Here is a 142666-nt window from a genome sequence, read left to right on the forward strand (position 1 = left end):
ACCTCAAGTGATCTGCCTGCCTCGGCCTCCCAAAGTGCTGGGATTACAGGCCTGAGCCACCGTGCTTGGCCCCAATAGCTACTTTTATTGAATGCTTACTATGAGCTAAGATTTGTGCTATACCCTTTGTATTACTCAATTCCTCCTCACAATCCTATGAGGTAGGTACAATCACCATCCTGTTTTACAGCTGAGGAAACTGAGGTTCAGGCAACTCAAGCAACTTGTTCAAGGTTACACAGCCGAGAAAACATTGAGACCCTAGGCTCAGGCTGTAGCCACTACCCTGCCTCGGCAGCATGAAGGCAAATATGTGGTCTGAATGGGAATTCATGATACAAGAGGGCAGTATTGTGTCAGCCTGGCCCTGGTTTTGGGACCTGAAACGTTTGGGGCATTTTTGGCTGGGTGGTAGGTGACAATGAGATGTTTTGCTCTGACACATGCCCAGGGTCACCTGGTCCAATTCCTGCTCAGCTACTTCCAAGCCTTGTCACCCTGGCAAGTTCCCTAACTGCTCCGTGCCTTAACTTACCCTTCCGTAAGATGGGGATAACCACATTACCTGCCTCAGAGGTAATGTTGTGAGGGTGAAATGAATGAATGTATTAAAAAGCTCAGAACAGCATCTGGTAAATATTTCATTACATTAATGTTAGCTATCATCATTGTCATCATCGTTGTCATCTCACCTGTTGGACAACCCATGTGTGTGTGGCTGAGGAAATGGAGCATCTTTGGCGAATTCCCTCCTTCCCTTGCTGCCTGGATCTCATCTGGTGCAACTGAGCTGGTCTCTGCTGAATTATTTTACTTCTTTGTCCTCTGCAGCCAAATGGAGACCCCTCCCTGACTCTGCCTGGCCTTCAGACACTTTCAGAAGGCAGTTAACACCATCTGGCCTTGAGAATTCTGAGTCCTTATATTTCAGGATTGAGCTGAGACCTTTGTGAAACATCATCTCTGGGAGGGCCAGCCTGGGCCCAGCTCACAGACATAAGCTGTCCTAATATCCCAACTTCTCATTGACTCACACATGTACTCAGTGCTTTATTGAGAACCTAGTGTGTGTCAGTTGCTGTGCAAGGTGCCGGGGCTGTACTGCAGCAAGGAAAACAGGAGACAAGGTCCCTGCCATCATGAAGCTCATGTGCTATAGGGAGTGACAGACAGCAGGTAAGTAAACAATAACAAATGAATATATAATAGCAGAGAAAAATAACAGCAATGGAAACAAGCAAAGCAGGGGAAGGGGGTTAGACAGTGACTGGGACGGGGAGGTGGATGGTGTGTGAGTGTTTTAAACTCAAGGAGGTGCTTCTTCCTGGGATGCTCTGGGATATTCTGGGATACCTGAGATAGCCAGGTAAAATCCACTAGGAATTTGTTGCTGACACTGAGGCAGGAGAATAGCATCTGGAGGCAGGGAACCTAAGGTCGGTTCACGCTGACTTCCTAGAACTAAATCAAAAGGAAAATCCCAACTTTCCAAGCCCAAGTAACAAAAGGACCAGAGGAAAAAAGGACCAGGGGCTGGACCGCGCCCAGCCTGTTCTTCCTACAATCTTTATGGAGATATAGATGAATGTGAAAACTAGAAAGTTTTAAAAAGTCTAAAAGGAGCTAGTTAGAATGTCAATAGAGGTTGTTCACAGAACCGTAAGAGGCAGAGGAGATAGAGGGTGGAACCTCGTTTCTGAGCCTGGCTGCCTGGGTTCATATCCTAGCCTTGCCACTTGCTAGCTGTGAGAAGAGGGCAAATCACTTCACCTATGTATGCCTCAGTTTCTTCATCTGTAAGATGGTGCAATAATGACACGCAGGTATGAGATTATCTTACTATTTATAAAGCACTTCCAATAGATCTACTACAAAATGAATCCAATCTAAGTGGTTTTTTTCTAACTGTATTGAAACAAGTGGGCACGAAAAGAGATTCCTTTTCCACGCTGAGCTACAGATTGAGAAGTTTTTGGGGCTGGGTTCTGCTACCTGCATTAAATATATATTTCTAAATTGAAAACCTTTTGTTGTAGAAAATGTTGAACATATATGAAAGTAGAGAGAATATTACATTTTTTTTTAATTGAGATGGAGTCTCGCTCTGTCACCCAGGCTGCAGTGCAGTGGTATGATCTTGGCTCACTGCAAGCTCCGCCTCCCAGGTTCACGCCATTCTCCTGCCTCAGCCTCCCGAGTAGCTGGGACTACAGGCACCCGCCACCACACCCGGCTAACTTTTTTTTGTGTGTTTTTAGTAGAGACGGGGTTTCACCGTGTTAGCCAGGGTGGTCTCGATCTCCCGACCTCGTGATCCACCCGCCTTGGCCTCCCAAAGTGCTGGGATGAGCCGCTCACTACAGGCGCCCACCACCACGCCTGGCTAATTCTTTGTATTTTTAGTAGAGACGGGGTTTCACCGTGTTAGCAAGGATGGTCTAGATCTCCTGACCTCGTGATCTGCCCGCCTCGGCCTCCCAGAAGTGCTGGGATTACAGGCGTGAGCCACCACGCCCGGCCAGGTGTTTGTTTTTATCCTCCTATTTTTTCCATTTCTAGCACTTTCCATATCTGTAAAATAGGATTAATAATAGTACCTATCTCATAGGGTTATTGTCAGAATTAAATGAATTAATGCTTATAAAATGCTTATAAAATGTTATAAAACATGGCCTCCCAAAGTGCTGGCATGAGCCACCACGCCCGGCCACAATTTTTTATTTTGTTTCTTTTCTTTTAAGACAGAGTCTTGCTCTGTCACCCAGGCTGGAGTACAGTGGCACCATCTCAGCTCACCTTAACCTCTGCCTCCTCCTAGGTTCAAGTGATCCTCCTGTCTCAGCCTCCCGAGTAGCTGGGACTGCAGGCATGTGCCACCACGCTCCACTACTTTTTTGTATTTTTAGTAGAGATGGGGTTTAACCATGTTGGCCAGGCTGGTCTTGAACTCCTGACCTCAAGTGCTCCGTCTGCCTTGGCCTCCCAAAGTGTTGGGATTACAGGCGTGAGCCACTGCACCTGGCCTATTTTTTATTTTCTTGAGACACGGTCTCCCTCTCTTACCTAGGCTGGAGTGCAGTGGCACGATCATGGCTCAGTCACCTCAAACTCCTGGGCTCATGGGATCCTCCCACCTCAGCCACCTGAGTAGCTTGGACTATGGGTGTGCACCACTACACCCGTCTAATTTTCTAATTTCTTTTGTAGAGACGGGGTCTTGCTATGTTGCCAGGGCTGGTCTTGAATTCCTAGGCTTAAGAGATCCTCTTGCCTCAGCTTCCCGAACTGCTGGAATTATAGGCATGAGCCACCTTCCCTGGCTCAGAATATTGTAATTAACCTTTGTACACCCATTGTTCATGTCAATGATTAGCAACTCATGGTGACACCTGCATTTTTAACAAGGCCCTGGTGCACATTACATCTTGAGAAACCCCCAGTGGAATTCCAGGACACTCCTGAGGCTGTTACTGGAAAGGGGTCCCGATCTAGACTCCAAGAGAGGGTTCTTGGATCTCTCAGAAGAAAGAAGTCAGAGTGAGTCCATAGAGTAAAGTGATAGCAAGTTTATTAGGAAAGTAAGGGATAAAAGAATGGCTACTCCATAGACAGAGCAGCTCTGAGGGCTGTTAGAGGCCCTATTTTTATGGTTACTTCTTGATGATATGCTAAACAAGGGGTGGATTATTCATGCCTCCCCTTTTTAGATCATATACGGTAACTTCCTGACATTGCCATGGCATTTATAAACTGTCATGATGCTGGTGGGAGTGTAGCAGTGAGGACAACCAGAGGTCAGTCTTGTCGCCATCCTGGTTTTGGTGGGTTTTAGCCGGCTTCTTTATTGCAAACTGTTTTATCAGCCAGGTCTTTATGACCTGTATCTGCCTACCTCCTATCTCATCCTGTGACTTAGAATACCTTAACCATCTAGGAATGCAGCCCCGTAGGTCTCAGCCTCATTTTACTCAGCCCCTATTCAAGATGGAGTTGCTCTGGTTCACACGCCTCTAACAAGGCCTGTTGGATACATGTTAGTATGTTGGGATTTTGCTAGACCAATTGCTAATCTTGAAATCAGAAAAGATGATAATAAAACACTTTTTTTCTCTCCCAAGAAAAATTTTGTCTGCTCCTAAGAAGAGGATTTTCTGTCCAAGTTCAGTGGACGAGAGCACCAGACACTCCCTGGAAAGGCTCAAGATTCCAGCCGTGTCCTGTGGTCCCTTCAACTGATGGCAACCACTCACTCCCCAGCCCCACTTACTATCAAGGGAGGCCAGGCCCTGCTTCACCCATGCCCTGGGAACCAGATTTGAGAAGCAAACGAATTGTGTGAGTTAATTCAAGGGCCACCTTTGGCTCCCTTAGCAGCACAAATTGTCCCTGAGGACATTGACTTGATTCTTGGATACAAAGGGAGATACGAATTTACCTTTGACTGCTCTCTGGGCATTAAAGCTGCTCTTGAATGTTTTCTCTGGGCGGTTCCCTGTCATTAGGGAGGTGCCCACATTTACCAAATCAACGAGCCCGATTTCACCTGGTCACACCCTTCTTTGGCACAGAAAACAGTGACTTCTTTTTCCTCCTGCTAATTTGCTATCAAGATGTTCTACTAATCATCATCATAATTACTAATATTCACTGCCACTTAGTAAGCTCTTTATACCCATTAACTCAATTCGTTCTTGCAACGACCTTGTGAGGTGAAACTATTGTTACCCGCAGTTCACAGAAGAGGACACTGAGGCCTAGAGAACTGTGGCAAAGACTGCTCCATGTTCCCAACATCCATTTTTTTCCCTCTTTCAAAGTAAAAGAAATCCAATTTTACCAGGGAACATGGCTGTCCAGAATTTCCCAGCCTCCTTTGTGGGTAACTGTGGCCATGGGACTCCGGTATGGGCTAAGGATGTCGGGGGAAGAGTCCCGCAGTGGTTCTGAAACACTCTCTCTAAGAGGTCACTGCTTCTTCATCCCTTCTTTTATTCTGGCATCTGGAACTTGAAGGCCGCCATCTTGAACTGTGACGTGGGAGTGCCCTGAATGGAGGTGCATCTGGCTGAGAGGATACCCTTGACCACCATAACCAGGCCTAGTTAAGAAAGAAATAAGCTTCTTCCTTCTTTGTTCTTCCTTTTTCCTCTTCTTTCTTCTCCTTCTTCTTCTTCTTCTCCCTCTTCCCCTCCCCTTCCCTTTTTCCCTCCTTCCCCCTCCCTCCTCCTCTTCTTTCTTCTCCTTCTTCTTCTTCTTCTCCCTCTTCCCCTCCCCTTCCCTTTTTCCCTCCTTCCCCCTCCCTCCTCCTCTTCTTTCTTCTCCTTCTTCTTCTTCTTCTCCCTCTTCCCCTCCCCTTCCCTTTTTCCCTCCTTCCCCCTCCCTCCTCCTCTCTCCCTCCCTCTCTCCCCCTCCTGTTCTTTTTTCTTCTTCTCCCTCTCCTCTCTCCTTCCTTTCCCCCTCCCCCGCCCTCGCCCCTCCCTCCCCCCTCCTCCTCCCTCTCTCCCCAGTCTCCTCCTTCTTCTTCTTCTTCTTCTTCTTCTTTCTTCTTCTTCCCTCTCTCCCCTCCCCTTCCCTTCCCCTGGCCCTTCCCCTCACCCCCTCCCTCTCTTCCCCCTCCCTTTATCCTCCTTCCCCTCCTCCTCCTCCTCCTCCTCCTTCTTCTTCTTCCCCTTTCTTCTTCTCCCTCTCCCTCTCCCCCTCCCCTTCCCTTTCCTCCTCCCCTTCTGTCTCCCCCTCCCCCTCCCCTCCCCCTTCCCTCCCTCTCTTGCTCCCCTTTTTCCTCTCCCCTTCCCTTTCTCCCTCTACCCCTCCCTCTCCACTTCTTCTTTCTTCTCCTTCTCCTTCTCCTTCCTCTTCTTCTTTTTCGGTAGAGATGAGTTCTCACTGTGTTGCCCAGGCTGGTCTTGAACTCCTGGACTCAAGGGATCCTCCTGCCTTGGCCTCCCAACGTGCTAGGATTACAGGCGTGGGCCACTGTGCCCAGCCTCTTCTTTCTTCTCAAAGCTTTACATTTTTATTTATTGAGTCAAACCTCAATACCAAACATGGTGACAGAATTGGGACTTGAATCTACATCTGTGTGACTCTTAACTAACCTATCTGCAATTGTGGGAGTATATTGTGTAACCCTGTAGGATTCAGAAAACCCCTGTCCAAGGCGTTATCTCACATGGTCTCAGATATCAATTCACTTTTGAGTAAGGAGTCTGTTTTTTTTGTTTTTTTGTTTTTGTTTTTTTGAGACAGAGTTTGCTCTGTTGCCCAGGCTGGAGTGCAGTGGCGCAATCGTGGCCCTCCACCTCCTGGGCTCAAGTGATTCTTCTGCTTCAGCCTCCCGAGTAGCTGGGATTACAGGTGTGTGCCACCAAGCCCGGCTAATTTTTGTATTTTTAGTAGAGACTGGGTTTCACCATGTTGGCCAGTCTGGTCTCGAACTCCTGGGCTCAAGCGATCTGCCCTCCTTGGCCTCCCAAAATGCTGGGATTACAAGCAGGAGCTACCACGCCTGGCCAGAATTGTATACTCTAAATGGGTGAATTGCAATGTATGGGAATTATATGCCAATAAGGCTGTTAAAAAAATAGTAGTGCTGAGGTTGAGAAGCCCTGAACTAGGGGGTAATTAATTTGAGAGAAGAAACTTGGGGGATCAGGTAAGGGGACAGGTTAGGCAGGCTAAGGAGTTTTATCTTTGTTACCACTGATGGGTGACAAGATTGGTGGACTCACCCCTGGAGATGTATTCAAATTTCAAGGTTGTTTGGGCACCTACCTTGTGCTGGGCATTTTCACGTATAGCATTCTGTATCATCCTCATGATGAATCTGCAGTTAGGTCTGGCCAGCTCATTGTGGAGATGAGTGGCTGAGGCTCAGAGAGGTTTGGTGACTTGACAAAAGCTGCACAGCTGGTAAGTTGTATAGCTGGGGTCTGAACATGTTTGGACCCTGTGGCTTTCTATGTTGCGCCCTGACTCTCACTGAGGGCTGTGGACCAGCTGGTGCCAGGGGGGTCACCTTGCCTCTGCTCTCTCCTGTTACAGCCCTGGTTGCAGCTTGAGTCCTGGAAATGCCCCCAGGAGACCCTTCTCAGAGTGTTGATGTCATCCCTCGGCTGGGGTGCAGCTGGCATCTGGATGGGGGTTGGTTGCTTAGCAATGTAGAGGCAGATTCTGCCCTGAGCAGAGGGAACCATCTTATAGTCTTGGCTGCGGGAACTTCAAGGAGAACAGCCCCAGGAGGGCCTTGGGAACCTGGGGCCTGTTCTGAGTTGGGAGGGCTGGGAACAGCTTTGTCCCTGGGCTGGACTGGACAGAGAGAGCCCTCCTTAAGGGGGTAATTGAGCTTTAGAGGACAGAAAAGGAGAACCATGAGGCCTGGGTTGATCATAGTGATATTGTTATTATAACCACAGCTACCTTTCGTGAGCACCACCTGCACTATGCCAGGTACTGCGCTAAGTGCCTCAATTCCATCATCCTCCCTGAGCCCCTTGCTATAGGTTACTATTAGCATCCCCTTTGCAAAGAAGGAAGCCAGGGCTCATAGAGGTTAATTGACTTGCCTGTAGCCAGAAAGTGGAGAATCTGGGACCTGAACCCCAGCTTCTCTAACACCCTGGATCACCTCACATGGCAGCTCTGCCTGGTGGAGAGACTTCACCCTGTGTCCCCAAGGTCCTGGGTGGTCTGTTCTAGTCTCTCTGTGGCTGTCCTTTGCCAGCTCCAGACATCGTGTCCTTGCTTCATTTCCAGAAACACTCCGACCCCCTTCCAGCTACAGGGCCTTTGCACTTGCCGGTTCCTCTGCTCAGGGTGCTCTTTCATCCCTTTGTTCATGTGGTTTGCACTGACTTATCCTGGTCTCCAATGCAACATCCTTTCATTCATTCATCCATTGATCCAAACGTAGTTACTGGCCGGCCGTTGTAGCTCAGGTCTGTAATCTTAGCACTTTCCATGGCCGAGGTAGGTGGATCACCTGAGGTCAGGAGTTCAGGACTAGCCTGGCCAACACGGTGAAACCCCATCTCTACTAAAAAAACAAAAATTAGCCAGGTGTGGTGGCACGTGTCTGTAATCCCAGCTACTTGGGTGGCTGAGGTGCAAGAATCACTTGAACCCGTGAGACAGAAGTTGCGGTGAGCCGAGGTCTCGCCACTGCACTCCAGCCTGGGTAATAGAGCAAGACTCTGTCTCAGAAAACAAAAACCAAAAAAACTCACATAGTTAGGGTGCCTCCCAATGCCAGGTAAACAGCAGTAAATAAAATATACACGATCCCAGACCTCTTGGCGCTTACACACTGGTGCCAGAGGCAGACAATGAATGATAAATGAATGGACAAGCCAATAAAGACACAGTTGCAAACTCCCTCTCCTCCTTGGAAACATTCCCTGACTCCCCTGCCCTTTGGCAAGAATAGATCTGGTCTCCCTTTTAGATATACTCATGGCCTTTCACAGTGGTTAGGCCAACAATAACTAATCACTTAATTGTGTAATTATTTAATGCTGGTCTGCCCTCTTAGGCTGTGGGTTCTGTGAGGCCAGGGACTGTGAGGCCATCTGGGACTTGCTCACAGGTTTGTTCACAGCACCCACCATAGCTGCTCCTTCAACACCATTTAACAATAATAACAAACACTTACACAGCACTTGTGAAGCACCAGGTGCTGTTCGAAGTGCTACCTGTGCAGTAAGTTATTAAATCTTCTCAACAATTCTATAAGGTCAGACTATTTTTTTTTGTTAGACAGAGAATGAATAACTATTCTTATTCATATTTTACAGATGAGGAAACTGAGGCACAGAAAGTTGGCTCACTGCAACCTCTGCCTCCCAGGTTCAAGCGATTCTCCTGCCTTAGCCTCCCAAGTAGCTGGGACTACAGGCATCTGCCACCATACCCAGCTAATTTTTGTATTTTTAGTAGAGACGGGGTTTCACCATGTTGGCCAGGCTGGTCTCAAACTCCTGACCTCAGGTGGACACCTGCCGTGGTCTCCCAAAGTGCTAGGATTACAGGCATGAGCTACTGTGCCTGGCTGGTGCTAGACTTGAGCTCATGGCTCCAGGGCCCATGTTTTGAATCAGTAGTCCTTGAACAAAAGTAAGAAAGGAAGGAAGGAAGAAAGAGAGGAAGGAAGTAGGGAAGGAGGGAGGGAAGGAAGGAAGGAGGGAAGGAAGGAAGAAAGGAAGGAGGGAGAGAGGAAGAAAGGAAGGAAGGGAGGGAGGGAAGAAAGGAAGGAAGGAAGGAAGAGAGGGAGGGAAGAAAGGAAGGAAGAAAGGGAGGGAAGGAAGAAAGGGAGGAAGGAGGGAAGGAAGAAATGGAGGAAGGAGGGAAGGAAGGAAGGGAAGGAGGGAGGGACGGAGGGAGGGAAAGGAAGGAAGAAAGGAAAGAAGGATGGAAGGGAGGGAGGGAAGGAAGGAAGAAAGGAAGGAAGGAGGGAAGGAGGAAAGAAAGGAAGGAAAGAAGGAAGGAAGGAAGTGAGGGAAACAAAGGAAGGGAAGGGAACTAGGTGCGGTAGCCCATCAAGTGGTCATGCCTGTAGCCAGCCAGATTTGGAGGGAAGTTGTCATCTTTTTCAGAGCTGGGAGCCCAGCCTCCTGGGTCCCTGCCTTCCCTCCTGCTGTGTGGCAACCAGGGTTATACAACAGCCTGGGGAAACTCTTAGTAATAGAACATGCCGCCCATCAGCTTGCTTTGGGCCACAGGGAGGGAGCCAGGAGAAGGCAGGTTTGAATGTGAGAGTGGCCTTTGGGATGGTCATTGCAACTTCTGCTTCTCAACTGGGAAAGCCAGGATCTCGAAAATCTGATCTCACAGCTCCTGAATCCAGCCCAGAGTTCTAGAAAGTACTCGGCTACTCTGTGCCAGTATTCCAAAGAGTGCATTCTCTCAAATCTCTGAGCCAGTGGGCTTTCTGGGGCCTTCTACATTGTCATACCAAGGAAAGATTCTGGCCAGAGAGCCCCAGAGAACAGTTTTATGAAAGGCTGGGGTCAGAGCACAGAACCAATCCTGTTTTATACAAAAGAAGGCTGGCGATGTTGAGTATGTGCCATGCGCCAGGCAGTGTGCTAAGAATTCTACATAGACCCACACCTTCAACAGCCCTTCTTGTCTCTGTTAGACATAATTTTGCTCCCTCTCTTGCTAGTTGAAACCTTAGGCAAGTCCCTTCCTTTTTCTAAACTTCCATTTCTGTTTGACCTCAGAAAGATAAGGGGACTTGGCCAAAGTCACAGAGCTAGTAAGAAGGAAAGCCCAATGTGTCCATTCACAAACATTTCCTTAATGTATGAACACCTATTACTATTTGGGGCAGTGAGTGGGAAGAGCTGATGAAGACTCTAATAGAACTCGTGGTTTGTCTTGACAGATAACCTGGATCACTTAGTAATGGCTGCCTGGTGGGTTGCATCCTGGATCTAAGTGGAAAGAGTGCCGGAACTGCTTAGTAATGTCTGCCATGGGATCAGCCATGGAGAACTAAATATTTGCCATGCCTGGAATTGGAAATACCAGAGAGAAAAAAGGGAGGGGGAGACAACAACTTACAGTTCAAGGAAAACTCTTTGGTGATGGCAGAGGTGCTCTGAGGGGGAAGGGATGGACTGTGGCTGTGAAGATGTGTATGGTGTTGCATCCACCCAAACTGAAGATCTCTGGAGACAGAACAGCAGGCTAGAGAGTGCACAGGCCCTGGATTAAATAAAATTTTTGATTGTTTTTTTCTTTTTCTTTTCTTTTCTTTCTTTTTTTTTTTTTAGACAGAGTCTCACTCTGTCACCCAGGCTGGAGTGCAGTGGTGCGATCCCAGCTCACTGCAGCCTCCACGCCCCAGGTTCAAGCAATTCTCCTGCCTCAGCCTCCCGAGTAGCTGGGATTATAGGCATGCGCCACTATGCTGGGCTCATTTTTGTATTTTTAGTAGAGACAGGGTTTCACCATGTTGGCCAGGCTGGTCTTGAACACCTGACCTCAAGTGATCTGCCCGCCTTGGCCTCCCAAAATGCTGAGATGACAGGCATGAGCCACCACACCTGGCCTGTTTTTTTTGTCTTTAGAGACAGGGTCTTATTTTGTCACCCAAGCTGCAGTGCAGTGGCAGTGATCGTGGTTCACTGCAGCCTCAATTTCCTGGGCTCAAGTGATTCTCCCACCTCAGCCTCCTGAATAGCTGGGACCACAGGTGTGTGCCACCACACCCAGCTAATTTTTAAAATTTTTTGTAGAGATGGGGTCTCACTATGTTGCCCAGGCTGGTCTTGAACTCCTGGGCTCAAGCTATCCTCCCACCTCGACATCCCAAAGTGCTGGGATTACAGGCATAAGCCATCCTTGCCCAGCGTGAAAGAAATTTTGTATTCTAATTCTTGCTCAGTCGTTTATTTGACCTGTGACCTGGGGCATATCATGTAACCTCTCTGAACCTCAGTTTCCTCTTTTGTAAAATGAGAAGGCTATTGGGATGATTGCTGAGTGCCTACTCTTGACATGTGGAGCCCTGACTGAGGGAGGCAGTGTTGTCAGCCCCACCACCTCACAGGACCCTAGGGATGGCGTTCACTGTATTGTCTGTGTAAGTGGCGCCCCCTGGTGCACCAACATGAATGGTGTTTCCTGGAATTGTGCAACATGGCAGCCTGGATCATGAAACAGAGGCCGCGAGAGGTTAAACCACTTGCCAGAGTCACATCGCAGAGGTGGGATTTGAGATCAGGTCTGTCAGCCTCCACCGCCCAAGCTTATAACCAGCATGCCCTCCTGCCTACTACCAATTTACCACATCTGCAACAGTTCAGCATCCGTGACTGCTTGAATGTCGGGAGACCGCTTCAGCTGTGTAACCTCCTCACGTGGCTCTTCCCACAGGGGTGTGCAACAAATGAGCTCAAGCCTGCAAAAATCTCTAGCACACTCCCTTGAGTGCGGTGGCCACTCGGGCAGGGAGGGCTGAGCGTAAAAATCAGAACAGTGGAGGAGGCTTGCTGGGAGATTGCCCTCACTTGAAGCTAAGTGTGAGAGGGGAAATCCTAAGAGAGAGAGGTGACAGCCCTCCCCGGAGCATTTTCTTTCTTTCTTTCTTTCTTTTTTTTTTTTTTTAACTTTTTAAATTAAAAAAAAAATTTTTTAAGACGAAATCTCACTCTGTCGCCCAGGGTGGGTTGCAGTTAGCAGGATCTCAGCTCACTGCAACCTCCACCTCTCCAGTTCAAGCGATTCTCCTGCCTCAGCCTTCAGAGTAGCTGGGACTACAGGTGCATGCCACCACGCCCAGCTAATTTTTGTATTTTTAGTAGAGACGGGGTTTCACTATGTTGGCCAGGCTGGTCTCGAACTCCTGACCTCAAGTGATCCACCCACCTCAGCCTTCCAAAGTGTTGGGATTACAGGCATGAACCACCGCGCTGGCCCCCAGGGCATTTTCAATGAAAGGGAAAAGCCCAGGAGTCCTTGGCCTAGAGGCAAAGAGGTAAAGGGAGCCGGGCAAACAATGTAGGGAGTGGTGGGAGGCGTGCTCAGCTCTCAAAAGGACTGCTGGGTCTCCAGATGTATCATTAGGGTCCCTGGAGACAGTCACATGGGAGTGACAAGGCAGTGTGTGGGCAGGATGGGGAGAGCCAGCAGGGATGGCGAAGTGCCTGGGACTGGCAAGTGCAGGGGAAAGACTGTTCTGGAGTCTGAGATCAGAAGCTGTGAGAGAGGGGCTCCCTGATAGGAGCTCTCAATAGAGGAATAGCTACCTGCATCTGACAGCACGGGGCAGCCTCCACAATCTCATGGACTGAGCGCCAGGAGATGGGATGACCCTCCAGAGGGAAATTGATGTGCTCTTACAAGAAGGCAGAAAAAGACAACAGCGGGTCCTTACACAGCCCCGAACAGGATAATTTCTTTTCTTTTCTTTCTTTCTTTCTTTTTTTTTTTTTTTTTTGAGATGGAGTCTTGTTCTGTCACCCAGGCTGGAGTGCAATGGCATGATCTTGGCTAACTGCAACCTCCGCCTCCCGGGTTCAAGTGATTCTCCTGTCTCAGCCTCCCAAGTAGCTGGGACTACAGGCGCCCACCATGCCTGGCTAATTTTTGTGTTTTATTTTTTTTGAGACGGAGTCTCACTCTGTTGCCCAGGCTGGAGTGCAGTGGCACGGTCTCTGCTCACTGCAACCTCCGCCTCCTGGGTTCAAGCAATTCTCCTGCCTCAGCCTCTCAAGTAGCTGGGATTACAGGCTCGCACCACCATGCCTGGCTAATTGTTGTATTTTTAGTAGAGATGGGATTTCACCATGTTGGCCAGGCTGGTCTCGATCTGCTGACCTCAAGCGATCCACCTGCCTTAGCCTCCCAAAGTGCTGGGATTAAAGGTGTGAGTCACCATGCCTGGCCAATTTTTGTATTTTTAGTAGAGATGGGGTTTCATTATGTTGGCCAGGCTGGTCTCGAACTCCTGACCTCAAGTGATCGACTCACCTTGGCCTTTCAAAGTGCTGGGATTACGGGCATGAGCCACCACGCCCAGCCCGAACAGAATAATTTCAGAACATGCTGGCAGCTCTCAAGTTTTTTAGTTTGATGACTATTGACTTGATCAGCTTTTATTTTCCGGGACATTAAATTGTAAGGAATTTGGTGGAAGTTTAAAAGGGCACAGATTCTGGGCAGGGTGGGTGGCTGGGGGGAGGGGGCCGAGGGCTGAGGCCATGGGTGTTTAACTACAGCTCTTCCTCAGGTGGCCTTTGTGTTCAAGCCACCGATGCTCCCAGAAGGTGAAAAACGCACCATCCCCAAACTCCCTGCTGTTATTAATCAGCAAATATGTCAGGGGCAGGTGCGCATGAGTGAATTTTGGGGTCACAGAGGGTAATCAGGTCTGGCTGGGCTGAAGCAGGTGACCCGACTGTCTGCCTGATCCTGAGCTATTGGAGAAGGAGATTAATCTAATTCTGTCTGAGGAGAGGATGGCTTTTTGAGAAAGCCTGGGACCCAGAAAATGAAAGTTGGATTTAGACCTCAGGCTAAATTCCCAGCTCCGGGGCCAGCGTGACCTGAAGCGTGCTCCCTGGGGATCTTTTGGCAAGGCTGTCATTGTGCTTGAGCCCCCAGGATGTAAGGAAAGGAAACACAGAGCTCAAAGGGGCTTGGGAGGAATGGAAATAGGAAATTGGGGTGGGAGTTGGGGCGAAGTGGGGAGTCCATGCCCTCCTCGAGGGGTTAATTAAGACCCAGTGGTAGCTGACAGTCATGCCTAGAGTCAGACAGTTGGGGTTCAGATCCTGGTTCTGCCCTTTACTCGTCGTGTGACACTGGACAAGTCACTTCCCCTCCTTGTGCCTCAGTTTTCTCATCTGTAAAACTGGACAATAGCAGAACCCATCTTGGCCAGGTGCAGTGGCTCACACCTGTAATCCCAGCTCTTTAGGAGGCTGAGATGGGCGGATCACCTGAGGTCAGAAGTTCAAGACTAGCCTGGCCAACATGGTGAAACCCTGTCTCTACTTAAAACACACACACACACACAAATTAGCTGGGTGTGGTGGTGTACATCTGTAATCCCAGCTACTTGGGCGGCTGGGGCAGGAAAATCGTTTGAACCCAGGAGGCGGAGGTTGCAGTGAGCCGAGATCATGCCATTGCACTCTAGCCTGGGTGACAGAGTGACACCCACTCAAAAACAAACAAAAAAAACAGAACCCATCTCACAGAGTTGTTCTGAGGGCTGAGTGGGTGAAAGTTTTGCAAACGCTTAGAGCAGTGCGTGGTGCGTAGTAAAAAGTATTATATGCCAGGCGGGGTGGCTCGCACCCATAATCCCAGCACTTTGGGAGGCCAAGGTGGGAGGATCACTTGAGCTCAGGAATTCGGGACCAGCCTGGTAACCTAGGGAGACACTGTCTCTACTTAAAAAAAAAAAATTAGCCGGGCATGGTGGCGCATGCTTGTGGTCCAAGGTACTCGGGAAGCTGAGGTGGGAAGATAACCTGAGCCTGGAAGTTCAAGGCTGCAGTGAGTTATGATCACGCTACCACATGCCAGCCTGGGTGACAGAGTGAGACCCTGTTTCAAAGAAAAAAAGGCATTATATACAACATTTGCTAAATAAATTAGGTAAATAAGAATGTAACCACCCTTTTTGTTGCCAGATCTTCTAATCTTTCGAGGAAATTAAATCTGGAAATCCAAATTTTCATAATCCTATTAATGCCAAATACTCAGGCAGTTCCAAAACACCTTAAGATGTTAAATATTAACAAAACGTTATGACGTAGATACGGTTATTACTCCCATTCTACAGATGGGGAAACTGAGGTACAAAGATGTCACATAATGTGTGCTGGGCCGGGCGTGGTGGCTCACGTCTGTAATCCCAGCACTTTGGGAGGCAGAGGCAGGCGGATCAATTGAGGTCAGGAGTTCAAGACCAGCCTGGCCAACAGGGTGAAACCCCATCTCTACTAAAAATACAAAATTAGCCAGTTGTGGTGGTGCGCACCTGTAATCCCAGCTCCTCAGGAGGCTGAGGTAGGAGAATCACTTGAACTTGGGAGGTGGAGGTTGTATTGAGTTGAGATCACACCACTGCACTCCAGCCTGGGTAACAAGAGTGAACAAACAAACGTGTTAAAATTATACTAGTTATTGGTAACTGGGATATAGGGTGACCAACTGTTCTGATTTTCCTGGGACTGTCCCTAGTTTTTGTACTGTAAGATCCACGTCCCAGGAAACCCTTCAGTCCAGGAAAACCAAGACTGTTCATCAGCCTAGGCTGAAACCTGGTCAGTGCGGCCCCAGCATCCTGCGCTTCACTACTGTGCTCCATTTTCTCTTGCGTGAATGCTCTGGATTTTTAAATGTTGGTCCCTGTGAGCCAAACGAACAAGTTGCAATTCTTGAAAGACTGATGGTTTGTGACATTAGATTTCCCACTTGTTATACAGGTGGGCCTCAGTTTCCTCACCTGTAAAGGGGGAAAATCATAATCTAGACCTCATAGGGTTCTTGTGAGCATTAAATGAGTTCATAGATGTGGAGCGCTTAAAGCTGTGCCTGGCACAAAGAAAGTGCTTTATAAAAGTTTGTGTTCATGATTTGTTGTTGCTGTTGTTGTTGTTTGTTTCTTTTCTTTTCTTTTTTTTTTTTTTGAGACAGAGTCTCATTCTGTTTCCTAGGCTGGAGTGCAGTGGCATGATCTTGGCTCATTGTGACCTCCACCTCCCAAGTTCAAGCAATTCTCCTGCCTCAGCTTCCCGAGTAGCTGGGACTACAGGTGCACGCCACCAAGCCCAGCTAATTTTTGTATTTTTAGTAGCGATGGGGTTTTGCCATGTTGGGCAGGCTGGTTTTGAACTCCTGACCTCAAGTGATCCGCCTCAGCCTCCCAACGTGCTGAGATTACAGGCGTGAGCCACTGTGCCTGGCCTATGATTGTTGATAAATACATTCTCAAGATTCTCTCAGACTTTCCGAATTGAAATCTCCAGCCATGTCTCTGTGACCGGCCCCCAGTAAAAACCCTGGACACCAAGGCGTGGATGAGTCTTCCTGGTTGGCAGTGCCTCTGCCGTGTTGGTGTACATCATTGCTATTTGTTATTTTTGTTATTTGTCACTTATAATTAAGTGATGTTTGTAAGACTCCACTGGGAAAAGACAACTGGAGGCTCATGTCTGCTCTCTGTGCCTTTAGTCTTTACTGATTTTGATCTGTACCCTCTCACTGTAGTAAACTATAATCATGAATATGACAGCTTTTCTAAGTTCTGGGGGTCCTTCTAATGGAATCATTGAACCTGGGGTTGGTCTTGGGTGGCCATCTTGGAGCATATCTATTATAAAAGGAGGGAAAGTGGGAGATTTGCCCCTCATGGTCTTCTCCTTTTTGGGCAGAGACTCCCTGCAGAGATCTCCGTATGCCTCATTTGCCTGAAAGGATATGCCCACCCCTTGACTAATATGTTGGGTATGGTTTAGCTCAAATTAATCCATCCCCAGGACTAAGGAAGAAGTGTAATGGCAAGTGGGCAGGCAACTAAAAGTGACTTCTGTGCTGATGGGGTGGGTGCAGTCATTACCTTCACCTTGCAGATGAGGAAACTGAGGCCCAGAGAGGTAAAGTGTCTTGCCCAAGATCTCACTGCTAGCTAGTGGCAGCCCAGGTCTTCCTGACTCCAGAGCCTATGTCCGGATGCTGTGATGTACCACTGAACCCAGCTTGGTGCCCTACAAACAGCAGACTCTATGGAAATGAGTTAGGGAATCAAAGATGCACGGCAGAGGGCCCAAGAAGAAGAGGAAAGCAGCACCTGTTTCCTCCGAGCTATGCTGGCGGGGCATGGAAACATCTCTTTTTATTTATCAAGAGAAACAGCTTGATGTCTCATTTTTAAAAAAACAAAATGAGGAATAATGATTGTTTTTAATGTTGTCTGTGATTTGAGTTGGTTGCCCAAGAAGTGTGGGAGAAGCTCTCTTAGGGTGAAAATTGCTCTCTTATTTAGGAAACCATCTGGATGAGACATTTTAGTTTCAGAGGTGATCCTTCCTAGCTCCTTCCATTTTCCCCGAGCCAATCTAGCAGAATCAGGAGATGAAAAGGGTTTTTTTTTTCTTTTTTTTTTTTTTTGAGATGGAGTCTCACTCTTTTGCCCAGGCTGGAGTGCAGTGGCTCAATCTTGGCTCACTGCAACCTCCACCTTCTGGGTTGAAGCAATTCTCCTGCCTCAGCTTCCCAAGTAGCTGGGATTACAAGTGCCTGGCACCATACCCGGCTAAATTTTTTTGTATTTTTTTTAGTAGAGATGGGGTTTCACCATGTTGGCCAGGCTAGTCTCGAATTCCTGACCTCAGGTGATCCACCCGCCTTGGCCTCCCAAAGTACTGGGATTACAGGTGTGAGCCACCGCGTCCAGCCAAAAAGGGGTTAAATTTATCAGCATAATGTGCTAACCAGGATTCTGATTTTTGGATGGTCCAGAAGAGTGGGCAGTGTAGAGTTAGCCTGAGTTATTCTCAGTTGCCTCATCTGTAAAATGGGGATAATGTGGGTATCTACCCTGTGGGGTTGTTATAAGAATGTTGGCCAGGCGCGGTGGCTCACACCTGTAATCCCAGTACTTTGGGAGGCTGAGATGGGTGGATCATTTGAGGTCAGGAGATCAAAACCACCCTGGCCAACATGGTGAAACCCCGTTTCTAATAAAAGTACAAAAATTAGCCGGGCATGGTAGTGGGTGCCTGTAATCCCAGCTACTTGGGAGGCCGAGGCAGAAGAATTGCTTGAGCCTGGAAGGTGGAGGTTGCAGTGAGCCAAGAGTGCACCATTGCACTCCAGCCTGGGTGACAGAGTGAGACTCCGTCTCAAGAAAAAAATAACAAAAAAGAATGTTTAAGTGAGTTATTGTATGAAAGGTGCTTAGAACAATGCCTGGCACATAGTAAGTGTTCAACCACTGTACTACTACTGCTACTATTATTATTGCCATTGCTATTATCATGGAAGAGAGAGATTTTGATTTTCTATGGAGGGGACAGGAAGCTATAGGGGGTGAGTGGTGATCAGGGCCTAAAGAGAAAGATATTCAAGGGAGAAACTCCCTGTCGTGGGGAAGATTGCAGAACTTTATTAGTTGACTATATTAGCAGTTATGTAGGTTGCTAAATCTAAAACCTGAAAAAGAGTCGGCTGGGTGCGGTGGCTCATGCCTGTAATCCCAGCACTTTGGGAGGCCAAGGTGGGTGGATCACCTGAGGTCAGGAGTTTGAGACCAACCTGGCCAACATGGTGCAACCCTGTCTCTACTAAAAATACAAAAATTAGCCAGGCGTGGTGGCACACGCCTGTAGCCTGTAATCCCAGCTACCCGGAGGCTGAGGCAGGAGAATTCCTTGAACCCAGGAGGTGGAGGTTGCAATGAGCCAAGTTGGTGCCACTGCACTCCATCCTGGGCAAAAGAGTGAGACTTCATCTCAAAAAAAAAAAAAAAAAAAGAAAAAAAAAATAACGCTCTATTTTTCTCTCAGATGAAAGAAGTCTGGAAGAGGTAGGAGTCTAGGACTGTTGGCTACCCAAAGTTATCAGGAAGCCACAATCTTTCTATCCCTATGCTTATTACGGTTACAAGATGACTGCTGGAGCTCCAGCCATTATATCTACTTTTTAGGCAGGAAGGGAGATAATGGTAAAAGAAGGAAAGAGAGAGCATGCCAGTTCAGTCAGACTGTTTTTAGGAGATTTCTTGGAAGTGTCCTGCTTAGGTCACATTCTCCCAGAAGACCCTGAACCAAAGATCCAGATGCAAGTGATTAATTCGGGAAATGCTCTCAGGGGAAACTGGTCAGGGAGTGAAGGAAGCAGAATGAGGAAAAGGAACACGCCAAGCAAGAGTGCAACTTCAGGGCAGCCTCAGCTGGATCCTTGGGGAGCTTGGGAGTATAAATTACATCTCAGAGTTTGTCCTGCCTCAGAGGAAAGGAACTGGGCTCCTGCATTCCAACCCAGCCATGGGCTGCCCAGAAGAGGTTGGGAGGAAGTAAATCTCCAGGAACTTCTGGCTTTCCATACAGCAGAGGTGGCCCCATTGCCCAAATCTATGTTAGAAGCATAGAAAGGCTGCAGATGCTGGTGAATGTTTGCAGAGTTAGTAAAGGGTAGGCATCTGCTCAGGGCATCAGCAGAGCTCCTTCTACCCCACCCGCCATAGCTGCTGGTCCAGATCTTAGTCACATGGCTGTCCATTTCTGTAAAGGAGCCTGGGAGATGCAGTTTTTATTTTTTATTTATGTTTTTTTTTTATTTTTTGAAATGGAGTCTTGCTCTGTCCCCCAGGCTGAAGTGCAGTGGCACGATCTCAGCTCACTGAAACCTCTGCCTCCAAGGTTCAAGCAATTCTCCTGCCTCAGCTTCCCAAGTAGTTGGGATTACAGGCGTCCATCACCACGCCTGGCTAATTTTTGTATTTTTAGTAGAGATGGGGTTTCACCATGTTGGCCAGGCTGGTCTTGAACTCCTGACCTTAAGTGATCCACCCACCTCGGCCTCCCAAAGTGCTGGGATTACAGGCATGAGTCACCATGCCCAACTGAGATGTGGTTTTCAAAGGTGGGCATGTGCCATTCCCAGTAAAAGTAAGAAAAGGGAGGAAGGAGAGAGTAGATATTGAGGAGACAAACTGTCACACTGAAGCTTCCATTTTCCCTTGAGGAGGAGGCCAGACAGACATGACCTTTGCTCAGAGCAGCTGGGCAGCACACTGGGTACGTATACTGCTTGGGGCATCAGGTCTCTGCTGCTGCCTCCAGATGGGCAGCCATTTGTTCTCCCGTGCCTTGCAGGGCCACAGCATGGCCTGCAATCTTCTCTTTTCCTCTCACTCTCCCAAGCTCTGTGAGCTCTACCTGTTCATAGCCTCAGCTGGGGAAAGTGGGACCATGACAGGGAGAGGAAGGTGGCACATAGAGGGAGAGAGAGAGCTCAGTTCTTTACTTTTTCAAAAAGATGAAACAAGGCTGAGGCAGGAGGATCACTTGAGCCTAGTAGGTTGAGGCTGCGCTGTGATTGCACCACTGCACTCCAGCCTGGTGACAGATTGAGACCCTCTCTTGAAAAAAAAAAAAAAGAAAAGAAAAAGAAAAAGATGAGGCCAAGTGCAGTGGCTCCTGCCTGTAATCCCAGCACTTTGGGAGGCCGAGGTGGGCGGGTCACCTGAGGTCAGGAGTTCGAGACCAGCCAGGCCAAAATGGTGAAACCCCAACTCTACTAAAAATACAAAAATTAGCCGGGTGTGGTGGCATGCCCCTGTAATCCCAGCTACTAGGGAGGCCGAGGCAGGAGAATTGCTTGAACCCGGGAGGTGGAGGTTGCAGTGAGCCGAGATTGTGCCACTGCACTTCAGCCTGGGCAACAGAGTGACTCGGTCTCAAAAAAAAAATTAAAAAAAAAAAGAAATAAAATAAAAGATGAAAGCATTTGGCACAACTCCTGGTGCCAAATTGAAATTAATGCTGGCTTCACTCCCGGGCTGGTTCCCACCACTCTGCTGAAGGCACAGTCTCTGCAGCATTGAACCCAAGAAGGTCACTTACTTGTCACATGGGAAGGTGAGGAGTGGCTGTGACGGTCAGGGCTCCGAGGAAAACTGAATCCAACCCAGACAGTTCAAAAGACTTTAAAGAAGGACTTCTCTTAGAGTGTGGGCAGGGTTAAGGGAACAGAGAAGGGAGGTTGAGGCACTGAGAGAATAGCAAGAGAAGGAAGCCATTGCTACACTAAAGGTAGGATGAGGCAGGAGAAGGAACTGGTGTGATGGAAGCCCAGTGAGGGCTGGAGCTGGAGAGGGGAGCCGTGTGGACAGAAGCTGTAGCTGCACAGGGATGTAGCGACTAGCAGGGACAGGATGTCAAAGCATGCAAGAGCTTTGAAAGAAATGTCTCACATCTCTCTCACCCTGCCTGGCTGGTCTCCTGCTGGTCTCTGTCATTGGCTACATTCAACCAGAAGACAGAAGGCAAGGGAGCCCTTGAGTGATGTGGATCACACTGTCCACTTCTTGAGACACACAGCAGGAAGAGAAGAGTGGCGAATGAATTGGACAGAAGATGGACTAGATGAGAAAAAACAATATGTACATACCATGCGTATGCTTAATAGATGTGGGTATTTTATTTTATTTTATTTTGTATTAAACATTTTTAAATAGAGATGGGGTCTCACTATGTTGCCCAGGCTGGTCTCAAACTCCTGGACTCAAGCAATCTTCCCACCTTGAGCTCCCAAAGTGCTAGGATTATAGGTGCAAGCCACTGCACCAGGCCAGGTGTGGTTATTTTTATATTTTTCGACGCTCTAGAATGTTCCATGAGTAGATAAGCCATAATTTACTTTAAAAATCCTCCTCTTGGCCAGAGTGTGGTGGCTCACACTTGTAATCCCAGCACTTTGGGAGGCCGAGGCAGGCGAATCACGAGGTCAGGAGAGCGAGACCATCCTGGCTAACATGGTGAAACCCTGTCTCTACTAAAAATACAAAAAATTAGCCAGGTGTGGTGGCGGGCGCCTGTAGTCCCAGCTACTCAGGAGGCTGAGGCAGGAGAATGGCGTGAACCTGGAGGGCGAGGTTGCAGTGAGCCAAGATCGCACCACTGCACTCCAGCCTGGGCAACAGTGCGAGACTCTGTCTCAAAAAAAAAAAAAAAAAAAAAATCATCCTCTTGTTCATCTGTCTAGAAAACTTTTGTATCGGAGTACAATACACACATATAAAGCGTCCATATCAGAAGTGTACAGCTGGATGAATTTTCACAAATGAAATTGACTACGTAACCAGATCAAGAAACAGAACATCTGCAGCCCTGAAAGCCTCTTGATTTCCCTTCCAGTTATTCCTTCTCTATCCCCCTCTACCAGATAACCTCTATTCTGACTTCTAAAGGCAAAGTTAGCTTCCCCTAATTTCGTGCTTTGTATGAATGGCATTTTTCAGTATGAGCTCTTTTGGGCTTGGCTTTTTTCATTCCAAGTGTTTATTTTGTTGATTTTTACTTATTTCCACTTCCCTATGCAGAGATGATTTTACAATCGGCATCTTTGTATATATGGATATTTTTTGCCTTTAGCTTATTTTCTTTTTCTTTTTAAAAAGTGCAATGCTGTTAATGTAACTTGAAAAACACCTCAGCATTCTAAACATACAAAATAAAGAAGATTCTTCTTCTTCTTTTTTCTTTTTTTTCGAGATGGAGTCTCACTTTGTTGCCCAGGCTGGAGTGCAGTGGCAAGATCTTGGCTCACTGCAACCTCACTCCTGGGTTCTAGTGATTCCCCTGCCTCAGTCTCCCGAGTAGCTGGGATTACAGGTACCTGCCACCATGCCTGGCTAATTTTTTTTTTTTTTTTTTGAGACGGAGTCTAGCTCTGTCGCCCAGGCTGGAGTGCAGTGGCGGGATTTCGGCTCACTGCAAACTCTGCCTCCCAGGTTCACACCATTCTCCTGCCTCAGCCTGGCTAATTTTTTGTTTTTTTAGTAGAGACGGGGTTTCACCTTGTTAGCCAGGATGGTCTCAATCTCGTGATCCGCCCGCCTCGGCCTTCCAAAGTGCTGGGATTACAGGCATGAGCCACCGCGCCCGGCCTTTTTTTGTATTTTTAGTAGAGATGGGGTTTGCCATGTTGGCCAGGCTGGTCTCAAACTCCTGACCTCAGGTGATCTTCCTACCTCGGCTTTCTAAAGTGCTGGGATTACAGGCATGAGCCGCTGCGCCCCACCTGATTCTTGAACTTTCATTGATGGGTGGCTCTTTGCTTTGCTGACAAGGAAGAGTTCTGTAGTTTGTTTAAAACAAAATTTAGGCCAGGTGCAGTGGCTCATGTCTGTAATCCCAGCACTTTGGGAGGCCGAGATGGGAGGATCATTTGAGGCCAGAGGTTCAAGACCAGCCTGGCCAACACAGACCCTGTCTCTGTTTAAAAAAAAAAAAAAAAAAAAAGCCAGGTGTGGTGTAGTTCCAGCTCCTCAGGAGGCTGAGGTGGGAGGATCACTTGAGGCTGGAAGGTCAAGGCTGCAGTAAGCTGTGATTGCACCACTGGACTCCAGTCTGGGCAACAGAGGGAGACCCTGTCTCAAAAAGAAAAAAAAAGGCTGGGCATGGTGGCTCACGCCTGTAATCCCAGAACTTTTTTAGGAGGCTGAGGTGGGTGGATCACCTGAGGTCAGGAGTTTGAGGCCAGCCTGGCCAACAAGGCGAAACCCTGTCTCTACTAAAAATACAAAAATTAGCCAGGTGTGGTTGTGGGCGCCTGTAATCCCAGTTACTCGAGAGGCTGAGGTAGGGGAATCGCATGAACCCGGGAGGCGGAGGTTGGGGTGAGTCGAGACTGCACCATTGCACTCCAGCCTGGGCAACAAGAGCGAAACTCTGTCTCAAAAAAACAAAAAACAACAAAAAAAAACCCCAAACACTTCTCATGCCAGCTGATCCCACTTTGTCCACAGCTAAGAATGGCAGCAGAATGCTATGTCACTCTATACAGAAACAAGACCACCTGAAGCTAAATAGATGCTCACCACGGAGTCAACACGTCCTGTCTCACAGTGCACACCCTGAGCTACCACTCCTCCGAAAGCCATCTTCCCCCACGGCCTCATTGCCAAGTGAGGAACATTGAGAGTTTGTCTTGGTTGTTTTGTTCTTTTTTACAAATTATGGATATGTACAGTTGATAACTCAGGATTTCTAGCCAATAACCGTATAGTTAACATTGTCTTAGAATTTAAAAAAATGCCAGAAACATCTTTAAATGCCTTGCCATACCATCAAAGGGCACAGAGAGAGGAGAACACAAGAGTGTCTTTGCATTTTAAAAATCTTTGACTTGGCCGGGCACGGTGGCTGATGCCTGTACTCCCAGGAGTTTGGGAGGCCAAGGCAGGTGGATCATGTGAGGTCAGAAGTTCGAGACCAGCCTGGCCAACATGGCAAAACCCCATCTCTACTAAAAAATGCAAAAATTATCTGGGTGTGGTGGCGCACACCTGTAGTCCCAGCTACTTGGGAGGCTGAGGCAGGAGAATCGCTTTAATCTGTGAGGTGGAGGTTGCAGTGAGCCAAGATAGGGCCACTGCACTCCAGCCTCAGCAATAGAGGGAGACTCTGTCTCAAAAAAAAAAAAAAAGTCCCCAAGTTTGACTTATTTTCTTAGGATGAATCTCCACATTTAGGTTTCCTGGGTTGAAGAATATAAACATTTTTATAACTCTTGCTGTGTGAGGCCAAAATGTTTTCTGAAGAATCTACACCTGTGTCAGAAGTCTGTCACTGAGATAATGAGTGGCACTTATCTTATGGATTAGTACTGTTTTTACTTATGTCGTTTGTTTTTTGAGATGGAATCTCACTCTGTTACCTAGGCTGGAGTGCAGTGGTGTGATCTCGTCTCACTGCAACTTCCACTGCCTGGGTTCAAGCGATTCTCCTGCCTCAGCCTCCCAAGAAGCTAGGACTACAGGCACGCATCACCACATCCAGCTCATATTTGTATTTTTAGGAGAGATGGGGTTTTACCATGTTGGCCAGGCTGGTCTTGAACTCCTGCCATCAGGTGATCTGCCTGCCTCAGCCTCCCAAAGTGCTGGGATTACAGGTGTGAACCACCGTGCCAGCCCTGTTTTTATTTTGAATGCCATGGGTGGGGTAAAATATTTCACAATCTTTGCAGGCTGTAAAGTTCTCCATTTGGTCCTGGCAGTCTCAATAAATCAAGGCTCAGAGAAGTCTATTTGCTTTTCTAGGGGCACACAGCAAACCAGTGGCATATCCAGGACTCCAGCATTCTGTCCACTGCGCCATTGTGCCTCATTGTGTTACAGGAAAGGGATCCGGATCCAGACCCCAAGAGAGGGTTCTTGGATCTCCTGCAAGAATGAATTCAGAGTGAGTCCATAGAGTAAAGTGACAGCAAGTTTATTAAGAAAGTAAAGGGATAAAAGAATGGCTACTCCATAGACAGAGCTGTCCCGAGGTCTGCTGGTTGCTCATTTTTATGGTTATTTCTTGATGATATGCTAAACAAGGGGTGGATTATTCATGTCTCCCCTTTTTAGAACATTCCTGACATTGCCATGGCATTTATAAACTGTCATGACGCTGGTGGGAGAGCAGCAATGAGGATGACCAGAGATCACTCGTCGCCATCTTGTATTCGGTGGATTTTGGCTGGCTCCTTTTTTGCAAACGGTTTTATCAGCAAGGTCTTTATGATCTGTATCTTGTGCTGTCCTCCTGTCTCATCCTGTGACTTAGAATGCCTTAACCATTTAGGAATGCAGCCCAGTAAGTCTTAGCCTCATTTTACCCAGCCCCTACTCAAGATGGAGTTGCTTTGGTTCAAACGCCTCTGACAATTGGAAGGGAGGCCAAGAGGGGTGCAGTTCTGGATCCCACTAGGGAGGAATTGGAAACTCTGGATGTCAACAATGGCCACGGTCTCTGTATCTGATAGTTCTTTTTTCTTTCCTGCCTCAGTTTATTTGTACAAAGAGCACAGGAGGACAATAGTCCCGTGGGGATGACAGCCCAGGGGTCACGCCAGTCCTTCCATCCTCATGTAGGCAGACAGAGACCTCTACTGTGAAGCCTTTGTCAGGGCCTGGGTGCCTTCAGGAGCCTGAGCTGGAAGTGAAGCTGGACCCCAAGCCTTGCTTTGATCCTTGGCCTTGGCCTTTGGCCGACAGAGCCTGAGACGCTTGGCAGTGCCAGCACGAGGCAGGAGAATCACTTGAACCTGGGAGGCAGAGGTTGCAGTGAGCTGAGATCGCACCACTGCACTCCAGTGGGGTGATGCAGGCAGGTTGATGGAGCTTCCCAAGCTTGGAGTGGGCGATGCAGGCAGGCCGATCAAGCTTGTGGCTGATGCCCTTTGGGATCTTGGGCTTAGCCTCCTCGGGCTTTGCCAGGGCCTTGATAGCCTCGGCACGTGCAACCATGGCCTTGGCATTGTTGGCCTGCATCTTCTTCAGGCTCTTTTTGTTGTGCTTCTTGGCAAAGCGCATGTTCTTCAGGAACTTAGGGTCCACCCCCTAAAGAGATTCATATCTTTGCGATCAGAATTTGTTTTTTGTTTGTTTGTTTGAGACAGAGCCTCCCTCGGTCACCCAGGCTGGAGTGCAATGGTGCAATCTCAGCTCACTGTAACCTCTGCCACCCAGGTTCAAGCGATTCTCCTGCCTCAGCCTCCTGAATAGCTGGGACTACAGGTGCATGCCACCATGCTCTGCTAATTTTTTTCTATTTTTAGTAGAGACAGGCTCTCACCATGTTGGCCAGGCTGGTCTCAAAGTCCTGACCTTTAGTGGTCTTTCCACCTTGGCCTCCCAAAGTGCTGGGATTACAGGTGTGAGTCACCGCACCCGGCCTGTGATCAGAATTTTTTGATGCCGTTTCTGTGCTGTTTTTGGGACTGGTTGTCTGCAGTGTGGTTCTTGGACTTGGCCATGTCTGCACCGTAACCTGCAGCCCCTGAAGCACCTGGTTCTGGAAGGGAAAGGCTGTATCTGATAGTTCTTGGTTGCAAACAACAGAATCCTCTCCAGCTGGCTTAAGTGGACGTGGAATGCATTGAAGGCCATTAGGCAGTCCATGGATGATCTGGTGGACTTGGTGGCTCTGCAGCGGGAACAGAACTCACCTCCCTCCACCTGTGGGTCCATGCGCTTCAGCTTACACCATGGACTCTGAGGACTGGAGATATTCGGCCAGCACCTGTCCCAAGTTCTCCCAGCGGACTTCCCCTCTCATTGGCCACCCTGAGATCTCAGGTGGGCTCGATGAGATCTTGAGACCTGTGAGATCCAGGGTCCTCCACTCAAGTCTAGAATAAAAATCGGGACTTTGCTAGCAAGGAAAACGTGAGGAACGGCTTTGTGCACGGTCTGCCTGTGCGGCCACGGCAATGTAGACTTGGCAAAAGAAGGCTACCCTGGCCTGACTTCACACAGTCTGTTGGCTCCAGCACCCAACATCTCATGAACCTATTCATCAGTCCTTTGTTTCCCAGGGAATTTTGTGTCCAGATTCCATTTCCTGGGAAAGGAGCTCTGGTTGGTTTAACTTGCGTGAGGTGTTCTCTTCTTGTCCAATCCGCCACAGAAGGAGGGAGGATTAGGGGACTTCGAATGCTACAGGTGTGGAGATTAGGCCACTCAGCAGGGCAGGGGAAGATGGAAGGGGCTGGAGTGGCCTCCTTCGCTGAGGAACAACAGTTTATTTGTTACCAAGAAAACAAATGAAGTGAGACTAATGGCACTAGTGAAGTCGAGGCACCCACAATTTTTTTTCCCCCAAAATGATTTGTTATGTTATTCAATACACATGACAGCAGAAGTCAGAATCCAGACTACTTGACACTTAGCTTGTGGATCAGTACTGTTTTTATTGAATGTCATAGGTGGGGTGAAATGTTTCACAACCTTTGCAGACTTTAAAGTTCTCAATTTGGTCCTGGCAGTCACAAGAAATTGAGGCTCAGAGAGGTCTATTTGCTTTTCTCAGGGCACAAAGCAGAGCAGTTCTCTCCATTACACTACTGTGCCCTCCCTGCCTGTGCCCCCTTTTCTAAGAATTTTTTTATTTTTTATTTTTCTGAGACAAGCTCTTGCTCTGTCACCCAGGTTGGAGTACAGCAGCATGATCATAGCTCATTGCAGCCTCGAACTCGCAGGCTCAGGTGTTCCTCCTGTCTCAGCCTCCTGAGTAGTTAGGACTACAGGTGCATGCCACCATTCCCAGCTAATTTTTGTATTTTTTGCAGAGACAGTCTTGCCATGTTGCCCAGGCTGGTCTCGAACTCCTGGGCTCAAGCGATCGACCCACCTTGACCTCCCAAAGTGCTGGGATTACAGGCATGAGCCACTGCGCCTGGTGAGAATTATTTTCACAGTCCCTGTTGGGGGCCACCTGACCATGTTCCCCTGGACCCACATCATTGGGCCAGGACATCAAATCTAGACTAGGACAATCGTGTTCTTTTGGGAAGAGAGGAGGACATTGGAGCATCTCTTGGGAAGAGATGAGGAAGTTGAGACGAGGACATTGAATTTTTTTTTTTAAACTGAGCTCTAAAATGAGAACTCATAAGAAGCAAGATGGGAGGAAGAGGGGACAGCAGAGAAAATAGTCCTTAAAAAAGAGGCCAAGTTGAGGGACCAGGTGGTTCCAGAGAGGGCTGGAGGGAGGAGCTGCCTTGGTTTCTGACAGCTTACTAGTTCTGGGTTCTTGTTCCTCATGGGATCTGTCTCCAACCTTCGCGAGATAGCCCTAGTATTCATACGATGCAGCATGCTTTTGATGAAAGAAACAGAAATTGCAATCCACACTGGCTTAAAAAACAAGAAAACATATTCATTCACATAATAGGAAGTGCAGAGCTCCTATTGTTCATAAGGTGGGTTTCAGGCAAGGTATGATCAGGGTGCCAGCCACATTGTTCTGTAATTCTCCCTAGGCTCCTCCCTCCACCGTGTGTTAGCCTTGATCTCACACTGGCTTCCCTCATAGTTGCCAGAGGGCTGCCAGCAACATGAGGGGCAACATGCTTTCTTGTTTGCATCCATAAGGGTGGAAAAGCCTCTCTCTCCACCCCAAGTTCTTCTTTTCTGTCTGATAGGCCACTGTCAGTTGCATGCCTATTCCTGGACCAGTAGGAGTTTCTGGGAGAATGCCATGCACTAATTGGCTTAAACTTAGATTCCCAGTCATTGGCAAGGAGGATGGGATGGCTGTGATTCGCTAACACTAATGGAGATCTACCTTGGAGGTATGTGTAAAACTCAACTGCTCCTGGTTACATAGGCTCAACGGGGAAGGACTGTTACCGGAACAAATTGGGATCGGCTGGGAAGAAGGAAAGGGAAACAGATGAGGAGGCCAAAAAAAAAAAAAAAAAAAAAAAAAAATTCATTTTGAGTTAGTTCAACTGGGTTTCTGATTTTTGTAACCAAGGAGTCACTTGGACTGTCAGTTTCTGGTCTGCGTCCAAATGCCTCTGCCCGGTCCCTCTGAGGCTTGGCTCTAATTTCCTCCTGTGCTCTGGAGGCTCTGCTGTCGCCAACATTTCCCACCGCTGGCTCATCGCTTTGGCAAGCTGGCATCTCACCCTGCTCCAAGTCCCGCTGATGAAGCAGAAGGTCCCTTTAGCAGAATCGATTCTGACATGTTCTAATTAAAAAAGCCTGGTACGTCTCTGCATGGGGGCTGCTGAGAGCTGCGCCCATAAAGACAAAGAGAGTAAATTCGTCGGAGGAAGGTCTATTTTTAACAAGTCCTGAACCTAATTGAACTTAAATTATTTTTCAGTCGTTGACACTTGAAATGTATGAGTCATTGGGCTCTGCATGGAGCTGAGTGCTGGAGCAGCCCTTTAAATATCAGAGATGGGAGATATCAGCTTGCAGGGCTGCTCAGCTTTGGGGCTATGGTTTCAGTCAGGGTGTGGAAAAGCGTGGGGCTCTAGAGACAGGGAGCCTTGGGTTCAAATCCTGGCTGCTCCACTGACTGCAAAACTCAGTTTCTCTAAGTCTGTTTCCCCATCCGTAAAATGAGGATGGTCAAATGTATCCAAAACACTTCATATGAATCATTTGGAGGCAAGACCTGACATGTAGCTGTTCATAATCTATCCTTATCTTACTTGACATGAATATTGATGTTTCCTTGCAGAAACGGTAATGCGTTTGATCTGGACTGTGTGGCCCGAACCCTATATGTAATACACTGTCCCACTGACTTCCCTCAGGGTTACAACGTGGCTGCCAGCAACATTAGGGGCAACATACTCCCTTGTGTACCATATTATCTTTCTGAAACCAAAAATATGGTAAGTTCTTTTTTTTTTTTTGAGACGGAGTCTCACTCTGTCACCCAGGCTGGAGTGAGCGTGATCTTGGCTCACAGCAACCTTTGCCTCCTGGGTTCAAGCAGTTCTCCTGCCCTAGCCTCCCGAGTAGCAGAGACTATAGGCACCCACTGGGTGTGTGCCACCATGCCGGGCTAAATTTGTTGTATTTTTAGTAGAAATATAAATTTGTTGTATTTTTAGTAGAAATACAAAAAAAAAAAAAAAAAAAAAGAAAGAAAGAAATACACAGGGTTTCGCCGTGTTGGCCAGGCTGGTTTTGAGCTCCTGACCTTAAATGATCTACCCGCCTCAGCCTCCCAAAGTGCTAGGATTATAGGCATGAGCCAGCGCACCTGGCCTCCAAAATATGGTAAGTTCTAAAACACATCCTGTCCCAAGAATTTACCGATGAAGTGGAGACCTTAGCAGGGCTGAGCTACTACAATCCACTCAGGGGGCTAGGAGTTAAAGTGGAAATCACATGGAATCAAAATTACTGTAGAAAACAGATACCCCCAATAATTTTCCATTAATTCTGTGATTGTTTCTAGAGCTTAGCCCCAGAGAAAGTAGCTGACTTGTGTTTCAGGGCTGATTGTACGAAAAATGTGTATCTTTAAACTACTAAACTCCGTTAGGGCAGTGAAAAAAGCTCACTTGCCTGGATCACACTTGGGTTCCCGTGTTACGCTCACAGTGGGTGGGGGTTAGGTGGATGTTCTGAAGAAAATTCTCCTGCACTGATGAAGTTATTTTTCTCATGAAATATTTCTCTTCCCCCCCAACATTTTTTTAAATTTATTTTTATTTTATTTTATTTTTCAGAGTAGGGAAAACTGGGCTCCTTTGAGTTAGCTGCGTGTGAAGTCTGTACCTAGCAGGGCTGCTGTGAGCATGAGTGTAGGTGTAGGCTAAGAAGACGGTGAATGGGGTGTGAGTGGGGCGAGGTGGACCAGCGATTACATGGCGTTGGCCGAGGGAGGGGCTAAGACTGTTGATTGACTCAAGAAGTCACTTAGCCTCATGAGCGTCCGGGTAGTCTGGTAAGGGGTCGCTGGAGAGTGTGTCGCCCCTCTCCCCCAACCAAAAGCTTCCCTCCAACCAGCTGCTCTTGTCTTCTCCTCCCGAGGGCCCTGTGCCCTCCCAGTGGACTTGCAGGGGAGAACGTCCATGTCTGTGCGAGTCACAAAGGCACCCGTTCCAGGGGTCCCAGAACGCCCGGGCGTGGGGCTGGGGCTGTGGCGCAGCGAGGCCGCGCAGCAAGCAGTCCTCCCGGCACCGTCGGAAGCCTAGTTGCAGCAGCCGTCGGACAAGCGGCCCGAGCAGCCACGGACAAGCAGTCCGGGCCCCGCCACTGGTAAGTTTCACCGCCCGCCCGGCCGCGCCTGCTGCGCCACAGCTCCCCCTGCCAGGGAAAAGCAAAGAGCGGTCGCGGTCCCCAGTCCATTCAGATCTTGCTGCCCTAAGCCTGGAAAATATCAGGGTCTCCCGCAATCATGCATAAATAAATCGTAGCGTGTAAAATAACTTCAGAGCCGCGCGAGGTGGCTCACGCCTGTAATTCTAGCACTTTGGGAGGCTGAGGCAAGAGGATCGCTTGAGTCCAGGGGTTCGAGACCAGCCCGGGCAACTTCGTCTTTACAAAATATTTAAAAATTTAGCCGGGCGTGGTGGCGCCACCTGTAGTCTCAGCTTCTTAGGAGGCTGAAGGGGGAGGATCGCTTAAGCCCGGGAAGGTTGAGGCTGCAGTGAGCCGAGATTGAACCACTGCACGCTAGACTGGGTGACAGAGAGAGAGAGATCCTGTCTCAAAAAAGGAAAAAAAAAAACACTTAAACAAATTTTTATTTTCCTCCCATAATAATCCTTAAAAAACAAAAAACAAAAAACAAAAACAAAAACAACAACAACAACAACGACAAACCGTGTATGTGTTTCTGTGCTCCTGTTTGGCTAGTGCCCTAAGCACATATTTAATTCCATCACCAGGTTGTGCAGCCCTGGCTCAGTATGATCCACATAGCTGCCTGTCCCAAGGTCCCTAGGGAATCCTTCGGGGGCAGGCTTGTCTTTTAAAGGCAGGTTGTTAAAATTCAGAAGCAGAGGAGGTACAGGCCTAATTAGATATTAGATAAATGAAGATGATCTCCGCCTGGAGGAAACTTCATTCATTCAAACTGTATTTGCCAAGAGCTGCCCATGCGCCCAGGACTGTGGATGCTGTGGTGAATAGACTGAGGCCCAAGGAGCAGGAGGCCCTTGCCTGACGTCCCCTGACCTGGGCCGCTGGACTTCTCTGCACTTTTCCTCGCACACGCTGTTCCCCAGAAGTGGGCAGGTTTTAGATTCCTACCAGGAACTGCAAATTCAAATTCCTGCTGGCTCTAGGCAGTTACAGAAAATGTGAGAATTGTGGGGAGGGGAGGTTAGCCAATAGGGAGGAGTGGGGCCTGTGGCCAGGAGAGCGAGTGCATGACCCACATTTATGTTTTGAAACATTGTGGAACAGAACTGGAGGTAGGCTGAATTGGCCCCATGGGCTGTGAGTTTGAGACCCTTGAATGAGAGGGTGGTAAGCCAGGGGTCAGGACATCTGGGAGATGCTCTGCAGGCCAAGCTATGAGGATAGGGGTGAGGGGGTGGATCTGTTCCCCAGGGAACATAGGAGCCCATCCCAGAGGGCACTGACTGAAATGGAAAGGCCTGGGTTAACATCTGGAACCTGAAGAGAAGCCTAGGGGAGAGTGACTATGTATGCACGTATGGATCAGCAAAAAGGCAGGAGGTGACGGAGCTTTTGGTTCCTAGAGAATGGTGCATAACCCAGCCAATGATCTCATGGGCCAGACAGACTGGTACTTGAAAATCCCAATTCACAAACAGGCTACGTTCACCCAGCGTCTGTCACGAGCTAGGCACTATGCTAACCACTGAGACATTATTTTACACTGAGATATGGGTGTGGGTATCCCCATTCTACAGATGAGGAAACTGAGGCCCAGAGAGGCCAAATCACACTGTCAGTGAAGGTCAGGTATACCCAATTCATGTTATTAAGATGGTGTATTACAAATCCACTTAGGACCCAAAGGGCCCTGGAACATAGAACAGCTCCTGGACAATATGAAATTGGAGCTGTCCCAAATTCCAGGGTTGAAAGAGGTCCCAGAGAGAGTATCCTTTGCCCATACCTTGTTAGTCAGGTAAATCCTCCTACAGCTTCTACCCCTACCTGGAGGACCCTTCCAGAAATGATCAAGATACAGAACCATTGTCTTATACCACTTCCCTGCCTGTGGGAATTCCCCAACATTAGACAATTCAGTTGGCCCCCAAACCCTCAAAAACATCAGGGAAAATCCAGAGGTTCCTACATTACCAGCCACTATTTTCCTATCACCCATTAACCTGAGAACCATTTTCAAGGTATGGACCATGTGAGTTAGGAATGCTTTAGGCTTCAATGAACAAAATATTTGGTGACTGCGTTAATCAACAGTGACTCTTGTTATTTCACCTAACGTGATGTCTAGAGGTAGGCAGTTCCAGGGATGGGGCAGTAGCCAACAGTGTCAGTTAGGACCTAAATTTTTCCCCATCTTTCCTCTTTGTTGTCTTTAGTGTGACGGTGATATTTCTCTTCATGGTCATGGGATGGTTGCCACTGCACCATCATGCATGCCTTCACAATAATTTCTAAAAGTAGAAGGAGAGAGGAACACGGACAAGCTCTCACTTTTTTTTTATTTTTTTGAGGCGGAGTCTTACTCTGTTGCCCAGGCTAGAGTGCAGTGGTGCGATCTCAGCTCACTGCAACCTCCATCTCCCAGGCTCAAGCGATTCTCCTGCCTCAGCCTCTTGAGTAGCTGGGATTACAGGTGCCCACCACCATGCCCAGCTAATTTTTGTATTTTTGGTAGAGATGGGATTTCGCCATGTTGGCCAGGCTGGTCTCGATCTCCTGACCCCAAGTGATCTGCCTGCCTTGGCCTCTCAAAGTGCTGGGATTACAGGCATGAGCCACCGTGCCCGGCCCAAGTTCTCACTTTTTGTCCCAAAGGAATGGAATATACTTCTCCTTATGTCTCATTGGCCATATCTGGGTCACATGTCTATCATTAGACCAATCATTGACAAAGGGAAGTGGGGTTACTATGATTAGCAGGAACCAATCATGAGTCATCCTCTGGGACTGGGCACATTGAAGGGGTACAAAATCAGATTTGTGTTAGGAAGAAAGAAGTTAGGGTATTCTCTGAGGCATGCTAGCTGCTCTAACAAATACATCCCCACATTTCACTGGCTTAACACAACAGAAGTTAATTTTGCATTTGTGTAACAGCCCAATGAGGATGTTCATGGTTGGCAGGTGACTTCTTCTACAAGTAGATCTGGGGACCTGTCTTGTGGCTCTGCCTCCTATAAATGTCAGATGAGGCAAGAAAGGATGGAAAGGTCACATCCACTTCTTAAAAGTCATGATCTGGAAGTGACAGACTTCCCCTCTGCTCACATCCCATTGGTGAGAATTCATCAGAGAGCCCTGCCTTGATCTGAGAGGAGCAGGGAAGCGAAGCCCTGGATGGGCAGCTAACTCAAACAACAATGCCACATGAAGGGAAATGACTGTTGGGAAGGCAATGAACTGATCTCTCCCAGGCTGATCTTATCTCATCCTTGCTTTTAAGAAGCATCCAGGCTGGGCGTGGTGGTTCACGCCTGTAATCCCAGCAGTTTGGGAGGCCGAGGTGGGTGGATCACCTGAGGTCAGAAGTTTGAGACCAGCCTGACCAAAATGGTGAAACCCCGTCTCTACTAAAAATACAAAATTAGCTGGGCATGGTGGTGCATGCCTGTAATCCCAGCTACTTGGGAGGCTGAGGCAGGAGAATCGCTTGAACCCGGGAGGCAGAGGTTGCAGTGAGCCGAGATTGTGCTGTTGCACTCCAGCCTAGGCAACAAGAGTGAAATTCTGTCTAAAAATAAATAAATACATAAAAATAAAAAGCAGCATCCAGTCTTTTCCAGATCTCTTTGCTAGCCACTTTCCACTAGATACTGCCTATACTTGAGCGCAAATCATTTTCTGAACACTCCTTTCAGTCACTTCCTTCTCACCCTTTGCCCGGACAGTTCTCTCTGCCCAGAATACACCCCCAACCTCCAACTTTTCTTCTCTGCCTGGTGAGCTCCTATTCATTCCTCAAAACCCAAGTTAAAAGTCGTCTTCTTTGTGGAGCCTTTTTTACTATTTTGTCCTAGGCAGGATTTATGGCACTTTGCAGGCTGACTTACCGCTGAATTCCACACAATGTGTAGCATACAGTGGGGGTTCAGTTTATGTGCTAAATAGATGTAAGTACTTCAGGTATGAGAACTCATTTGGTTGCAAGCAATAGAAAATGCATCTCAGGTTGCTTTAATGGAATATATTGATTTCTGTAATTGGACATTACCCAGAGGTATGTTCAGGCTTGGCTAAATGCAGGTGCTTGGATGATGTTCTCAAGCCTCAAGATTCAGTCTGTCTTCATTTTGTCTTCTCTCTTCCATTTTATCTTGGTTCTCAGCCTCTTGCAGAGGCAAGATGGCTGTCAGCCCCTCCTGACCTTATCCACCGAGGTTCAAGTGCAGCAGGAAACAAAGTCTCTCTCTTCTTGAGTGTTCCAGCTTAAATTCCACCATTCACTCTGGTTGGACTAGCTAGCTTCATGTGCCCATCCACCCCTGAAGAAAGCCCAGGCTAGAGGGCTGAGATCATGCAGATTGACCGGGATCTGGCGCTCTGATTCGTCCATCCAGAGTCAGATGCCCCAATCTTGAAGGTGGTGGGGTATGGTCAGCCCCCGGGAGTGCAGGAAGGTGTGGCTTCCCATAGGAACTTCAGGGTATTGTTACCAGGAGATAGAGGAACACCCCTCTCACCCTCATCAACATTCACCACCCTGCACCTTCGCCCTCTGAAACAATCCATATCCTGCCATATCATCCCAGCCACTGTGTACTGAGAGCACTTACTACATCCCAAGCACAGTGCTGAGTGTCTTACACACTCAATGACGTGGCTTCTAGAATTTCTCCCATTTTCCAGGTGAGGAAAATGAGGACTACAGAACTGAAGTGACTTGCCCAAGGTTAATAAGTGGCTTTGGAGGAATTTGAAATGAGATCTGATGATTGGCACAACCAATGCTTTAAACCACTGCATTGCAGGACCCTCAATGGTGGCAAAGCTGGAATTTCTGCTTTTGGAACCCAGCTCCTGCAGTCTGGAATTGGCTGTGCACGGGGTCTCACAGCCTCAAAGGATGTGTGGGATTAATGCTGTCCCTTGCTCCGAATAACTATGGGCTAGATGAAGTTCAAGTGGTGACATGATAAGAATACTGACTCCTGCTCTAAGATGGGAGGATGGGGATTGATTCCCTGACAGCTGCAGCTGAAGTTGGGCACATTTCTATTTAACCCCATCAGGGGACACACTGCCCCGATGCCTTTTTTTTGTGAGATGGAGTCCCGCTGTGTCACCCAGGCTGGAGTGCAGTGGTGCGATCTTGGCTTACTCATTGCAATCTTTGCCTCCAGGGTTCAAGCAATTCTCCTGCCTCAGCCTCCTGAGGAACTGGGATTACAGGTGTGTGCCACCATGCCTGGCTAATTTTTTTGTATTTTTTGTAGAGACAGGGTTTCACCATGTTGACCAGGCTGGTCTTGAACTCCTGACCTCAAGTGATCCACCGACCTTGGCCTCCCAAAGTGCTGGGTTACAGGCATAAGCCACCATGCCCGGCCCCCTGATGCCATTTTGCCCCCTCTTTGGGTACACAGGGAGCAGGAGGGTAACTGACATGCCAGAACCATCTGCCTAGCTCCTAATAATAAATGGTGAGAGAAACAGGTTCCAGGCAAACATTGCTTTAAAACAAATAAGTGCCTTTTGTCATACCCGGGCAGCCATCTTTGTATCCTCCTCATGTGCCAAGGTGTGGGTGGAGGAAGGGATGGCAGGGGGAGGGAGGAGGTGCCGTTCTGACCTGCACCCCCAGCAGGGTTGGCTTACAAGTTCTCTTCCTTTTGCCACCATGAACAGGGCATTGCAGAGAGACAGAGAGAGAGAGGAAGGCTCGCTGGCTTTGAGCTCTCTGGGTACAGTGTCTGAGCGGAGGCAAAGTGTGGTTCCTTCAAGATGTCTGTGGTAGGTGATGCCAGCTCCTGGCCACAGAGCACCTACTATGGGTTCAGGCACTGTGCCATCTCATCTCATCCTGACAACAGATCTGTGCTCACCCATTTTGTAGGTGGGAGGCTGGAGGCTCAGAGACATCCAGTGACTCACCCAAGTTCCCACTAGATGGAACAGTCAGAGCTTGAACCAAGAACCCCAAAGAATACCCTCACCTCACCACAGTATGCAATTACAAGTCAGTCATCTCTCCACCCTAGCAAGCCAGAGTGGATTTTCCATGTAATAGACAAGCAGCTGACATCACCCAAGGGAAGGTCTTCCACTTCTAGCCATGGCCCAGCCACCCCCACTGCCCTTCACCCTTAAGCCCATCTGTGGGCTTGTCTAGCCACCTGACCCACTACGGCCTCCCACTCCTTTCCGTCTCCCCCAGTTGAAGAAGCACAGGAGAAAAGACTCCGACACTCCCCAGGAACTTTCGGAGAAGGCCAAAGAGCAGCAGGCAGAGGCAGAGCTCCGGAAGCTAAGGCAGCAGTTCAGGAAGATGGTGGAAAGCCGGAAGTCTTTTAAGTTCCGAAACCAGCAGAAGATCGCGAGTCAGTAGTAAGTGATGCTTGGAGTTTCGCACTGAGTGACCTTGGAGGAAAGTTGGGGTTGGGTTTCATGTTGCTTGTCTTCTGTCCTGTGACCCCTGGGGTAGGGAGCCACCTCTGAGCCCCATTGGAGGACTCATGGTCTTTTATCTGCAGAGCCTAGTTTCAAGAGAAATTCACTTGAGATGGCTTCAGTGGAGAGGGGGAATTTATTGTCAGAATGCAGGGTGTTTCGGGGACCCCTGGGGGGCAGGGCACCCAGATCTCAGGGAAGGACCTAATTGAGGAAGGAGTTCTGGTTTCTGTTTTTCTCCACACATGACTTTTGTTCTCTCTCTCTCTCTGAATTTCAGCCTCAGCTGGTGGGAAGTGGCTGCTCCAACTCTTGTTTACCAGCTGCACAGAGAGAGGGTCTTGAATCAATTCCAACCCCACATTCCTGGGAGACGGAGACTCTGATAGGCTCAGCTTGGGTCAGCGGTCTCCTCCTGGTCCAATCAGCTGTGGCTTGAGAGGGCAAGAGACATGAAAATGTCTGGGGCTGTCACTCCCTTGGTCCTACCAGGGAAGTGGAGGAGTTCCCAGAGAAGGCGGAAACCCTAATGACGTTTCCTAATTGTGTGTCTTATGAGAACTACAAGATAGAATATTTGAAATTGGATTGCATCAGAAATTACAGAGTGTATCATTTCTTTTCTTTTTTTTTTTTTTTGGAGATGGAGTTTCACTGTTGCCCAACCTGGAGTTGGCAATGGCGTGATCCCAGCTCACTGCAACCTCCGCCTCCCGGGTTCAAGTGATTCTCTTGCCTCAGCTTCCTGAGTAGCTGGGATTACAGGCGCCCACCACCATGCCTGGCTGATTTTTGTATTTTTAGTAGAGGCAGGATTTCACCACATTGGCCAGGCTGGTCTCAAACTCCTGTCCTCAGATGATACACCCACCTCGGCCTCCTAAAGTGCTGGAATTACAGGTGTGAGCCACCATGCCCAGCTGAGTGTATCATTTCTTCAGGCAACAGAAAGGTGTTCCCTGGGGTTGAATACACAAACATTAAACAGGCTTTCTTAGATTCCCTCCAAGGGAATGTAATTCCTTAGCTGCATCCATATCGTTTATAAAGGCAGAAACTGTCCATTGTTAGAAAGGAAATCTTACTGTTAGATGTGAAGTTCACAGGATGGGGAAAAGGAATTTTTATTTTTATTCTTTTTTGAGATGGGGTCTGGCTCTGTAACCCAGGCTGGAGTGCAGTGGTGCCGACTCGGCTCACTGCAACCTCTGCCTCTCAGACTCAAGCGATTCTCCAACCTCAGCCTTCTGAGTAGCTGGGATCACAGGCGTGTGCCAGCATGCCTGGCTAATTTTTTGTATCGATGGGGTTTCACCAAGTTGCCCAGGCTGGTTTCAAACTCCTGAGCTCAAGCAATCCGCCTGCCTAGGCCTCCCAAAGTTCTAGGATTACAGGCATGAGCCACCATGCCCGGCCTGAAAAGGGATTCTTTAGATTTTCCATGGATTCAACTTACTCAGGGCCAGGGCTAGCCCATAAGGGACCTCCATGTGAATTTTTTTAAAAAGTACACTTTCTCAAGACACTTTACTGTCATCTGTTGCAAAAATTGTCATTATGTAGAGATTTTGTTAGAACAAGAAAGTGTCTCCCAGAAAAGTGTAATAAATCTACAAAACAGTGGTGTGTTTTCAAGCCAGTGGCGCTTCCTAGGGTTGTGCAGGCCACAACCTGCACATCTGTGGCTGGCTGACCTGACTCTCAAGCCTACCTCTGGTGGGCATCAGGCAATGCCTCCTTTTGATATGTCTCTGACAGTTTTTCTTGAATTTAACCCTTCTTCACCCCAACCGCACCCCACACACAGGCTTCTGGCTCTACTAAGTCAATCCATTTGATCTGGTTTCACTTTGATGGAACTGAAGGGGAGGAGGGTGGAAGAGTGGAGAGTTTAGGTTCTTATTATTTTATTTGTTTATTTTTTGAGACGGAGTTTCGCTCTTGTTGCCCAGGCTGGAGTGCAATGGCGTGATCTTGGCTCACTGCAATCTGTGACTCCTGGGTTCATGCAATTCTCCTGCCTCAGCCTCCCGAGTAGCTGGGATTATAGGCATGTGCCACCAAACCCAGCTAATTTTGTATTTTTAGTAGAGACGGGGTTTCACCATGTTGGTCAGGCTAGTCTCAAACTCCTGACCTCAGGTGATCCGCCCGCCTCGGCCTCCCAAAGTGCTGGGATTACAGGCATGAGCCACCGCGCCAGGCCAACTTTAGGTTCTTTAGAGTGAAACACCTATACAGTATTTAAGGAAGCACTTTTCCCCAGCGCCAACCCTGGCTTACAACATTCAGGGAGTAACTTAAGGTTTTGGGGTACTTCGCTTCCTTTACACCAGTCCTGGCCCTGCCTGCAAGAGAGACACACCTTCCTTTTGCTTTTACCAACCCTCTCTGAAAACCTCTCTTTTTTTTCTTTTTTTTTTGAGATGGAGTCTTACTTTGTTGCTTGAGCTGTAGTGCAGTGGTGCAAATTTGGCTCACTGCAACCTCTGCCTTCCAGGTTCAAGCGATTCTCCTGCCTCAGCCTCCTGAGTAGCTAGGACTACAGGCGCCCACCACCATGCCTGGCTAATTTTTGTATTTTTAGTAGAGAAAGGGTTTCGACATGTTGGCTAGGCTGGTCTTGAACTCCTGACCTCAGGTGATCTGCCTACCTCGGCCTCCCAAAGTGCTGGGATTACAGGCATGAGCCACGGCACCCTGAAAACCTAACTCTTGTAGAGTATTGTACTCTCTTTTTTCTCTCCACCTTAACAAAGACACTCGCCCCAGCTTCCCCCGCCCGCCTCCTTCCAGGAGGGGCTTAAGCAGGGCAGAAGAGTCCCCAGGCTGGTTGAGAAGATGGCAGGTCACTGGCCAAATGTGGCTATTTACATTTGTAATTAATTAAAATAAATAAAATAAAATAATATTTAGTTCTGCTGAAATAGCTGCATTTCAAGTGCTCAATAATCACTTGTGCCTAAGTGGATACTATGGGCCCCTCAGATAGAGAACATTTTCATCACTGCAGAACGTCCTATTAGAATGGGATCTACAAACTACGGCCAAATCCGGCTGGCTGCTGGTTTTTGTAATTAAATCTCTGTTGGCACACAGCCATGCCTGTTGGTTCACTTTTTGGCCGGTTTGCCAACTCCTGTCCTAGGACATTTTCTTTTCTTTTCTTTCTTTTTTTTTTTTTTTTTTGAGACAGGGTCTCACTGTGTGTCTCCCAGGCTGGAATGCAGTGGCACGATCTCAGCTCACTGCAACTTCTGCCTCCTGGGCTCAAGCAATCCTCCCACCTCAGCTACTTTTAATATTTTCTGTAGAGACAGGGCCTCATTATGTTGTCCAGGCTGGTTGCAAACTCCTGAGTTCAAGCAATCCTTCCGCCTTGGCCTCCCAAAGTGCTGATGTTACAGGAGTGAGCCACTGCGCCAGTCCTGTAGAATATTCTTTTTTGTTTGTTTTTGTATTGTTGAGATGGAGTCTTGCTCTGTTGCCCAGGCTGGAGTGCAGTGGCACGATCTCGACTCACTGCAACCTCCGCCTCCCGGGTTCAAGCAATTCTCTGCCTCAGCCTCCAGAGTAGCTAGGATTACAGGCGCCCACCACCACCCCCGGCTAATTTTTTGTATTTTTAGTAGAGATGGGGTTTCACCATCTTAGCCAGGCTGGTCTCGAACTCCTGACCTCATGATCCACTGGCCTCGGCCTCCCAAAGTGCTGGGATTACAGGCATAAGCCACTGCTCCAGGCCTGTAGAACATTCTTTACTGTTCTATAGCAGTGTGTCCAAAACTTTTGAAGCATCTGGACAGTCGATCTTGTAATAAAGCAGATTCTGATCCAATTGGTCCCAGGTTGGGCACCTGAGATTCTGCATTTCTCCAAGTTTCCAAAGGACATTCATGCTACTGATCCGCAAACTACATTGGGGAGTGGGTGTCAGTCTCTGGACTGCCAGAAACTCAGCCTCTGTGCCATTTCTGCTTGTTCTATTGTGCAGTCTTTCAAGCTCCCTTTGCTCTTTTCCAGATTCCCCTGTTTTCCCACATCCCAGTAGACATTTCATCATTAGCACCCCAAGGAGAGAAACTGGTGGAGCTTAGAGGCTATTATGCATCCCTGTGTTGATGCAAACTTGAAAAATCCTGCCTGGCCAGGCACGGTGGCTCATGTCTGTAATCTCAGCACTTTGAGAGGCCGAGGCAGGTGGATCACATGAGGCCAGTAGTTTGAGACCAGCCTGGCCAACATGGCGAAACCCGTCTCTACTAAAAATACAAAAAGGCTGTAGTCCCAGCTACTCAGGAGGCTGAGGCAGGAGAATCGCTTGAACCTGGAAAGTGGAGGTTGCAGTGAGCCGAGATCATGCCACTGCACTCCAGCCTGGGCAACAGAGCGAGACTCTGTCTCAAAATAAAATAAAATAAAATAATAAAATAAAGTAAAATAAAATAAAATAAAATAAAATCCTGCCTGATGGTTTGCTCCTCATTACTGGAGATAATTGGCGGTAAAGTCTGGAAGGATGGTCTGCAGAATCAGACAGGTGCCAGGGAGTTGCTGGCAAAGGAGAACTTGGGGGCTTCCTGCATGTCTGGGTAATGGGTTTTGACAGGCACAGCTGCAAATTGTTACCTAGAGAAAATACCCACCTCAGAGAAGGCGGGGCAGCAGGAAATCAGGGTGAACAAGGTCTCAGGTGATCAGGCTTCCAGACCTGGATCTGAGACCCTGGACACGTCCCTTTTGCCAGCTTGCTCAGATGGGAAATTCCTCCCTCCCAGTCTCCTTGCAGGGCTGATGTGCCTGGAGTGCTCCGTCAAGTTAAACTTAGGGGTTTGGGGTTAATCATGGGCTGCTTTTCCAACAGCAAGGAGATCAAGACCCTGAAGGCAGAGCAGGATGAGATCACCCTACTGTTGAGTCTCATGAAATCCTCGAGGAACATGAATCGGAGTGAGAAGAACTACATGGAGCTGTGTCTCCTGCTGCAAACCAAAGAGGACTACGAGGCCTTGATTAAATCCCTGAAAGTGCTGTTGGCTGAACTGGATGAGAAGGTGTGGTCTTTCTCTTAAAGGGTTAACCAGAACACAGAGCAATGGGGAGGAGGTGGGGTGCATATTCATGATGCCTTAGGCCAGACCTGACACCCCTGTATCACAGTATCTCCTCTGGACAGCCTGCTAAATGTGACTGCTGCTATTGTCTCGCTACCCTTGAGACCTCTGGGCTCCGGTACCCAGGCTCAGCCATACCAATCTATCCCTCTGCCGTGCTCCCCAGCGCCACCCGCTGCACCTTGAATAAACCCCCACAGCTGCACCCTATCAGTTAGGAGAGGCGGGAATAAATGCCACCCCCTCATGCATTCTTAGTGGTTTAAAACTTTAAGGTTTCTTCCTTGTTGATGCTACGTAACTGTTGTGGGTTGGCTAAGAGCCTTTATATCTTCTCACACTGGGACTAGGCTGAAGGAATAGCCACCATCTTGAACATTGCCAGGTATTATGGGAAAGAAAAAGTTCTAGAGGGTTTCATGCTGGCAATTGAATGTTCCAGTCTGGAAGTGAAATATGTCACTTCTTCTTCTTCTTCTTTTTTTTCTGAAACAGAGTCTTGCTCTGTTGCCCAGGCTGGAATGCAGGGGTGCAATTTCGGCTCACTGCAACCTCTGCCTCCTGGGTTCAAGTGATTCTCATGCCTCAGCCACCTGAGTAGCTGGGATTACAGGCGTGCACCACCATGCTGGCTAATTTTTCTATTTTTAGTAGAGACAGCGTTCCACCATGTTGGCCAAGCTGGTCTCAAACTCCTGACGTCAAATGATCTGCCTGCCTCGGCCTCCCAAAGTGCTGAGATTACAGGCGTGAGCCACCACACCTGGCTGAAACACGTCACTTCTGCTCATGACCCAGGGGCTCAAAATAGTTGTGTTTTCCATTATGGTAACAATAAAATAAAATAAATAAAATAAAATAAAATAAAATAAATAAAATAAAATAAAATAAATAAAATTAAAATAAAATAAAATAAAATAATAAAATAAAATAAAAAAATAAAATGAAAAGCAAGAGAAAATAGTCATGTATGTGATCCTACCCATCCACAAAGGGGTCCGGGAAGGGCCACCCTCTCATTATCTGGAAGGCAAAGAGCTGAAAGTATTTGCAGGACAGCATTAATGGTAATGCCCCTTTCCCTGGCTTGAAAGGCCCTGTGTGATCTAGCCCCTGCCTACCCCTTGGCCCACCTCAGGGCCTTTGCTTATGCTCCCCCACTCCCTCCCCTTCCCCCACTCCTGCTTGTCCTTCAGGTCTCAACTTTAATGTGACTTTCTCAGGGAGGCCTTTTCTGTGCCCACTCTCCAGTTTATACTTCCCTGTGTCAGTCAGGTTCTGGCTGGAACACAGAGCACTCCCAGCGGGGTACTTTGAGAAGAGTTGAATGCAGGAACCATTTACAAGGGTGTGGGCATGAGTAGGGATGTTGAAACACTAGGGTTCACAACATCGGGGGAGGGGGCAGTGGTCTGGAACTTGGAGAGCCTGGGGCAAGCCAGGGGAAATGGCTCCTCTTTCTTCCAACCCTCTGATCCTCAGTGCAAGGGAGCCCCTCAGGGATGCAGCCAGGTCAGCCTGTTGGGGCACAGAGCAGTGGGTCTGGGGGGCAAGTGGGGGATCCCATGGCTCCGCACAGTACCCCCTTCATAGCTCTTCTCACCATTGTCCTTATGCCTTAATCTGATGTTTAACGGCACCCTAAGCAGCCTGACAGCTTCACAAGGGCGAGGACCACGTCTACTTTGTTCCCTACGGTGCCACCCCTGCCCCCAACCCCATGCCTGTCCCAGTGTCCCGGACACAGTAGATCCTCAGTAAACATTTACTATTTCTATTATAGTATTAATTAATTGCTATAAAGAAATGGCTGAAACAGGTAATTTATTAATTTTTAAATATTTATTTATTTATTTATTTATTTATTTATTTATTTATTTTTGAGACAGAGTTTCACTCCTGTCGCCCAGGCTGGAGTGCAGTAGCACGATCTTGGTTCACGGCAGCCTCTGCCTCCCAGGCTCAAGCAATTCTCCTGCTTCAGTCTCCCGTGTAGCTGAGATTACAGGCATGCACCCCCACGCCCAGCTAATTTTGTAATTTTAGTACAGACGGGGTTTCACCATATTGCCCAGGCTGGTCTTGAACTCCTGACCTCAGGTGATCCACCCACCTGGGCCTCCCAAAGGGCTGGGATTACAGGCGTGGGCAGCCGTATGCGGCCAACACAGGAAATTTATAAAGAAAAGAGGTTAATTGGCTCACAGTTCTGCAGGCTATACAGGAAGCATAGCAGCTTCTGCTTCTGGGGAGGCCTCAGGAAACTTATAAATCATGGTGGAAGGCAAAGGGGGAGCAGGCAAGTCACATGGCTGGAGCAGGAGGAAGAGAGAGATGGGGGAGGCGCCACACACTTTTAAACAACCAGATCTCATGAGATTTCACTAATACCAAGGGAGATGTTGCCAAACCATTCATGAAAAACCGCCCCCCACCATCCCATTGTCTCCCCCAGGCCCCTCCTCCAACACTGAGGATTACGATTCAACTTTAGATTAGGGAGGGACACAGAGCCAAACCAGATCACTACGGAATGAATCTGGAAATCTCTTCACATCTTTTGTCTGCTTCAAACCCTTCAGAAAGTTCCTGTTGTTCTTTCCATAAAGGCCCAACTCCCCAGTGGGGCTGCATCAGCTCTGCGTGCCTCTCTCACCTCCTCCCCTACCCCCACCTGCTCTGTGTTCCACCCACTGAGGCGCCCTTTGTGTCCTTTGAGCCCACAGTGCTGTCCCTCACTTCCAGGACTTTGCACGTGCTATTCCCTCTGCCTGGGGTGCCTTTCCCTGTCCTCTTTACTTGGAGACCTCCTATTTATCACTTAGGTCTCAGCTCAAATGCTCTTTTTTTTTGAAACGGAGTCTCACTCTGTCACCCAGGCTGGAGTGCAGTGGTGCGATCTCAGCTCACTGCAACCTCCACCTCCTGGGTTCAAGCGATTCTCCTGCCTCAACCTCCAGGGTAGTTGGGACTACAGATGCCTGGCTAATTTTTTTTTTTTTTTTTTTTTGTACTTTTAGTAGAGATGGGATTTCACTGTGTTGGCCAGGCTGGTCTCGAGCTCCTGACCTCAAGTGATCTGCCCTCCTCCGCCTCCGAAGTGCTGGGATTACAGGTGTGAGCCACTGTGCCCGGCCTCAAATGCTATTTCTGCTGGGATGTCATCCCTTCATCTTTCCCCACTAGATGCCCCTACTGTGCGTGCCTGAAATACCTTATGTCTCCCATCCCCTAGGTCTTGACGCCCCCTTTGTGGCTTGTTTCCAGTCCTAGATTGTAAGTTCTCAGAGGGCAGAGACCCTCTGTCTTGATTATTATCATCACCCACCCCTGCTGTCTGGCACCAGAGCAGGTGTTTAATAAACACTGGTGAATGAATAAATGACTGCAAGATGACAAAGGAGGCAATAAAGGGAATAAAGAGAAAAATTGAAGAAGAGCTGGGGCCATGGGTCTTTAGAAGCATTAGGAAAAGGCAACACAGTGTGGGGTCCTCAGAAGTTTCTGGGGCTCACTGCCCAGTGCAAACCATCTTTGCCCAATTTCATTCCAGGGTGGCAGGTACCAGAATCCCTTCCTCCCATGCCCACCCTTGATGGGCAAAGCCTCGTCCTCACAGGAGGTCACTGGAGGTGGGGACCTCCCCAGGCCCTACCTGGCCTTCCTCGCAAAATAGTTAATAAGCCGATGGGAAGACAGCATCTTGCTTAGGGAATACAATTCTCCACCAGCCGTTGCCTTGGAGAATGTCTCCCATTGGGCAGAGGCTGAATGACTCCCAGCATCACAAAAGCAGCATCTGACATAAAGACTCCAGAGGAAATCCAACTCTGAATGTACTCATGACAGCCACCAGGAAATGCTGATGCCACAGCTTCCCTTGACAGGGAGCCGGAGCTGTCCAAGGACTGCAGGAGGACTGCAGGAGCCGGAGCTGGAGGACTGCAGGCCCAACTCTAGTGGGGGCGGGCCTGCCTTCAGAGCAGGTGATGGTGCAGTCTGGAGATGCCACCCTTGTGGATATGAAAACAAATTGGTTGTTTTCTTTCTTTTCTTTCTTTCTTTCTTTTTTTTTTTGAGACCATCTTACTCTGTCACCCAGACTGGAGTGTAGTGGTGTGATCTCAGCTCACTGCAACCTCCACCTCTCAGGTTCAAGCAATCCTCCCGCCTCAGCCTCCCTAGTAGCTAAGATTACAGGCACCGGCCACCATGCCTGGTTAATTTTTGTATTTTTAGTAGAGATGGAGTTTCACCATGTTGGCCAGGCTGGTCTCGAACCCCTGACCTCTGGTGATCCACCCGCCTTAGCCTCCCAAAATGTTGGGATTACAGGCATGAGCCACGGCGTCCAGCTCTTTGTTTTATTTCATTGGTGAGTTAGTGAGGGTTTGCACTGAGACCCGGCTGTTTGTTTTATTTCATTGGTGAGTTAGTGAGGGTTTGCACTGGGGGCACTGCCTGTGCACAGAACAGAAGGGACACCAAAGTAGAGCGGGGGCCTGACTCCACTGTGTGTGTCAGGGCAGGTGAAGCCCTTTAGTCTCGCTTTGAGTGACACACACGCGTGTGTGTGTGTGTGTGTGTGAGTGTTCCAGCTGAAGTCCAAACCACGGCTAGTATCCATCGTAATAGCATTCATATGCCTCACCAGTTTGTGTGAAACCCAACAGTTCCCTTGACACCTGATCATCCGAGCTGCCACTCGCATGATGTACCAGTGAGGAAAGGTTGGGCTGCAAGTAACAGAATTCTCAAGTGGTATTAATTGAGAGGGTAGAGGTTTGTTGTTATCATGTTGTTATCACATAACAAAATATCTGATTGGAAATAGGCTATCCCAGGGATTTTTTTTTTTTTTTGAGACAGAATTTTGCTCTATTGCCCAGGCTGGAGTGCAGTGGCACAATCTCGGCCCACTGCAACCTTTGCCTCTCGGGTTCAAGCAGTTCTCCTGCCTCAGCCTCCCTAGTAGTTGGGATTACAGACACGTGCCACCATGCCTGGCTAATTTTTGTATTTTTAGTAGAGATGGGGTTTCACCATGTTAGCCAGGCTAGTATTGAACTCCTGACCTCAAGTGATCTGCCCACCTCAGCCTCTTAAAGTGCAGGGATTACAGGCGTGAGCCACCATGTCCAGCCTCCAGGGATGGTTTAGCATCTCTGCAATGATGGTTTAGCATCTCTGCAATGATGGTTTGTCTTTTTCTCTCTGATCCTCTTTACTGGTCTGCTCCTCATGGTCACAAGGTGACTGCCAAAGCACAGCTGGCATCAGCTTCTGCCATAGCCACATTCATCCTCACAGAACCACATTCAAAGACATGAAGATGAGATGGGAGAGAGTATTTCACAAAATCCCTCTGGCAGATTTCCCCTCATCAGCCATGGCTGGCATATATGCCCATTTCAATGTCAATCACTGACAAAGGGAAGTAGAATTTCCAGAACTGGCTTTGAGTAGACCAGGGGTAGCAAATTACAGGCCAAGGGCCAAATCCAGCCTATCTGTTTATAGTCTTCCAGCAAAGAATGGCTTTGACATTTTAAATGATTGTATGAGTACCTGGTTATAACCTCTTAGTCCGTGGAGCTTAAAATATTTACCATCTGGCCCTTTAAGAAAAGTTTTCTGAGTCCTACACAGTCGCCCCTGTGGTCCCAGTTACTGGCGAGGCTGAAGCAGGAAGATCTTTGAGCCCAGGAGTTTGAGACCAGCCTGGGCAACACAGCAAGACCCTGTCTTAAAAAAAAAAAAAGAGACTGGACGCCGTGACTCATGCCTGTAATCCCAGCACTTTGGGAGGCTGAGGTGGGAGGATCACCTGAGGTCAGGAGTTCCGAACAGACCAGCCTGGCCAAAGTGGTAAAAACCCCATCTCTGCATATGGTGGCGCATGCCTGTGATCCCAGCTACTTGGGAGGCTGAGGCAGGAGAATCACTTGAACCTGGGAGGCAGGGGTTGCAGTGAGCCAAGATCACGCCACTGCACTCCAGCCTGGGCAACAGAGTGAGACTTCATCTCAAAAAAAAAAAAGGAAAATAAAATAAAATGTTTTCCACTTGGCTTAGACCAGTGATGCTCTATCCCCTGGAGCTGGGGTGGAGATCACCTTCCCTGATAAATGACTGGTAATAAGGAAATGTTTTGTCTCATATGACAGGAAGTGCAAAGGTAAGGCAAGCTTCAGGGCTGGTTGGTTTAGCAGCTCAGTTTTGCTGTCAGCTATGTTGGGTGTTATCCTTTGGCTGGGGCAAGACGGGAGCAGCAATTCCAGGCACCACACCCAGACTGACACTACCTTCAGGAGATGTACCCTGTCCTCCAATAACTCTTTTAGGAATGAGAAGACTTTTTCTAGACGCTTCCTTAGCAGACATCCCTTCCCAATAGAGAGGCCCCAGCTGGTTTAGTCCTGCTCACTCTGGAATCGATACATCACAGGCAGAGGGGGTTTCTCACGGTGGCCTTGGATATGGGAGGAATGGATGTGGGGAGCCACCAGCCACTGTGTCTACCACAGTCCTGGGTGTCACCTCTGCCAGCTGTCTGGCTCTGGGTCACTCTTCTGTCTTCCACTGGGCACTTCTTGCTGCCTAAAATCCATCTTTCATCAGAGCACTGTGGTTCCATGACTCTAAATGTGGATGTAGACCAAGGATCTGAAACTGGTAGATCTCAGGATGGATTAAGCCTGGTGACATGAAAGCTTTGACCCATTTATTGTTTAAGATTTCATTAGTTGACAACATGTTAATAATTGATAGATGTTCAGCATATACAAAAAAAAAAAAAGAAAAAAGAAAAAGAAGAGACAAAGAAAAAAGAAAAAAATTGAGAGATTTCATAAAGAAATAAGAGTTCTGGCTTTAGAAACCGAAAGATCTGGGATATCAGGCCTGAATTTTCATAGAACAACCATTAACTAAATAGTGTTGTGGGTGACACTGACAACTGTTCCCCTATTCTCTACTTTTTCTTCTCTAACAGATTTCTGACTTTGTTCAAGCTGGTCTTGTGCCCAGCTAAAATGCTCCTCCTGTCTTCCCTTGCAGCTAAGGGTGGACAGTGAGTTTTAAGAGGAAGTCTGTTGGGGTTTCTGGGAAAGTCTTGCTTTCCAGATAGATGACCTACGTCTTCAAACGTATTGTATCTTCTACTTTCCTCCCTGGAATAAGACCGTGAAGGTCGGTGCAATGGCAGCCATCTTTTAATGATAAGGGAACAGTCAGGTGAATTACAGAGATCTTGTCCTTACTTCTTTGAGCTATGGAACTTAGCTCAGCAACTTTTTTCTTTCTTGTGTGTGTGAGACAGAGTCTCCCTCTGTCACCCAGGCTGGAGTGCAGTGGCGCATCCTCAGCTTACTGCAACCTCCACCTCCCCGGTTCAAGCAATTCTCATGCCTCAGCCTGCCAAGTAGCTGGGATTACAGATGTGCACCACCATGCCCAGCTAATTTTTGTATTTTTAGTAGAGATGGGGTTTTACCGTGTTGGCCAGGCTTGTCTTGAACGTCTGACCTCAGGTGATCCACCTGCCTCGGCCTCCCAAAGTGCTGGGATTACAGGCAGCAGCAACTTGTTATGAGAAAAAGATAAACCGTAATTTGCTTAAGCCGCTCTTTAGTTGGGCTTTCTGTAACTTACATTTTTTCTTAACTGATAACAAGCTGGTGCCCCTTAAGATAGGGTGCGCACATTCTAGTTTGCTATCGTCTCTGCCATCCTGTCATGTCTATTTGCTGGCCCACTTTACTTTTGTATGCCACCCTCCTGCCACTTTTTGCAGCCCACTAGTGTAGATTTTTCTCTCAGCTTCCCATGAAGATAGCTGAGACTGTGCTGTGTAGACTTTCTGAAGACTTGGGGATAACCAAAGGGAATTAAAACTCAGGGATGCTAACACGGAATCCCAGATGCAACTGCTTGCAGAATTCACCAGCCCGGGCTCTGCACGGGGCCCCTAATTCCCAGCTGGAGGCTGACAAACTTTATATTTCACAAAACTGAGCACTTAAGCCTTCCTCATCTAGAACTTCTCAATTCCAGAACAGGAACTGAGCTTTAGACTATCCTCATCAAGCCACCATCTTGACACAAACAGGAACAAACCAAGTTGCTTTGAATGTCATTGTCCTCTTCATTCCCTGTTGCCTTTACCTACCAGGGTTCCAAAAAGACATCTCAGAGCTTAGTCTCAGCCCAGCCTCTAAGAAGATAATGTGCCTCTGTTGTGCTTAGGATCTGGTATTTACTAGTCTTGAAGGGCACTCTTCTTCAGATACTAGTTCTGAAACTTCTCTAAGGCCTTCTGGGACTTAGCATTAGCTGTCTGCTTCTAGATGGGGTTAAATATTGAGGTGGGGTTAAATATCTGAAACTTCTCTAAGGCCTTCTGGGACTTAGCATTAGCCGTCTGCTTCTAGATGGGTTTAAATATTGATAATGAAGATATTTGGGTGTGGGCTAAGGCTGCATCGTGGGCTGGTTATGCACACTGCTAGCAGTGTGTTGGAATGCCTCATATGAGAAATTATGGAGTGAAGTTTCCCGGACACTGGCTGGGGAGTGTTTGGGTCTGGAGAACTGAGCTGGCATTACGAGGGTATAGAGAGACACTAACATTTTTTCCTGCCAGCCATGGCAGGGTAGATTTCACTTATTTGAAGTCAGAGTCAATTATCCTAATGAGTAAAGTGGATGGTGTGTCAGGAATGCTTTTGGCTGCAAGTAACATAATACCCAACCAAGAGAGGCTTTGACCAAAAGGACATTTATTTATCAATTATTTTTAATAAGCTTTTTATTTTGGCATACTTTAAAATTTACAGAATGGTTACAAAGATAATATAGTTCTCACATATCCTTCACCCGGCTCCCCCTAATGTAATTACCATGGGACATTTGTCAAAACTAAGCAATGAATGTTGATATGTTACTATTAACTGAACTCCAGTTTTTATTGGAGTTTCTTTTTTTGAGATGGAGTTTTGCTTTTGTTGCCCAGGCTGGAGTGTAATGGCATGATCTCGGCTCACTGCAACCTCCACCTCCCAGGATCAAGCAATTCTCTTTCCTCAACCTCCCAAGTAGCTGGAATTACAGGCGCCCACCACCATGCCTGGCTAATTTTTGTATTTCTAGTAGAGACGGGGTTTCACCATGTTGGCCAGGCTGGTCTCAAACTCCTGACCTCTGGTGATCCACCCGCCTGGGCCTCCCAATGTGTTGGGATTACAGGCATGAGGCACAGCACCCAGTCCTTTATTAGGATTTCACTAGTGTTTTCCATTCATGTCCTTTTACTGTCCCAGGATCTAACCCAGGGCACCACTTTGCATTTAGGTTATTTATGTTTCACTTAGCAAAAAGTCCTCTGAACATAGGTGGCCTCAGTGTTGTTTCATCTGCTTTAAAAGACTGTGGCAGCCATGCCTTTCCCTGCACCCCAAGAGGATGCATCCCTCCATCCTCTGCTCCATCTGCATTGCCTCAGAGGGAGAGGTGTCCCATTGCCCTTCTACGAGGCCAGACCCCATCCTGTGTTAGCCTCCTTCAGTCACATCCCCCATTATTAGAGAAAGACCTCTCTCCATCAATGACCGCCCTGGTTGCTCTCATCTTCACCTTCTATTTTGTCAAGGTATCCCTCCCTTGCCTCTTTTATTTCAAAATAACCTAAAAACTGAGCACAAACGAAACTCAAAACACAACCCACCTGCAATCCCAAATTACTGCCAGCTTCCCCCTTTCTAGAAGTTTCTAGAAGGACTTGCCTACATTCCCTGCTTCCCTTTCTTGGGCAGATGTTATTTCCACCTCCATCCCTGGTGAGGGGAAGAAGTCACCTCCACTGAAACTGCTTTCTCTGGGGTCACCAAGGACCTCGACCTCTCTAAGCCCAGTGGCTTTGCTTCAGTTTCCATCCAGAGACTTTGAATCTGTGAATACCAAACTTCCAAGCAGGAAAGGACCTCCTAAATACACAGCCCATTTGTGGATCCCTTTAGGACAGTGGTTCTTTTTTTTTTTTTTTTTTTTTGAGACAGAGTCTTGCTCTGTTGCCCAGGCTGGAGTGCAATGGTGCAATCTTGGCTCACGGCAAGCTCCACCTCCCAGGTTCACGCCATTCTCCTGCCTCAGCCTCCCGAGTAGCTGGGACTGCTGGTGCCCGCCACCACGCCTGGCTAATTTTTTGTATTTTTAGTAGAGACAGGGTTTCACTGTGTTAGCCAGGATGGTCTTGATCTCCTGACCTCAAGATCCGCCCGCCTCAGACTCCCAAAGTGCTAGGATTACAGGCGTGAGCCACTGCGCCCAGCCAGGACAGTGGTTCTTAAACTTATCACTCCCAAAAACCATAACACTCCTTCCTTCCTTCTTCCCTTCCTTCCTTTCTTTCTTTCCTTCTCTTTCTCTCTCTTTCCTTCCTGCCTTCCTTCCTCCCTCCCTCCCTTCCTTCCTTCCGTTTTTTTTTTTTTTTTGAGACAGAGTCTTGCTCTGTCACCAGGGCAAGACTGGAGTGCAGTGGTGCAATCTCCTTCCACTGAGTTGTTAATTACACATGATGAGGTGCACATGTCTTAAGGATACAGCTCAATGAACTGATACTTAGGTATATACTCATGTAATCATCACCAAGATCAAGAGGTAGATTATTGCAGTGTCCGGAAGGCTTCCTTGGTCTCTTTCCACAAACCACCCCCAAGGAACCTCATCCTGATCTCCAGCATCATAACTTTGTTTTGTCTGCATATAGAATTGCATCTAAATCACCTCTTCCAGGATATGCACTTTATAACTGGCTTTTTTCATTCAACATTATGTCTGCCAACACCCTTTTTCAACAGCAAATAATTATCCCTTTACAATCCTGAAATGAAATCCATAAATGATAGAATATTTTCCCTTTACTTATGCTTTAAAATCAATATGATGCCTTAATTATAATATAAGGAATAAATAAAAGTTATTTGTACTAAAATGATATTTATTTTGATACGTGAATGTCCTCATCTGACTTGCCTAGAACAGGGCCAGCAAACTGTTTCTGCAGGGAGCCAGATAGTGAATATTTTGGCCTTGTGGACCACGTGGTCTCTGTTGCAAGTCCTTAGCTCTGCCTTTGTAGCTTGAGGGCAGCCATAGACAATACATAAATGAATGGGCATGGCTGGATTTCAATAAAACTTTATTGACAAAAACAGGTAGTGGGCCAGATTTGGCCAAGGGCTGGAGTTTGCAGACCCCTGGCCTAAAAACTGCAGTGAGAGGCCTGTATTGATATGCAGAACTGCCAAGCATTACACATACTGCAGACAGATGCAGGCCGACTGTATCCACAACTCGAAGAACATGATTCAGGCTGTGCTGGTGACGTGATTTTCAGAATGGTGACCAACTCTTAGTAAAGTTCCAAACAAATCGAAGAATAATCTTCTCTTGATTGATACAGTGACTACAGTCCCGGATAATTCAGTGTCTATTAGAATTGAATGGAAAATTCTGTGTGTGTACATAGAAAAGATAGTTGTGTTTTTGTTTGTTTGTTTGTTTTTTTAAGATAGGGTCTTGCTCTGTTCAGGCTGGAGTGCAGTGATGCAATCATGGCTCACTGCAGCTTCGACCTCCCAGGCTCAAGTGATCCTCCTGCCTCAGCCTCTCAAGTAGCTGAAACTATAGGTGCATGCCACCAACCCTGACTATTTTTAGATTTTTCTGTAGAGATAGGGGTCTCACTTTGTTGTCCAGGCTGGTCTCAAATTCCTGGTCTCAAATGATACTCCCATCTTGGCCTCCCAAAATGCTGGCCAAATTTTCTGTACCTAGAATCAAACTATCTTTTTTGATCAGATGTGGAAAAGGAGCTGGGCACGGTGGCTCATGCCTGTAATTCCAGCACTTTGAGATGCTGAGGCGGGTGGATCACTTGAGGCCAGGAGTTTGAAACCAGGCTGGCCAACAAGGCGAAACCCCATCTGTACTAAAAATACAAAAAAATTAGACAGGCATGGCGGTGCATGCCTTTAGTCCCAGTTACTCGAGACGCTGAGGTAGGAGAATTGCTTGAACCTGGAAGGTGGAGGTTGTGCTGAGCCAAGATCACGCCACAACACTCTAGCCTGGGTGACAGAGTGAGACCCTGTCTCAAAAAACGAAAAGAAAGTTTCAAAAGAAAATAAAAGTATAAAGAGGACTCTCATCTACGTAACGTCCAGAGGGCCACTGGGAGGTCATAAGGATGGAGGATAAGTCTTGGATGCCTGGTGCTATCTCACATGTTGCAGGGTATGTGACCTCTCGTGACCCATCCATTACATGCCACTAGTGCCTTCATCATTGCAAGAGCCAAAAAATCACTTCTCCAAGTTTACAGAAGGCCCCTGGGAGGACGATGTCATTTCTGCTGGAAACCATGGCTTTGGGTAGGCAGAATGTATGTCACTGTATATAAATGTCACAGGTGAGTGACATTTACATGCACAGGTGACAGAAAATCTCCAGATTGCTTTATTGTACCCCAAACTGGCTAAGATTAAGTCTAATTGAGGAGGCATCCAAGAGATAAGTTAAAATTCCATTTATAGGAAAAGGAAGAACATTGCAGTTTTTGTCTGAGCACACTTCAGTTAGTGAACTGTAGAGCTGGTACCCATACAGATGCTATCTGAGCACACTTCAGTTAGTGAACTGTAGAACGGGTACCCATACAGATGCTAACACAGCTGGAATTTCTCTCTCTCTCTCTCTTTTTCAGATTCTTCAGATGGAAAAAAAAGTCGCAAACCAAAAACAGATTTTCGCAAAAATGCAGGAGGCCAATAACCCCCGGAAACTGCAGAAACAGATTAACATTTTGGAAACCCGTCTGAATCTCGTATGTAAGGTGTTCTCTGCAGCTCTGCAAACAGCTCTGCCCACGTTTGCTCAGAGCAAAGAATGATGTCTGCCCAGCCATTAGCAGAACATTCCCATTTCCCTGGTTGACTCAGGAGCATGTGAACTAATGGCCACACAGGCCAGAAAGCCTTTAGGATTTACCGTCCACCTTAGCAAATGCGGTTATCCCCTCAAACCCTTACCCGAATCCCCCAACCTATCTGGGATGCCTACTCTTAGTTCTCTGCCTCCAAACTTCCTGTTAGTTTTCAAGAAGCAGCTCAAGCATTACCCATTACCAAAGCAGCATTAGTTAGACCTTCCTCCTCTGTAACAAGTCGCTCATGCCTCTATCATAGCCAGTGCCTTTTTGTTGTTGGTGTTGTCTCTGAGAATGAGTAGGCATAGATATGCATAACTTGATAATGGGAAAGGTGACACTGATCATCCTCAATCTACAGGTGACTTTTGCATTAAGCAGGGTTCCCTAAATTGCAATCTGGCTTAAGAAAAAAGGGGAATGTGTTTGTCATAGAATTGAAAGATCCAGAGGAGGAAGTGGGGCCTTCAGGCATAGCTGGATCCAGGTGCTCCATACATGTCTTTAGGACATATTCTCTGTCCATCTCTCCTCTGAGTGGATTTCATTTTTGGGTAGCCCCCAGTGTGAACAAATGCTAGTAGAAATGAAACATCTTTTTCCTAAGAGTTTAATCACATATTCTGGGGAGAGTTCCCACCGGGCCAGCTTGGGTCATGTGCCCATTTCTGAACCAATCAGGATGGTCAGAAGAATGAAATACATGGGCCTGAGTCACATGGCTACCCTGGGGCCCCTCTCCCCCAAACCCATCCACTGCTACCCCAAGTCAGGGAAGGGCAGCCCTATTCAAAATATGTGGATTAGAGGAGAGGTGGTTCCCCTGGAAAAGCAAAGAGTGGAGAAGGAATGATGGACAGGGACAAACCACACATTCCAGTCTGGTTTGTGAAACTGTAGCTCCCACATGAGCTACTAGAGAGAGAAAGTGAATGGATTTGGAAGAAAGCCTGTCATTCCCTCACTAAACAAAGCTCTTAGCTTCCCCCAGACTTTGACCACCAGGCTTTGACCAGGCATGGTGGGAGCTAATTGGATCTGATCTCTGTCTGCCTCCCCAAGTTGCTGCTGAAGGACTGGGCAGTGTCTTTTTAATATCCATGCCCAGTGATTTGCAGCTGTGCCTCAGAATTCCCAGGATATGGGTTAAAAATACAGGATTTTTGGATTTCCTCCAGATTCACCAAATCAGAACCTCCAGGGCTTAGGTTCGGGCATCTTCACCGTTATTAGCAAACCCAGAGAGACTGAAGGTCCCATTGGTTAAGAATCATAGATTTAATGCCTGGCATGGGGTTTAATGCCTCAGCAAATGTCTGTCGATTGAATGAGTTACTAAATGCATGCATGATTTAATGATGACTTGTCTATAGGTATAATTTTTTTTTTTTTTTTTTTTTTGAGGCGGAGTCTCACTCTGTCACCTAGGCTGGAGTGCAGTGGCACGATCATGGCTCACTGCAGCCTCAGAGGTCTGCTTTTTTGTTCTAAGTCTATTCAGATGTTCTGTTCTTCTCTAGTCAATTTCAGTAGTTTATGTCTGTCTAGGAATTTGTCTATGTCATCTAAATTATGCTAATCTGTTGGTATATAGTTGGTCCTAGTATATCCCTTATACTTTTTCCATAAGATCTGTAGTAATGCTCCTTTTTATATTTCTGAGAGGTCTGTTTTTTGTATCTCAAACTGGTCCCCTCTTCCCTTCATCCCTAACGAGATGTGATTGTGCCTTTTAATAGGTTAGGCAGCTGGCCTGGCGCGGTGGCTCACGCCTGTAATCCCAGCACTTTGGGAGGCCAGGGTGTGTGGATCACTTGAGGTCAGGAGTTCGAGATCAGCCTGGCCACCATGGTGAAACCCTGCCTCTACTAAAAATACAAAAAATAAAAAATAAAAATTAGCCAGGCACGGTGATGCATGCCTGTAATCCCAGCTATTTCAGAGGCTGAGGCAGGAGAATTGCTTGAATCTAGGAGGCGGAGTTTGCAGTGAGCCAAGATTGTGCCACTGTACTCCAGTCTGGATGACAGAGTGAGAACCTGTCTCAAAAAAAAAAAAAAAAAAAAGGTTAGGCAGCCATCTCTAAAGGCGATTTTGGGGTCTCAGAGTACCCCATGGTCCTAAATATCCTCCATCTACTCAGTGGGGCCTGAGAGTCCTCCCCATAGGTCAGGTCTTTCCCCCCCACAATCAGAGGATAGATAGTATGCCTACGGTCCTGGAGCAAAATTCACAGTAAGGAGCAAATGACTGGTAACTGATAACTTCCCAAGAGGAAGTGGAGGATGCAAAGTTAGAATAAGAATACTCTGCTCCCAGGGACTCCCCTACCTTGTATGGTGGCTATGGAGACACTCAGGAACACCCAGAGCTCAGACTAGCAGAAGCAAGCAAAAAGCCCAGGATGCAACATTTTAGGAGGCTCTCCCACTCAGGCTTGTGGAAACACAGGACTGGCACCTGAGAGTGAGTGCCTCCTTAAATTTCATACCCTGGTTGCCTCACTTGCTTTACCCCAGTGTTGGCCCTGCAGAAATCGAATGTTTCTTAGAACATACTTTGAAAACCTCCAATGAAATTAAATCCCCTTGCTGTTAGGAATTTTTTTTGTAGTTGTCTCTTTTCAGTGCTTATGGGGGCACTTCACGTGGTCTTTTAAAAAAACTTAAAAAATAATTTTATTGAAAAAAATAGACCAGATGTGGTGGCCCACATCTATAATCCAAGCACTTTGGGAGGCTGAGGTGGGAGGATCATTTGAGCCCAGGAGTTTGACACCAGCATAGGCAACATGGTGAAACTCTGTCTCTACTAAAAATACAAAAAAAAAAAATAGCTGAGCGTGGTAGCCTGCACCTGTAGTCCTAGCTGCTCGGTAGGCTGAGGTGGGAGGATCACTTGAGCCTGTGATTGCACCATTTTATTCCAGCCTGGTTGACAGAGCGAGACCCTGTTTCATAAAAATAAAAAATAAATTCTACTGTGTATATTTAAGGTACATATTATTTGATACATATAGATATTAAAGTGGTTACTATAGTGAAGCAAGTTAACATATCTGTTATCTCACATAGTTACCCATTTTTGTTTTTGTGACAAGAACCTCTAAAATCTGCACATTAGCAGGAATCCCAAATACAGTACAATTTTTTTTTTTTTTTTTTTTTTTTTTTTGAGATGGAGTCTGTCTCTGTCCCCCAGGCTGGAGTGTAGTGGCACGATCTTGGCTCACTACAACCTTCGCCTCCCAGGTTCAAGCGATCCTCCTGCCTCAGCCTCCTGAGTAGCTGGGACTACCGGTGTGTGCCACCACACCCAGCTAATTTTTTGTATTTTTAGTAGAAACAGGGTTTCACCATGTTGGTCAGGCTGGTCTCAAACGCCTGACCTCAGGTGATCCACCCATCTTGTCCTCCCAAAGTGTTGCGATTACAGGCATGAGCCACTGCACCTAGCCCCAAATACAGTACAATTAGAGTCCCTGGAGTCCTGATGTTGTACCTTAGGGCTCTAGACTTGCTCATCCTCCATATCCGCTACTTGCTATCCTCTGACCTCCATCTCCCTGCTCCCCTTCCCCCTCACCCCACCTGCCCTGGTAACCACTGTTTTATTCTCTTTCTCTGTATATTTGACTTTCTTTCTTTCTTTCTTTTTTTTTTTTTTTGTGACTGAGTCTCATGCTGTCACCCAGGCTAGAGTGCAGTGGCGTAATCTCGGCTCACTGCAACCTCTACCTCCCAGGTTCAAGCGATTCTCCTGCCTCAGCCTCCCAAGTAGCTGGGGATTACAGGTGCCCACCACCATGCCTGGCTAATTTTTGTATTTTTAGTAGAGATGGGGTTTCACCATGTTGGCCAGACTGGTCTCAAACTCCTGACCTCAGGTGATCCACCCGCCTCAGCCTCCCAAAGTGCTGGGATTACAGGCATGAGCCACTGCGCCCAGCCTTGACTTTTTTTTGTTTAGAGTCCACATATAAATGAGATCATGCAATATTTTTCATTCTGCGTCTGGCTTATTTCACTTAGCATAATGTCCTCCAGTTTCATCAATGTTGTGGCAAATGGCAGAGTCTCCTTTTTTAAGGCTCAGTAATATTTTATTGTGTATATATATGCACACACACACATATATGCATCCACATATACATACATATATACCTATATGCATATATGTATACACACGTATACATACATAGGCACATACATATACACATACACATAAGTATGTGCATATATATACACACCCACACACCCCAATTTCTTGTTTTTGAGACAAAGTCTCACTCTGTTGCCCAGGCTGGAGTGTAGTGGTGTGATCTCGGCTCACTGCAACCTCTGCCTCGCAGGTTCAAATGATTCTCCTGCCTCAGCCTCCCGAGTAGCTGGGATTACAGACACCTACCATCATACCTGGCTAATTTTTGTATTTTTAGTAGAGACGGGGTTTCACCATGTTGGCCAGGCTGGTCTTGAACTCCTGACCTCAGGTGATCCACCCGCCTTGGCCTCCCAAAGTGCTGGGATTACAGGTGTGAGCCACTGTGCCCAGCCCCCCACTTTCTTCATCCATTCATCTGTCAGTGAATACTTAGGTTGTTTCCAAATCTTGGCTGTTGTGAATAATGCTGCAGTGAATGTGAGACTGCAGATGTCTTTACGAGGTGGTGATTTTATTTCCTTTGGGTGTATGCCCAGGAGAGGGATTGCTGGGTCATATGGTAGTTCTATTTTTAACTTCTTTAGAAACCTTCATCCTTTCATTCCATAATGGCTGCACCAATCTACATTCCCATGAACAGTGTAACCAATCACATTGCCTTTAAAAAAAACTTTTAAAAAAGCTAAGACAGTTTATAAGACATATAGGAAAGTAAAGGGAATAAAATAATGAGCAAATCTATCACTTTGATTTAATAACTGTTAACATTTGCTTTATTTGCTTCACCATTTTTCCCCTAAAGTATTTAAAGGTGAATTACAAGTGTCACGACATTTCACCCCTAAATACTTCAGTTTGCATATTTTAAAATTAAACTTTTTCTTTCACAGTCATAAGACCAGTATTACACCCTACAAAATGAATAATATTTCCATAATATTACACAATACCTAGTCCATATTAACATGTACCTGGTTGGCCCTAAAATGTCTTTTAAAGGTAGATCCAGTCAAGGTTCACATAATTGTTAGGTCTCTTAAATTTCTTTAATCTAGAACAGTGGCTTTCAATTGAGGGTGATTTTGCCTCCAAAGGGACGTTGTCCCCAAAAGGAGACACTGTTGGTTATCATAACAGAGTTGGAGGTGAGGGTGCTACCTGCATGTAGTGAATATTTAATATCCCACAAAGCATAGGACAGCCCCCTATAGCAAAGAATCATCCAGCCCAAAATGCCAGTAGTGCTGAGTTTGAGAAACCCTGCATGAAAACAGCCCCACCCAATTTTTTTCATGCTATCAATCTGTTGAAGAGTCCAAGTCAATTGTCCTGTAGAAAGTTCTATTAATATCTTCTCAGTTTGGCTGATTATTTCCTATGCTGTCATTTAGCTTATTCCCCACTCCTCTGTTAATTGCCTACAGCTGGAACTTAGGTCTAAAAGTAGTTAAGGAATTTGAAATACAGTAGTAAAAAGGATCCACTAAAGAGCCCTTAGCCAGTTGGTGGGCCACTCAACTGGCTCCAACCAGTTGAGCCTCTTGCCTAGTGCTCCAGCCACTCTTCCATGGCCCTTGGGTATGAGGTGGGGCAAAGACCTGACAGCCCTCCAGGTGCCTTCTGGTAGCTTGTCTTACACCCCAGAAATGAGACCTGTTTTGAAGTATGGCCCTTTCAACAGGTCACTGTTCACTTTGACAAGATGCTGACCACTAATGCCAAGCTCCGGAAGGAGATTGAAGACCTACGATTTGAGAAGGCTGCTTATGACAATGTCTACCAGCAGCTCCAGCACTGCCTGTTGATGCAGAAGAAAACCATGAACTTGGCCATTGAGCAATCTTCTCAGGCCTATGAGCAGAGGTGGGCTGGGGATAGGTCCAGGGGCAGTGAGGTCTTTTAGCCCCTTGCTGAGCATCTAGCTTCCTCCTCTGAGCCACCACTGTCCCTGGTTGTTGTGTGTTGGAGAATCTTAAATCATAGTAGTGATAATTCTGAGCACTGACTGTGTGCCAGGCATGATGCTGGGTACTCTGGTGGGTATTGTTTTAACTCTCACAACTGGCCTAGGAGTTATTATCCCCATTTTACAGACCGGAACATGCAGGCTTAGAGATGCTAAAATGCCTACCTGAGATCCAGGTAAGTGCTGATTGTGGTGAAGTTGAGATTCAAACCTCTGTGCTGTACCATCTCCTCCAAGTTCCCCTGCCTCTAGTCCAAGGGGATCTTTCTCAATCTGGGTCTCTGCTGGCTTCACACTCATAGGAGCAAAAGGCATATAGTTTGGCTGTGAAGGGCATAGGCTTCAGAGTCAGATCTGGGTTTAAATCCTGGTTTCATCACTACTATATTGTTGTAGGAACTCTTTAGATGGTAAAGAGGATTAAATAATATATACATGTAAAGTAGTGCCTGGGACACAGTAATTGATAAGTGGTGATGATGGTGGTGACGATAATGATGGTAATGATGGTGATGATGGTGATGGTGATGACGGTGAATAATGGTAATGGTAATGATAATGACTGTGGTGACGGTGGTGGCGATGATGGTGATGGTGATGATGGGGATGATAGTGGTGATTAGGAAGATAATGATAATGATGGTGATGGTAATCATGGTGATGATGGTGATAATGGTGATGGTAATGATGATGATGATGATGGTGATAATGATGGTGATGATGGTGGTGGTGGTGGTGATAATGATGATGGTTATGGTGATGATGGTGATGATGAGGATGGTGATGGTGATGGTGATGATGGTGATGAGGATGGTGATAGTGGTGATTAGGAAGGTGATGATGATGGTGAGGTGGTGATGGTGGTGGTGATGGTGGTGGTGGTGATGATGGTGAGGTGGTGATGGTGGTGGTGGTGATGGTGAGGTGGTGATGGTGGTGGTGATGATGGTGAGGTGGTGATGGTGATGGTGGTCATGGTAATGATGGTGATAATGGTGATGATGATGGTGGTGGTGGTGATGGTGGTGATGGTGACGGTGGTGATGATAATGGTGATAATGGTGATGGCGGTGGTGAGGATGATGATGGTGACAGTGATGATATTGGTGATGGTAGTGATAATGGTTATGATGATGGTGGTAATGGTGATGGTGGTGGGGGTCATGGTAATGATGGTGATGATGGTGGTGGTGAGGATGGTGATGGTTGTGATGTGATGGTGGTGGTGATGGTGATGGTGGTGATGATAGTGGTGATGGTGGTGATGGTGGTGGTAATGATGATGGTGATGGTGGTGATGAGGATGGTGATGGTTGTGATGTGGTGATGGTGGTGGTGATGGTGATGGTGGTGATGATAGTGGTGATGGTGGTGATGGTGATGGTGATGGTGGTGATGATAGTGGTGATGGTGGTGATGGTGATGGTGATGGTGGTGATGATAGTGGTGATGGTGGTGATGGTGATGGTGATGGTGGTGATGATAGTGGTGATGGTGGTGATGGTGATGGTGATGGTGGTGATGATAGTGGTGATGGTGGTGATGGTGATGATGGTGATGGTGGTGGTGGTGATGGTGTGGTGATGATGATGGTGGTGATGATAGTGGTGATGGTGGTGGCGGTGATGATTGTGATGGTGGTGGTGGTGATGGTGTGGTGATGGTGATGGTGGTGGTGGTGATGATGGTGATGGTGGTGGCGGTGATGATGGTGATGATGGTGATAGTGATGATAGTGGTGATAATGATGATGGTGGTGAGGATGTTATGGTGACAGTGATGATGGTAATGGTAGTGATGATGGTGATAATGGTGATGATGATAGTGGTAATGGTAATGGTGGCAGTGGTGATGATGGTGATGGTGGTCATGGTAATGATGTTGATAATGGTGGTGGTGGTGATGGTAATGGTGGTGATGGTAATGATTGTGGTAATGGTGGTGGTGATGATGGTGATAGTGATGGTGATGGTGGTGATGATAGTGATGATGGTGATGATGGTTATAGTGATGGTGGGGTGGTGGTGGTGATGGTGGTGATGATAGTGGTGATAATGGTGATGGTGGTGGTGATGATGATGGTGACAGTGATGATGGTGATGGTAGTGATGGTGATAATGGTGATGGTGATAGTGGTAATGGTGGTGGTGGTAATGATGATGATGGTGACGCTGAAGGCAATGATGATGATAATGATAGGAAAATCATTTCTGGGAGTGATCTAGAGCTTACACCTCCTGTTGTTCAGGTAAGGAGGATTGTTTTTACACACTGAGAAACCTTTATGATTAATAAAAGTGATAGTCATTCTCTAGGCAGGAAGGCCTTCTGGACTGGCAGGGAAAGGGAAGTAGAGAGGAGGAGCCTCAGATGCTCAGGCTCTGTACTCCCTTTGCCCAGGGTGGAGGCCATGGCTCGAATGGCTGCCATGAAGGACCGCCAGAAGAAGGACACCTCTCAGTACAACCTGGAGATCCGAGAGCTGGAGCGTCTCTATGCCCACGAGAACAAGCTCAAGTCCTTCCTGCTTGTCAAGCTGAATGATCGCAATGAATTTGAGGAGCAGGCCAAAAGGGAGGAAGGTACACCCTCCAGGAGCAAGCTTGTGCTCTCTCGCTCTCTTTCTTGCCTTCTTTCTCTCTTTCTCTCTTTTTAAGTGAAGGTGCCCAAGTCTCCTTGTGGTTGTCAAATTTAGCAAATGAAGATATAAGATGCCTAGTTAAGGTTGTGCATGGTGGCTCACGCCTGTAATCCCAGCACTTTGGGAGGCCAAGGCAGGCTGATCATTTGAGGTCAGGAATTTGAGAACAGCCTGACCAACATGGTGAAACCCTGTCTCTACTAAAAATACAAAAAAATTAGCTGGACATGGTGGTGAGTGCCTGTAATCCCAGCTACTTGGGAAGCTGAGGCAGGAGAATCACTTGAACCCAGGAGGCAGAGGTTGCAATGAGCCAAGATCATGCCACTGCACTCCAGCCTGGGCAACAGAATAAGACTCTGAGACCCTGTCTCAAAAAAAAAAAGCCTAGTTAAATTTAAATATCAAATAAACAATAAATAAATGTTTAGGATAACTATGTCTCATGCAGCATTTGGGACATGCTTATGATAAAACTTGTTTGTTTATCTATAATTGGGACATATTTATACTTAAAAATATATTTGTCTGAAATTCAAATTTAACTAAGAACCCTCTATTTTATCTGCCAATCCTAATTTGCAGCGTGTGTCTTCATCTGGGGCTCTCTTTCTATTATTTAGAGGGAGACTTATTGTCAGGGGTCCCCAGGTTCATCTCTAGGTTTGATGATTCACTAGAATATCTCGCAGGACTCAGCACTGAGGCACATTCATGGCTGCGATGCATTACTGTGAAAAGGCGCCAAGCAAGATCAGCACAGGGAGAAGGTGTACGGTCCGGCGTCTGGAGGAAACTGGGCACAAGCTTCCAAGTACAGTCACACTGAGCACACATGGTTCTTCCAGGATCTGTGACCACACATGTCAAGAGTTATCTACTAGGCTGGGCATGGTGGCTCATGCCTGTAATCCCAGTGCTTTGGGAGGCCAAGTTGGGAGGGTCACTTGAGGCCAGGAGTTTGAGACTGGCCTGGGCAAATGAGCAAGACCCCATCTCTATAATGAATAAAAAAAAAATTAGTTGGGCATAGTGGTACATGCCTGTGGTTCCAGCTACTCGGGAGACTGAGATGGGAGGATGGCTTGATCTCAGGAGGTCTGATGGTGACAAGGTGCTGAGGGGTAGAAAAAAGCAGATCCTAAGTCCAGGAGTTTGAGGCTGCAGCAAGCTATGATTGTGCCACTCCAGCCTGGGTGACAGAGTGAGACCCTGTCTCTTAAAAAAAAAGGTTATCTCATAGTGGGGTATACTAGAGATTCAGTACCCCAAATTCTTACCGGGGGCTGGTCGTGTAGACACCCTCTGCCTAGCACATACCAAAATTCTAGACACCCAGAGGAAAAACAGGTGTTTGGGATAAACTGCTGGGCATGGTGGCACTTGCCTGTGGTCTCAGCTACTGGGGAGTCTGAGGTTGGAGGATCGCCTGAGCCTCCCCAGAACAGTGGGGAGCCACAACCTGTAAAAAGGTCACATGGTCAGGTGTGCCTAAAAGATCCCCTTTTTTTTTTTTAAAGAAACAGGGTCTTGTTCTTTCTCCCAGGCTGGAGTGCAGTGGTGTGACAGTCACAGCTCACTTCAGCCTTGACCTCTTAGGCCCAAGCCATCCTCCCACCTTGCCGTCCTGAGTAGCTAGGACCACAGGCATTCACCACGACACTTGGCTAATTAAAAAATTTTTTTTTTTTAAGACGGAGTCTTGCTCTGCCTCCAGGCTGGAGTGCAGTGGCGCAATCTCGGCTCACTGCAACCTCCACCTCCTGGGTTCAAGTGATTCTCCTGCCTCAGCCTCCTGAGTAGCTAGGACCACAGGCATTCACCACGACACTTGGCTAATTTTTAAAATTTCTTTTTTTTAAGACGGAGTCTTGCTCTGCCTCCAAGCTGGAGTGCAGTGGCGCAATCTCGGCTCACTGCAATCTCCACCTCCTGGGTTCAAGTGATTCTCCTGCCTCAGCCTCCTGAGTAGCTGGGACTACAGGCACACGCCACCACGCCCAGCTAATTTTTGTATTTTTAGAAGAGACGAGGTTTCACCATGTTGGCCAGGATGGTCTCAGTCTCTTGACCTCGTGATCCACCTGCCATGGCCTCCCAAAGTGCTGGGATTACAGGTGGGAGCCAGTGCACCCGGCCTAATTAAAAAAATTTTTTGTAGAGGTGGGGTCTTGCTATGTTGTCCACGCTGGTCTTGAACTCCAGGGCTCAATCCCTGTGCTGGGATTACAGGTGTGAGCTACCATGCCCGGCCAGGGCAGGGATTTTGTATCAGCAGTGCCTAGCACAGTGTGTGGCTCATAGTAAATGCTTCATGAGATATTTGTGAAATGAATGATGGGTGAAGCTTCTGCTCTTTCTCCTGAAAACATCTAGCCTCATCCCTAAAGCATACTACTAGATAGATAGATAGATAGATAGATAGATAGATAGATAGATTTTTTTTTTTTTTTTTTTTTGAGATGGAGTCTTGCTCCATTGCCCAGGCTGGAGTGCAGTGGTGCAAACTCAGCTCACTGCAACCTCTGCCTCCCAGGTTCAAGCAATTCTCCCAGCTTAGCCTCCCATGTAGCTGGGATTGCAGGCATGTGCCACCACACCTGGCTAATTTTTGCATTTTTAGTAGAGACGGGGTTTCGCCATGTTGGCTAGGCTGGTCTGGAACTCCTGACCTCAGGTGATCTGCCTGCCTTGGCCTCCCAAAGTATTGGGATTACAGGCATGAGTCACCATGGCTGGCCACAATAATATTGATCACGTTACTGTCTGCCTGGCACGGATCTGAGGTGCTTCCTTTTGAGTGTCACAGTGGCTGATTTTTCCTTTCCTAGCTCTCAAGGCAAAGAAGCATGTCAAGAAGAACAGGGGAGAGAGTTTTGAGAGCTACGAGGTGGCCCACCTCCGGCTGCTGAAGCTAGCTGAGAGTGGGAACCTAAACCAGCTCATTGAAGATTTTCTGGCCAAGGAGGAGAAGAATTTTGCTCGGTTCACATATGTCACGGAGCTCAACAACGACATGGAGATGATGCACAAGAGGACCCAACGAATCCAGGTCAGGGCGGCTCTGCTTTCCCAGGCCCTGGGCCCCTGTGTCCACAGCAGCCTTTCCAGGGCAGTCTCCTAGGAAGGCTCTGTGAGAGGCACTACAGAAAGCAGTTTAGCCAACACCACTCTGTTCCCCCTACATTTTATTTTTGAGACGGGATCTTCCTCTGTCACCCAGGCTGGAGTGCAGTAGTGCGATATTGGCTCACTGCAGTCTCGACCTCCCAGGCTGAAATGATCCTTGCATCTCAGCCTCCTGAGTAGCTTGACCTACAGGTGTGCACCACCATGCCCGGCTAATTTTTGTATTTTTTGTAGAGTTGGAATTTTGCCATGTTGCCCAGGCTGGTCTCGAACTCCTGACCTCAAGCAATCCTCCCACCTTGGACTCCCAAAGTACTGAGATTACAAGTGTGAACCGTTGCGCCCAGTGTCCCCTTACTTTTTATTTGTATTTTTTTGAGACGGAGTCTTGCTCTGTCATCCAGGCTGGAGTGCAGTGGTATGATCTTGGTTCACTGCAACCTCCACCTCCCCGGTTCAAGAGATTCTCCTGCCTCAGCCTCTGGAGTAGCTGGGACTACAGGCGCCTGCCACAACGCCCTGCTATTTTTTTTTTTTTTTTGTATTTTTAGTAGAGATGGGGTTTCATCATGTTGGCCAGGCTTGTCTCAAACTCCTGGCCTCAAGTGATCCACCACCTGCCTCAGCCTCCCAAAGTGCTGGGATTATAGATGTAAGCCACCACACCTGGCCTGTAATTGTCTTTCAATGTATAGATACATTTCATGTATTCATGTCCCCCAACCCAATAGTGACTTTATAATCCATGGCATGTTTTATTAACCAGCATTCAGTAAACTACAGTCCATGGCTATTTCTGTGTAGCCCATGAGCTAAGAATGATTTTTACATTTTTAAAGGATTGTGAGAAGAAAAAAAAAAGAGAGAGAGAGAAATATGCAAGAGGGACCTGCAAAGCTGAAAGTATTTCTTATTGGGCCCCTTACCTGACCCTTGTTAATCAACAGTTTCGAGGAGTGAGAACTCATTCTTATCTTGGTGAGACTTGATGCACAGGCCCTGTACAAGTCCTGCAGTAAAGAAGCCTGTCTACCTTTGTTGAACCCATAATTTCTCAAATGTCATTGGCTTCCTGGGCTATTTACACTCCAGTACATAAATAAACATCCTTTGGAACTGTCTGCATGGAATAGAGTCTAAACCCTTTAGTGTGACATTCCAGCCCCTTCAAAATTTGGCTTCTACCTGCCTTTGCAGACACAGGTCCTGTTATGACCTCCAAGACACCCTCTGCTGCTGCCAGCCCCAGCTGTCCCATGCATTTCCCTCCACCAGTGCCTTCCCGTGCTGTTCCCTCTCCCTCCCCTCCTTTTCTTTTCTGATGAAATCCTGCTCATTAGTCCTGACCCTGCACAAATGTCGCCTCCTCTGGGACTTCATTAGTCCTTCTTCTGCAGGCCCTGTCCTCTGCTTACGTGATGAGGGGAGCTGCTTTCCTTTGCAATATGTCACTGTTTCCCAAATGTGGGGCATGCACGCTGGCCATGTGCAAATAGATTGCAGCTAGAATATAGGTGAAAACATTTTCATTTACTAGTGACGAATTAATTTTTAAAGGAATAATAGAGCTTGCAGAGCAAACTTGTGATTTAATGGATATTTACTTAGCGTAGTAAGTAATAATAACAGTAAACAAAGAATAATAAACATAATAAACAGATTGGCTTGGTTTACAGAAAACCATTATAGATAATAACAGTCCATGTGGCTGCAAAAAATGGAGTGAAGGTGACTTTATCAATTAGGGTTGTCACAGGAAACAGCACAGCCAACATGGGTAAATTGGTCAGGCACAGTGGCTCACACCTGTAATTGCAGCACTTTGGAAGGCTGAGGCGGGTGGATCACCTGAGCTCAGGAGTTCGAGACCAGCCTAGGCAACATAGTAAAACCCTGTCTTTACTAAAAATACAAAAATGAGCTGGGTGTAGTGGCCTGCACCTGCAATCCCACTATTTGGGAGGCTGAGGCAGGAGAATCCTTTGAACCCAGGAGGCGGAGGTTGCAGTGAGCCAAGATGGCACCACTGCACTCCAGCCTGGGCGATAGAGGGATACTCCATCTCAAAAAAAAAAAAAAACAAAAAAAAAACCCACCCCAAAAAACCACCAAAGCTCAAAAATAAAATGGGTAAATTGAGGAGAGTTTTTAAAAAGGGACTGTTTCCAGACATCTAAGGAAATTAAGAAGGGAGCATGCGGGAGTATCCAGAGCTCCAGAAACAGGTCAGGGGAGGGAGGAATGAGGATATGGCTGCCTGCTATGCCCTTCCTGGAGGGGTGCAGCCAAATTAGGGACGGGCCCAGGGGGTGGCAAATACCCCAACCTCCCTCTCCTCCCACCCTTTATCTCCCACTTGTGCCTCCCACTGGCTGGCTACTCAGCAGCCAAGCACAAGGGAGCCCATTGGTGCAAGCCCTGCAGGTCCCAGGCAGGGCATGGGGAGGTGTGGGGTGGGAGGTGCACCCGGGGGTGGGGAAGACAGACTTGAAGGACCCTCATGCCACTCTCTGTCCCCCTCCCAGAAGGAGGTCTTCCTGGACAAGGGTCCAGGACAGGCACAGGAAATGGTTCTTCCCCAGAAATGACCTTGACCTCCCATTCACCTTGAGGCTGCTCTCATCCTTTCCTCCTGCAGTCGCACAGCATCTCCCGCACAAGGACAAGTGCAGGCACTCTGGGACTCAGTGTGTCTATCTGTCAAATGGCACACACACTTGGACTAGAGGAGTCTTCCAAGTCCAAACTCTTTTTGTAAAAAAAGTTTCAAACTTTTATTTAAAAAGCTACAAAACTTTTTTTTTCTTTTCTTTTTTTTTTTTTTTTTTTTGAGACAGAGTCTTGCTCTGTCACCCAGGCTGGACTGTAGTGGCACGATCTTGGCTTATTGCAACCTCCACCTCCCGGGTTCAAGCGATTCTCCTGCACAGGCTCTGGAGTAGCTGGGACTACAGGCATGAGCCACCACGCCTGGCTAATTTTGGTATTTTTAGTAGAGACAAGGTTTCACCATGTTGGCCAGGATGGTCTTGAACGCCTGAACTCAGGTGATCCGCCTGCCTCGGCCTCCCAAAGTGTTGGGATTACAGGGATGAGCCACCACGCCCGGCCATACAAAACGTTTTTGTTTAATCCCATGTTATGAGGAAACACTGGTACATAAAACATAGGAAACGGAGCAGACCTGGATGAAGGAGTGGGGGTGGGATGGGCCATGGGCGGGGGCTGGGACCCTACCTTTTTGCCTTCTTCTGGCACCTTTGCTCAGACTAAGGGATCAGGTTAAAAAAATTTTTTTAAATTAAAAACAATTAGGATTCTAACATCTGACTTCACCCCTCCCTAGAGGGCTGGGGGCGGAGTCTCATAAACCAGCCTCCTGAGTTGCTGGGACTACAGGCACGCGCCACCACGCCCAGCTAATTTTTATATTTTTAGTAGAGACGGGGTTTCACCATGTTGGCCAGGATGGTCTCAATCTCTTGACCTCGTGACCCGCCCGCCTCGACCTCCCAAAATGCTGGGAATACGGCGTGAGCCACCGCCCCCGGCCCCAGCCTTCTTTTTTAGTTTCGTTTGGTCTCTTCCACCTCTCCAAGTTGTTAAATTCTTAGTGGCAGTGATTTAAAAACCAGGATATTCCACATGAAACTCTGAATTTCTGGTTTTTCTTGGAAAATCAGATCTGACACCTCCCGCCCACATTCCCGCGGGAATCCGAGTTCCTACAAACGGAGCCATAGGCTGCCGCTTCGCTCACAGACACCAGCCAGGCTGAAGTGCTCCAGGGCCCGCAGAGTTTAGCGGGCCTTCGAGTTGCTAACTGAGGTTCAGGCGCGTCACCACTGTCCTCTGGCGGCCATTTGCGGTATTGCAGGGAAGGTCTTTGCGGACAGGCCTGGAAGTGGGCAGGACTCTGAATTCTCGGGTCCCAGTGGGACACCGAGGACAAGCCCTAGCAGAGGGGTGTGAGGACCCCGGCTGGATATCCTGACCTGATAGAAAATATTCCTGAGTTGAATTGGCCTTGATTTTCCCCACTCCTCATAAGGGGACCCTCTTCCTTAGGGTCATGACAAATATGTCTAAGATGGGTAAGCGCTGCCCTCTCTGGGCCTCAGTTTCCCCATCTGTAGAGTGATGTTTGGACAGAACAGTAGCTTCCAAGCTCTTTGTTAAGGTTACATAACTGTGACTTTTTGGGCTCAAATAGAGCTGCAAATGCCTGTTGAATAAGTCCAGAGAGCACTGATTTCCAATGGTAAGACTTAATTTTGCAAAAAATGTTACAGGACAAAGATACGCTCACTGTAGAGAATCTGGAAAGCAACTAAGGATGGAAGGAATTTTAAACCACCCACTATCCCATTGCCTGAGACAATCACTGGTGACATTCTGAAATATTTCCTTCCAACTTCCAACTTTTTTTGGTCCTTCTTTCCTTCCTTCCTTCTTTCCTTCCTTCCTTCCTTCCTTCCTTCCTTCCTTCCTTCCTTCCTTCCTTCCTTCCTTCCTTCCCTCCCTCCCTCCCTCCCTCCCTCCCTCCTTCCTTCCTTTTTCTTTCTTCTTTTTTTGCAGGATCTCACACTGTCACCCAGGCTGGAGTACAGTGGCTTGATCTTGGCTCACTCCAGCCTCAATCTCCCTGGCTCAGGTGATAGTCTCATCTCAGCCTCCAGAGTGGCTGGGACTACAGGCGCACACCACCACACCCAGCTAATTTTTGTATTTTTTGCAGAGATGAGGTTTCAGTGTGTTGCCCAGGCTGGTGTCATTGGTTGTGCTTTTAAAATGTACCATGGTTATTATCATATAAAGTTGTGTATCTGATTGAAGCAAATGTCCTTTTGGTTATTCGTTCATCCAGCAAGTATTTATTGAGCACCTACTGTGTTCCAGACACTGCTCTAGACCCTGATAATGTGGCAGTGAACAGGATGACAAAAAGTTCAGCCCTCACAGAACTGCTGTTTTGGCAGGGAGAAACAGACAATAAACAACAAGCCCAATACTTACGTAAATTATAGAGTAAGTTAGAAAGGGAGATGCAGTGTGGGTAAAAAGAGGAAGTAGCACAGCGTAAGACGGGTTTTGGAGCTGGTTGGGGGCCCCAGGCAGTTGGGAAGTTAAGATCTGAGTGAACTTACAGGTGAGGGATTGAGCTGTCCAGATCTCTGGGGAAGAATGCTCCAGGCAGAGGAAACAGCACACACAAAGGCCCTGACGCAGCTTGCAAGCAGGCCAGGCTGTCTGGCTTGCAGAGAGAGACATGGGAGGGAGAGGAGATGAATCTGGGAGGTGAGGGCTGCTGAGCACATTTCCAGAAGAGGTTTTGGCCATGTCTCGGAGAGGCAGGGGCCATGGGAGATCTCCGAGCAGGGGAGCGGCGCCATCGACTCAGGTTATTGATGCAGTTTGAAAAATAGTAAAAAGTCTCAGTGTGAATCCCATCACCTGGATATGGCATTGGTTCATCTTTTTGGTAGAGATCCCCCACCCCACCCCTGCCCTGTAAAGATCGGAAGACTCAATTCCTTTCTTTTTTTCTTTTTCCAAAATAATATATTTTTTTCCGATTAGAATTTTTTTTCACAATTTGAAAAATACTAAAAAGTATAAATACAACCCCCAAATCAGGAATAATTCCATCACATGGACATAGCATTGTTTCATCTTTTTGGTAGAGTTCTTTCTTGCTTTTTTAAAAATTAAAAATTTTCAGCACTTTGGGAGGCCGAGGTGGGCGGATCACTTGAGCCCAGGAGTTTGAGACCAGCCTGGGCAACATGGTGAAACCCCATCTCTACACAAAATACAAAACACAAAAAGAAATTAGCTGGGTGTGATGGTGTGTGCCTGTAGTCCCAGCTACTCAGGAGGCTGAAGTGGGAGGATTGCTTGAGCCTGGGAGGTCGAGGCTGTAGTGAGCCAAGATTGCACCACTGCACTGCAGCCTGGGCAAGAGAGCAAGACCCTGTCTCAAAAAAAAAATTTTAAAAATTAAAGGAGATGAGCCTTCCAATCTTTACAGGGGGAAAAAAAGCAAGATAGAGCTCTTACCAAAAACATGAAGCAATGCTATGTTAGGAGATGGGATTCTTCCTGATTTGGGTTTGTATTTGTTCTTTGTAGAATTTTCCAAATTATGTAAATATATTATTATACACCTGTGGGAAAGTGTAGGCAATTCAGAAAAACATAAAGAAAAATTAAAAGTCACCAAGATATCATGACCTGGAGATAATAAACATTTTGTTGACACTGCTTTATGAAGGCAGTGTGTGGTTACACGTGTGCACACACAGACACACAGACACACACACACACATGCCCATTTACAAGCCTATTTGTAGTACCAGATCATACTAGACAGTTCATGCTGTTTTGTAAATCTTTTGTTTCCCAACAATTTACCATAGATACCGGCATCTTCTATTTTTTCCTCCCTTTTTTTTTTTTTTTTTTTTTTTTTTTTTTTGAGACAGGGTCTTGCTCTGTCTCCTAGCTGGAGTGCAGTGGCGGGATCTCAGCTCATTGCAACCTCCGCCTCCTGGGCTCAAGGGATTCTCCTACCTCAGCCTCCTGAGTATCTGGGGACTACAGGCGTGTACCACTACACCTGGCAGATGGGATATCACCATATTGCCCAGGAAGGTCTCGAACTCCTGGACTCAAGCAATCTGCCCGCCTTGGCCTCCCAAAGCACTAGGATAACAGGCGTGAGCCACCATGCCCAGCCCACTGTGTTTTTTTAATGGCTTCTGGAGACCCTAGCTGCTCTGTAGGATGGAATCACAAGATGCTTCTTAAAAATGCACATTCCAGGCTGGGCGTGGTGGCTCATGCCTGCAGTCCCAGCTACTCAGGAGGCTGAGATGGGAGGATCGCTTGAACCCAAGAGGCAGAGGTTGCAGTAAGCTGAGATCACAGCCACTGCACTCCAGCCTGGGCAACAGAGCGAGAGCTTGTCTCAAAACAAACAAACAAATAAACAAACCAACCAAAAAACAAAAAAATGCATTCCTGGCCAGGCACAGTGGCTCACACCTGTAATCCCAGCATGTTGGGAGGCTGAGGCAGGAAGATTGCTTGAGCACAGGAGTTCAAGACCAGCCTGGGGAACATAGTAAGACTCGTGTCTACAGAAAATTTTTTTAAAAATTAGTCAGGCATGTGCCTGTGGTCCCAACTGCTTGAGAGGCTGAGATGGGAGGATTGCAGTCAAGGCTTCAGTGAGCCGTGATTATGCCACAGCACTCCAGCCTGGGTGACAGAGACAGAACCTTTCTCAAAAAAAAAAAAAAAAAAAAAAAGAAGAAGAAGAAGAAGAAAAGCACATTCCCCAGAACCCCTCCCATACCTACAGACCTAGCTTCTCTGTGGATGGGCCAGGAATCTGCATTTTAGCCATATTTTAACCCAAGACCCTCTCCCCTGTTTTATGAATGTGCCATCATTAACTGACCCCCTATCAGTAGACATTTGGATTGTCCCCAACTGGGGGCCGCTATAAACAAGAATACAACAGACAGCCCTGAGGGTCCACCTTTGCCGACCTGTTCTGTTATTTCCATGAGACAGAGTCCTAGGCATGAGATTGCTCAGTCGAAAGGTGTGTGCCTTTTTCTGTCAGGGCACATGGTTTAAGCCCAGTGGTTCTCAAAGCTGGTCCCTGGGACAGCAGTGGCAGTATCACCTGGGAACTTGTTAGAAATGTACATTCTTAGGCCCCACACAGACCAACAGAATCAGAAGCCCTGGGCATGGGGCCTGGCATTCTGCATTTTCACAAGCCTCCAGGTGACTCTGGAGATCCTGAGAGTATGCTCAGGTTTGAGAACTCCCACTCCACAGCCACACTGTTCAATACCATAGCCACCAGCCACGTGTGGCTTTTTAAGTTACATTAACTGAAATTAAATAATATCTAAAAATTAGTTCATCAGAGGTTGGGCACGGTGGCTCATGCTTGTAATCCCAGCACTTTGGGAGGCTGAGGTGGAAGGATTGCTTGAGTGCAGGAGTTCGAGACCAGCCCGGGCAATATAGTGAGACCTCATCTCTATAAAAATAAAAAAAGAAAAAAAAAATTAGTTCCTAGTGGCACCAGTCATATTTCAAGTGCTCAGCACCATGTGGCTAGTGACTATAGTATTAGGGTGGATAGGACATTACCATCAGAACAGAAAATTCTATTGACTGCATTGTTCTAGAATTTTCCAGAAGAGGCTGAGGCAGGCAGATCGCCTGAGGTCAGGAGTTTGAGACCAGCCTGACCAATATGGTGAAGCCCCCGTCTCTAGTAAAAATACAAAAAGCTGGGCTTGGTGGTGCGCGCCTGTAGTCCCAGCTACTCAGGAGGCTGGGGCAGGAGAATCGCTTGAACCTGGGAGATGGAGGAGGTTGCAGTGAGCCAAGATTGTGCCATTGCACTCCAGCCTAGGCATCGCAGCGAGACTTCATCTCAAAAAAGAAAAAAAGAAAGGATGACTCACCCCTCCCATCCCCTTTCATGCTCTCACCCTCCTTTTACTTAAGAAACATCAGAAGAAAAAAAAAAATAACCCCACAGGCCTAAGAGGGGCCCAGGTGTTCGGGGCTCCTTGAAACGGATCATTGAAATCCTCATCGACTCTTTGAGGCGCATACTTATTTTTGGGAGCGGTGGGGAGGAAAGAGCCTGCTTTTCCTCATGGTCTTGTTCTCTTCCGAGCAGGACGAGATCATCCTTTTGCGATCCCAGCAGAAATGGTCCCACGATGACAACCGCTCTGTCCTGAGACAGCTGGAGGTGAGACCAGGATCGGGAGGGAGGGATGCGGGAGCTTCTGTTGTCTGTCTCTGTGTCCGACGGGAGCTTCTGTCTGTCTGTCCGTCAGGCATCTGTCAGCTGATTCTCAGGAGCAGTAAGAGGTCTGCCCCATGACTCGAGGCTGGCCTGGATCACATCCAGACATGTCCTGACATTTTGTCCCAGGCAGCCTCTGCTACAATGTCATTGTAGAATTCTGTCCCTTCATCCATTCTAAAGGCCCCCCCTTTTCAGGGAGTCCAGCCCGGGCTCTTGGGCCTACAATTTCATCCCCGATGGCCTCCTTCCACATGGATCTCTGCCTCTTTCCCTCTTTCTTCCCCTTGTCCTGCCTGTGCCCTGTTCTCAATCAGTAATAGCAAATACACACATTTCTGGAGTAATTACCATGTATGAGGCACCGGGCTAAGAGCTTGGCTTGCACTTTCATTGAATCCTGGCGGCAGGTGCTGTTGATCTCGTCGTTTTACAGATGCAGAGGCTAAGGTTCACAGAAGTTAAGTCACTTGACCAACATCAAGGAGCTGGGATATTGTATAAGTTTTGAGTTTTATTCAGCTGCTAATAATAGGGACTCCAAATAATAGTGGCTTAAGCAAGATACAAGTTTATTTACTTTAAGAAATAAGTCTGCCACCCTGGTGAAACCCCATCTCTACTAATAATACAAAAATTAGCCTGGTGGTAGTGGCGCACAGCTGTAATCCCAGCTACTTGGTAGTCTGAGGCAGGAGAATCGCTTAAGCCTTCTCCTTAAGGTGGAGAAGGCTTCTCCTTGAGGTGGAGGAGGCTTCTCCTTGAGGTGGAGGTTGCAGTGAGCCGAGATCGTGTCACTGCACTGGGCGACAGAGTGAGACCCTGTCTCAAAAAAAAAAAAAAAAAGGAAATAAGTCTGGAAATAGGCACTTCAGGGCTGGTATGGCATCTTTATGATGTCATCAGTGACCTGGGCTCCATCTATCTTTCTGTTTTGCCATCCTTAGTGGGTGACTTATATTCCAAGGGCAGCTCATGGTTGCATCGTAGCTGCCACAGATCCAGCCGTTGCATATACATTCCAGATAGGAAGAAAGTGGGAGCTGCAAAAAAAAAAAAACCAAAAAAAACAAAAAACAAAAAACAAAAAAACAAATCCTCACTAGCAGAGTCAGACAGCTTAAAAGTGCCTTGCCAGAAGTCTCAGCCAATGACTTCTGTATTTACACTTAATTGGCCACCCCTATTGCAAGAGAGGTTTGGAAATGTAACTTTTAGTTGGTAACATTGCCACCCTACATACAATCAGAGTTTTGTTACTGAGGTATAAGGAAAGAGTGAATAGCATATGTCTGACAAAGATCTGGGAACTGCCCTCCGGAGTCATTTCCCTTCCCTTCTTTGCGGCTGTTTTCTGCTTTTTTTCTGTGTGACGCGCACCTGGGAGACAGAGATGGCCACCACGGTGTTATTCTCCTGTAGGCCACTGGATGGCAGCAAAGCATATGCTGCCCATTGAGGTGCTCAGAGCGGCATCTCCAGGGTATCTGGGTATGGAGAATAACAGGGTTCCAGGCAGGGTCCGGGTCCACGGAGACCCTCCCCAAGCTGGGCAGATGCCTGGGGGCCCACGTCCTTCACTCGGGGCCACCCAGAATCCAGACTCTTGTTGGGATTGAGACTGGCGCCCCTCTACATCTTGGGGCTTGGAAGAGGCTGATCAGGCAACCCCAAACATCTCCCCCGCCTCTGCCTGAAGCCCCTCCGCTAGCTTTTTGTTGCTTTGGCTTTAGCATGACTTTGAGGGGCTTCTTTTCAAATGCAGATACTCTAAGCAGGATAATTGTTTTGTTTGTTTGTTTGTTTGTTTAGACGGAGTCTTACTCTGTTGCCCAGGCTGGAGTGCAATGGTGCGATCTCCGCTCACTGCAACGTCCACCTCCCGGGTTCAAGCGATTCTCCTGCCTCAGCCCCTGAGTAGCTGGGATTACAGGTGCACACCACCATGCCGAGATAACTTTGATTTTTAATTTATTTTTTATTTTAATTAATTTATTTATTTTGAGACGGAGTCTCGCTCTGTCGCCCAAGCTGGAATGCAGTGGCACGATCTCGGCTCACTGCAACCTCCACCTCCAGGGTTCATGCGATTGTCCTGCCTCAGCCTCCCGAGTAGCTGGGATTACAGGCACGTGCCACCATACCCGGTTAATTTTTTTGTATTTTTAGTAGAAACGGGGTTTTACCATGTTGGCAAGGCTAGTCTCCAACTCTGACCTTAGGTGATCCGCCCACCTTGGCCTCCCAAAGTGCTGGGATTATAGGCGTGAGCCACTGTGCCTGGCCAGAATTAGTCTTGATAGCAGTGGACTCACAGATGTTTCCTACCCCCTGCTAAAGATCACTTCCACCTGCTCTATTCTTGAAACCCTTTATTTCATCATCTCCTTCCCCTTTGGGAGAAGTGGTGGGACCACATCCATCATGGGAGGGTTTTGCATAGCAATTAAGCAACCAAGCTCTGGGAGCCTGGCTGTGACTTGCAGAAAAGTCACTTCCTAGCTCTGTGACTTTGAAGTAGTGGCTCAACCTCTCTGAGCTTCAGTTTCTCATCTGTAAAATGAGGATAATAATCATATCTACTTCTTAGGGCTGTGAAGGTTGAATAAAATCACACATGTATACATTTGGCACACTGTAATGCAGACAGCTGTACATTGTAGCTATTATTATTGCTGTTGTTGTTTATCATGTGAGCCAGAAAAACTGGTAAGTCACCCTCACTTTGTTACTAAATAATTGCCCAAGTAAAGAGTTGAGCTCAAGGTCAAGCCTTTGGATGAGCTTGGTACAGGGAAGCTAAACCTGAGTTCACTTTTCTTCTTTTACCTCAACATTCCTCATCTGAAAACTAGGCCGATTATAAGGCTGAGTTCAGATGATGTGTGTAAAGTACCTGGAATATTTTAGGAGCTAGACATGTATTATCACCAGCACATCAAGCTGAACATTGACTTTTTAAAAATGAATCCTGTGATTTTAAAAAAAATGTGATTTTCTTAAATGCACTTTTATTATAATTTATTTATTTTTTGAGACAGAGTCTTGCTCTGTCGCCCAGGCTGGAGTGCAGTGGTGCGATCACAGCTCACTGCAGCCTCAACCTCCCAGGCTCAAGTGACTCTCCTACCTTAGCCTCCCAGTGTGCTGGGATTACAGGTGTGAGCCACCAAGCCTGGCCTAATGCACCTTTAGAGAGGGCCGCTCTTGTTGTCACATGGGAAATTTGCGGCCCTGGGAACTAAACTAGTAGCCAGGTGGAGGAAGCCACCTGATGTGCTGGTTGAGAGACTGAGCTCAATTCCTGGCTTCCTTCTCGTGGCTGTGTGTCTCAGAGCCTCAGTTTTCTCACCTGTAAAATAGGGGTGTGAATAGGGCTGACCCCTTGGGATCATTATCCGGGATGGTGCGTGCAGAGTTCACCAGTGGGAATGGGACTGGTTCATCCAGGGTCCAGTTCACCTTTGCAAGCTAAGATCTCTGAGGGAGAGGCAGGAATCCGTGAAGGAAATACCCTAGAACAGTGATCCTCAGTCCAGCTGCACGTCACAATCACCTGGGAGGCTTTAATGAGAACTCCCAGGTGCCCAGGCTGCGCCCCAGGCCAATTAAGACTCTGAATCGCTGAGGGTGGGGTTGGGCAGCAAATATTTTTAAAGTTCCCAGGTGATACCAGTGTGAAGCCAAGGTTGAGATCCAACAGGCTGGCAGAGCTTCTCAGACTTTACTGTGCACCAGGATCACCGGGAGGTTTGCTAAAACCCAGGTGGCCCGGTCCACCCCCAGGGTCTTTGACTGAGTAAGACTGAGGTGGGGCCCAAGAATATGCATTTCTAACAGTTCCCAGGTGAAGCTGATGCTGCTTGTCCTGGGACCACACTTTAAGAACCACTGAGCTAGGGCAATGTGTTTTAAACTGTGAATGGTAAAATCAGTTTATTGGATGGTAACCAACATTTTAAAATAGTGAGATAGAACAGAACAGAAGAGAAAATATTAGAACACATAATAAAAATATTGATTTGAGGCTGGGTGCAGTGGCTCACATCTGTTAATCCCAGAACTTTGGGAGGCCGAGGAGGATCATTTGAGCCCAGGAGTTTGAGACCAGCTTGGGCAACATACTGAGACCTTGTCTCTAATTTCATTTAAAAAAAAAAAAAAGAATATTGATTTGAACCGGCATGGTGGCTCACACCTGTAATCCCAGCACTTTGGGACCCTGAAGCGGGAGGATTGCTTGAGCTCAGGAGTTCAAGACCAGTAGATCCCATCTCTACAAAATTTTTAAAAACCCCAAAAACTTAGCTGGGTGTGGTGTTGCATGCTTGTAGTCCCATCTGCTCAAGAGGCTGAGGGAGGAGGATCGCCTGAGTCCAGGAGTTCAAGGCTGCAGTGAGCTATGATCACACCACTGCACTCCAGCCTGGGTGACAGAGCAAGACCCCAACTGTATTTTTTTAAAATATTGATTTGTGAAATTTTATATTCATTTGATTAGATAATATGGATAAATCTACATACACAACATATGTATGTATGCTGTGTATGTGTTGGCTGCAATGTATTTCTTCCTGTGGACCACGTTTTTTTGTTTGTTTTGTTTCATTTTGTTTTGTTTTGTTTTGTTTTTGAGATAGAATCTCGCTCTGTTGCCCAGACTGGAGTGCAGTGGCATGATCTCGGCTCACTGCAACTTCTGCCTCCTGGATTCAAGCAATTCTCCTGCCTCCTCCCCAGTAGCTGGAATTACAGGGACATGCCACCACACCCAGCTAATTTTTGTATTTTTAGTACAGACAGGGTTTCACCATGTTGGCCAGGATGGTCTTGAACTTCTGGCCTCAGGTGGACCACCATTTTTTAAAAAATGAGTGAACTGGCTGGGCGAGGTGGCTCACGCCTGTAATCCCAGCACATTGGGAGGCCAAAGTGGGAGGATTGCTGGAATCCAGGAGTTCGAGACCAGCTTGGGCAACATGGCAAAACTCCATCTCTAAAAAAAATACAAAAATTAGCTGGGCATGGTAGCGTATGCCTGTAGTCCCAGCTACTCTGGAGGCTAATGTGGGAGGATAGCTTGAGCCCAGGAAGTTGAGGCTGCAGTGAGCCGAGATTGGGCCACTGAACTCCAGCCTGGAGCCTAGATGGCAGAGTGAGATCTTGTCTCAAAAAAAATAAATAAATAAAAATTAAGAAAAGAGTCAACAGCTTTTAAAAAATATTCTAGTCTGGGCGTGGTGGCTCATGTCTGTAATCTCAGCACTTTGGGAGGCCAATGTGGGCAGATCACTTGAGATCGGCAGTTTGAGAGCAGCCTGTGTCTCTACTAAACACACACACACACACACACAAAGTTAGCTGGTGGGGCACCTGCTTGTAATCCCACCTGCGTGGGAGGCTGAGGCATGAGAATTGCTTGAACCTGGGAGGCAGAGGTTGCAGTGAGCTGAGATCATGCCACTGCACTCTGGCCTGGGTGACAGAGTGAGACTCTGTCTCAAAAAAAAAAAAAAATCATAATCCTGTAGACATGTAGACACACATAGACACGTAAGTGAAGCAAAACTTACATTGAACAATATTTACCCCTAAGTCCCTCAATGTACACTAGTATTTTTTCTTCTCTCCCTTTCTATGCTATTCTATTTTATTTTATTTCTTCAAAATTCGATGTGAACCCATTTAATTGATCTCATGTCCCCTCAGAGGTTTGAAAACCTGCAGTTTGGAGACCCTGACCCCAGAGGGTCCCAAACACCCTGCCCACTGAAAGTCCTCCTGAGCAGGTGGGAATTGGGGTCTGCCACCAGGATAAACTGAGGAAGACCATGGAGGAGGCAGATATGTATGAGAGCAAGTACAGGGAGGTCAGCAAGACCTTGGATCTACTGAAGAACTCAGTGGAGAAACTATTCAAGAAGATAAACTGTGATGCCACCAAGATCCTGGTGCAGTTAGGGGAGACGGGGAAAGTCACCGACATCAACCTTCCACAGTATTTTGGTGAGTCAAGCTGGGGCCCGTTGGAGTCTTAGGAAACATTTCCAGAACTTTCTGTGACTGGGCATAAGGACTTGCTCTTATGGAGTAGTGAGCTTGGTGGCGAAGTGTGTGGGCACTAAAGCCAGCCTGCCTGGGTTTGAATCCTGGGTCTACACTTACCAGCTCTGCAGCCTTAAGCAGGTTTGTTTTTTGGTTTTGTTTTGTTTCTTTTGAGACACTGTCTTGCTCTGTTGTCCAGGCTGGAGTGCAGTGGTGCAATCATGGCTCACTGCCATCTCAACCTATTGGGCTCAGGCGATCCTCCCACCTCAACCTCCAAAGTAGCTGGGACTACAGGCATGTGCCGCCATATGCGGCTGATTTTTTGTATTTTTTGTATTTTTTTGTATTTTTTGTATTTTTTGTATTTTTTGTAGAGACAGGATCTTACCCAGGCTGGTCTCAAACTCCTTTGCTCAAGTGATCTGCCCTCCTTGGCCTCCCAAAGTGCTGGGATTACAGGTATGAGCCACTGCACCTGGCCAGGGCAGGTTTTTGAACCTCACTGTGCTTCAGATTTTTGATCTGCAAAAACGGGTCTCTTTTAATGCCTTCAGTTTTGTTTTGTTTTTTTAATTGGTGTGAACCCAGTATTTACCTCATAAGACTGTTGGGAGGCTTAAATAAATGTATAGTTATTAGAGAAAAATGATATTATCATCTCAATAAATGCAGAAGCACTTGATAAAATTCAACATCCATTCATAATTTTAAAAAAGAAAACTCTCAGCAAACTAGAACTAGAAGGAAACTTTCTTAACTTGATAAAAGACACCTACAAAAAAACACCCAAAACTAGGCCAGGCACAGTGGCCTGTAATTCCAGCACTTTGGGAGGCCGAGGCAGGCAGATCACTTGAGGTCAGGAGTTCAAGACCAGACTGGCAAACATGGTGAAACCCTGTCTCTACTAAAAATACAAAAATTAGCCGGGCGTGGTGGTGTATGCTATAGTCCCAGATACTCGGGGGGCTGAGGCAGGAGGATTGCTCAAACCCGAGAAGTGGAGGTTGTAGTCAGTCAAAATTGTGCCACTGCACTCCAGCCTGGGTAACAGAGCAAGACTCTGTCTCAAGCAAACCAAAAAACAAAACAAAACAAAACAAAAAAACTCACCCAAAACTACAGCAAACCTTATCCTTCCTGCTGGGAGTGGGAAGTGGATGTTTTTCTCCTAAGATCAGGAACAAGGAAGGGATGTCTGCGTGCTGTCACCATGCCTGTTCAGTGCTGTACTGGAAGCCCTAGCTGATGCAGTAAAGCATGGAAAATAAATAAAAGGCACACAAATTAGGAAGGAATGAAGTGCTCAGAGCAGTGCCTGGCATGTAGCAAATCTATTAGCAATCACATACATTTCTAGGCATTGACCCTAAGCTCAGAGTGGACAGGGAGGGGCATGCCTGCATAGATCCTCACAATTTGGAATGAGTGGCTTCCACTGCTCCTTGAGTTAAACTTCAGATTCTTTTTTTTTTTTTTTTTTCTGAGATGGAGTCTCACTCTGTCGCCCAGGCTGGAATGCAGTGGCGTGATCTCAGCTCCCTGCAACCTCTGACTCCCTGGTTCAAGTGATTCTCCTGCCTCAGCCTCCTGAGTAGCTGGGATTACAGGCACGTGCCACCACGCCCAGCTAATTTTTGTATTTTTAGTAGAGATGGGGTTTCACCATGTTGGCCAGGATGGTCTTGATCTCCTGACCTCATGATCCACCCGCCTTGGCCTCCTAAAGTGCTGGGATTACAGGCGCGCCCGGCCAAACATCAGATTCTTAATACACTCTGTGTTTGGGAGGTTCCCCAAACACATTCTAGCCTCCTGGCCACATTCAGTGATTTGCTAGAGGACTCCCAGAACTCAGTATATAGTCACACATATGGCTATGATTTATTACAGTAAAAGGGTACAGAACAAACTTAGCAAAGCAATGTGTTAGTGTGAACCATGTGATAAACCATATAGTGCAAATTAGGCATGGTGAGACACTCTTTTAAAAATTTTTTTAAAAATTTTGTGGGTACATAATAGGTGTGTATTTTTGGGGTACATGAGATATTGTGATTCAGGCATGCAGCGCACAACAACCACATCGTGGAAAACGGGGCGTCCATCCCCTCAATCATTTATCTTTTGTGTTACAAACAATTCAATTATACTCCTTTAGTTATTTTAAAATGTACAATTAAATTATTTTGACAATAGTCACCCTGTTATGCTATCAAATACTAGTTCTTACGCATTCTTTTATCTATTTATTTATTTATTTATTTTTTTTGTAGATATGGGGACTCGCCATGTTGCCCAGGTTGGCCTCGAACCCCTGGACTCAGGTCATCCCGCTGCCTTGGCCTCCCAAAGTGCTGGGATTACAGGCAGGAGCCATTGTGCCCAGTCTTACTCATTCTTTCTGTTTTTTTGTATTCATTAACCATCCCCACCTCCCTCCCACCAGCCACTGCCCTTCCCAGCCTCTGATAACCATCCTTCCACTCTCTATCTCCATGTGTTCGTTGTTTTTCATCCTGCAAATAAGTGAGGGCATGTGAAGTTTGTCTTTCTGTGCCTGGCTTATTTCACTTAACATAATGACCCCCAGTTCCATCCATGTTGTTGCAAATGTCAGGATCTCATTCTTTTTTTGTACATATACATCATGTATATGTACCACATTTTCTTTCTTTCTCCTTCCTTCCTTCCTTCCTTCCTTCCTTCCTTCCTTTCTTTGATGGAATTTCGCTCTCATCACCCAGGCTGGAGTGCAATGGCATGATCTTGGCTCACTGCAACCTCTGCCTCCTGGGTTCAAGTTATTCTCCTGTCTCAGCTTCCTAAGTAGCTGGGATTATAGGCGCCCACCACCATGCCCGGCTAATTTTTGTATGTTTAATAGAGATGGGGTTTCACCACGTTGGCCAGGCTGGTCTCAAACTCCTGACCTCAGGTGATCCACCTGCCTTGGCTTCCCAAAGTGCTGGGATTACAGGTGTGAGCCACCACGCCCAGCCACCACATTTTCTTTATCCATTCAGGCGAGCCACTCTTATCAGTTAATGGTGTTGGGAACCCTGCTGAAATCCAGGTTCCCGGATGCCAGCCCAAGCCTGACCTGGTCAGCAAGGCTTTCAGAGGAGAGAGCCTCACCCTGCTGTGTTGACTTTTTTCTGCACACAGCCTATCAGGTTCTTTCTAGCCTGGTCTTGCTTACATTTCTCATCTCCTCTTGTCCTGCTCTGTCCCTGGCTCACCTGTAACCACACTATCCTCCTCTCAATCCTTCCAAATCCATTGCTGCTCCTGCATCTTGTTCCTACCTCGGGGCCTTTGCACAGGCTGTTCCTGGAAGACCTGTCCCACGCCCAGTTCCTTCACATTCTCAGATCTCAGTTTCATTGTCCTCCCTGCACTGAAGCTGCCCTGTTCCCACCCATCTGAAGCTGCCCCCCACTCCCTCCCACCACTATTATTCCCTCTCACCGCAGTCCTAGTATTTAGCATTCACCCAATTTGTCTCTATGGACAGGTTGCTTTCAATGTCTGAATCTATGTGGTTCCTGAGATATGATAGCAAATTTTGGATGCCAATATTTATTTATTTATTTATTATTTTTTGAGACAGAGTCTTACTCTGTTGCCCAGGTGGACGTGCAGTGGCACAACCTTGCCTCACTGCAACCTCTTCCTCCCGGGTTCGAGTGATTCCTCTGCCTCAGCCTCCTGAGTAGCTGGGATTACAGGTGCCCGACACCACGCCCAGCTAATTTTTTTTTTTTTTTGAGATGGAGTCTCGCTCTGTCACCCAGGCTGGAGTGCAGTGATACCATCTTGGCTCACTGCAACCTCCGCCTCCCAGGTTCAAGTGATTCTCCTGCCTCAGCCTCCCGTGTAGCTGGGACTATAGGCCTGAGCAACCACATCCAGCTAGTTTTTGTATTTTCAGTAGAGATGGGGTTTCACCATGTTGGCCGGGCTGGTCTCGAACTCCTGACCTCAAGTGATCTACCTGCCTTGGCCTCCCAGAGTGCTGGGGTTACAGGTGTGAGCCACTGCACCTGGCCTAATTTTTGTTTTTTAGTAAGACTGGGTTTCACCATGTTGGCCAGGCTGGTCTTGAGCTCCTGACCTCAAGTGATCCACCTGCCTCAGCCTCCCAAAGTGCTGGGATTACAGGCGTGAGCCATTGTGCCCGGCCTGGATGGGAATATTTTTGATCCCTGATTTTCAGATAGAATAGCAGCAGTCTGTATAGTGTGAGGTTTATTCAAAAAACATACCCAAATCCAGTAGTTATTGAATCAGATAATGAACATCGGGATGGCGAGGGCTGCCTGTAGTGATCAGTTCAATTGTTGAACTTGACTTTCTATCTATGCCTCCATACATACTGAAGCTCTGGTAGGGCAAGGGCTGTATTTTTGTTGTTAGTGTTGTCATTGTTTTGTTTTTCCTCCATTGCATCCTTAGCGTCTAGCACGGTGCATGGCGTGGTAGACTTTGAGTAATCATTTGCAAATGAATGAATGAATGAATGAATGAATGAATGAATGAATGAATGAATGCTCTTGTGACTGCATGGGGCTATGGAGCTACAGTGCAAGGGGATGTCCCCCGAATGAGGCAGGCCAGGGAAGCATTCCTGCACGTGGCGAGGCCTGACCTGAGTTTTAAAACACCTCTAGGGGGTTATTCAGGAAGTGTGTAGGGAAAGGCATTCTGGCAGAAGGAACAGCATAAGCAAAGGCCTGGAGACTTGAAACAGAGAACACTGGGGCAAGCCAGGGGTTTAAGGTGGGGCTCCCAATTTTTAGTGTAACCTGGTGTTTCTCAACCTTCTTTTCATTATCATCCTGCTAAGGAGCCTCTCTATACATATTTTCCTAGTTGCCCTCCTTGTGAATGTAGTATTTTAATATTGTTGAGATACTGTATGTCTGCTTATGTCCTGTGCGTATCTGTGTTGTATACATTAAGAAGTCAGAGGCCAGGCACGATGGCTCACGCCTGTAATCCCAGCACTTTGGGAGGCCGATGCGGAAGGATCACTTGAGCCTAGGAGTTCAAGATCAGCCAGACACGGTGTCTACAAAAAATACAAAAATTAGCTGGTCACGGTGTCATGTGTCTTTGGTTGCAGCTACTTGGGAGGCTGAAGCAGGAGAATCACTTGAACCTGGGAGTTTGAGGTCGCAGTGAGCCGAGATCACGCCACTGCACTCCAGCCTGGGCAGCAGAGCCAGACCTTGTCTTAAAAAAAAAAAGGTCAATTATTTTTCTCTCAAGAACCAAATTTCAGCCTCTAAGGGTGAGGAGTGATGTTGTCCTGTTGAGAATGCATGGTGACACCCAGGAGAAAGCCTTGTCCTTGTCAGAGCCCAGATCCCGCACCTCCTGTACTTCCTGCTCCTCCCCGCCCTCTGCAGTGGGGGCACTACCCACAGCGCCCCCAGGCCCCGGTCTCTTGGCAGCCATCTTGGTCCTGCTTCTTGTTCTCCAGCCATCATTGAAAAGAAGACCAACGACCTACTGCTGTTGGAGACCTACAAGCGCATCCAGGAAGTGGAAGGGGCAGAGGCTGAGATCCCGCCACCCTTCGTCAACCCTTTCTGGGGTGGCTCTGCCCTCCTCAAGCCCCCAGAACCCATCAAAGTCATCCCCCCAGTGCTGGGGGCTGACCCCTTCAGCGACAGGTTGGATGATGGTGAGTTCTCTCTCTCTCAGTCTGCACAGGTTACTAGGGAACCTGTGCCTTCAGGTCTGGGGAGACCATGTCCAGGTGCCCGAGAGGGTCTGCAGTATTGAGCCTCAGTTTCCTCTCTTTATGAGCCCTGTGGCCCGCCAGTTTCCTTGGGTGCCATCTTGGCTGTGGTCACTTGGTGTCATTTGCTTAGGGACTTTTCTTTCTATGATGCTAGGGTGACACAGATCCTGAAGTTTAGTTATTTTGGATATTTTTAAAAGTCAAAACTACCTTTTGATCATTTAAAATGAACCTTAAAATATCAAAAGCTTACAAGTTGGCAAGTTATGGGTAAACAGAGTTCCCAGACTCTGTGTCTCATGCTCACCCTATCTATGCTCCTGAGTCTCACTCACCTATGACCTCCCTTTCCCTGAACCATTGTGCCTCCAGGTCTCATCCTCGGCCCCTCCCCATTTTTGTCCCCTAACCCCACGGTTGAAGCAGCTTCAACCTGGTCCATGCCAGAAGCGAAATGGTCAACTGTGGCTCTTCCAACACTGGCCCATTGATCTTCCTTCTTTTCCAAGGTGGAAACTCACTCATCCCCCTCATGCAGGGAGCCAGGCCTTTGCTCTGAAGGTGGGAATCAAATTGACCTCACCTGCTTTTTGGAGAGCAGTTTGGCCACATATATGGGAACCGATCCTTCCAGAAGGACTACTCAAGGGTGGAAGATGAAAGGTGGAGGAGTGGAGGCTGTTCACTGCAGCCCCAAACTGGAAACAAATATAATGCCCACCCCTTAGAGATTGGTTATTGTAAGGTCCAGCTCATCCACCCATGCAGTGGAATTCTAAGCAGCCCCAAAAATAAGGCACGGGGCCAATATGAAGAGACTAGGAAGATGCCCTTGATATTAAGACAAAAAGGGAAAACAGTCAGTTGCACGACAATTGTCTGGGCATCCTGAGAAGTACTGTATTGTATAATCCCATCTTTCTAAAAACATTCTCTACATATGCATGCAATACACAGGCACACACGTGTGTGTACACACACACGTGAGTGTATATATATGTGCGTGTGTGTATATGTGTATATATGTATGTGTATGTGTGTGTATATCTATTATATATAATAGATATATTATATATATTATATATATTATATTATTATATTATATATATTATATTATTATATATATTATATATTATATTATTATATATAATATAATATATATATTATATAATAATATAATATATAATATATATAATAATATAATATATATTATATATAATATATAATAATATAATAATATAATATATATATTATATATAATAATATAATATATAATATATTATATATAATAATATAATATATTATATATAATAATATAATATATATTATATAATATAATAATATAATAATATAATATATATATTATATTATAATAATATAATATATATATTATATATAATATAATATATATATTATATATAATAATATAATATATATATTATATATAATAATATAATATATTATTATATATAATAATATTATATATATTATATATAATAATATAATATATTATTATATATAATAATATTATATATATTATATATAATAATATAATATATATTATATATAATAATATATAATATATATTATATATAATAATATAATATATATATTATATATAATAATATAATATATAATATATTATATATAATAATATAATATATAATATATTATATATAATAATATAATATATAATATATTATATATAATAATATAATATATATATTATATATAATAATATATATATTATATATAATATAATATATATAATATATAATAATATAATATATATTATATAATATATAATATATAATATATATAATAATATAATATATATAATATATAATAATATAATATATATAATATAATAATATAATATATATTATATATATAATAATATAATATATATTATATATAATAATGTAATATTATATTATTATATATATACTAATATAATATTATATTATTATATATATATACTAATATAATATTATATTATTATATATATATATACTTTTTTATTGCCAGTAGTCCTCAGTCAGGGGTAATTTACCCTTTATGGGACATTTGGCAATATCTGAAGACATTTTTGGTTGTCACAACTGAAAGTGATGGTGCTGCTGTCATCTAGTGGCCAAGGATGCTGCTAAAAATCTCACAATGAACAGGACAGCACTTCACAACCCTGATACGTAATAAAAGATATAAGACATGTGAGAGAGGGGGAGGGAGAGGGACAGAGGGAGGAAGGCTCAGAGGTAGGAAGAGGAGGAGAAGGAGGAGGAGGAGGAGGGAGGGGCAATGAGAGAAAGGGAAGGAGGAAGGTTTCTAGATTATGCATAAAAAACCAAACAGAGGTGTATAAGCCACCTGTTACAGTGAATAATTCTGGAGGGTGGTTTGCAAATAATATTGCATTTCTAAGTTAAACAATTCTGTATTGTTTGAAATTTTCTCTTACAATGACCTTGCATGACTTTAGTAAGTAGAGAAAAAAATCAATTTTTTAAAAGCTGCCCCCATTTCTGTGAGCAGCATTTCAAGTGTGCCAAGGATGAAGGGAGAGACCCCCAACAAGCACATGTGCACACACACACACACACAACACATGCATACACACGCACACACAGAGATCCTGTGTGTTTCAGCTGAGGAGACTGAAACGCGGCAGGAGTGAAAGCTAGGTCAGATGTCACCCATCTCAGCACAACTTCCACTGCCCTTTCAGTTTCTAAAAGGTTGGGGGGAGAGGTGGGCCGAGCTGCTGGTTAAGTTGTCCTCACAAGGTCAGAAATGTACAGATACTGTCTTCACATCTGTTCAAGGGAATGTTGATGAATATTAGGTTCTCCCAGCCCACTGGCCTCTATGGCCTACAGGTGTGAATTAGAAGGGCCACTTCTGGGTAGATTAATTAGAAAAAGGTGTCCCTTCTGGGTAGCTATGGCTCAGCAATCAAGTGGGGGCTGGATTTCAGCCCATCCATCTACCCCTCTCCTCAGGTGTCCTTGTGCAGTGCACATCCTGAACAACTGCACATGGTGGCCCTAACTCCTTAACATTAAACCAGACATTCTTCACATCCTTGTCTGGGAGGAAAACTAGTCATCGTCTGGGCAGTCCCAAGAAGTATATTTCTGTTCATTCTCCTCCTCCTTGAAACCTGAGAATTTCCATGCTCCACTCCCCAATGCTATGGAGGGACGCCAAACCAGGCTTAGCCCCAGCCCTGGGTTTGATTTCCCAGCACCTCACACAAATCTGATCTTGGTGCAGTGGAACAGCCCCTAGACCACAGCAGCCTTCGGCAGCTGGTTCTCGACAATTATATCCTGAAGGAGAATCGGAGTAAGGAAGTGCACGGAGACAGCCTGCCTGAAAAGGTGGATGACTTCAGGTCCAGGAAGAAAGTAACCACGTGAGGTACATGGATGGGGCCACCTTTGCACCATAACCAAAAGAATAAATGTTTTGTTCTGTAGCCTCATGCCTGTCACATGCATTACTAAGGGCTTTGGGTGCTGGGGCCACCTCTGGGCTGGGGCCGAGAAGCGAGAAGTAAAAGTGGGAACAGGGGGCGGGAACCATGTGAGTCCATCAAGGCCCCTGGAAACCTCTGAGCTGGAGACCAGCACAGGCCACCCCCAGATATGCAGAGACACGGATGCAGATGCGGTCCACCGGATGTAACAGACACTAGCCTGGGGGAGGGGCCATGCTGGAGCCAAAGTGTGGATACTGAGACGCCGCTGGCCACCTGAGGTGTGGCAAACACTTGCAAATGGGAAGTGGGAGCTGGGGGCGTGCTAGATCTGCTTCTCTGGGTGTGTCTGTGTACGTGTGTGTATATCTGTGTTTCTGAGTGTCTGTGTCTCTGTGTGTTTGTATCTGTGTGTCTGTATATATGTCTGTGTATGTCTCTTTGTGTATCTGAGTGTGTCTCTGTGTCTGTGTGTCCGTGTGTGTGTACCCGTGTGTGTCTCAGTATCTGTGTGCATCTCCATATGTCTCTGTGTCTCTGTCTCTGTGTGTCTCTGCGTGTCTGCACCTGTGTGTGTCTCTGTATATCTCTGTGTGTTCGTGTGTGTCTCTGCGTATCTCTGTGTGTTCGTGTGTGTCTCTGCGTGTCTGTATCTGTGTGCATCTCCGTATGTCTCTGTGTCTCTGTCTCTGTGTGTCTCTGTGTGTCCCTATCTGTGTGTCTCTGTGTGTGTCTCTGTATGTTTCTGTGTCTCTCTGTGTGTCTCTGTGTGTGTCTCTGTGTGTCTCTGTGTGTGTCTCTGTATGTTTCTGTGTCTCTCTCTCTGTGTCTCTGCATGTCTGTATCTGTGTGCATCTCTGTGTCTCTGTGTGTGTCTCTATGTCTCTGCGTGTCTGTATCTGTGTGTGTCTCTGTATCTCTGCATGCATCTCTGTATGTCCCTGTGTCTCTGTCTCTGTGTGTTCTGTGCATCTCTGCATGTCTGTACCTGTTCTTGGGATTCTCTTTTTTTTTTTTGAGCCGGAGTTTGGTTCTGTCGCCCAGGCTGTAGTGATCTCAGCTCAGTGAGCGGTGTGATCTCAGCTCACTGTGTATCTGTGTGCATCTCTGTATCTCTCTGTGTGTCTCTGCATGTCTCTGTCTCTACGAGTGTCTGTCATGGGTGAGCATGTCACTGCGGAGCTGAGTCCAGGGTGTCTTGCCCAGAACCACGCACTGCCCTGGAGTGTCCTGAGTCCTGCCTTCTTGGTGCCGGACTGCATCTCTGACCACAGGTGCCCGGGTATGAGGCTCTCGGCCTGGACTGACTCTGGAGTGCAGGGAGGCTGTGAGGGGCGAGGGTCACCACAGGGTGTGGGGTGTCCTGGGTCATGGGGGTGGGGCCGTGGCTCTCCTGGGTCCCTGCCCACACAGCCTGCTTTGAAAGGGGCCCCAGGTCTCTGCAGCCAGGGGACAGTTTCATTCGTCTTGTTAATGGCTCAGCCCTGAGCTCCTCCCACTGTCGTCATTGTCAAGCCTTGAGGACTGGCCCTAACTGTGGCTCCTCTGGCCTCCTGGGCCCTCCTGCCTTCACTGTGATGCCAGCTGCACCCCCTTACCACATCTCAGCTTCTTCCCATCACATCATTGACTTGGGCTGTGTCCTGGGTTCTTGAGTTCTTAGGATTCTCTCTCTCTTTTTTTTTTTTTTTTTTCCGAGACAGAGTTTGGCTCTGTCGCCTAGGCTGGAGTGATCTCAGCTCAGTGAGTGGTGTGATCTCAGCTCACTGCAACCTCCGCCTCCCGGGTTCAAGTGATTCTCTTGCCTCAGCCTACTGAGTAGCTGGGATTACAGGCATGTGCCACCATGCCCGGTTACTTTTTGTATTCTTAGTAGAGACGGGGTTTTGCCATTTTGGCCAGGCTGGTCTCGAACTCCTGACCTCAAGCGATCCACCTGACTCGACCTCCCAAAGTGCTGGGAGGGTTCTTGGGATTTTCTTAAAAACTTGAAGTGCCCGAAGTCCACTCCCTGCTTCTTCTCAGGTTTTCCTCCGGGGAAATCTTCCCTCCCGTCTCCAGGCCGTATGGTTCAGGAGGACTCTGATTTCAACCCCAGCACAGGGCTGATCAGTTGAGCCAGGCCTGTCCATCAGAGCACTGCCCTTGCCAGTCTATGGTGATTGGCTCAGGGGTGTCAGGTGCCCCAGAGGGATCCCACGAGGCCCTGTTCTGATGTTTGTATGGAGCTGGAAGAGAGAGGAGTATGCTCTTCTAGGATTGCTGAGGGGCTGGAAAAGGGGCAGGAGCTGCTCAATTATTTTGCCACTGCTGAGAGCAGAGCAATGTGACAGAAAACAGAGGCCTCCCCAGCCTCTGAGGGCACTGCCTGGGCTCCTGGATGCAATTGTGCCTGAAGCCCTTGGACTTCTTAGTTATTTGAACCTCTTTTTTTTTTTCCTTTTCTGAGAGACAGAGTCTCACTCTGCCACGCAGGCTGGAGTACAGTTCACTGCAGCCTCGACCTCCTGGGCTCAAGCGATCCTCCCACCTCAGCCTCCTGGGTAGCTGAGACCACAGGTGCACACCACCATGCCTGGCTATTTATTTTTTGTAGAGATTGGATCTCACTATGTTGCCTAGGCTGGTCTCAAACTTTTGGGCTCAAGTGATCCTCCTGCCTCAGCCTCTCAAAGCGCTGGCATCACAGGCGTGAGCCATCACACCTGGCCCTATTTGTTTCTTACATTGGGACTCTTGCAGCCATAATAGACCTGAATGCTTCAACCATGACTGTGGTCACTCAAAATCAAGGGTCAACTCACATCCAGGCCTGGGCCCCAGACAGAGACAGAAGTCAGTACCACTCCCCCAGTTTGCTAGGGAAGAAGTACAGACAACTTCTACTTTATCTGAAACTAGAAATCACCCTCTTAGGATTAGCAGGTGTGATTACTGTTGAACGAGCTATGTTCCTACCATGTGTCAGGCTGCTTCCTTCTTGTCACTGTCACTGGCAGGAGAGGCATTCCAATGGCATCTCAAGGGAAAGATGTCATGGAAGCAAGGCCCTCTAAATGCTTGAGCTCTTTGGAAGAGAGGGCTTTGGTCATCCAGGTAACATTCCAGTAAAACGTGATCCTTGATAGAAACAGTTCTGAGTGACTGAATAGATCTACCTTAAATAGTCACCAAGATTCAATAATAATGACTGCAAGGCTGTCACTAGCTCATCTGCCTTTGCCTTCCTTACGCAAGGCACTGTCTGTCAGAGAAATGTCGTGACCAAATACACGACCTCCTGTTTATTGGAACATGGCCTCTGGATGGATTTCCATCTGTAGGATGTGCGGCCATGAAGTATCCATAGCCACCCAGGCTGCAAAGAAGATGGAGGTGGATAAATGGGGCAGCCACACGGCTAACAGACAAGGTGGGGACAGAGGCGGTACTCGGGGGAGAGAGATGAGGGCAGGGACCACTCTGCAAAGACGAGCCCAGGGCGCAGCAGCGAGCCCCCTCCTAGTCCTTCTCTTCTCCGTGGGTGATGATGTGCACCAGGTTCTTGTAGTCCAAGTTGCCAGTCACGTCAGGGGGGAAGGCAGCGAACATCTGTTCAACCTGCAATGAGCCAGGAAGACGTGCTAAGGACGAGGGGAGGGGAACTGAGACAGAGGGTGGGGGGCTGTGGGCGGGGCCTGAGTGAATGGGTAACGGGGGGTGGGGGATGGGAACATGGGCCACTCAGAGGGTCCTCCGGGGAAGGACTTCCCCAGCTGCTGCAGGGCCCCCTCGCCCAAGGTCATGCCCTTTCTGGGGCAGCCCACAGCCAGCGGATGGGATTGGTGTGTATTGGGGTATAAAGGCGTGGCCATCTCGCCCAACTTGGTACCTCTCAGGAGAGCTGTCGAATAAGCCCCTCCCTGGGGAGTCAGCGGTGCCGATCTTTGGGCCTGAATCTTGGCTCAACTTCTTCCTTCATGCACTTTTCCTTCCTTGCCCTTCCCTGTTCTTTCTTCCCTGACCCCAAGGGCCCTCCCAAGTAAACATCATGCAGAGATGTCCCTGGAAACCCAGCCTTCCACTGGGATCACAAACTCAAGGGTTCCAAGGAGCCAGGCAGGTTATGTAAGGGAGCAGGATAGGTCCTGTGGCTAAATGGAGACACGTGGCCATCTAAAAAGATGACATGAAGGTGGCCACAGGGACCAGGGTGTCAGAAATCTAGATTTTTGTTTTTACACAAAATTTCCCCATTTAAAAAGCATTGGCTAGTTATTTTTTTAAAAAAAAAAACATACTGGCTATTCATAGCTAGCACTTGTATTGCCCTTGCCACAAGTTCACACTTTCCCCACATTAACATGTAGAATCCTCTCAATCTCCTATGAGGGAGCTTCTATTATTATTCCCACTTTACAGATGAGGAAATTGAGGTGCAGTGAGGTTAAGGAGCTTGTTCAAAGCGCACAGCAGGTGGAAGGTGAAGGCAGCCCTTTTAGCTGCTTGAATTTTGGGGGAGGGAAATCTACATACAATTTTTAGTAAAATGTGGAACTTGATGGAAACAGGCCTGTAAGGCTATGAGGGGGGCATTTAAAATTGACTTATTAAAGTTCACTAATAAGGTTGAGAGCACCATTGCTTGCTCATACAGAAGCTTTGGCAAATTAGCAAAAGTGCCCCTTCTACCAAACTCACTACCGCACCACCTGAGTTTAAAAAACAATTATTACCAGACACTTTACTGCCAGTTCTGGAAAGCTGTTGCAACAAATACACAGTCTGATGACTTTTATGAAACTGACATCTAGAAGAGTTGTTCAGTGCACAACTCACATGACAGTATGTGGCGGCCCTTCACGCCACAATAATTTCATGCTCTAAGCAGGTCTCTATGCATCGTGAGGAAGGCAGAACCTGCAGTCACGCAGACCCAGGTTTGAATCTAGGTCCTGGAATTTACTATTAGTGTTGCTATTTTATTTTTGTGACGGAGTCTTGCTCTGTTGCCCAGACTGGATTGCAGTGGTGTGATCTCGGCTCATTGCAACCTCTGCCTCCCAGGTTCAGGCGATTCTCGTGCCATGCCTCAGCCTCCTGAGTGGCTGGGAATACAGGCGTCCACCACCATGCCCAGCTAATTTTTGTATTTTTAGTAGAGACAGGGTTTCACCATGTTGGCCAGGCTGGTCTCAAACTCCTGGCCTCAAGTGATCCTCCTGCCTTGGCCTCCCAAAGTGCTGGGATTACAGGTGTGATTGTTGTTATTTTAGACGAGTGACTTTACTTCCCTGGGTCTCAGTTTGCCCATCTGCAAAATGGCGGTTATGCTAGTCCCTACCTCATAGGGTGGCAGAGAATGAAATGAGGCCAGGGCTCAGAAGATGATAGCTGGTTCCCTGTCAGTGTGGGGTCAGGGATGCGTTAGACGAGATGGGGAGATGGAGCTCCCCGGAGGGAGAACCCAGGAGCTGGGGTACGGGGAGTGCTTGAATGACCCCATTACCTCCTCCTTGGAAAACCTCTCCGCCTGCGTGGTCAGCATGTCCCGAACACTGCAGAGAGAGGAAAGCAGGTGTTGGTGTCAGTTGTGTGTGTGTAGGGGGGCGGGGGGCAAGCAGGGAACCCCCTCCTCCCCACAGACCCCACTCACTAATCAGCCTTCAGCACCCCTTTGCCTTCAGGGTCAAACACTTTGAATGCGTTGAGAATGGTTTCCTCAGCGTCCGCTCCTGAAACGGAACACAGGGCTTACATGTACTGGGGGTGGCTGGGAACCACTGGCACCCCAGGCAGCAGGGCCCAAGTTCCCCCAGAGATGAAGGGGCCAGAGCAAGGCTGCTTTGCATGGAGGAAAAAGACCCTGCTTTCATCTGATCACTGAGCCTCTGTATTTCGAAAGAGAGGGCTGAGAACCCAAGGTCAAACATCATCTAGATTCGAAAGCCTGGGATTCGAATCTTAACCCTGGCATTTGCTAGCCGTGCGACTTCAGACAAGTGACTTTCTGTCTCTTAGTCTCAGTTCCCCATCTGTAAATGGGATAAGAATAGAGCATACCTCCTAGTTGCTATTAAGTGGGGTAATGCATATAAAGTGGTTAGCATGAGGTCTGACTTAGGTTAAGTCTTAGAGCAATGTTAGTTGCTGTGTTTTTGTTTTGTTTTATTTTATTTTGAGACAGAGTCTCACCTTGTTACCCAGGCTGGAGTGCAGTGGCACAATGTCAGCTCACTGCAACCTCTGCCATCCCGGTTCAAGGGATTCTCCTGCCTCAGCCTCCTGAGTACCTGGGACTACAGGTGCACACCACCATGCCCGGCTAATTTTTTTTGTGTGTTTTTAGTAGAGATGGGGTTTCACCATGTTGGCCAGGCTGGTCTTGAACTCCTGACCTCAAGTGATCTGCCCGCCTCGGCCTCTGAAAGTGCTGGGGATTACAGGCATCAGCCACTGCGCCCAGCCAAGTTGCTGTTTTCATTATTTTTTTCCAATGGTGCTTTATCTCTCTTAAAGTTAACCATCTTCTGCCAGCCCCCCTGAAGAAACATAGACGCACACACACACACACACACGACCTTACCCTTAAGTTTCTCCCCAAACATTGTGAGGAACACAGTAAAGTTAATTGGACCCGGAGCCTCCTTGATCATTTCATCAATTTCTTCGTTTTTCACGTTCACACGCCCTAGGATAGGAAACACACACTCAGGGACTCCAAGCTGGGGAGAAAGAGCCATTGGCTCCTGGGATTCCACTTCAAGAAATCTAGTCTAGAAATAATCAGAGATGGGGTGGATGGAGGCAAAGATCTTATCTGAGAAGATGTTCTTGACAGTGTTATTTATAATAACCAAATGACGGGAAGCAACCCTAACATGATGTGGGAAGGGGTTCGTTATTTATTTATTTTTCTTTGAGACAGGGTCTGGCTCTGTCACCCAGGCTGGAGTGCAGTGGTACAATCTCGATTCACTATAACCTCCACCTCCCAGGTTCAAGCGATTCTTGTGCCTCAGCCTCCCAAGTAGCTGGGATTGCAGGTGCATGCCACCGTTCCTGGCTAATTTTTGTAGTTTTTTGGACAGACAGGGTTTTGTCATGTTGCCCAGGCAGGTCTCGAAGTCCTGGGTTCAAGTGATCCTCCAGCCTACGCCTCCCAACGTTCTGGGATTACAGGTGTGAGCCACCATAATCCCAGTTCGTTATATTTAAAATAGTGTCTTCAGAACCTGGAACATCTGATGCAGATATTTTCATTTTTCACTCAAATGGGAAAGGCTCGTGTTGTAAATTAGCCCTTCACCGTTGGAGGCGGGAGAGACAGATCAGGATCACCTGAGGGAACTTTTTCAAGTTAAACTTGCTGTAACCCACAGCCTTGGAGGTTCTGATTTACCTGCTCTAGTCCTGCCACAAGCCTACCTTTGTGCAAATAAGAAAAATCTGTCACTTTTTAAGCCAATGTATGTTTTAAGTATAAAAAGCTACACTCACTACAAATGTGAATAGTTCCCTGTAGAATTGTGTAGTGCGCAGTCTGCACAGCTGTGTATGGTTGCCCTGAGTTCTAAGGTCAGGAGTAAGTGGTGGTGGTGGGTAGCAGATTGGACATGTATATTTTGAAGAAAATCCATGTACTCATGCTCACACTGTTGAGATGATACATTTTAGAAGATGAATTCGAAAGAGAATGATTCCAATAATTTAAAAAACTAAAACCCAAACCTAACAGACATGTCTAGAAAGACTTAGAGGAAAGAGACTGGAATGTTCACAGTGGAATATGACCTTCTGGGTGATGTCATTTTCTCCTTTATACTTTTCTGCATTTTTTCCCCATTTTCTGTTGTGAGCTGACATTGCATTCAAAATCACACAAAAAAGTTATTTCAAGAGAAAAACGATATCTGAAGATACTCAAAGACTAAACACTTCTTTCCCATCCCCTGAAATTTGTCTTAAAGACCAGTTGTGGCGGAGTTGTTTCTTTGGGAAATGACACCATCTTGAGCTTTTCTGATGGTCCCACCTCCTGCTCCTCATGGATGTGAGATAAAGAGACCCTCATGCAGGGCTAGAGAGGGTGACATACCAAGGGCAGCAAAGGTGTCTCTCAGATCGTTCTTGTCGATGAAGCCATCCCTGTTCTGGTCCATGATAGTGAAGGCCTGTGGAAAGGAAGTGATTGGCAGCTCAGCCTGGGAGAAACTGGCAGAGTTGCCCAAGAGGCTGGGCCAAGGACTTGGCAGGAGTGGATTCTGGGATCTTCAAAGATCATTGTAGGACCTCAGATTAAAAGTCAACAATTGAAGATAATCCAACAGTTTCTTCAAAATGTCAGGCCTCGTGTTATCATATGACCCAGACATTCCACTGCTAGATATATACCCAAGAGAATTGAAAACACGTCCACATAAACGCCTGTACACAAGGCTGGGTACGGTGGCTTACGCCTGTAATCCCAGCACTTTGGGAGGCCTAGGCCGGTGGGTCACTTGAGGTCAGGAGTTCAAGACCAGCCTGGCCAACATGGTGAAACTCCATCTCTATTAAAAATACAAAAATTAGCCAGACGTGGTGTCGCATGCCTGTAATCCTAGCTACTTGGGAGGCTGAGGCAGAAGAATTGCTTGAACCCAGGAGGCGGAGCTTGCAGTGAGCTGAGATCATGCCACTGCACTCCAACCTGGATGACAGAGCAAGACTCCATCTCGGAAAACAAAAACAAAAACAAAAACAAAAAAAACCTGAACACAAATGTGTATAGCAGCATTGTTCACAGTAGCCCAAAACTGAAAATAACCTACATGTCCATCAACTGATGAATGGATAAACCAAATGTGGTCTGTCCATACAATGGAATATTATTCAACCATAAAAAGGAGGGAAATTCCTACAAAGGTTACAACATGGATGAGGCTTAAAACATAAGTGAAAGAAGCCAGACACAAATACCACATATTGTATGACTCAATTTCTATGAAATGTCCAGAACAGGAAATTCATGGAGACAGAAAATGGATTAGCGGTTGCCAGGGGCTAGTGGGAGAGGGAGGAGCAGGAAGTGACTGCTAATGGGTATGGAGTTTCTTTCTGGGGTGATGGAAATATTCTGAAAGTAGATAGTGGTGATTGTTGCACAACTTTGTGAGTATACTGCAAACCACCAAACTGCACACTTAAAAGGTGAATTTTATGGCATGCAAATTATAACTCTATAAAGCTATTTATTTATTTATTTATTTATTTTTGAGAACGAGTCTTGCTATGTCACCCAGGCTGCAGTACAGTGGTGCGATCTCGGCTCACTGTAACCTCCGCCTCCCGGGTTCAAGCGATTCTCCTGCCTCAGCCTCCCGAGTAGCTGGGAGTATAGACGTGCACCACCAATGCCCAGCTTATTTTTGTTTAGTAGAGTCAGGGTTTCACCTCGTTGGCCAGGCTGGTCTCAACCTCCTGACCTCAAGTGATCTGCCCACCTTGGCCTCCCAAAGTGCTGTGATTACAGGTATGAGCCACTGTGCCTGGCCCATGATTCCTCATTTGTAAAATACTTGGGGCATTTATAAAGTTCTGAGAATCTCCCTGACTGTCAGCTGAGATAGATTACTGGTTCCATTTTATAGATAGGGCAGGCTAGGGAGTGGGGAGGCCAGATGAGACACCAGTTTTTAGCTTTTTAAAAAATTATAGCTTTAGGCCAGGTGCAGTGGCTCACGCCTGTAATCCCAGCACTTTGGAGGCCGAGGCGGAAGGATCACTTGAGGCCGGGAGTTTGAGACCAGCCTGGCCAACACAGTGAAACCCTGTCTCTAGTAAAAATACAAAAAAATTAGCCAGGCATGGTGGTGAGTACCTGTAATCCCATTTACTCGGACAAACAAACAAACAAACAAACAAAACCAAATGGAGAATCCTGGCTACATGTTTTGAGTTCTTTGCATCCCCTGCCCACACCGCCGGCAGCTGATGCTGGAGGCTAGGAAAAGAGGCGAGTGTAGCTTTCTCCCTGGAAGGTGACTATCTCAAGGTCAGATATGACACTTGTCTCAGGAATTTCTCTTTCCCTATGGGACACGGCATTCCTGCAATCTGAATGTTAGTGAGGACAAAAGGTACAACTGTTCATTTCCTGTTTGGAAGCCCCAAATAGTTTCCCCTTTGATATAAAGCACACTAGGGCAGGGTGTAGTGGCTCATGCCTGTAATCCCAGCACTTTGGGACGTCAAGGCAGGAGAATTGCTCGAGCCCAGGAGTTTGAGACCAGCCTGGGCAACACAGGGGGACTCAATCTTTACAAAAATCACAAAAATTAGCTGGGCATGGTGGTGTGTACCTGTGGTCCCAGCTACTCAGGAGGCTGAGGTGGGAGGATTGATTAATCTGGGAGGTTGATGCTGCAGGGAGCCGTGGTTGTGCTACCGCACTCTAGCCTGGGTGACAGAGCGAGACTCTGTCACACACACACACAAAGAAAGCAGTCTGGTCTCTTTAGCATCATTTTAGCATAGTTCCCTCTGGAAAGCCAGGTGGGAATGTGGATGAGTCAGTGTGAGCCCTCGTGACGGCTGGAAAATAAATTCTGAGCCTGTCCATCCAAGCCCGTGTGCAGTTTGGCCTAATTGGTACTTGGGTTCTCTTCATAAGGTCCATTGCCATCAAATGCGATGGGGTTTCAAACGGGGCTGGTGGTTAATAATCAAAGACTGTAAAATGTAAAACCCAGAAGATACTGCTTTTCACCTCTCAGACTGGCAAAAAAAAATTGTGACTATTAATACCCAGTGTTGATGGAAATGTGGGGAAAGGCACGAGGCTGCTGGGCATAGGAATTAGTGCTGTGATTTTGGGGGGCAATTCGGACCAGCAGTTCTGCCTCTTTTTAGTTCTCTTGTTGTTGTTGTTTTAAGTTCCTTTGACCCAGCAGTTCTGCTGTTATGAATTTACCCCCAAGAAATAACCAGAGATACAAGCAAAGAGGTGTTATTTATAGTAGTAAAACATTATAAACAAATGTCATATTTAACAATAGGAAATGGTTGAAATACGTGATAGGAAATGTTAATGGTGAATTTCTCAATGAAAAAATGCAGGTGTAATCAGTGGGCACAGAAGATTATAATTTTGTTTAATAAATATATACATAGATAACAAAAATGATTTGAAGGGTATATACTCAAATGTGAACTGATTATCTCTGGGTAATAGAATTGTAGGTACTTTTTATTTCCTTTTTTGTGCTCTTCTGAAAAATTTTCCGACATTTTTCAACAAGGAATATGTTTTACTTTGATAATCAGTGAAGATATTAAAAATAGTTTCTTTTAAAAATTCACATATCCGTTCAGGCCGAATTTGGGATTGTTTGGAGGATAGAGGCATCTAATGAAAGGTCCCTGCTGGGAATATGGAACAAAAGGAAGGTTCTCCCTCACGGGTGGGATTTCTATCCAGGCGGATGATTCAATAGCTGCACCCACCTCCTTAAATTCCTGGATTTGGGTCTGTTCGAACATGGAGAACACGTTGGAGTTGGCGCCCCCCGTTCTCTTCTTTGCTTTCTTAGGTGCCTGGGGGAAAAAAGCATCGATTAAAAGAGTGGGAGGCTGGGGGTCATAAAACTAGGTCAGGCCCCTACTCTGGGTGAGTTCATCTCTGTTGCAGGGCTCAGCTGCCCATCTGTGAAATGTGGGTACAGCATCCACATTCAGGTCTCAAAATGGTGATGCTCGAGGGAGCAAAGGACACGATATGAAGTTTCTCCAGAGTCCTCCGGTCCCAGTGGATCGTAAGCGTTTGTGCATCTTGCAGTGGCTCCTTCACCAACTAGGAGAAGCCACAGGTGTGTCCCTGGGGATGGAGGCCACACCTTCAGATCACCCCTGCAGGATCCAGCCGCTTTTGTTCTGATGCATTTCACAAAAAGCTCAGTAATGCACAGAAGGAGAATTGATTGGAGGGAAAGAAAAAGTCAGGCTCACTAAGCCATGATGAATGCCAAGATGAAATGACAGTTCTTCAAGCTGTTAAAACCCAACTGTGCCCCACACCCCACAATTTTCCCTTGATCTAAATGGCAGCAAAACCTCCTCTCTGAATGCTCTGTCCTTGCACCACGTCAACAGGGCAGAGAAGAGCGAGTTGATCTTTCTTCCCCACCCCACTTCTCTCTGACTTTTAATAACAGCAAATGCTTCAATACTCTACATATGTATTATTATTTAATTCTCATAACCACTCTGTCAAGTGGATACTATTATTATCATCCCCATTTTACAGGGCAGGCAACTGAGGCTCAGAGAGATTGGGTCGCTTGCCCAAGATCACACAGCCACACACACACAGAAGGCAGAGCCGGAGTTGAACTTGGGCATTGAACTTGGGGAGTTGAACTTGGGCATTCTGACTCCAGAGCTCCTGCCTCTAACTACTCTCCCTCCTGTGCTGACCCTGATTTGGGGACTGCCCACTTCAGGAGGGGGACACCTAACCCAACAGCACAGAAAGAAAGGTTTTAAATTTGCAAGTTCAAAAGGTGAAAACAAAAACATTCTTTTTCCCAGCTGCCTGAACAAGAGAAAAGAATTACAATTTGATCCTTAAAAGCGTTCAATCCCATTTTGCAAGCCCTGGGAGTTATTGATTCCTCGAGAGGTCAGTAGACAAGCCATAAGAAAGCCAACTCTCTTATTTTGTGTTTGTGAGTCCCCGAGAGCTGCTGTTATTTGTGGCCTATCGGGGCATTGATTGGGGTTCCTCTGTGCCCGCGCAGTTAATGGGGCTTTTTCCACAAGGGGCTGGAGGCTTTGAGAGCCGCCTTCCTTCCCCTCCACCGTGGTCCCTTGCTTGTAGTGGCCTCCTCTCCTTGCCCACCCGGCATCATCACCTCCTGGAGCCCTTGTACTCACCATGGTGGAAAGGACCCAGCACTGCCTCCCGAGAAGAATTCCACACTCCACCCAGCTCTCTGCAGCCCGGGAACAATAAATACTTCCTCCCCATGTTTAAAAATAACCCCATGACCACTTTTGGCAGTCATAGGTGAGGCGGGCACCACCTAAGGCCCCCCCACCCCATGCCGTTCTTCTGAAGTAAGGGTGGCTCACTCGCCACTGGGTGACACGTGAGCCCCCAAAAAGGCATTCAAGGTTAAAGAGGCAGTAGCTGGGTCATGGTCACGGGGAGAGATGCTGCACGCTCTCTGCAGTGCTTGGGCCGGGGACACTTGTGCTTGTCAATTTTGAGAAAAAAAATGTCAGGGAGAGGAGACTGCTAAAATGCTCTGTTTTATCAGCCTGGATCTGGCCTCAGGGTCTTTGCACCTGTGTGCCCTCTACCTGGAATGCCTTTTTGTCAGTCATCACACGGCTCCTTCCTTCACCTCCTTCATTGCATCTTTGCTCATATGTCATCTCCTGAATGAAGCCTCCCCGACCACCATCTTTAAAATAATCATGAAGGCTGGCACTGTGGCTCATGCCTGAAATCCCAGCACTGTGGGAGGCCAAGGTGGGAAGATTGCTTGAGCCTAGGAGTTTGAGACCAGCCTGGGTGACATAGGAAGATGCCTGTCTCTACGCAAAAGAAAAAAAATAGCTGCGCATGGTGGTGCATGCCTATAGTCTCAGCTATTCAGGAGGCTGGGACAGGAGGATCACTTGGGCCCGGGAGGTTGAGGCTGTGGTGAGCCACAATCACACCACTGCACTCCAGCCTGGGTGACAGAGCAAGACCCTGTCTCAAAACAAACAAATAACACAGCCATGCACCCCCTGCCCTCCGATCTCCCTTCTTTGTTTCTCTGCACAGCATGAGGCGGTCCCAAACACTGCCCACAGTGCACTGACTCATTTTCTTCAGCGTCCGTGGAGCGTCAGCTCAGAGGGCAGGGATCACTTTAGTTTCCCTCACCACTGACCGTCTCCCCAGCTCCCAGCTCATGATGCACACAGCAGCAGCTCAAAAATGAATATTTGTTGACTGAAGAAATGACAAATCTCATTGACTGAGCACTGGCACGTGCCGGACACTATGTGCTCATGGCTCCCACACGTAATTTTCCAGCCACCCTAGAGGGTGGGGACCACCTCATCATCCATGCCCCCATTTTACAGATGAGGAAACAAAAGCTCAGAGAGGCGAAGTGAGCTGCCCAAGGTCACACAGTGATGGAGCTGGGCGTGGACCCCTCTGGAGGCCCCTTTGTCTCCAGAGTCCAGGCTCTTTCAGAGCCTTGAAAACAGCAGCTGCTCTCAGAATGCAAGGTGTTATTATATAATACTTTTACTCAAGACATCTTTCCTGCTGGGTGCAGTGGCTTATACCTGAAATGCCAGCACTTTGAGAGGCTGAGGCGGGTGGATCACTTGAGTCAGGAGTTCAAGACCACCCTGGCCAACATGATGAAACCTGTCTCTACTAAAAATACAAAAATTAACCAGGCATGGTGGTGCGGGCCTGTAGTCCCAGCTACTCAGGAGACTGAGGCAGGAGAATCGCTTGAAGCCAAGAGGCAGAGGTTGCAGTGAGCCAAGATAGCACCATTGCACTCCAGCCTGGGCGACAGAGCAAGACTCCGCCTCAAAAAAAAAAAAAAAAAAGGATGGGCATGTTGGCTCACACCTGTAATCCTAGCACTTTGGGAGGCCGAGGCAGATAGATCACCTGAGGTCAGGAGTTCAAGACCAGTCCGGCCAACATGACAGAACCCCGTCTCTACTAAAAATACAAAAATTAGCTGGGCGTGGTGGTGCATGCCTGTAATCCCAGCTACTTGGGAGGCTAAGGCAGGAGGATTGCTTGAACCCAGGAGGCGGAGGTTGCTGTGAGCCGAGATCGTGCCATTGCACTCCAGCCTGGGCGACAGAGTGAGACTCCATCTCAAAAACAAAGACAAAAAAAACCCCAAACCAAACCAAAACAACAAAAGATGGCCATCCTCCTGTGCCCTTAAACACAGCCTTGGGATTCAGGGAGCAAGAACTTGGGGTTTGGAATCATTGTGGTTATTTAGTGGCCTTGGGTGGCAGGCCTGAGTGCCAGAGGCCACACCTCTAAGAAGGAGAATGTCCCTCTGCCCTCCCAGTAGTGTGGGTGCAGGGCTGATGGCTGAACCAGCATTCATTCCCCTTCATTGAGCCCAGCGCAAAGCAACAAATTCCCTGCCCTTGAGGTGCATAAGTGCGAGGGGAAGATGGACAAAGAGAAAGTAAACAAATGCACAACCCAGACAGTTGCAGGCAGTGACGGATCTCATGCAGGGATGAGACAGAGGCATGGCAGTGGCCAGGTGACAGCCTCAGACAGGGGCGCAGGTGGGCTCCTCCAAGCAGAGTCTGCAAAGGGGGCTCCAGGCAGTGGGGACAGCACATGCCTCAAGGCAGGGAGAATTTGGAGGCTTTGAGGAACAGAAGGCCCCCTGGGGCTGGAGTTTTCCAGAACATAAAAAAAGAAATCAGTTTTCTTATTAGGTTTTCCGGAGGGTAAAAGGAGGTGAGACCTGGCAAATGGTAGCTATCACTCACTCCCCTTCTCAGGTGGAAATAAAATCTCAATTTGGGGGCACACAAACCCAAGGACCATTGATGGCTGGACCAAAAAAAGGTGTGGGTTTTTTTCTTCTCTGCAGTCCCACATGGGTTAGAATCACCCAGGACACTCTTCTAACAGAGTCTTTAATAACAAAAGATGTGTTCGTGTGTGTGTGTAGGCAGATGCGTGCACAGACAAAAACACGTCTGCACATGCATACAGGCACACAGACACGTGCATGTACACGCATCCACATATGTGCAGTGCACACATCAAGAGGAACTTCTCTGTCCAAGGTTCTCTGACAACACCGGAATAAATGTTTCCCTAGCTAATAGGCACAGCATGGATTTTCGTTAAAACCCTGTGTGAGCAGTCAGTAGCTCCAACTGGCCAAGTGAAAAGGTTGTTGCAGCCACAGAAGATGTGGAGAGTGTATGATGGGGGTGGGAAGCCCCGGGGTGGGGATTAGGATGGGCTGGGCCCCCAGAGGCAAGAGGGGGTGTGTGTCCCTGAGGGACACCTGTACAGCCAGGCCTCCAAAAGGGGTACTAGAGGAACCATTCTGGCTGGATAGCAAGAGGGGTTGTCAAACAGGGCACTCACCCTCTCGGGCCTGTTTCCTCACCTGGAAAATTGAGATCACACACCTCCATAAGGCTGCTGGGAGGATTAAGTGAGATTGTGTCTAGGGATTCTGGGAAATGGCGGCCTGAATGGGGCATGGAACCATGTGGCTGCTGGGACGTGGAGCACATGGGGTGTAGGTTAGGCCTTGGGGTCTGTTCAGAGAGCCAGAGATCCAAAGTCTCTCTCATCAATGGGTTGTGTTGCCCTGGGGAGCCCCCAAGACCAGGGACAAGGCCCTGAGATTGGAGAATCCAGGGAGGACTTGGGCATTGGTTCTGTGTAGACTTCAGGGGTTCCTTTCAGCATTAGCCTCAAGACCGCAGGGGCTGGGGAGGGAGCAAGTGGGCGGCTGGGGCTGCTGTGCCCGGCCCTCAAGGCTGGGTGGCGGAGGCCTCTTGCTGAGAAGCACATGCCCACAGGACCTGAGACCCCTGCCTTTTTGCTACCTGTGGGATTCCTACAGCTAGTAAGTTTCCAGCAGCTAGACCTGAATCCCACTGAATAGAAGAGAAAAATAACTGCTCACTTGAGGCTGTCAGAAGCCAGAGAGAAGCACAGTGGGCTGATCCATCAGAATAGCAACTTCCAGAAAATCAGAAACCCAAGTGTATTTGTTTCTTATTGCTGCCATAAAAATATTACCGATTTGGTGGCTTAAAATAGCACTTCTTTTTCTTTTGAGACAGGGTCTCACCCTGTTGCCCAGACTGGAGTGCAATGACACAATCATAGCTCATTGCAGCTTCGAACTCCTAGGCTCAAGTGATCCTCCTCCCTTGGCCTCCCGAGTAGCTGGGACTATAGTCATGCACCATCACGCTCGGCTAATTAAAACAATTTTTTAGTAGAGACGGGGGTCACATTATGTTGCCCAGGCTGGTCTTGAACTCCTGAGCTCAGGCCATCCTCCTGCCTCAGCCTGCCAAGGTGCTGGGATTACAGGCTCAAGCCACCACACCTGGCAACGTATTTATTATCTTGTAGTCACAAATAGGACTGTGTTCCTTCTGAAGCCTCCTGGGGAGAACCTGATTTTTGCCTTTTCTACCTCAGAGGATTCAGAGGTTGAAGCGATGTGGACCACGAAGCAGGGAATGAGGCGCCGACATTCCTTGTGGACCACGAGGTCCCCACATTCCTTGGTTCGTGGTCCACGTCACTCCAACCTCTGAATCAACCTCTCTGACTCCTCCGCTTCCATCCTTTTTTTGGGGGGGGAGTGGGGACAGGGTCTCACTCTGTTACCTAGACTGGAGTGCAGTGGCACAATCTCGGCTCACTGCAACCTCTGCCTTCTGGGTTCAAGTGATTCTCCTGCCTCAGCCTCCTGAGTACCTGGGATTATAGGCACCCGCCACCATGCCTGGCTAATTTTTGTATTTTTCTGGAAGAGATGCGGTATCACTATGTTGGCCAGGCTAGTCTTGAGCTCGTGAGCTCAAGTGATCCGTCTGCCTCAGCCTCTCAAAGTGCTGAGATTATAGGCGTGAGCCACTGTGACTGGCCCTGTTGACAATTTTAAAAGAAGAGATGAAGAGAGGGAAAATATTATAAGTGTTCTTTATAGGTACACACTTCTTTTAAGTAAGAATGATTTTAGCCCCAAATCAAAGGACATGAATTTGCATATAGATATTTATTCGAGCCCCACTATGTGCAGGGCGTGACGTACATCAGTAAAGTTTCATGCAGAGTAAGGGGAGAGATATACATATTAAGCTTAAATTCAAGAAAAGTGGAAATTTACGTTCAACTGTATGATGGTACAACAGTCCTCATTTTAGAAAATAGAACACTGTATTAATTTCATTATTTTTTAAAGCCCAAGTACTGGTTTGCTCCAAAGAATAAAAATAAAAACAAACCAAAAAAAAAACCTTAGGGAAATTCAAGTGAAACCCAAAAATGACTTCCTAGAGCTTTAAGACCTGATTTTCAAACTAAAAATGAAGTGAATGAATTGCAGGAAAGGTTAGTTTTGTTGCAATTTAAATAGTGGCCTAGAAGATGATATCTTGGGAATATCATGAAGCAAAATAACAAAGAAATGCAAATAAAAAACATTCCAGAAACAGAAGCCAAAAGTAAGCAAGTAATACAAGAAAATGTTCTTCAGCACAGAAGAGAACAAAATCTGCAGGTTGAAAGAACTCCCGAACTCCAAGCTGGAAGGAAGGATAAGGAAAATCACACACCACGGTGCATCCCAGTAACATTCACAAACTCCAAGGATTAGGAGAATATCTGGCCTGCTTCTGGGCAGAAAGAACATAACTCTAGTGGAAAAGTCAGCCTGGTGTCGTACCTCTTGGCAACACTGCCAGCAAGGAAACAGAGAACAGAGGGCTCCGACTCACAGACCCTAAGCCTGACAAGGTATTGATCACCTGCCAGATTGAGGACTCGGGGAATATTTAGTTTTGATTGGCCTGACGTGGTAGCTCAGGGCTTTGTAATCGGACTAGCCAGGGTTTGCATCCAGGTCAGCAATGCGACTTTAGATAGGCTTCTTCTCCTCTCTGAGTCTCAGTTTCCTCCTCTGTAAAATGGGATAATAACAGTACTCATCTCCTAGGGCTGTTGTGAGGATTAAATCAGAGTGTGCATTAAGACACATTTGATCTCAGTGGCTCACACCTGTAATTCCAACACTGTGGGAGGCTGAGGCAGGTGGATCACTTGAGCCCAGGAGTTGGAGACTAGGCTGGGCAACATGGTGAAACCGTGTCTCTACAAAAGTACAAAGATTATCTGGGTGTGGTGGTGCACACCTGTATTCCCAGCTACTCAAGAGACTGAAGTGGGAGAATCACTTGAGTCAGGGAGGTTGAGGCTGTAGTCATGCAGTCAGCTGTGTTCACTCCATTGCATTCCAGCCTGGGTGACGGAGCTAGATAGATCCTGTCTCAAAAAAAAAAAAAAAAAAAGATATATGAATAAACAGGTAAAAAATGAATCTGAGCTGTGAGAAGTCAGGATAGAGGAGGGTAGTGACAAGGAGGGAACATTAGGAGTGGGATTGCCAAGTTTAGCCAAAAAAAAAAAAAAAAAAATTACAGAACATCCAGTGAGAGCAGAATTTAAGATAAGTAATTAGGGGACCTCTTGGAAGAACTGGGAATGTTGTGGATCCTGATCTGGGTGTGTTACAGGCTGCACATTTATGATCTGTGCACTTGTCTCTGCACGCTGCATGCCCATAAAAAATTAAATTAATATAATGTGAGCAAGCACATTTTTACTATAAAACAGTTGAACGTGTTACGGAAGATATCGACTAAAACGTCCCCTTCCTATCATGACAACCAAATCCTTTCCAAAAGGAACAGGGTTTGCAGTTTTGTGTGAAGCCTTTCAGATGCTACTTTTTATTCTTTGCTTTTAAAATTGAGATGGCAAAGTGCATGTGTCTTAAGTGTCCAGTGAGATCAGTTTCTACACAGGCGCACACTGTGTAACCACCACCTGGGCCAGGACACAGAACATTTCAGCCCCAGAGCTTTTCCTAGTGTCCCTTCCCAGCCAACCCTTCTGAAAGTCAGTACCTCTTGGCTTCTAGCCCCGTAGATTAGTTTTGCCATTCCAGAACTTCAGCAGATTCCTTCCAGACATTTTAAAAATAAAAATTGTATTTAAGAATTTATTTTAAAAGTGGCAGAGTTCTCCTTTCCCCTGGCCCAGTTTCCCTGATGTTAACACATGTTACATGACCCTAATACATCAGTTACAACAAGGAAACTGATATTGATGCATTACTATTGACCAAACTTCCTGGCTTGATTTGGATTTCACCAGCCTTTCCACCATGGTCCTTTTGCTGTTCCAAGATCTAATCCAGGATATCACATTGCATTTAGCCTTCCCAACTCTCTGTCTCTCTCTCTCTGACACACACACACACACACACACACACAAATATATACTTTTTTCACAATAATGATGTCATACCATGCAAACAGAGATACACATTTTCATGTTAATGGTGTCATAACTCACACACGTGCACACACCCGCCCCAGCCACCTGAATTTTCCCACTCTATGGTGGCCTTGGAGACCTCCTTTGCAGTCCCCACCTCACTGACGGAGGCTGGCGTGGCCTCCACTCAAGCTGAGCCAGGCCGTGCAGCTGGCACATTTAATACAAGCCCAAAGCACCAGGGGTGCCAATGACAACAAAAACCCAACAAACTTCTTTTGGGGGAAATATATATATATATATATATATATATATATATTTTTTTTTTTTTTTTTGATACAGAGTCTTGCTCTGTTGCCCAGGCTGGAATGCAGTGGTGTGATCTCGGCTCACTGCAACCTCTACTTCCCAGGTTCAAGTGATTCTCGTGCCTCAGCCTCCTGAGTAGCTCTGATTACAGACGTGCGCCACCACGCCTGGCTAATTTGTGTACTTTCAGTAGAGATGGGGTTTCACCATGTTGGCCAGGTTGGTCTTGAACTCTTGATATCAGATGATCCACCTGCCTCAGCCTCCCAAAGTGCTGGGATTACAGGCATGAGCCACCGTGCCCGGCCAATTAATGTCTGTTTGTTTGTTTGTTTTTAGGTCAAAATAGCCACCATGGGGAAAAACTCCGAACATGCAAGGATGTTCTCACGCTAGCTGGACCATTAAGTACTGTTTTTATCTTTCATTTGCTGTCGGGTGGTGACAGCGAGCATCTTTTCAGTCTTTGGGGCTTTTAAAGGTTTCAATCCAGCCCTGCTGGAGGCATATTTTAATTCGTTTCTTCTGCAGGGGCTTTTTGCACTTCGGCTCCTGGAATTCAAGTCTAAGCCATTACATCCCATATTGTAAGGGAGAAAGGGAAAGGCTTCTCTATGTGTTTGTCTTATAAAACTCTTCAGCAGCTCACATAAGTATGTATGTTAATATCAGTAGCTTAAAGAGTTAATCTAGTAATGTATTAATATTTAGGACAGAGCCTGGCACAGGAAAGTGTCACATAAGCGCCCACCATGATTTCCAATGGAAGCAAGTAGCACGGTGAGTTAACTTGCCTTGGGGCGTAAGGCCCCTTTAAAGAGGGCGGTGAAGTCAGCCACCTCTTGATAGAACAAAGGCATACCAGGCCCTGCCAGCCCAAAGCCGGGTGGCTGATGGCTTTTGTCACCAAGTGATAGCCTATCTCCTCATGTCAGGGCCCCCAGGCGTCAGTGAGAGCCACCAAGAGGGGAGGGTGGCTTCTCTTGCGAGTCAGATGTAGGTGGACCAGGCCTGTGCCCAGCAAAGATGGGTGAGCCACATAACGGGGCACCCCCTGTGTACACAGCACCACTGGGACAAGCAGCATCAGCTCCCTGTGCCTCAGTTTCCTCATATGTGAAATAGGAACATGTAATAGAGGTCCTTATTTCAAAAAGTTATCATGAGGTTTGAATGAGTTAATTACTGCTTCTAAAGTTCTAGAATACTGCTGGGCATGGTGATGTTCAGTGAATGCCAGCTCTTATTCCAGAGAACTGGCTGGGCACCCATGTCAGTGGAAATGGAGGTAAAAGAAATAACGTGTTCCAGCTGGGCGTGGTGGCTCACGCCTGTAATCCCAGCATTTTGGGAGGCCAAGGCGGGCAGATCACGAGGTCAAGAGATCGAGACCATCCTAGCCAACATGGTGAAATCCCATCTCTACTAAAAATACAAAAATTAGCTGGGCATGGTGGTGCGCACCTGTAGTCCCAGCTACTCAGGAGGCTGAGGCAGGAGAATCACTTGAACTTGGGAGGCGGAGGTTGCAGTGAGCTGAGATTGCACCACTGCACTCCAGCCTGGTGACAGAGCGAGAGTCCGTCTCAAAAAAAGAAAAGAAATAATATGTTCCAATGAAAAGAAAAGAAATAACATGTTCCAATATGAATTCATTTTCTCTCCTCTTCCTCTCCCAAATCCTTTTCCTGTTAATGACGTCACCTCTCTCTTAGGTTCCCAGACCAAAATCCTCAGCCATTTTGATTCTGCCCTACTAGTGACAAAATCTATCTATTCTTCCTCTAAAATGTCTTGCAAATCCATTTCCTCAAGTCCAGCCCCAGCTGTGGCCTAAGGTAGTAGCCCCCAACCGGTTTTGGGCCTCCACTCTCTTGTCTTTATATCTTGCCCTTCACATGCTGAATCCAACTGCTTTCCCCCATACCCCATTCTGATGATGACTTGCACATGCTCTAGAACCCTCAGTGGTTCCCCACTACCCCAGGAGGAAATCTTCCCTCCTTAGCCTGACAGCTAAGATCTTTTATCACTTGACCCTATCCTACCAGAATTATGATTGTAAGCTGGGTTCCAGGTCAGCTCCTCTGCTTCCTTGACTGTGGGGCCCCTGGACAGGTGACTTAACCACCCTAAATCTCAGAGTCTTCACTTGATAAATGGAGAAAACTATCATGCTAGCCTTGGAAGAGTGTCGTTCAAGTGAAGCTAGATAATTGTGATACTAATGATAGCAGCTAACATTTATTGTGCGTTTATCCTGTTCCAAGCCACATCCACATGGTTACTCATGCAATGAGTGTAAATGGCTTTGCACAGCACCAGGCATGGAGTACAGCCACTGTGCGTGAGAGAGTGTATGTGTGTGACTGTATGAGTGTGTGTGACTGTATGAGTGTGTGTGACTGTGACTGTGTGTTTGTGTGAGTGTGTGTGACAGGTGTGTATGTGACTGTGTGAAAGTGTGTGAGTATATGTGTATGAGAGTGTGTCTGTGTAAGTGTATGTTGTGACTGAGTGTATGTATGAGGGTGTGCCACGTGTCTGTGTGAGTGTGAAAGTGTGTGTATATGTGAGTGTGTTAAAGTGTGTGAGAGTATGTGTATAACCGTGTGTGTGATTGTGAGAGTGATTGTGAAAGAGTGTGTATGTGAGAGTGTGTGTGTGTGTGTGTATGAGTGTGTGTGGTTATTACTGGTTGTCTTCCCAGCCTCATATCCTACTCCGGCCCCCACCTCACCCTCCAGCCCGTTATTCAGTGCTCTTAGGGACAGCTGCTCTGAGCTGGCGGAGTAGAAGCTATCATGTATTGAGTGCTCCAGTGGACTGGGGGAGGCAGGCCTGCCCGCCATGGCCACCACCCAGCCACTGCATAGCTTGCCAAGCTGAAGTCCCAAAAGAAATCAAATCACCATCATCCCCCTTCCCTAGAGCTCCCTGCATGTCACGCACTGAGCCATATGCTTTACCCACCTGGGATATAATCCTCACAACACTATGAGGAAGGTACTAATATTAGACCCATTTTCCAGATGAGGAAACTGAGGCTCAGGGAGGAGCAGTCACTCCCCAAGGCCCTACTGCTAGCATCTGGTAGCGCTGGGCTTCGAACTCAGATTGTCGGACTCCTCTGTACACACTTTTCCTCCCCATGGTATTCTGGTTTCAAAGCCGGGGGATCCGGCCCCACCTCTCACCACCCTCCAGGATCCCAGAGCTCGGATCCAGCCTCATCCATCCAGATAGCCCTTCAGTGGCTTTCTCGTCCCTGGTATTTTTAGCCCTCGGTCATCTATCTTGCCTGCACTGGGGACAGCGGCACTCAGACAAGCCCATTTTTACTGGTGCCCTTCAGATGCCCGCGGGCTCAGCTGTCTCGGTGCCTGGCATTCCGGGGGTATTGTTCCTCTCTGTGAGTCCCAGATTCCAGCAACAGCTGCTGCCCCAGGCTCCCCTGCCAGCTTCCCCCTGCCCTCCCCTTGCCCGCCTGCCAGAGCCCCCTTGCTGAAGAACGTGGCACAGTGACAGCCGAACCTGGTCCCGCATGCCTGGGCCCAGAGCTATATAAAGGCCACACTTCTGGCTCATTAGTCATCCGACCTGAGGTTGTCGGGTGAAGGACCTTTCAACGAGTCTTCAGGGCACACCAAGCTCTGCAGGCCCAGGCCCCTGCTCCTCCCCAGCACAGATGCAGGCGTCTGTGGGGCTTCCATGCTGGAGTAGCATGCTCATCCTGGGCTCTATGGAAGTGTGGGGCTGGGTAATTCTTTGTTATGGCAGTGGAGGGTGTCCCGTGCATTACAGTATGTTCAGCCTCATCCTTGGCCTCCACCCAGTAGCAGCCATTAGCAAACCCCCCTCCCAAACTGTGATATCCAAAAATGTCCTCAACATTGCTCACTGCCCTGAGGGGCATACATTATCCCAATTTCAGCACCATCGACATACAGAGCAATTCCTAGGAAGGGAGAGACAGGTTTCCTGCTCGTAGAGTTTGAGGATGGTTTAGGGCTGCCCGAGGCCACCGACCTCCTGAGGTCTCCTGGCTGGGGACCTTGGGGAAGAAGGGACATTTGGAGTTGGGTCTAGGCTAGAATGTCACCTCTGCTGCTTGCTGGCCGGATGACACAGGTCCAGTGGTTCCATTTCCATTTCCATTTTTTTATCTGCGAAACGTGTTGGTTCAGAACACTGACCTCATGGGGGCGCTGTGAGGCCGGCTCGAGATAATTTTGAGCAAAACACGTCGTTCTTCATAAATTCTGTTCCCGGGGGCTAATCTGTGCCTGTTCTCAGATGAAAAGTCAGGATTTTTCCGCTTACTCTTAGGGAAAAGGACAACCCTAAGATCACTGAGTCCCAAATAGTCTTTTTTTTGAGACAAGGTCTTGCTCTGTCACCCAGGCTGGAGCCTCAGCTCACTGCAACCTCTGCCTCCTGGGCTCAAGCAATCTTCCACCTAAGACTTCCAAGTAGCTGGGACTACAGGTGTGCACCACAGCACTCAGCTAATTTTTGTTTGGTTTTTTTTTTTTTTTGAGATGGGGTCTTGCTATGTTGCCCAGGATGGTCTCCTGAGCTCTTCTGGGCTCAAGTGATCCACCCCCCTCAGCCTCCCAAAGTGCTGGGATTACAAGCATGAGCCACCACCCCCGGCCCCAAATACAGTCTTAATTCAGTGTGTAGAATGTGCAGCCCCAAGCGGTCATCATAATTCAGAACCCCTCCCTAGAGTTCATGTCTAGTCTCCAGGCCTGCGGTGAGCACACAGCCACCCAGGGCCACATCCGCACACCCGCTCTCCCGGTCTCTGCTTCCACCTTTGCCACACGGCAGCCAGAGGGACATTAAAGAAAAACAACAACAACAACACCCAGCTCGGTCATCACCACCCACATTTTTTTTTTTGGATGGAGTCTCACTCTGTCGCCCAGGCTGGAGTGTAGTGGCGCCAACTTGGCTCACTGCAACTCCCGCCTCCCAGGTTCAAGCGATTCTCCTGCCTCAGCCTCCTGAGCAGCTGGGATTATAGGTGCCCACCACCACGCCCGGCTAATTTTTGTATTTTTATTAGAGATGGGATTTCACCATGTTGGCCAGGCTGATCTCGAACTCCTGACCTCAGGTGATCCACCTGCCTTGGCGTCCCAAAATGCTGGGATTACAGGCGTGAGCCACTGCACCCAAACACCCGCATGTTTAAATGGCTGCCCACTCTCCTAGGATGCAGACCCTTCCATCTGCCTGGACCCCCTCCATCTCCTCTTTGTCTGGATGGGGGTCTCTCACCTTTGGCACTGCTGACATTGGGGCCAGGTCATTCTTTGCTGTGGGGCTGTTCTGTGTCTTGGAAGATGTTGAACAGCATCCCTGGCCTCTACCCACCAGATGCCACCCAGTCATGACAACCAAAGATGTCTCCAGACATTGCCATGTGCCTCCTGGGAGTTGGGGCAAAACTGTTCTCCCCGAACTTCCAGACTAGGCCCTCCAGCACTGTGTTCCTTTCTCCCTCCCAGTGTTGAACCACAGCTGCATTCTACTTTTTTTGGTCTGATTAGCTGAAGAACACCCAACTTTCTGCTCAGACCATAACTCTACGGGACAGGCACCATGTCTATCTTGCCCACCGCTGCTTCTCCTGCACCCAGTACGGCACCTGGCACATAGCGGGCACTGCATCAGCCCTTGTCGAATGACTGCTGTCTTGTGGCACTTTCTGCATTCTGCTTCATTGTTTGTTAGTCTGTTTCTTCCACTAGAATCTTCTGGGCCAGGGGCCAGGATTCATGCATCTCTGCTGTGCCCTCGGTCCTGGCACATAGTAGGTGATCATGATAGATTTGTTCCATGGCACTGAATTCAACTGAGACCAAAGACGATCCTGGAGTGAGTCCAGGACACATGCCAGAAGGGCCTGAACAACTCTCTGTGCTGTGTCTCCAGGGCTGAAGGCATTGATCCTTGCACACCCACCTTGCTTGCCCAGGCTCTCCAGGCCAGCTAGGTCCCCTCTGGCTAAGAGAGAATGGGGGTGTCAGGCCTCAGGAGAATTTTTTTGAGGTGAGTGTGAACTTTACTCTTTATCCCCTGTCTCCAACCATGTCATAGAGGTCAGGGCTTCAGCTCATCTTCCCTGCCAACTCCACTCAGTAAGAAAGAGTGCTGTGATTGATTAGCAATGTCTGCCATGGACTGAGTGAAGGAAGGGTGACATGTATGCCATTGCCACATGCTATGTATTTGCTATTCCTCCTTCATAGGTGTCCTCTGAGACAGAAAGAAAGTTCTAGGGCCATGCATGGTGAAGAGAATAGGAGAGACTTTTGGGGTGGGGACACACAGTGAAACAGTTTCATTTGCCCCAGGAAAAGCCAGCCAGAAAAAGTTAGGTTGGCCCTGTTCTCTTGGGTGACTTTGGACAAGGGAACAGGAGCCCAAGGGATTAAGGGGGAGGGTGTGCTAATACCTCTGTATCCTCATAGGGGGCCAGGGCATTTTACAAAGGACAAAAATAGATGAGAGAGAAGAAAGACAAAGAGGGATGGCTCATGGAATCCTCTCTGGAATGAAGGTGTGTGGCCAGCAAGGGCCTCGGAGGTGAGTCATGGTTTTACAAAGGGAACAGGCCCCAGGGAGGGTATGGGCTGCCTGGTGCAATGCCCAGACACTGTCCTCAAGGTGAACCAGAGAATATTTAGACAAATGGAGAAAACCAGGATGATTTTAATTTGGAACAGAGAACTGGGACCCTGGATCAGTGAGGAATGTTCTGGGATGCAGGTGATGGAAATCCATTAGCAGCAGCTTAAACCAATGGGGGTTTCGTTTTCTCTCAAGAAGTTGGGGAACAGACAGTTCCAGGGTTGCTCAGCAGCTGGACATGATTGGGGACCCCAGAGTTGTCTCTGTGACTCTGTGGATGTTCCCTCTTGTGGTCCCAAGATGGTGGCAGCAGAGCCAAGTGTCCTGTCCTCACGACACTACGTTCAAAGCAGGAGCTGGGGCGGGGGCGGTGGCGGTGGGGGTGGGGTCAGGTGCAAATGTTTCTTTACTTCTTATGGAGGACAATATCTTCATGGGGAAGCCCCTAGGAGACTTTTCATACATTTCACTGGCCAGAACAAGGTAAGGCGCCCACATCTAGATCAAGTCTGACCTACCTGCTTTGAGATCCAAGGTTCTTTGGCCTAATCCTGAACATAACCAGAGTTCTACTAGCAAGAAAAAAGACAGCAAATGGACTTGGGGTAGGCAATGAATAATGTCTGCTCTACCCACACCCCCAGTAACTGAAGTAATATCTCCCCAATATAGATGGTAGAGCACCCAATATCCTGCAACAAAATGGTTCTATAGGCTGGGCGTGGTGGCTCACGCCTGTAATCCCAGCACTTTGGGAGGCAGAAGTGGGCGAATCATTTGAGGTCAGGAGTTCGAAACCAGCCTGGCCAACATGGTGAAACTCCGTCTCTACTAAAAATACAAAAATTAGCTGGGTGTGGTGGCGCACGCCTGTCATCCCAGCTACTTGGGAGGCTGAGGCAGAAGAAGCTCTTGAACCTGAGAGGCGGAGGTTGCAGTGAACTGAAATGATGCCATTGCACTCCAGCCTGGGCGACAGAGTGAGTCTCTGTCTAAAAAAAAAAAAAAATTTCTATAGCCAACAAGTGAGTCTAGTTCAACAGGTTCCCCAGTTGCAGATCTTCTCAGAGTCTTTAAACAATGATGACTGCTTATTGACTATTTGCCAGCTGCTGTGACCATAGCTACATCTCTATTATCTCATTAAATCCTTATAATAACTCTAAGAGACAGAGGAAATAGAAACTAAGGAAGGGGGCAGAGCCAGGAATTGAACCCAGGACTCTGATTCTAGACTCCTATGCTGTCCTTTTACTACAGAGCAAACATCTACTAAAAGGGACAGGTTATTCTTCTCTGGGGGGGGGGGGATACTGAATTAAGACCGAAAGCCTGGAAACTTCCAGCTTCTCTCTTGCTATTCCTTTCTCCCCGTAGATTGCCCCTGGCTCCTGGGAGAGGAATTCAGATTAAATCTCATGTCTTCGGTGTGGATTCCCAAAATTGAAGTCTGCTCTTTTTAAAATTTTTTTTGGTAACATCTTGTTTTTCTCTTTCAGGGCACTTACCTTAGTTTTTAGTTATTTTCATGTATTTGTGCGTTAGGGACTTGTCTCTTTTACTGTAATATCGGCTCCATAAAGGCTGAGGTTTTTGTCTGTCTTTTTTGCTGCTGTAGCCCCAGCACCCAGAACCGTGGCTGGCACACAGTAAATTCACAGTAAAAATGTTGAGTCAATGAACAATCTTGACTTGGCTAATTGATAGGGTTTGGCTGTGTCCCCACCCAAATTTCATCTCCAATTGTATTCCCCACTTGTCGGAGGAAGGGCCTGGTGGGAGGTGATTGTATCATGGGGGCGGACCTCCCCCTCCCCCTTGCTATTGTCGTGATAGAGCTCTCCTCACTTCTCTGTCTGTCTCTCCTGCCACCATGGAAGAAGGTGCTTGTTTCCCCTTTGCCTTCCGCCATGATTGTAAGTTTCCTGAGGTCTCCCAGTCATACTGCTGGTTAGGCCTGCGAAACTGTGAGTCCATAAAACCTCTTTTCTTCATAAATTACCCAGTCTCAGGTAGTTCTTTATAGCAGTGTGAGAATGGACTAATATACTAATACATTTCCTCTTTCTGAAACTGCATGTGCACATTTGTTAAAAAGTCTGGGTAAAAACTTGTTTTGAAATTCTGGTTTTGTGGGGTGGGTTTGATAAAAGGATACATGCTCACCACAAAACCTGCGAGGAAACCTAGGGAAACCAGAAATTCCAAAAAGAGATCCCTGGGAGTTGGCCTTGAATTGCACCTGGCTTCCATCAAGGTCAGCCTTGGCCTCAACAAGAGAAACCCATTCATTGTGAGACGTGGACTCTGCTTGAATCCGGGTCCTGCAGCTGAGAGAATGGGCTGCATTTTTTTTCTCGGCTCCTCTTCCTCTCTGAAAAGGCCTCCCGCAGATCCATCTGGCTGCCTCACCCCCGATGACCTTTCCATCCTGTTCCTTTCCAAATTCCCAGGTGTACTTGTTTGAAATGTATCTGGCCCAATCGCTGAGCGTCCGCGCTGCATTTCTCCAAACTGCCCAGCAGGGGGCGGTGCTACTTCAGGGCTCCGCGCAGCCACGGCTTCCCGCCGGCGAACGAAGGGCGCGGAATCTGGAGAGGGCGAGGGACATCTTTCCTCCCACCTGTCCCCCGCCAGGCCTGCCAGACCTGTCTCATCCGTGCTGCTGCTTCTGAAAATCAGAAGAGTGAGGATGAAATAAAGTCTTCATAAAGGAAAACCATTTGCTTGTTTAGATTTCATTCATTCATTACTCAAATATTTACTGAGCTCCTACTGTGTGTCAAGCCTTGTTCTATGCCCTGGGAGTCAACAGGGAACAAAACAGACACAAATTCCAATTCCTGCCTTCCTGGAGCATTCCTTCCTGCTGGGGGCCGGTGGGCAGGAGGTCTTAGATGACAAACGTAATAAATAAGCAAACGACCTAGGAGGTTAGAAGTTGATACCTTCTATGGAGCAAAATAGGAAAATAGAACAAGGTAAGAGGGAAGAGAGACAGAGACAAAAAGGAAGAAAGAGAGAGATAAACACGATTTTTTTTTTTTTTTTTTTTTTTTTGAGATGGAGTCTCACTCTGTCGCCAGGCTGGAGTGCAGTGGTGCGATCTCGGCTCACTGCAACCTCTGCCTCCCAGGTTCAAGTGATTCTCCTGCCTCAGCCTCCCGAGTAGCTGAGTCTATAGGTGCATGCCGCCACGCCCAGCTAATTTTTGTATTTTTAGTAGAGACGGGATTTCATCATGTTGACCAGGATGGTCTCGTCTCTTGACCTTGTGATCCGCCCACCTTGGCCTCCCAAAGTGCTGAGATTAGAGGCGTGAGCCATGGTACTCGGCTGATTTTTTTTTAAATATACTTTATTGAGACAGGGTCTCTCTCTGTCACCCAGGCTAGAGTGCAGTGGCACCATCATAGCTCACTGCCGCCTGGAACTCCTGGGCTCAAGCGATCCTCTCACCTTAGCCTTCGAGTAGCTGGGATCACAGATGTGTGCCACCATGCCCAGCTATTTAAAAAAAATTTTTTTAAATATAATGTCTCGTTTTGTTGCCCAGGCTGGTCTTGAACTCCCAGCCTCAAGCCATCCTCCCGCCTTGGCCTTTCAAAGTGCTGGATTACAAGCGTGAGCCACTGTGCACAGCCAAGACGCAATTTTAAATCGAGCGGTCAGGAAGCCTCCTGGAGAAAATAACATTTGAACAAAGACATGAAGAAAGTGGAGAATATTTGGGGAAAAGCATTTCAGGCAGAGGAAAGTGCCAGGGCAGAGGCCCCGAGGTGAGACTGTGCTAGCATGTCATTTAGTTTTTAGTTTTAAAAAGTGCAAAATAATATCCATTTACTGTGGGAAAATTAGACATTAAAAAAATCACTTCCTGTCCCTCTACCCAGAAATAACTGGTAACATGGTGGTGTATGTTTTTGTGTTCTATTTTTAAGCATACACACATACATACGTGTGTGTATATTATATGTATTTTTTTTTGCAAAAATTGGGGTCATACCATCATACGGTTTCATAACCACTTATTTGCCTAATAATATAACAAGGCAATCATTCCATGTCAATAAATATTGATCCACATCATTACTGAAACAGTTGTAGAATGTTCCATCTCACAGATGTTCGGGTTTTATTCAACCATTCCCCCACTAATGGGCACTTAGGTGATCTTCCCAATTATACATAGCGATGCAGCCACCATTCTTGTACAATTTCTACACTGTCTGAGTATCCAATTATTTCCTTAGGATGTGCTTCTAGAGTGGGAATGTTGGAGCAAAGGTTGTGCACTTTGCTCAACAGTCTGTGAGGCCTGTGTGTTTCTCAAGAGGGTTTGGGAGGGTTTCAGGGGGACCCTATAGCAGCCTGAGAATGTTCCATTTGGCAGGAAATCACCTTTTCTGAAGAGAAGCGAGTACCCTACCACATTGCCAGGGCTTGCCTCTGGAGGGCTGGTCGTTTGGGTAATTTTAATTTTCTTCTTTATTCATTTCTTTATTATATTTTCTGTATTGGACGTGCACTGCTTTTTGTATTAATTTTCCTAACAAAAGCAATTTTTCTTGTTATAAAAACCAAACACAAGAGAAGTACATACAGTAGAAAGAAAAGGCCCACATCTCCCCAAAAGTTGCCCGGATTCATTTTGTGTGTCCACCTGCTAGACATGGTTCAGCTCCTGCGTAAGTTTTGTTATGGGAATATTCCCTCAGTAGGAAGAAAATACTGTCATAAAAATAAAAAATTTAAATAAAATTAGTATCATGTTACACGTTAAAGAAACCTCCAAAAGGGCTCATTTAAAACATGATTTCTATTCCTTGCTTTCTTCTTTTTAAAAAAAAAATTATTAATTTTTGATTCTTTTGTAGAGAGAGGGTCTTGCCACTTTGCTCAGGCTGGTCTCAAACTCTTGGGCTCAAGCGATCCCCCAGCCCTGGCCTCCCAAAGTGTTGGGATTACAGGCATGAGCCACTGCTCCTGGCCCTTGCTTTCTTCTCTTAACAAGACAGTTGTCCCTTGGCATAGGTGGAGGATTGGCTGCAGGACCCCTTTGTATACCAAAATCCTTGCATACTCAAGTCCTGCAGTCGGCTTGAAAAAAATCCACGTGTAAGTAGATCTGCATAGTTCAAACCTGTGTTGTTCAAGTGTCAACCGCCTATCTTAGAAATTGTTCCATATAGGGGCACATGGGCTGCCTTGTTCTTTTTTCTTTTTCTTTCTTTCTTTCTTTTTTTTTTTTTTTTTGAGACAGGGTCTTGCTCTGTCATTTAGGCTTGAGTGCAGCGCTGTGATCATAACTCGCTGCGGCCTCGACCTCCTGGGCTCAAGTGATTCTCCTGCCTCAGCCTCTGGAGTAGCTGGGACCACAGGCACGTGCCACCATGGCTGATTTTTTTATTTTTATTTTTTTACTGTTAGAGACAGCGTCTCACTATGTTGCTCAGGCTGGTCTTGAACTACTGGCCTCAAGTGATCCTCCCACCTTGGCCTCCCAAAGTCCTGGGATCACATGCATGAGCCATCATGCCCAGCCTGCCTTGTTCTTTTTAATTGATGCAGCAATTTTCATTATGTAAAGGTCACATGAGTTATTTATTTGATCCCCTATGAATGGATAGCTGGGTTGTTTTGCCATTAAAACAATGATACATGGAACATCTCCATGCTCTAGTCTATGATGAGAGCAGGACCAGGCTGAGCAGGGCTGAGAGGGCCCACGGCCTCCATCAGGCTCACCTCTCAGCTGCATGACTACAGTAGCTCAGCTAGCCTCTCAGAGCCTCAGTTTCCACATCTGCCAAATGGGTACAATCACAGTTCCCACTTCATGGTTTTGTGAAGATTAAGTGGTCAACGTTTCTAAGTGTGTGGCACAGGACTTGGCACATTATACATTCTCAGGACATTGTAACTAATATTTCTGGTGGGTATTTCCGTTATTATTTCATTTCCATGAGTGGCTAGCTTGAGAGAAGTCCAACTGTACCAATTTTACAGGTAAAGAAGTTGAAGAAAAAGGCTACACACAAGCCAGGTCACCTAACCCGTAACCCATGCATGGCAAAGAACATGCCCAGGGCTGCACCATGTTCCCCAGCCCACTAGCGTCTCCCTTGGTGTCATTCCTGGCCTTGATGAAAGACCCCAGAGGGTCAGGATGGGAACTGAGACCTTGGGCCCATCCCTGACTGCTCTGAGCCCCACACTACTTCACCTTCAGAGGAGGGTTTCAGAAGAGCTGGCCTCTGCCCTTTCAGCCTGAGATCCCATCACGACTGACCCAAAACACCGGCGTCCCCTAGAGTGTCAATGTCACATCCTCACTTGAGAACTCCCAGCTCTCCTGGGGGCTGGGGCGGGAGAGCATTGGGGCGGGGCCCCTCCGCCAGCCTCTGTTGCTTGGCTCTGTGGGTGCACGAATGACCTCATTGCCAGGAAAGCTGAGATGTGAGCCCCTGACACCTGCAGGATAGCATCTGTCATTGCCTTGAGCTGAGCTCCTAGCAGATCTCAACACAGAAGGGATGCACAGGGTTGGTTCCTGGGGAGGTGGAGGTGGGAAAGACAGGCAGGGAATTTTCCTTATTAAAAATAGCTGCCTTTCTTTGAGCGCTTCCCATGTGGCAGGCGCTCAGTTAAGCCTTGGTGTAAATTATGCCGTTTAGTCCTCAGGCCAACCTTGAGAGATAGGCACCATTATTACCACCCTCGTTTCACAGATGAGCGCACTGAGGCTAAGTGAGGTGCTGGGACTTGCTCATGGTGAGGGGGGTGGTGGCTGTGGAATGTGCCACTCTCCCTTCAAGAGAGCACCTCTTTCCTCAAGGTGTTGGTGACAGCCCCCAGTGCCACATCTCCAGATTGACATGGTGTCCATTGACTGCTCCCAGCCAATGACTGGGCACAGCCGGGATGGGAGAGCTGGGTCACGCCTGCCCAAGACGGGGACAGGCAACCCTTGCTCTGGGCTCCCCATCAGCCTGGGGACTTTCTCAGAGCTGTACTGCAATCTGAGGCTCCTCCTCCCATCTTTCGTCCTTATCATTCCCCTCTCCATTCCCAGGTGTCAGACCAGCCTCAGGATCTGAAGGCGCTCCCTTCCCCCTCCTACTCTCTCCTCTTTATCCTTTTCATTTTCTTTTCTTTTCTTTCTTTCTTTCTTTTTCTTTTTTTTTCTTTTTTTTGAGATGGTCTTACTCTGTCACCCAGGCTGGAGTTCAGTGGTGCAATCATAGCTCACTGCAGCCTCGACCTCCTGAGCTCAAGTGATCCTCCCATCTCAGCCTCTTAAGTAGCTGGGACTATAGGCGTGTGCTACCATGCCTGGCTAATTTTAAAATTATTATTATTATTATTTTGTAGAGATGGGGTTTTGCCATGTTGCCCAGGCTGGTCTTGAACTCCTGGGCTCAAGTAATCTACCCGTCTTGGCCTCTTAAAGTGCTGGGATTACAGGTGTGAGTCACAGTGCCAGGCCCTTTCATTTTTAAATTTTTTTGTAGAGATGGGGTCTCACTATGTTGCCCAGGCTGGTCTTGAACTCCTGGGTTCAAGCATCCTCCCACCTTGGTCCCTCAAAGCACTGGAATTACAGGCGTGAGCCACCGTGCCTGGCTTCCCCTTCCCTTTATCCTTCATAGGTATCTTCCTCAATAAATCTCTTGCAAGTTCACTTCCACCTTGGTGTCTACTCCCCAGAGGGCTGAACTGGAACTCTGAGGGAACTAGAATTTGAGTTCAAATCTTTCTGAGACCATGGTCTGCACTCTTCATCACTGTGCTATTTGTTAAGCTTAAAGCAAAGGCCTAGGTTTGAGGACTCTCCAGAGAACCAAGAAATGGCCTAGTTAACAACAACAACTATTAACAAGACTGTTTGTCTTCTGCCCTGGCTGAATCAGGTAATGTCATAGGAAGAGTCCTCAGATTAGTGTAAACTTAAGCAAGTCACTTATATTCTGGAAGCCTCAATTTCCCAGCTGTGAAAGGAAGATGGCAATGGTACCTCCCTTGAGGGTTGTTACAAAGATTAAATGAGCATAGAGAAGAATTGCAATAGAGAGAACAACAGTGCTGCCAGCAGTTGAAAGGGACACACCCCCTACACACACACACACACACACACACACACACCACAGCCTCTACACTTAGGGCCAAGCCCAGGCATTGTGGACATGATGGAAACCCCAAGAGATCAGTTAGGATCATCTCTGCCTGTAAACCTCTGATAATCTGGCTTAAACATAATTTATTTCACAAAATAAAGAGTTCGGGGCAGGCAGCTCAAAGCTATGCAAAGCATCAAAGAAGCTACCAGAGACATCAGTTTCTTCTAATTTCCTGCTTCATTTTCTTAGGATATGGGACTTCCTCATGGACACAAAATGGCTGCTGCAGCTCCTGGCCACACATCCACCTTCCAGGTAGAAAGAACTCACTAGGAAAGGCAAGAAGAAAACTGTTCTCCCTTAATAAGAAGCTCCCCAGTTGCAGCTTTCTTTGTGGGGTAGTGGAGAGGCAGCATTCAGAGAACCCAGAATCAGACTCTGCTTAGAGAAAGTTGGCTTCTGGGGACATCTTTTGATCATGTCTGCTCAATGTCACCATCTTAAGGCAGGAGGAAGCAACAGAAAACAGGGAAGCAAGTGTCCCAGGAGGAGCCCAATGCCATGGAAAGATGGGAAAAGAGGTGGTGAATGAGATCCTGGATTCTTATGAACTTTATCTACTCCACTTGTGCAGATGATGGAGGATTTGAGGAGTGTTGGTGAATGCTCTGTGTGGACTGGACTGGGACCAGACTGGGACTGGAACTCTCCAGGGAGGGCAACTTTGACCGAGACATCTTTAGGGTCTGCCAAGTCCTCAGCAGATATATTTTGACGTGCCTTGAGATCCTCAAATGAGAAGAGCAGTGGGATTCTTCCCTCTCCAGCCAGGACCACATCTGTGCTTTTCTGTAATTGCGGCGGGGGGCCGGGGGGGAAGGTCTTCTAAAATTTTCTGATGGAATATATGCTCACAGCCCCGAAAAAGGAAAAAAAAGATGAGTGTAAGGAAGAAAAAAATTATCTGGAGTTCCACTACCCACAAATGAGCATGGTTAACATTTCTTCTAGACTTCTAATGTATTCAGACACATGCACTTTCCGCCCCCATACTGTACATATTGCCTCTTAATCTGCATCTTTTTCACTTAAAATATGTCATGCACACCTCGGCATGTCAATAAATATAGAAGAATGTCGTCCCTTTTAAAGTTTGCATAGTCCACGGTTGTGCCAACATTTATTTACGAACCTCCTCTTAGTGGGGGTTGTAGGTTGATTTAAACTTTTGTCTGATTATTAGCCATCCTCTATTGCTTGCCCTTATATCTATTTTATCTGACTAATGTTTTATACTTAATTCCTAATAGTGCAATTGGGGGGTCATGGAACTTTTTAAAAAAAGATTTCATGCATAGAACCAAATTGCCTTCCAGAAAGATGCTAATTTACACGCTCAACAGCTATATATGATATTATCCCACACACCACTAAAACTGCTCACTAGAGAGATTGGATATATTTCCAAATTGGTTTTTAGCCATTTTTATTTCTCCTCCTCATCCTAATTCTTCTTATTTTGCATTGCATGTTTCTATCTTTGCCTATGTTTTTAAAAACTGGCAATATATAGCCGTTATTTTTGCAAATATTTTTCCAGTGTTCTATTTGTCTTTGAATTATCTTGTTTATTGTGGTAAAATACACATAACATAAAATTTACCCTTTTAACCATTTTTAAGAGTCCAGTTCAGGCTGGGTGCGGTGGCTCACGCCTGTAATCCCAGCACTTTGGGAGACTGAGGTGGGGTGGATCACTTGAGGTCAGGAGTTCGAGACCAGCCTGGCCAACATGGTGAAACCCTGTCTCTACTAAAAATACAAAAAAAAAAAAAAAAAAAAAAAAACTGGGTGCGGTGCTGCATGCCTATAATCGCAGCTACTTGGGAGGCTGAGGCACGAGAACCCCTTGAACCTGGGAGTGGAGGTTGTAGTGATCTGAGGTCGCGACACTGCACTCCAGCCTGGGCGACAAAGTGAGACTCAAAAAAAAAAAAAAGAGTCCAGTTCAGTGGCATTAAGTACATTGACATTGTTGTGCAACCATCACCATCATCCATCTCCAAAACTTTCATCACCCAAATTTGAAACTGTGCACCCATTAAACAGTAACTCTCCATTCTCCCTCCCCCAGCCCCTGGTAGCCCTTATTCTACTTTCTGTCTCTATAATTACTCCAGGAACCTCACATAAGTGAAATCATACAATATTTATCTTTTTTGTGTGTCTGGCTTATCTCACTTAGCATGATGTCTTCAAGTGTCATTCCTGTTGTAGCCTATGTCAGAACTTCCTTCCTTTTTAAGGCTGAATAATATTTCATTGTGTGGATAGACCACATTTTTGCTTATCCATTCATCCATCGATGGACACTTGGATTGTTTCCATCTTTTGGCTATTGTGAATAGTGTTGCTATGAACATGGGTATACAAATATCTTTTTAAGTCCCTGCTCTCAATTCTTGTGTGTATATACCTGGAAACGGATATCTTTAACTTTTAATGTTGTCTATGACTCTTTTTGGTATGCAGAAGCTTTACATTTTAAAGTACCCATCTATCAATATTTTTCTTATTGCTTTGGCTCTGGGTTCATTTCTATGCTATTTTTAGAGACCTCTAGGTAAAGGTTTTATTTATTCATTACTGTGTAACAATGTACCCCATAACTTAGTGGCTTGAAATAAATAATAATCACTTATTTTGCTCGTGTGTCAGCAATTTGGACAGGACTTAGTGGGGTCAGCTTGTGTCTGTTGCATGGGGCTTCAGCTGACACAGCTCAATGTGGGCGGGAAGATCCACTTCCAAGATGGCTCACTCACGTGGCATCTTGGTGCTAACCATTGGTTAGGAGCTCAGCCAGGGCATTAGACTGAGAGCTCTGGTTCCTCTCCATCTGGGTCTCTTCAAAGGCTACTTGGGTTTCCTCACAGCATGGTAGCTGGGTTTCAAGATTGAGCATCTCAATAAATCGAGGCAGAAGTATATGGTATTTTTGTGACCTAGCCTCAGAAGTCACATGGTATCACTTTTACTGTAGTCCACTAGTCAAGAAAGTCAGAAATGCCAAACCAAGTTCAAGTGGGGATGGGACATAGATTACACCTCTTCATGGAGGAGTTGCAAAGTTCTAGAAGGGCCTGTGGGTTGGGAAATATTACTGCAGACATTTTTGGAAAATATAATGTGCCAAGCTCACTCTCTGGCCACAACAATTCTTATCCCTTTCATATGTAAAATACACTCTTCTGAGACCTCCCAGGAGTTTCATCCCATTACAGGATCAGGCTTAGTATCAAGGTCCAGGATTTTATTATCTAAATCAGGTTCAGGCCCACATGATGCTCCTCAGGGATGATACTTTGGGAACAGCTCTTTGAGTACCTTTCTTTTTGACCTGAACATCTATAAAGTAAAGAGCAAGTTAACTGCTTCTTACACACTCAACATGCAGTCATGGGTCAGGCAGAAGATAACGATTATAGGCACTCACATTGAAAGAGGTAGAAAATGGGAGGTAAATCACTGGTCTATAGCAATTCTAAAATCCAGCTGGGCAAATGTTGCTAAATGTTGCCAATTCCTTGATTGGGATTCATGATTGTTCCCTAGATATGATTCTGAGTCACTGTTATTTTCCATAAAGTACAGCCATGTTTGCAGCTGAGGGTTTTTCTTGGCTTGCTTCCTACCTATAGAAGTTTGGAAACCCAAAGACCTCATTTTATTTTCTATTCTCTCGGTTACTTTTAGTTCAAGCAGGCACAGCTTCCACCAAAACAATTCTATTAAAAACATTGTGTGTTTCCTACAAACCTTATCAAGATTCATGCCATTAAAGAAAAGCCAAAATCACAAATCTCTTTGAGATAAGCCCTTTTCTACTGTGGGTTCCCATTGAGATCACTGTAGATCAATGCCTTTAAGATCTTAAAAAGGCTTGTCATATAATGGAAAGTGCCTGTGAGGCATGGCCTTTAGATCCTTAGAGAAGCTTTTCTCTACTGGAAAGGTTCTACGAGGCACTGCCATAAATCTTTCTTGTGTCTTAAAGGAACTTACAAATCCCACCTGAATTCGATATTTGGTCTGAGGCCCTTCCTTTTTGTTTTGTTTTTTTTTTTTTTTTGATGGAGTTTTGCTCTTGTCACCCAGGCTGGAGTGCAATGGCATGATCTCAGCTCACTGCAACCTCCACCTCCCGGGTTCAGGAGATTCTCTTGCTTCAGCCTCCCAAGTAGCTGGGATTACAGGTGTGCACCACCACGTCCAGCTAATTTTTTGTATTTTTAGTAGAAATGGGGTTTCACCATGTTGGCCAGGCTGGTCTCAAACTCCTGACCTCAAGTGATCCACTTGCCTCGGCCTCCCAAAATGCTGGGATTACAGGTGTGAGCCACTGTGCCCAGCCATTTCCTTCTTTTTCCTTGCTATGTCTCTCACTTCTCCATTTTCTAAGTCAAAGTTACTGAAGTAAAATTTATATAGAGAAAAATTTGCCCTTTTTAGGGGTATAGTTCTGTAAGTTCAACAAATGCATACAATTATGTAACTACCACTACAATCACCCAAAAAACTTCCCTTGTATACCTTTGTAATCATTTCTATCACCCACCCAGCCCCTGGCAGTTCCTCATTTATTTTCTGTCCCTGAAGTTCTGCCCTTTTCAGAATGCCATATACAGGGAATAAGGCAGTATGTGAGTAGAATCCCATTGCATGGATATTCCATAATTTGTTTATCCATATTGGTGGATATTTGTCTATTACAAATAAAGCTGCTATGGACATTGATGCTTACAAGTCTTTGTGTGGATATATGTTTTTGTATTTGTTTGCTATGGGTGCTATAAAAATCACCACAAACGTAGAGGCTTCAAACAACACAAATTTATTATTTTATAGTTCTGGGGGTCAGAATTTTAAAATGAGTTTCACTGGGATAAGATCAAAGTGTCAGCACAGCTGCATTCCTTCTGGAAGCTCTAGAAGGAATCTGTTCCCTTGCCTTTTCCAGCTTCTAGAGGCCACCTGAATTTATGGCTTGTGGCTCCTTCCTCCATCTTCAAAGGCAGCAATGACCAGTCAAGTCTTGTCACATGATGTCACTCTCACACTCACTCTTCTGCCTCCCTCTTCCACTTATAGGGACCCTTGTGATGACATCAGGCCCACCTGGATAATCCAGAACAATCTCTCCATCTCAAGATCCTTAATCTAATCACATCTAAAAAGTCTCCTTTGTCATGTAATTTAACATGTTTATGGGTTCCAGGGATTAGGGCATGGACATCTTCAGGGGCCATTATTTTGCCTACCACAGCTTTCTTTTCTCTTGGGTAAATACCTAGAAGCAGAATGGCTGGCTCCTGCAGCAGGTGTTTAACTTTTTTAAAAAATTGCCAAACTGGTTTCCAAAGCGCTTGTACTATCTTACATTCCCATCAGCAACATACAAGAATTCCAATTCCTCCACATTCTTCCCCAGCATTTGGAATGGTCAATATATTCGATTCCAAGGGTTACTGTAATGAATTGCCACAAACTGGGGGTCTTAAAACAAGAGAAACGTGTTTTCTCACAGCTCTGGAGGCCAGAATTCTAAAGTCAAGAGTCAGCAGGGTTGATCTCCTCTGGAGGCTCTCAGGGAGAGAGCTTCCTTGCCTCTTCCAGCTCTGGTGGCCACAGATATTCCTGGGCTTATATATGCATCACTCCAGTCTCTGTCCCTGGCTTCACATGGCATTCTCTTCTCTGTGTGTCTGTGTCTTCATGTGGCCTTCTTAAGGACAACAGTCAGTCACTAGATTTAGGGCCTACCCTAATCCACTATTACCTTGCTTTAAGTAATTATCTGAAAATATCTTATTTCCAAATAAGGTCACATTCTGAGGTTCCAGTGGACACGAATTTGGAGGGGACCCTATTCAACCCAGTATAGCCAGTCTTTTAAATTTAAAATTCTAATAGGCATGTAGTGGTGTCTCATCGTGGTTTAAATTTGCATTTTTGTAATGACTAATAATGCTAAATGTCTCTTCATGTGTTTATTTGCCATCTTCTTTGGTGAAATGTCTGTTCAAATCTTTTGCCCATTATAAAAGCTGGGCTGCTTATTTTCTTATTATTGAGTCTTGAGAGTTCTTTATGTATTGTGGATACAAGTTTTTGTTTTTCTTTAATTCAGATGTGTAACTTGCAAACATTTTCTCTCAGTCCATGGCTCATATTTCCATTCTCTTAAAAGAGTTATTCAAAGAGCAGAAGGCTTTAATTTTGATGAAGATCACTTTTTCAATTTTTTTATGGCTCATGCTTTTGATAGTGTGTCTAACAACATCCCCTTTGCCTAACCCAAGGTCACAAAAATTTTCTTTCTTCAGGAATCTTTGTAGTGTTGTATCTTTACATTTAGATCTATAAACTGTTTTGAGTTAATTTTTATATATAAGATATAGAATGCCTGCTCTCACCCATTCCTATTCAACACTGCAGTGGGTGTTACAGCCATTTTGATAATGCAAGGCAAAGACATAAAAGGCATTAACACTGGAAAAAAGGAAGTAAAATTTGCACATGATATGATAATCTTTATATAAAATCTGATGATTTTCTAGTAATTGAGAACTAGTAATTGAGTTTAGCAAGGTTGCAGGATACAAGATCATTATACAAAAATCAATTGCACTTCTAAATACAGTCAAGAACAACTAGAAATTGGAATATTACAACACAATACCATTTACAATAGCATCAAAAGTAAAAAGTGTTATGGGATAAATCTGACAAAAAAGTGATGAAATACTTCTAGACTAAAAACTACAAAACACTGCTGAAGGAAATTTAAAAAGAGCTAAATAGGTGGAGAGATATATCCTGTTCATGAGTTGGAAGACTTGGTGTCGTTGTGATGGCAATTTCCCCCAAATTGAACTATAGATTTAATGCAATTCTGATCAAAGATCCCAGGAGGCTTCTTTTTTTTTTTGGTAGGAAGTGACAAGTTTATTCTAAAATTCATAGAGAAAGACAAAGGACTTAGAAAGCCTTTGAAAAATAATAAAGTTGGAGAACTAACACTACGTGATTTCAAGACTTATTATAAAACTACAGTATTCAAGGCAGCATGGTATTGGTATAAAGACAGGAATATAGATCTATAGAACAGAATACAGAGTCTGTAAATAGATCCACACATAAATGGACAACTGATTTTTGACAAAGTTACAAAGGCAATTCAGTGGAGAACAGATAGTCTTTTGCCCACTTTAAATTGGGTTGTTTTATAATAACATTGAGTTTCCTTTCAAAATTGAGTTTTGAGAGTTTTTTTGTCTTCTTATTTTGGAAACCACTCCTTTATAAGATATGCATTTTGTAAATATTTTCTCCCAGTGTGTAGTTTCTTGTCTTTTCATTTTCTTAACCAAGGCTTTGAAAGAGCAGAAGTTCTAAATTTTGATGAAGCCCAATTTATCAGCTTTTTTCTTTTATGATTTGTGTTTTTGTGTCCCACATGAGAAATCTTTGCCAAACTTAAGTCACAAAGATTTTCTCCTATGTCATCTCCTGAAAGTTTCATAGTTTTAGGTTTTACATTTAAGTCTATGATCCATTTAAAGTTAATTTTTGTACAGGGAGCTAGGTATGGGCTAAGGGTCATTTTATTTTGCATATAATGTCCATTTTTTCTAGCCCTCTTTATTGAGAAAGACCATCCTTTTTCTATTGAATTGCCTTTGCACCTTGGTTGAAAATCAATTGACCATATACGAGCAGGTCTATTTCTGGATTCTCTATTCTGTTCCATTGATCCATGTGACTATCCTCTCACCAATACCACACTGTCTTGATTACTGTAGACTTACTGTATAGTAAGTCTTGAAATCAGGTAATAAAAACCTGAGGCCTTTTCTCAGTTTGAGAAGTTTTTGCCATCTAGAGAAGCTAGGAAAGAAAAATAATTTTGTTTTCAAGTCCAGCAGGTCCTGGCTCCTTTATATTTAATAGCTTGTTTTAGTTCATTTCTTTCCTTTTACATTTTATCATAGGTAGCAAGAAAAAGCCAGATAACACTTTTAATATTCTGCTATAACAGTGAGTTCACTGGATACCTGTTTTCTTTCTGTGTTACCCCAGGTGACAAACTTTCCACCACCACATAACAAAAATCCCCTTTCTTCCAGTTTCTAATAACGTTTTTCTTAATTCGGCGCTGACATCCTTCTCAGGACTCTACAAGCTTTTAGTATGTCCAAGGCCCTGCCGAGGTCTCTGATGCATGGATCTGGCCCAGAGCCTCTTGCACAGTTATGGTCAAATGTTGCTGGTGCTGGGCCAGCAGGGCACAGCTGGGTGTTCCTGGGCCTCTCTCTCTCTTCATGGAGTCTCCGGGCTCTCTGTGCAGTCGCTCTGCATAGGCTAGTTCGGGCTTCCTCACAACATGGCAGTCTCAGGTTGGCCAAATTGCTTACATGGAGGCTGCAGGCTTCAAGAGTGAGTTTTCTAGGTCACAAGGAGGAAGTGGCACCATCTTTTCAGACTTAGCCTTGGAAGTCACCTATGGATGGAAGCCACTTCCACCATACTCTATTGTTCCAGGCAATCCCAAACTCACCCCAATTCAAGGAGAGGGGACACCGACTCTTACCTCTTGACAGTAGAGTGGCAAAGTACTAGAAGAACATTTGGGAATAAGAGATATTTTGTGGCCACCTTTGGAAAATACAATCTACCACAATAAGGAAAACCCCTCATTTAGGAAAAATTGTTCTTAATGCATAATTTAAAAAATCTCTCATGTCCCATAATTATTTAATACATTTCCTCTTTTGTTATTCTTGAAGCTTCCTCTGGGGATTTAGGGATTTAGCTATCAAAACCAGAGGTATGCTGGAGGTAGCTCACACTGGCTCATGAAAGCCAATTGTTAAACTTTTAGAAATTTTGCAAGCTAGTTGTTAAACAGCAATTATTTTAAATTAAATTATATAACACTCGAAGAGATTAAATTAAAAACATATAATAAATGATGCACTACTTGTTACTTTCTGATTATTTTATAAATTTTGCTATTATCTATGTTCTTGGGATTAAAGTCTATTGTATCTATATGGTGGAAATAATGTATAATGGTGGGTCACTCACTGTGCCTCTTTTTCCAACTTCACATTCAGTGACTCTATCTTGTTAGGCTGAATCTAGCCATGGTGGGAATATTTACACCATGAAAATAGACAGATGCTACCAATCAGGGCTTTGGCTGATTGTCTAGACCTCAGAAAGAAATGAAGAAAATGTTATAATACAGATTAAATTTTTAAAGTGTGTTGTGTTATACCCATTACATTGTGAATAGCAATAAAAATTGGAGTAAATATTCTTCCAGTATTAAAAACTATTATCCAATTTAGCAAAGAAGTCGATGGCTGAGTGAAGTTCCAACATATGTCTTCATTGTCTCACTTTCATTTTACTCATTAATGGAAATGAAAAATCAGCCAACATTCATGTTGGAAATACACTCATGGTTGGGGTGCAACTCCATTTGTCAAATCATGGTTGGCTTGCAGCCCGGACAACACAGAGAGACCCTATCTCTAAAAAAATTTTTTTTTAAATCATTAGCCAGGCATGGTTGGTGGGCGCCTGTAGTCCCAGCTACTGAGGAGGATGGCTTGAGCCCAGGAGTTCAAGATCAGCCTGAATTATATCAAGATCCCATTTCAAACAAATGAAGGAAGGAAGGAAATCATGGTCAACTTGCAATTACGTATAGATAATGGCTACAGAGCTTGGCAAAACTAAATGAAACTTTATTATTATTTGCAAATTTTGCACCACACATCCTTTAAATCAGTAAAATTCATCACACAAAAAAGTATGCATGTACATGCATACATGTATCATTTTTTAAGAGATGGGATCTTGCTATGTTGCTCAGGCTGGTCTCAAACTCCTGGCCTCAAGTGATCCTCTCACCTTAGCCTCCCAAAGTGCTGGGGTTACAGGCATGTGTCACTATGCCTGGCTTACAATTTTTTTAGGACAGCTGGTTGCTACTAGCCTGCCACTTATCAAAACCCACCACTGAAAGAATGACAGTTTTCATTTACTGAGAAGTTAGTGAATGTTATAGCTAATATTCATTGTGTGCTGTTCTAAGCCCTCACATGTCTCGTCACATTTAATCCTCACAAGAACCTGCGAGGTGGGTATTATTATTATTACCATTTTCAAGATCAAGAAACTGAGGCACAGAGGCGTAGAATAACTTGCCTAAGGTCACAGAGCTGAAAAATGACAGAGCCAGGATTTAAAGTCATGAAGACTGAATCCAGAGTCTGCGTTCTTAGCTCCTGCTCTGTGCTGTTTCTCCGAGGGTAGCGTGCTATCTTGGAAAGTCATAAAATAATTGTAACGATTCTACTGACAATAAAATAGCTAATTTTTGGCTGGGCGCAGTGGTTCATGCCTGTAATTCCAGCACTTTGGGATGCTGAGATGGGTGGGCTGCTTGAGACCAGTAGTTTGAGACCAGCCATGGGAAACATGGTGAAACCCTGTCTCTACAAAAAAAAATACAAAAATTAGACAGGTGTGATAGCACACCCCTGTAGTCCCTGCTACTCACGAGGCTGAGGTGGGAGGATTGCTTGAGCCTGGGAGGTTGAGGCTGCAGTATGCTGTGATTGCACCATTGCACTCCAGCCTGGGTGACAAAGCGAGACCCTGTCTCAAAAAAAAAAAAAAAGCTATTTAAAAAAAATCAATTACTTCCATTGTGTCAGGCTCTGTGCTAAGAGATTTGCATGTTCTGTCATTTAACTTCCAAATATACAATTTCTGTTACTATCCCCATTTTACAGGACAGGAAAATGAGACCCACAGAAGTTCAAGTCACCAGACCAGTTATTGTTGGGCTAGGACTTGAAGCCAGGTCTGCCTGAATTTAGGGCCTCAGCTCTTTCCCACACATTTTTAGCGCAGAACCAAGCTGTTCATAAAAGGTGTGCCTGCAAATAGGAAACTAGAGAGCGTGGGCCTTCAGAGAGAGCTCTGAACCCCATCTTCGACTTTGAACCTGTCCTTGGACTGAACCTGTCTTTGGGAGGTCTGCCCATACAAATGAATCTGGAGCAGAGGCCGGGCTCAACAGAAGAGCTTCACAAAACTGAGATTCGATGAAGCAGAGCCCCGTTTCAAGGGCTGCACAAATCCACCTGGGGCCTTCCGTGTTCTCTCTCTCTCCAACAGCCTCCCTATGAGGAGCAACCGTAGGGACTGAGAGACAACAGCAGGCTGGGCCATGGGGAGGGATATTTTCCCGGGATCTCAGTGGAGATGGGGAGGTAGAGTGAGGGAAGGAAGCAGCCAGGCAGAGAGGCGCGAGGCTTTATTAATTAATTGAGGGAGAGACGTAATGGAGGGTGGAATCCACAGAGGGAAAGCGGGCTCCATCTCGAGTTTATGGGTCATTTTTCTGGTGGCAGTTCAGTTGCCCCAGAGAGGATAGCACCTCGTTCTGTCGCCTCCTGACAAGCACTAGGGGCCCTCAAGGCAAGTGGGATGTACCCCCTCCTGGCCTGCAATAGAAAGAACTCCCTTCCCGGATTCCAGGCGCGCTGGCTTTGGCCACGTGGAATGGTCATGGTGGGCTGCACTGGAAACCACATTGCAGGTTCGAATCCCAAATGCACTCTGTAGGAGCTGCGTGACCTTGAGTGAATTGGTTGACCTTTCTGTGCCTCAATAACCTCCCCTGTGAAGTGGGAACAACAGTACCTTCCTCGTAGAGTTGGGACGAGGATTAAATGCTTGAAATGATGCCAGTCCCACAGTAAAGCGTTCGGCAAAGGATGGGATTATTGGACCTGGGAAGGAGAAGACAGGTGCCTCAGTTTACCACGGATTCCACATGTGACCCAAATGCCAGCATGGGGGAGAGGAGACGTCTCCTTACCCCTTAGGCCTGGACAGTAAGAGGACTCCGTCAATTCCACAGCCTGCCAATTTCTGGTGAATTCCTGCGTTCTTTTCTCCTCCACGGCCTCCTTCATCTGCCATCTCTGCTCCTCCATGGGTACCTACGCAGACCCCAGAGACGTCCCAGGGTCCCTCGGACACTCGCAGCTTCAGTTTCCCAGCATTGATTGCACTGCTCTGGGGAACAGTGCCCGTCCGTCCCCAAGGGCCCGTGGGCTTCTGGGAAGTGACATCCTCTTCCAGGGGTGGGGCCTGTGGCTGAGGTCTGAGCCAATCAGGATAATTTCCACCCCTTGGCTACAGTGATTGGCCCAAGGATGGGCATGTGACCTGAGCTTGTTCAATCAGAATAAAGATGAATGTTTTCTACAAATTGAGGGAAGAGACTCCTTTGCTTGCTGGTCTAAAAAAAGAAAGATCTTTCTCCAGGTGCTGCTGACAGCCACCGTGTGCTGCAGAGGAAGACTGCCTGAGAATGGAGTCATTAAGTGGGAAATGGGGCAGAGAAATAAAGAGAAATCAAATCCCATCTTTTCAGTCCCGCTTCCCTCTCTCCCTCATCCATTCTTCCTAGCGGACTATTCAGTTGTGCTTTTTAAGATGTATTCTGTTTTTGTTTTTCACCTAAAACGGTTTAGCTTGTTTGTTTTTCTCTTGTTTGCAACCACTGTGTTCTAGTGGTTATTACGAATTTAATAGACTTTATACAAGATTTTGTAAAGGGCAGAAAACTCAGATTGAACAGTGACTTTCTCCCAAGACACTATCTTGCCGGTGCCCTCACCTCTGTCTCCACCCTGGATCTCCGATTTTGTCCCTGAAGCTTCAAATTCTTTTCCTTCAATTATACAATGCAGCAGCTCTCCTTTCAGTAGTGCTACTTTGTACCCTACCCTGGGGAAGAGGAAGCTCACCTTCGAACCTGAGCTCTTGGCAAGGTCTTTTTCCAGATCTAAGGCAGTTCCCTTCCTAAGGGAGAGTCAGATGCCGCTGAGGAGAGAGAAAGGTAGTCGGAGGGAATGTTATGGCAGACACTGTGGTTGCCCACTAATGTAACATCCCTTCTCTTCTTCCTTGCTGTAAGGACTCTAATCTTGTTCCGGGATTTAGGGAAGGTGGGTTCAGCCTCTGGCATAGAGGATGGGCATGTAACCCAGTCTGACCAGCAAGGTATAAAGGTCAATTTATGGGCAGTCTGGGAAAGTTTTTCTTCCCTGATAAGAGGAAAACATAAGGGGATCTCTCTGCTCTAAGCCTCCAGTTACTTCCTTCTCCAAATGCAGTTATGTGAGGATGTGATGCCTGGAGCTGTGGAAGCCATTTTGTGACCATGAGGAGAAAGCCAAGAGAATAACAGAGATACTATCCCAATGTCTTGAGTATGGTTCAGCTATGAAACTAACCCTGGAAACTCCTTGGGCCACATAGTAGATATTTTAAGTTTTGCCAGCCATATGTCTCTGTCGTGACTACTAAACTCTTCATTTACATCACGAAAGCAGCCTTTGACAATATGTTAACAAATGGGTGTGACTATGTTCCGGGAAAACTTCATTTTCAAAAATGGGCTAAGGGCCAGATTTGGCCTGTGTGCCATAGTTTGGCACAACCTGTATTTTCGGCCGTATTAGCTGGATTTACGGTTACTTGCACTCAAAGCATTTCTAACAGAGCATGTATGGGCTGCCCTAGAGGGCAGTCTCTCACCCCAAACGCAGCTGTGCTCACAGGCTCAATCGCCACTTGTTGGAAGCAACAGCTTATTTTCTTCTGTCTACCAACATTCATTCACTCAACAAACATCTATTGAGTGCCTACTCTGTGTCAGGAACTGTTCTGATGCTGGGGCTGAAATACGAGATGTTGAACCCTGTCCTTGGGGAGTTCTCTTTATATAACATTGGGAATCAAGAAAGCCTTCCTAGAGGAGGTGATAACTAAGTTAGCTCTGAAGAGTGAATAGGAGTTAGGAAGATAAAGGGCAAAACATGTGGGCCTGGGCGGGTAGGAGGACATTCCAGGCAAAAGTAAGAGGGGACATGGCGCATATGTGAGTAGAAAAGGGAAAATGAGGGAAAGAGTGGAGGAGAGTGAGGCCAGAGAGGTTAAATGAGACCAGATCACATGTGAGCTGGTAGGTCATTGGTTTTCACACTGAGTGAGATGGGGCGATTGGAGGGCTTTGAACAGAGCGGGGACATCAACCACTGACAGCTGCCTGGCCTAGGGTGATGAAGAGGTCATGAATAGGAGATGGCCTTGAGAGATTCCAAGGGGTAAAATAGGACTCGAGGATAAAGCAGATGAGGGAAGTGTCTAGGATGACATGCAGGGTTCTGATTCTTAACTATTTTGCTACATCTCTAAAGAAATAGACATAGAGCAGAGGAGAGTTCAGAAAGTTTTTTTTGTTTGTTTGTTTTTGAGACAGAGTCTCACTCTGTCACCCAGGCTGGAGTGCAGTGGCGCGGTCTCGGCTCGCTGCAAACTCCACCTTCCAGGTTCATGTGATTCTCCTGCCTCAGCTTCCTGAGTATCTGGGACTATAGGCGCCCACCACCACGCCCGGCTAATTTTTGTATTTTGAGTAGAGACGGGCTTTCACCTGGTCTCAAACTCCTGACCTCAGGTGATCCGCCCACCTTGGTTTCTCAAAGTGCTGGGATTACAAGCATGAGCCACTGTGCCCAGCCCAGAAAGTATTTTTGAGGCCTTTGTGCAGTGGCTTTATCAGAAAGAAAGGAGCAAAAAATAGACAGGAGCTTGGGCTCCTACCTCATAATCAAGCTTTGCCTTGCATTTGTCCCAGAAAATTCACTGGATTAATTGGACTTCAGCACAATTGTCTGAATTTATAGCATTAAGTAAAATCTATATATGTCAAGATGCAAAGTGCAGGAATGTAATGGGGACTGTCACAGAGGCTGCTACATCTGCAGTATTCTTTCCTAACTGCCTAAGAGGTGTTTGCCTGAAGAATGGGGGAGGACATGGTCTAAGAGCTGTGCAGGAACTAGGAAGAGACCTGGGCCTCGACCAAAATTACATGAGAATCCCATGTGTGCCAGGCAGTCCCTGAGTCCAGGGACCATTTTACTAACGACTAACACTCTACTCTACTAATCTATTTTAAAATTTAATTTTAATGGTTATCAAAATACTGCAGATACAT

General features: G+C 46.7%; 3 protein-coding genes and 2 long non-coding RNA genes across 9 annotated transcripts; 2 read left to right on the forward strand and 3 right to left on the reverse strand.

The window, feature by feature from the left end:
- Window positions 1–26118: 26118 nt before the first annotated feature.
- Window positions 26119–26988, reverse strand: LOC129010245 (large ribosomal subunit protein eL29-like). Its single transcript, XM_054444239.1, is given in 3 exon segments — window positions 26119–26262; window positions 26354–26612; window positions 26921–26988. Coding segments are annotated over 3 exon segments (471 nt in total).
- A 4518-nt stretch (window positions 26989–31506) lies between these two features.
- On the forward strand, window positions 31507–92367 carry CCDC63 (coiled-coil domain containing 63). 4 transcript variants are annotated; one of them, XM_054444240.1, is made up of 12 exons: window positions 31619–31744; window positions 37478–37582; window positions 38007–38176; window positions 43104–43293; window positions 56117–56236; window positions 62184–62365; window positions 64869–65050; window positions 67941–68161; window positions 76955–77029; window positions 82900–83092; window positions 88623–88826; window positions 92163–92367. In XM_054444240.1, the coding sequence occupies exons 2-12, from the start codon at window positions 37574–37576 to the stop codon at window positions 92306–92308; spliced, it is 1692 nt and encodes a 563-aa protein (XP_054300215.1). In that variant the 5' UTR covers window positions 31619–31744; window positions 37478–37573; the 3' UTR covers window positions 92309–92367. The 4 variants fall into 4 exon arrangements, with proteins under 4 accessions (XP_054300216.1, XP_054300217.1, XP_054300215.1 ...); XM_054444241.1 differs by lacking the exon at window positions 37478–37582 and having other exon boundaries at window positions 31507–31744; XM_054444243.1 differs by lacking the exon at window positions 82900–83092.
- A 3269-nt stretch (window positions 92368–95636) lies between these two features.
- MYL2 (myosin light chain 2) lies at window positions 95637–105330 on the reverse strand. 2 transcript variants are annotated; one of them, XM_054444245.1, is made up of 8 exons: window positions 103834–103923; window positions 102787–102806; window positions 100957–101038; window positions 100445–100520; window positions 98933–99037; window positions 98003–98081; window positions 97856–97904; window positions 95637–95967 (listed from the first exon to the last, which is right to left on the reverse strand). In XM_054444245.1, the coding sequence occupies exons 1-8, from the start codon at window positions 103867–103869 to the stop codon at window positions 95869–95871; spliced, it is 546 nt and encodes a 181-aa protein (XP_054300220.1). In that variant the 5' UTR covers window positions 103870–103923; the 3' UTR covers window positions 95637–95868. The 2 variants fall into 2 exon arrangements, with proteins under 2 accessions (XP_054300220.1, XP_054300221.1); XM_054444246.2 differs by lacking the exons at window positions 100957–101038; window positions 102787–102806 and adding an exon at window positions 105262–105330.
- A 15927-nt stretch (window positions 105331–121257) lies between these two features.
- LOC129010248 (uncharacterized) lies at window positions 121258–122105 on the forward strand. Its single transcript, XR_008492960.1, has 2 exons — window positions 121258–121353; window positions 121840–122105. It is a non-coding gene; the product is annotated as an uncharacterized LOC129010248 (long non-coding RNA).
- Window positions 122106–138120: 16015 nt separating this feature from the next.
- On the reverse strand, window positions 138121–139720 carry LOC134737623 (uncharacterized). The gene is made up of 3 exons (XR_010122704.1): window positions 139472–139720; window positions 139294–139382; window positions 138121–138240 (listed from the first exon to the last, which is right to left on the reverse strand). It is a non-coding gene; the product is annotated as an uncharacterized LOC134737623 (long non-coding RNA).
- Between the last annotated feature and the right edge of the window lie 2946 nt (window positions 139721–142666).

Source organism: Pongo pygmaeus, chromosome 10 (genome assembly GCF_028885625.2).
Source record: "Pongo pygmaeus isolate AG05252 chromosome 10, NHGRI_mPonPyg2-v2.0_pri, whole genome shotgun sequence".
NCBI lineage: Eukaryota > Metazoa > Chordata > Mammalia > Primates > Hominidae > Pongo > Pongo pygmaeus.

What these genes read in the sequence shown, in the direction of transcription:
- CCDC63 (XM_054444240.1), top strand. An exon ending in TGGAAACCCGTCTGAATCTC is followed by an intron (nt 56,237 to 62,183) that starts GTATGTAAGGTG and finishes CCCTTTCAACAG; the next exon opens with GTCACTGTTCACTTTGACAA. An exon ending in CAACCTTCCACAGTATTTTG is followed by an intron (nt 83,093 to 88,622) that starts GTGAGTCAAGCT and finishes CTTGTTCTCCAG; the next exon opens with CCATCATTGAAAAGAAGACC.
- MYL2 (XM_054444245.1), bottom strand. Translation starts at nt 103,869, where the DNA reads ATGTTCGAACAGACCCAAATCCAGGAATTTAAGGAG. An exon ending in AAATCCAGGAATTTAAGGAG is followed by an intron (nt 102,807 to 103,833) that starts GTGGGTGCAGCT and finishes TGTGTGTGACAG; the next exon opens with AGTCTCGCTCTGTCACCCAG. An exon ending in CTTCTGCCTCAGCCTCCCAA is followed by an intron (nt 100,521 to 100,956) that starts GTAGCTAGGATT and finishes TCCTTTCCACAG; the next exon opens with GCCTTCACTATCATGGACCA.